At 44.2% G+C, this 110,065-nt stretch overlaps 3 protein-coding genes across 4 annotated transcripts; 1 reads left to right on the top strand and 2 right to left on the bottom strand.

The window, feature by feature from the left end:
- The first annotated feature begins 21,906 nt into the window (after window positions 1-21,906).
- On the top strand, window positions 21,907-30,194 carry GRP (gastrin releasing peptide). 2 transcript variants are annotated; one of them, XM_075932603.1, is made up of 3 exons: window positions 21,907-22,312; window positions 25,130-25,399; window positions 29,353-30,194. In XM_075932603.1, exons 1-3 carry the CDS (start codon window positions 22,141-22,143, stop codon window positions 29,439-29,441), a joined length of 531 nt encoding a protein of 176 aa, XP_075788718.1. In that variant the 5' UTR covers window positions 21,907-22,140; the 3' UTR covers window positions 29,442-30,194. The 2 variants fall into 2 exon arrangements, with proteins under 2 accessions (XP_075788718.1, XP_075788719.1); XM_075932604.1 differs by having other exon boundaries at window positions 21,913-22,312; window positions 25,130-25,380; window positions 29,353-30,091.
- A 20,714-nt stretch (window positions 30,195-50,908) lies between these two features.
- On the bottom strand, window positions 50,909-55,066 carry RAX (retina and anterior neural fold homeobox). The gene is made up of 3 exons (XM_014570204.3): window positions 54,312-55,066; window positions 53,973-54,199; window positions 50,909-52,280 (listed from the first exon to the last, which is right to left on the bottom strand). The coding sequence occupies exons 1-3, from the start codon at window positions 54,562-54,564 to the stop codon at window positions 51,825-51,827; spliced, it is 936 nt and encodes a 311-aa protein (XP_014425690.1). The 5' UTR covers window positions 54,565-55,066; the 3' UTR covers window positions 50,909-51,824.
- A 15,898-nt stretch (window positions 55,067-70,964) lies between these two features.
- On the bottom strand, window positions 70,965-108,765 carry CPLX4 (complexin 4). Its single transcript, XM_006116528.4, has 3 exons — window positions 107,746-108,765; window positions 104,478-104,565; window positions 70,965-74,763 (listed from the first exon to the last, which is right to left on the bottom strand). The coding sequence occupies exons 1-3, from the start codon at window positions 107,910-107,912 to the stop codon at window positions 74,536-74,538; spliced, it is 483 nt and encodes a 160-aa protein (XP_006116590.1). The 5' UTR covers window positions 107,913-108,765; the 3' UTR covers window positions 70,965-74,535.
- Window positions 108,766-110,065: the final 1,300 nt, after the last annotated feature.

Below are 110,065 nucleotides of genomic sequence, written 5' to 3'. Positions count from 1 at the left end.
GTGAGGATATAGGCACAAGATGGCTGCCACTGACATTTTCAAAACCATGGCTCCAGTCTTGCCTAATCGCCCTTTGAAACCTAAGTTTCCACAAGTTGGTATTTTCAAAGCAGACTGAGCACTTCAGTTACTCCATGGCCAATGCGTGGCTTGAAGCCCTAGCTCGTGCCAAACCTCCAGAGTGGAATCTGGTAACGTAGGCAAGGGAATGCTTATCTTGCCAGCAGAACCTGACCCCCAGTTGTGCTCTGAGCATGTCTAAGATTTGATATCTGTCATAGTAGGAGGACCAGGCTACTGACAGGTAGAGGAGCAGGACCGCATCTGCAAAACAACTACCAGGAGAACAGGGTAAGCACAAGAAAGGTATTAAGTGTAAGCAGGGGAGAGAGAGAAAAAGAAAGTTTCTGCTGCTAGGAAATGGGTTACCCAAGTGGCTGACCTGGCTAGTGTGCCTAATTCCAGGAGTGGATTCACAACTCTGCTCATCTCCCCACCCCTTTTTCTCAGCCCTTCACTCCTGGCTAGTGTAAGTGGCTCTCTGTTCAGCTGGCCAACCTCTGAAAATTCTGTTAGAAAGCACTTAACTATTCCCATGCACAGAGCCACCTAGCTCAGGGCTGAACATTCCAGTAGGTAGCAGGCCCACTTAGGGGTTAAACCTAAATCAATGAGATTTAGGCTCCTATGGGCAACATTTTCAAAGGTATTTAGGTGCCCAGTGGGATTTTCAATAGTACTAAACAGGTTAGGTGCCTAAATCCCACTGAAAAGTCCACTAGGCACCTATCTGCATCTTTAAGTGCTTAAATACCTTTGAAAATTGACCCTAAATGACTGAGAGTTTTGAAAATGGGACTTGGGATCCTAAGTCGCTTAGATGCTGTCAAACATTTTACCCTTAATCTGTCTGATAGCATAGTTCAGAGCAAAGGCCTTCGCCCAGTAACTTCTGCCTCAAGCCCATAACTTCTAGTTGATAGGCACCATAATTGTAATGAGAGCTACTATAAATACAAGGAACAGATGATTCTAATTTCTACCTTGTTTGTGCACTAGTTGTCTTTATTGTCACTTACCATTATTAAACTTAGTGTTGAAAAAGACTAAACCCTATGCCCACAGACTCTCCCAAAGTTTCTTTGTGTTTTTCATACTTTGTCCAAAAGAAAAGAAAAGAAAAAAGAAAATTCTAGTCACTCCTGTGATTAATTTAATATATTTGAATATATTATATTCAAATTGTGGTTAAATTTTTGGATATGTTCAAAAATATATTATACACCATTTTTATAATTTGTCTCTGTGTTGCTATCCTGTTATATTTAATACCGTTCTAACTACTATCTCTAGCTATATATATGTGGTTTTCCTGCCGGGTGACAGAATGACATCATCACACTCTCATGCTCTCTGGCCACGAAAGTGAAAGCAGCCAGAGAGAGGGGGTTTGGCGAGCATAGTGAGCCCGGGGTGCAGCCCGCTAGCATATCCATTTAAAATATTGGAATGGATCTGAAACCAAATCTCAGATTTCTTTAGGGTTGCCAGGTGTCCGGTTTTCAACCGGACAGTCCGGTCATTGCATTTTCTGTCCAGTTAAAAAAAAACAGAAAATACCAGACATGTAAAATATCCAATATTTTCTGTTTTTCTTGGACAGGCCAGTGGGGACAATCTTTTTTTTTTTTTTTGTTCAACCAATATTTTTCCCCGTCATGTTTGGGATTTTTTGTGAAAGTATCTGGCAACCCTAGACTTCTTTAAAAATGTTGGAAACAGGCTTCTAAATCTGAATTTTGCAAATGGCATAGTTGTTGCCTACGCTGTGCTGTGCCTACTTCATGGATAAATCAGGACTTCAGTTTCTGGGTCTGCGACTAAACACCTTTTCAATCACCGTAAATGTATATATTTAATCTCAAAATGGCATATCCTTTGTATCCAATATCTCTGAGAATACATCATTTGTATATATGGTACATTTTCATGGAAGAAAATATTTTTAAAATACTGAATGAGATCATGGAGCTGACAGCTGTATTTTTATACAGAGAGATAAATTATATCAAATACTTTATGAAATGGGAAATGAGAGGACCCTTTCTGTACAGCAGTGTATTGTACTCATTACCAGTGCAATTTTGATCTTACCTTTGTGTTTACCATGCCACAACAGTTATTCTTGTTATATGTGCAGGAGTGAGATCAGATTCAGAATCTACATACTTTAGTTCTGAGTTGATGGTAATGGAAGGGATTTGTGGGGAGAGGCCAGCAGAGTGATTATTAGTGTTTTTCTCCCTCAAGGTTTCCTAGAAAAGCTTTGTGAGCTGGAACAAAATGAAACTTGTAGGAAGTCACACATTCCTTTGACAGAAAATCACTCTTCTCAATGAATTGCTCTACTGATTCTTACCTAAGCAGCAATCATGCTGAATGTTTTTTGTGAACTCCTTTTGTGTTTGTCCTAGTTACCTGAGTTTGGGCCACCTGATAATTCTCCAGTTTTCCAACTTGTGTCCTTTGCTATCTCACCTGTGACTCACTCTCCTACTCTTTACTGATTAGCTATCAAAGCTAACATCACACATTCTAGACATCTATTTTCTAACACATTTGGTGTTTCTTGACTCAGCTCAGGGACTTGCTCAGGAATTTAAGTTTGACTGATTTGGAGGAGCATGTTAGGGCTGGGGCAGCAAAAAGCAGTAAGCTGCTGGGCTGAAGCAATGGCCAGGGCTGGGGCTGGATTTGGAGCAGAAATATGTATCTTTTTAGATGACTGCTGGAGATGAGAGGGGTTGTGCCCCTGTTTGGCCTCCCTACCCAGTGCACACCCTTGACTCAGCAGCAGCTTTATATGGAAGAAACCTGACATTTGGAAAATCCCAACACATGTATATGTGTTTTATCGAGACACCTATTATCAGGGTTTTAAATGAAAACTAACAAATGCCAAATGTGCTACCTATCTCAATGACCCATTAAAAATCACTGACCCTTATTTGCTACATGATGGTCCATGGCTGTTGTGTAGAAAGGCTTTGATGGTGAGGTGAAGTTTTGTATCATGTCTTGATGTTTGCCAGACTCAGTTCAAAGGGGGCAAATTCTATGTCCGTCTAAGCACTTACACTATGCTCATTGCCGTATTTTCTAAACCTCTTCTGTAGGGGAGATTCCTCAGCTGAGAACAATGTTGCCAACAAATCTAGACTGTAATGAGACATAGGAGAAAAGACAGTCATATAGCTAGGTCCGAACTCATGCTTCAAAGTTGCAGAGATTAGGTATTTGGAGGTGAAAGGGGAACCTTTTCAGTCCCAAAGCACCAGTCTTATCTGCTCAACGCAGCCTGTGCCATTGAGAATGAATATTTTGATACAGTATGCATGCATGCCATGCATATTCTAGCTCTGAGCTAGACCTAAAAATGCCTATTTTTTTCAAGGAAAGCATTTGAATATGATAAATAACCATCAAACATCTTGCCCATGAAATCTGATGATACTGTACATATTTTTGTTAGTTGCTAAGGTGCCACAGGACTACTTGTTGCACCACAGAGTAAATGCATCTGAGCTGACCTTTCAGGATGTGAGTATATACCCTACTCCTGTGAACTATGAAATATAAGAGACGCAGGAAACTAAAGGAGAGTTTGTCAAATCGATATCCTGCTAACTGCTTCTTTGAAACAATACACAGGAATATATGCAGGCAAATGTATATATTTTATGCTTGTCAAATGTTATCTAAATCACTAGCCCATAAACTACTCAGGTGAACAATGGAAAACTTTGGGCATCCTCGGAGGTGTGTTGGATTGACTCAATTGATGGCATTTACTAGCTTCTGGTAGACAGAGAACTAAATCCAGTTTCTGCCAGATCTTCTTGAACTTCTGGCAATTCTCCACCACCCTGAATGTGGGATAAAACCTAACAGGCATAATCTGGCCTTTTACTTTGTATACAGCTGGATTTTGAACTGTAAAGTTTAGATCCATTGTTATAGTGATTATAGCAATACATAGAGATGCCAGTCAAGATCAGAGCCTCATCGTATTAAATGCTGTATACAAAGGGAGAGACATTACCCGAGTTCATACGCGTTTAGAACTTTAGAACCAGACTTTGGCTAAGGGTTGCAGTATTTGGATTTGTGAGGTTGATTCAACCCATTAGGCAAGTTCAGGTCAGTTATGAAACTTGGATACAGATGGGAACTTTTTCTAAGTTTCAGGATGAGTATAGCCAGGTGTCCAATTTGAGCCAATGTCTAGCCCTGTAAGTACATAAAGCAACCCTTCAAAACCCTACCTGCTTGTACTCTCAAAGTTTTCCCACACACCTTTGCCCCATCCCTAACAAGGTCCAATCCAGTTCCCACTAACTTTTATGGTAGATCCATTGGACCAGTAACAGCTCTTCTGAACTTCAGAGTAAACACTGCTCCTATGGATTCTGCAAATAACATTTCACTTCTACAGTTTTATTAAAATTACTGAAATAAATCATCTAATTAAACAAAGGTACACACACAGGTGTCATAAGAAATCTTTTCGACAAGTCTTGACTTGAATAGATTTAGTACTTTATAAAATGCAGCACCAATCCAAACTTTAAAAATATTAACCTAGCTATTGTTAAATAAATGCTTTATTGCTGCATATTGTCCAGTGACTGCTGATTTATCTTTTTTTTTTCTCATCACTTAGAAGTACTTCTTTAGGAAGTAATTATTGCAGAGGATCATTGTAAAAAACACATAGCATGTTTCCAGATTCTGAAAATGGCACATCAAGCAATTGAGCATGTTAGATATTTACAAAGTATTCCTTCGTGATTCTGCTTCATTATTCTATTGGTGATAGGTCCAGCCATTATCAGCTCTGTACATATGTATTATAACTGCCTCTAACATTTCAGCATCTGATTGCAAACAGGTTGTGAAAGATATACAGCATTTTTAATCTTGCATGCCTGTTATTTCCATAAAACCTGCTTTAATGGAAGAACAATCATATTTGCCTGGAACGTAAAGGAAGCAAATGAAATTACAGTATAGTAATAATTTTATTGAAATTAAAAGCCATTAATGTCTTCCTGCCATAAAGCTTAATTGTGACTTATTTTGCCAGTGTGTAGACATAAGAGAAATATGAACACTGTTTTAAAATTAGGGGGATTATTTCTTGAAGTTCATATGCAAATGTTATTGGATTTCTGCTTTAGCAAAGAAAGGCTATCTCAGACGAATAAGGGTGATTCACTTAAAAATAGATTAGCTGTACTTCTTGTACCCAAAATCTTTCCTGAATTTGAGGGATTCCTGTATATTATCTAATTATTTTGTTCTGAAAAGGTTAACAGGAAAATACAAAATGCGGTCAGGAACTATGTTAACATTCTTTTCCTTAATGGCATGTTTCAAAGAAACACTAGCAATTAACAAAATTGCACAGATATGTAGAGTTGAATCCTTAGTCCTCTCTGAGATGTACTCAGTCAGGCTGAGGGATAAGGGGTCAAAAGCAAATCTAAGGGTTTGTCTCCACCATGTTAGGGATCAATGCTGCAGCAAACGAGCCACCGACCATCGATTTATCATGTTTACTCAGAAGCGATAAATCCATCCCTGAGTGCTCTCCCATTGACACTGGTATTCCACCAGAATGAGAAGAGTAGCTGGCATTGATGGGAGAGCAGCCCCCACTGATCTTACTGTACACAAGAGTCCGCGATAAGTACATCAACTTCAGCTATGTTATTTGCGTAGATAAAGTCACATAGATTAGATCAACAGCAGGGATTAGTGTAGACAAAACCCCAGTCACTTTTGTGTTCCTCCAGTCAAAAGAGCTGCTTGGTGTCAGGCATAACTTAGATTCTTGGAGCAGCCTGAGAAGGGTCAGGCTTTTGATACCTCAACGTTTGGGGAAATTTATGTGGAGAAACTGAGAAATTTCTGTGTTGTTTTTATGAAAAGGATGTGGATGTGTCTGGGTTGGTACGAATGGACTATTGAAAACTGTCCATATTTGAATGGAGCTCTCTGATGGAGACCAACCACTGGACTGTTAACTTTTAATAACTGCAGGTCAAGGGGATCTGCTGGATGTAGATCGGTAATTACCTGCCTGACCACATCCACAGGGCTTAGCTCAGTCTGGAGGGACACAGCCTCTGAAAACAGCATGATTAGAATTTGAGAGACTGATGACAGACATGTGCAATGTCCCTAAATACTGTATTCCATTTGACACGTAGGCTAAGTCTACACTGAACTTCTCTTGCACAAAAGCCTATGCAAATGAGGTGTGGATTAGCATATTTCTGTACTCATTTGCATAATTAATATGGGGCTGTTTTTACGCAAGAGGTTTTTTGCGCAAAAGCCCCCTCTTGCACAAGAGCCCTGTTTCCTTATTTTTCAGGAAGAATGGCTCTTGCGCAAGAGGGGGGTTTTGCACAAAAAGGAGCTGTCTACACACTCCTTTTTCTGAAAAAGCCTCTTGCGTAAAAACAACCCCTAATTAATTATGCAAATGAAGTGCAGTAATATGCTAATCCACGCTTCAGTTGGATAGGCTTTTGTGCAAGAAAGACGCAGTATAGATGGAGCCATTATGTCTTGTTTTGAAAAGGCTGCATGTTGTCATTGCAAATGTCTACTGATTATACCTGTTCCAACAGGGTAGGCCTTCAACAGGGATCCAAGCTCATCTGGAAATGCTGAAGGAACCACCACAAGAAAGAAAGGTGCTGAAGCCAGGGATCCAGGCTCAGAGCAGCAATGTTTGGTTCCTACCAAATTCATAGCCATGAAAAATACATTACGCATTGGAAAATCTGGTCTCCGTCTATGAAATCTGGCCTTTTGTGCTATGTTGCTTTTGCCCTATACTTAACAGCAGGGCTGTCCTTAGGACAGTGTGGGGCCCAGGACCCACACATCTGCCCCAGTCACCATCCCTACTCCATCCCTTTTCTCAAGCCTCTGCCTCCCTGCTTCCTGCCTGCTCTCCACCCCCATTCTGCTCTTCCCTCAAACCTCTGTCCCCTCTTCTCTTGAGCAATTCTGGGGCCCAGGAGCCAGCAAGACAGAAGGGAGCCACTAGCACAGCTGTCGTCCCATCCCCCCACACCCAGGCCCTATATCTCTTAAAGCAGGGGCAGGGCAGGGCATTGCTCTGCTGCTGGCCCCCACAGGACCCAGGCAACCCCCTCCCCAAAGCACAGTGCCTATAGCAACTGCTCCAAACTGTCTGATGGTGGGATGGCTCTACAGATTTCAAGGAAGAGACCAGTGTTCCTCCAATTGGGAATCCTCACCCAAAAGGGAATTGCAGGGGGTCACAAAGTTATTTTAGGGAAGTTGTGGTATGGCCACGCTACCTTCTGCACTGAGTGGCCAAGAGCTGTGGCTGTGAGTGTTGGCCAGAGGCCCACCTTGAAGGGGACACCTTACCAACAGCAGCACAGAAGGGTACAGTTTTCCATTCCATACAATCTGTACTTCTGTACTGTTGTTGGCAGCGGCTCTGTCCTCAGAGATGGGCTTCCAGCTGGAAGTCTCCACTCTCCAGCTGCCCAGCTCTGAAGGCAGCACCACCACCAGCATCAGCCTAGACGTAAGGGTAGTAGTACTATAGACACCTGCCCCACAATAACCTTGTGACACACACACACACAAACTCTTTTAAGAGTCAGGATGCCTACAATTAGAACACCATGAAATTTCAGATTTAAATAGCTGAAATAATGAAATTTACTATTTTTAAAACTACAATTGTGAAATTAACCAAAATGGACTGTGAATTTGGTAGGGCCCTCACTATGGGGCTTGACCTTGATAAAAGCAGAGGGCCTGGGCCTATCACTAAAAAAGGTGTACTCCTAGAAAGAGGATGCAGCTGCACTGCACCTTTAGCTCAAAATATGCTACACAATTTGAGCTATACAAATTGTGTAGCTTATTTTGAGTTAATTTCAAAATAGCTTATTTCATAATTTGGCACTGTCTATACAGCACCAAATTTCAAAATAAATCGCTATTCCGAAACATCCCTGAATCCTTATGGAACGAGGTTTACAGAGATGTCAGAATAGCATGCCTGTTATATTTCAAAATACAGGCTTGTTTCAAAGATGCAGAATAACTATTTCAGGATACCAGAAGTATCCTGAAATAATGCCACAGTATAAAGGTAACCACACTGTATAACGACTGGAGGCATGACAGTTTGTAACTGAAGTGATGGTGCACAAGTTCAGATTTCAGATACTCCCTAAATTTTGGGATTACTAACATCCAAGTTTCTGAATTAGGGTCCTCCCCAATTAGGAGATGAGAGAGAAAGTATCTAGAGATGTTCCACAGCTTTCAATCTAAAATAGAACAAGGTATTCAGATAAGACTTTGATGGTGATGCTAACATAAGTTATGTAGTGAGAGAGAAACAGAGAGAGAGAGAGAGAGAGAGAGAGAGAGAGAGAGAAACCAGAACAGCTATTTGGGAAATGATTATATTTCCTGTGAAAATTAAATAGGAAATATGATCAAAAACTGAAGTGCCCAAATTGTTTTTGACAACACCAAATTAATATTTTGGAGGTAAAAGGGCTTGGCTTATACTGAAAAAATAGTATTTAAAAAAAAACGGGTAATATTTTTTAAAAAACACCAAAAAATCCTCAATGAAACATTTTAAACATACTGGCTGTGTCTAGTTTTTATCAGCCGCTTTTCCAGAAAAACTTGCCAGTTGTCTACACTGGCTGCTTGAATTTCCGCAAAAGCACTGACTTCCTACTGTAAGAAATCAGTGCTTTTTGCAGAAATACTATGCTGCTCCCATTCGGGCAAAAGTCCCTTTTGCGCAAAACTTTTGCCCAAAAGGGCCAGTGTAGACAGCTGAGATTTGTTTTCCGCAAAAAAGCGTGTCTAGATTGGCCATGGACGCTTTTCTGCAAAAAGTGCTTTTGCGGAAAAGCATCCTGCCAATCTAGACGCACTTTTCCAAAAATGCTTTTAACAGAAAACTTTTCCGTTAAAAGCATTTCCGAAAAATCATGCCAGCCTAGACGTAGCCACTCTGTATACCAGTACTGTTCATTATAGTAATTTATGACCTAGAGGATGAAGTAAATATAACTTTCATTAAAATTATGAATGCCACAACAGTAATACAAAAAGCAAATGAAGACGGAATGACGTAAAATTAACATAATCTGAGACAGAATACGATGACATTTAATGTAAGGAAGTATGATTTAATATTTTAAAGGAACTAGATCATGCCAGAGGTGGGAACTGTTGTATTATTTGCATTGCATCTGTGAGGGGAAAAAAAGATTAGAGCTAATTGTTCATAATAAATGGGATATGAACCCATTGTTCTGATTGAAGTACTAAAATGATACAAAACTAGGAAATGGGCACCATCTTCCTAACTTAATTTGTACAGTTTAAAATATTGAAATTTTAGGGAGAACTTGGCCATCCCCTTTTGTCCTGCCAGTATTCCCAGCCTTCGCCTTAGTTCATTTCTCTGCTTTCTCTCATGCCACAATTTATATATGGAAGAAATGTTTGTATAGATTCTGAAACAAAAAGAGATGGGACAAAAAAATTAGAATTTCCAGAAAGGATCATTGCAGCTAAGCCTCAAGAAGACCACAGTGCAATATGGAACATGGAGACTAAACAGGGCAAAGAGCCCCCTGGGAATAATATGGGCAGGAGGGATAAAGAACTAACTACAACTCCTATGAGGCAGCATGGTGGATCAAGCAAAACCAGAGATTCTGAAATCACTCTCATGCTACTGTACCATGGTAGTTAAAGTAAAGGGAAATATTCTGAGATAAAGCAAGGAAAGTAAAAACGTCATTCTGATTGTTTCAACATTCTGGAATTGACATTTTCTGAACTTTGACCTTTTCATCCTGACTTGGGATAAAAACAAATGTTCAAATATTAAATTTCCCACAAAACAGAAATTCTGTTTTGTGATCAGCTCTAACTGTAAGCATTTTAGGGCAAGGTGGTGCCTCTTAGCACAATGGGGCACTCATCTCTGACTGGGGCCCCTAAGCTGATTATAATTTATATAATTATAATAAATTTATATATTATAATAAATATAATTTTAAACAAAAGAAAAGAATGATTCATGTTCAAAGTAAAGGAAGCCGTGTTGGACTGAAATTAATCAAGGATATAAGTTAGTTCAGACAACACATTTGTATCCAAAGATGTTTGCAAAGTGAAATACTTTCTCTTGCAATACAATTGTAGCACCCTCATGAGGAGTGTTCACCAAGCCAAGCTTAAGTACATTTTGATCAAAGTCATGTAGGATTCTTTAAAGAAATGCTCTGGCAGGGCCCTTCCAGGCAACTCTATCAGCTGGCAGCTGAGAGCCAAGTTTTTAAAATATACCTTTATAAATCTGCCCCCTAACAGATATTTGACCAATAGTATAATCACCAAACAAGCCACAATTCCACATGACTGCATTGTTGTGTTTGTTGTTTCCTGAGTACAGGCTAAATAGCACCTTATGTTCCCATACCCAGGTACCTACAGTATCTTTGACTTCAATAGGACTTCTAATGTGCTTAAAGTTACGCTTGGGCTTACGTGCTTTTCTGGATCATGACCTTTAAGGCCATCTACTAGACTCCTTAAATAACTCATCTCTCCTTCACTGCATCTTCTTGCAGTTTATTATTTCATCTACTAGAAGACTTATCCAGCATTGCCTGGAGCCAGGGCTGGCCTGGACAGGGGCTGTGCACCCCACCCTTTGACTTGTCCCTGTGGGCCTACCCTGGGTGGGGGGTATGTGTGCTCCCCACCCACCAGCTTCCCCCTGAGGGTGGCCCAGGGCAGGGGGTCCATGAACTTTGCCTGCTGGCTTCTTCCTCGGGAGGGAGGAGGGCCATGCACCCTGCCCGTTGGTTTCTCCCCTGGACTGGACTAAGCCTGGGAGGGACATGCAGTGGCCAGCAGCTGCTCACTGGGATGCTTGCTGCCCCCTGTGGTCATTCGTGAGTATAACTGTCCCTGTTCTCTCACCCTCCGTTTCCATTTGATATGAAACAATCACGTTCCACACACATCCCATTATCCTGGCACAACCAAACCCTGACTTTGCTTTAAGTTATGATAAGAGGAAGCTGCATATCAAATTTGGTGGTCCTAGCTGTTACTGTTAGAAGGAATGCTTGAACAGCTGGACTCATGGACAGACAGATGGACAGACACACATTTCTAAAATATACAGTAAGAGTAGCATATTGGCCAGCCCTAGAGGATCTTCAAGCTTTGGAGAGCTTGCAGGACCTCTGTGCCAGGTAGGAAGGAGGTTCCTTTCATTTTCTTATAATCCCTGTAATGAAGACATAGCCTACAAGCACAGAGATATGGCACCATCTATCAGGGCTGGCTCGAGCCATTCCTGCGCCCCAGGCAGCAGGTGTGCGACACGTGCGGTTCCACCCCTGGGCGCACAGCTCATGTGCGGCCCCGCCCCTCCCCCCGGCGCACCTTACAGCTGCCATCAGGTGCCCCCCATAGGTTGCCACCCCAGGCAGCTGCCCAGCTAGCCTCCCTGCCCCTTAATCCAGCCCTGCCATCTATTATAGATGCAGCCTAGAGCCACTCAAGAGGTTTTATTCCCATTGATGTAGGAACACGATGTCTCTGGGTGATGGTAGAGAGGGTATGTCTAGACTGCGAGGAACTATCAGGAAAAGATACACAAAATGCGCTCCGCATTTTGTGTAACTTTTTCCGATACTTTTGTCAGAAGATGCTTTTCCAAAATTTAGGCCATCTAGACTGGGTCAAATTTTAGGAAAAAAAATTCATTGAAGCATTTCCCATTGACCTACCTGCCTCCACACTCGAGTCAGATCAGCATAGTTACAGCACTTAGCAGTATGAATTTTTCACACCCCTGAGTGCTGTAACTATGACAACCTACATTTTAAGGGTAGACCAGGCCCTAGACTTGTGAGCCATATTATTAAATTCCAGCTATAGCAACTACATCAGAGACTAAGACATTAAAATAAAACCTTGGTCACAGGTTGTTTTCCTGAGTGATATGTGGATTTTTTGAGCTTTCTATATGACAGTGAACAGGCCAGTCAAAACTGATTTACAGGGAAAATGTTCATGCCTTTTGTGATCGTTTTTTAGTTGCATGAATTTTTGTGTTGTTCTGTCAAACTGTTTTGTATTTTGGCATTATTTTTATTGCTCCTGCAACAATTTCTGCAGTCACTTTCAAATTTCCCATACAGTAGTGAGGTTCCTTTTAAGTACTAATGGCCTTTGATGAATCCAGCCACACACACAAAAACATAAATACAGGTCACTCACAAGCTTATCTCTGTAACCACACAATCCTATGTTTCCCAATCCTCCTCCTTCTTGCTATTATTTGCAAACCCCACTTGAGTCTTGTTTGATATTTGAACTGTAAACTCTTTGGAGCACAGGGTGTCCTTTATACTATGTTTGTGCACATTGAGACCCTAATCCAGTGATCACCAACCAGTAGATCCGGATCTACCGGTAGATCTTGGTGCCTCTGAGGGTACGTCTAGACTGCAAGGAACTTTCAGGAAAAGATACACAAAATGCGCTCTGCATTATGTGTAACTTTTTCCGATACTTTTGTCAGAAGATGCTTTTCCAAAATTTTGGCCATCTAGACTGGGTCAAATTTTAGGGAAAAAAACCCTGTTTCAAAAGCCCCCTTCTTCCTCGTGGAAGCAAAAAAAAAGTAGAAGAGTGAACGTGTTTCCTGGACACTGTGAAGTATTTTCGGGACACCTCTGGTATCCTGAAAACCCCCTGCAGTCTAGCCATACCCTGACAGATGATCCTGATTGGTTTGGCTAAGAAGTTATCAAGCACTGGCACTTCAGTTGCCCCTCTGTCCACTGTCATGCTGCTCCTGCCCTCTGTCTTGGAGCTGCCCCTCCTGGGTGCCTCCTGTTTGCTGTGCAGGGTGTGGGGGAGGAAAAAAAGGGGGAGTGCTGATGTCAGGGTGCCCTTCCTCCCTCCACAGAGAGAGAAGGGGATGGAGAGAGCTTGGCAATGTAAATCTCTGTCACTCTCACACACTGTGTGTGTGTGTCTGTCATTCTCTCAAACACACAGGCTGTGTCTAGACTGGCAAGTTTTTCCGCAAAAGCAACTTTTGCGGAAAAACTTGCCAGCTGTCTACAGTGGCCGCTTGAATTTCTGCAAGAACACTGACTTCCTACTGTCTGAAATCAGTGCTTCTTGCGGAAATACTATGCTGCTCCCATTCGGGCAAAAGTCCTTTTGCACAAAGCTTTTGCCCAAAAGGGCCAGTGTAGACAGCTCAGATTTGTTTTGTGCAAAATAGCCCTGATCGCGAAAATGGTGAGCGGGGCTTTTTTGCACAAAAGCGTGTTTAGATTGGCACGGACGCTTTTCCACAAAAAGTACTTTTGCGGAAAAGCGTCCGTGCCAATCTAGACGCTCTTTTCCGCAAATGCTTTTAACGGAAAACTTTTCCGTTAAAAGCATTTGCGGACAATCACGCCAGTCTAGATGTAGCAACAGTGTCTTTCACTTTCATATCCTGACCCAACACATACATGGGGGCTGTGTCTACACTGGCACCTTTTTCCGGAAATGCTTAAAACGGAACAGTTTTCCGTTTTAAGTATTTCCAGAAAAGGAGCATCTACATTGGCCCCGGAGTTACCGTTATAACGATGCGCTTTTCCGGAAAAGCGCGTCTACATTGGCGGCGCGCTTTTCCGGAAAATCAGAAGCCCGGAGCCATTTTGAAGAGGGCAAAGGCCACCAGACCTTTCCAGGGGCGGGGCCAGAGCGCCGTTCAGACACTTGCTTAAAGGGGTCTTGCCAGACAGCTGTTGGTCTCCTGCTCCTGTGCCTTGGGACCTCTGCCAGGGACTGGCACCCTTAGCAGGTTCGGTGGTTGCCCTCTGAGTTTTGGGGACACAAACTGCTTTTCCCTGAGTTTTGTTTTTTCTGCCCTGCTCTGTCTGCTATGGAGCCGTGGGTGGCCATGTACCTGCTCGGGGCCCTGTTGCAGCTGTACAAGTGCCTGCTGCTCGTGCTGCAGGCCGGTGCCCTGCCGTTCATGTACCAGGAGGCAGAGATCGCCTTGGACTCCCTCACCAGGGAGGCCCTGGCAACCCTGTGGCATCAGCACCCCACCGTGGTGAGGCCCGTCTGGAGTTTGGAGAGCAGCACCGACTGGTGGGACCGGGTGGTCCTCGGACTATGGGACGACCAGCAATGGATCAGGAATTTCCGGATGAGAAAGCGGTCCTTCCTGCAGCTGTGCACCTGGCTCACCCCCGCGCTGCAGAGAGCCGCCACCCGGCTGCGTGCACCCATCCCCCTGAACAAGAGGGTCGCCATCACGCTCTGGAAGCTGGCCACACCGGACAGCTACCGCTCGGTGGCACAGCAGTTCGGGGTGGGAAGATCCACCGTTGGAGTGATCGTCGTGGAGGTAAATCCCAGGGGGAGTGGGATGGGGGGAGGGTGCTGCACTCCAGGCCCAAGGACAGCCAAGACTCCAGGCTGGGTCGCCCAGGGGTTTGGGCCGGCCCTCCCTTGCACAGGCCCGGTGGGCGGGGGGGGTGTGGGGAGGGGGGCCCTGGTGTGTGTGTGTGTGTGTGTGTGTGTGTGTGTGTGTGTGTGTGAGAGAGAGAGGACAGAGGGAATCAAGGGGGGGCCCAAGGGAGCACACACTCACCCCTGCCATATGTGTTGTGTTCCCTTGTGTTTCTCTGCACCCTTCTGCAGGTCGTCCACACCATCAACGATGTCCTGCTCCCGCAAATCATCCGCCTGGGCGAAGTGGATGATACCATGGCCGGCTTCGCTGCCCTCGGGTTCCCCAACTGCGGGGGAGCCCTGGACGCCACCCACATCCCCATCCAGGCCCCGGAGCATCGAGCGAGCCATTTCATGAACCGCAAGGGGTACTGCTCCATTGTTCTGCAGGCCCTCGTGGACCACCGGGGCTGCTTCCTGGACATTTACGGGGGCTGGTCCGGCCGGGCACACGACGCCCGCATCCTCCGGAACTCTGGACTCTTTCGCAGGTTGGAGGCGGGCACCTACTTCTCCCGACGGGACTTGACTGTCTGGGATGTGCTTATGCCCATCTGCGTCGTCGGGGACGCGGCCTACCCCCTGATGCCCTGGCTAATGCGGCCCTACACGGGGCAGCCGGACTGGAACCGGGCCCGGTTCAACAACCGCTTCAACCGGGCCCGAAACCCAGTGGAGCTCACCTTTGAACATTTAAAAGTCCGCTTCCGTTGTCTGCTCACCCGTCTCGAGATGGGTGAGCAGAATGCAACAGAGGTCCTGGCCGCGTGCTGCGTGCTCCACAACATTGTGGAGCGCAGTGGGGAGGCCTTCCTCCCTGCATGGATGGCAGCCGAGGCACAGACGTTGGAACAGCCCGACACAGCTGCCATCCGCCAGGTGCGCCAGGATGTGATGCGCATCAGAGAGGCCCTGGTGGACATGTTTGCCCAAGCCCCGTACTACTCCCTCCCATCCCCTACCCTTCCCCACCCCCTCCCCTTACCTCCCCCCCAATTGTAAAGCACATCGGCCGTCATCGTGACTGTTCGTCGGGTGCGTCAGGCGTAGCTAGGGTTTTTCTTTTTAGTTTAGGCTAGGGTTTAGGCCACCATCGCCTGTCCTGAAGAACAGCCAAGAGGATTCGGGGTTCGTGTGGAAGGCTCAAGTCAGTGTACCTGATTCCAGTCGTCTTCTGTCGAGGGATCTCCTGGCTGTTCCTCTCCTGAGGCCCAGAAGGACCAAAGGATTGAGGTGGCCAGCAACACTACCCAATTGTCCTCCCTGTACCTAGACTATGTTTAATAATCTGTAGTGTGCATCTTTTAACCGTTCTTGCTTGTTTTTTACCTATGTAAATATAGTTTGTGGTTTACATTTTACTGAAAAGTCTCAGTATTTCTTTATGCGCCACAAACCAATGACCACTTACAAAGGGCCCCCCCGGTGATAGAGTAAAGAATTTGTTGTCCACAGTTTGTAACCCTGTTAAATTTAAGTGGCTAATTGGCATCTCAAATCATTTCTTACAGTTACTAGAGTAACACAATAACCAACACAAGAATGAACTGAAAACTTTTTATTTACAAGGGGGGGGAGACCTTCACCTGGGACAGGGAGGGGGGGGCAGTTACTGCGACGGGCGGCCCCTGTGAGCGCTCCTCCGGGGGCGGACCTGCACACGCTGGGCAGACTGCATTGGGGCAGGCTGCATGGGGAGGTGGGCAGGAGCAGGAGCTGGGGCAGGGGCAGGGGCAGGAGCAGGAGCTGGGATAGGAGCAGGGATAGGAGGGGGCATGGGCTGTGCTACGGGAGAGATGGCGGGGGCATGGGGTCCGGCCATGCCATAGTGGATGGCGTGCACTAAATGTGCCATGAGCATGTCCATCAAGCTGCGATTCCCTCTGCACTCAGTGAGGAAGGCAGCCCAGCCCTCCTGCCGCCACTGCAGGTCCCCCTGCACCCGCTCTGCAATGGAGCCCTCGATTCCCTCCACGGCGGTCACATGGCGGCGCAGAAGCTGGTCCCTCTGACGCAGCCTGTGCCTCCGGGGTTGGCCAGCTGGGGATGCCGCTGCTGCCACAGTGGAGGGTCTGGTGCTGGGTCCCGCTGCAGGGAAGAGAAGAAAGGATGGGTCAGTCAGGCAGGCCGTCCACTGTCCCCACCTCTCATGCCCTCCTCCCCTGAGCCCAGGTGACCCCACAGTTGTGTGGCTTGGGCCCACTCGGTTCCCCTCCTGCCCCCGTGTTGTATGTTGGCAAGGAGGACCGCCCCTGGAGTAGGGTCCTCCCTCCAGTATTGTAAGCACCAGACTGTATCCTGGCCCCATGGAGGGCGGTAGGGTGCTTGTGCTGCGTTCACCTGTGGAACTCCCTGCCGGTGGAGGCTGTGAAAAGCTTTGGACTAATCACTGGTGTTTGACAGGGAGCGAGATGCATCCCCACACAGTGCCTGGGAGCACATCTGGCAGAGGCGGTCTGGGCTCTCAGATCCCCTTGCGTGGGATATCTCCTGGACGGAACCAGAAGAGTGACTGGGTGGCGGGGTGTCCCATCCTTCCAGCAAAACTCAGGGGCCCTTGTCCCTCCCACTATCCCTCCCGCAAGGCTGGTAGCCCAGGGACATGTGTGGCCACAGTGGGGACTCCCCTGAGGCTGGCCCAGAAAGGTGTTCATCCGCTCGTAGTAGGGGCAGGCGTCTGGTCCTGCCCCCCTGCCCTCGCTGGCCCAGACGTACCCCAGCCGCAGCTCCTTGACTTTCGAGCGGACCTGCTCATAATTCCGGGCGGGGTGTCCCTGCTGCGCCAGGTTGTCGGCCAGCCGCGTGTAGATATCTACGTTCCAGCGCCTGGAGTGCAGGTCATGGAGACCCTCCTCCTCCTGCCAGAGGTCCAGGATGGTCTCCAGCTCCCTGGGGGGTCCAGGATTGGGCCCGCCATTTGCGGCCCCTGGGGGGGGGCCTCCTGAGCTGGGGGTGCAGGTGGCTCACCACCCAGAGCTGCCATGCTGGGCTGCGAGGTGGCTGCTGGGCAGCACAGCGGCACGTGGTAGAGCTCAGGCAGCTGGGTCTGCGGCACGCTTCTGCCATGTGCGCCAGCAGTCTCCGAGCTCTTTAAGAGCTCGGGTTACCAGGAAGTCCAGTGCTCCTACGGGGTCTCGCGCTGTCCAAAGCGCTTTTTTCCGTTTCTTCTGCTTTTCCGGAAAAGCTGTCTACACTGGCCCTTTTCCGGAAAAGCTTTTCCGGAAAAAGGACTTTTGCCCGAGTGGGAGCACTGTAGCGTTTCCGGAAAAGCGGCTGATTTTGTACAGTAGAGCGTCGTTGCTTTTCCGGAAATTCAAGGGGCCAGCGTAGACAGCTCGCAACTTATTCCGGAAAAGCGGCTGATTTTCCGGAATAAATGGCCCAGAGTAGACACAGCCGGGAGGTTGTTGTTACTTCTTATACTATTTGCAAAGTGTGTTACTTTGGGGCTGTGTCTACACTGCACCCCTTTTCCGGAAAAGGGATGCAGATTAGACACATCGTTATTACAAATGAAGCGGGGATTTAAATATCCCCCGCTTCATTTGTATAAACATGGCTACCGCTTTTTTCCGGCTCGGGGCTTTGCCGGAAAAAAACGCCAGTTTAGACAGGAATCTTTCGGAAAATAAAGCCTTTTCTGAAAGATCCCTTATTCCTGATTTTAAGAGGAATAAGGGATCTTTCGGAAAAGGCTTTATTTTCCGAAAGATCCCCGTCTAGACTGGCGCTTTTTTCCGAGCCAGAAAAAAGCAGCAGCCATGTTTATACAAATGAAGCGGGGGATATTTAAATCCCCGCTTCATTTGTAATAACGATGTGTCTAATCTGCATCCCTTTTCCGGAAAAGGGGTGCAGTGTAGACACAGCCTGGGGGTTTGACTGGTCTGTGCATTTCATAATTTTCATTTCTTTCTTACACTTACATTTAATTCTTTGAGTAGGGAGTTCCAAAATGTCTAACCTGTCATGGCTGGAGTCATTATCCCTGTGATAATTGCTGCTCCTGGAAGAGGCTGTCATGTCCCTTCAGCCCCTGAGAAAGGCAGAGCAGGGGGTCTCCACATGCTTTGCTGTCCTTACCTGCAGACACCACTCCTGCTGCTCCCATTGATCAGTAATGGAGAACTGTGGTCAGTAGAAGCTGTGGGCTCAGTGCCTATAGATGAGAGGCAGCACATGGCACCATGGAGCCATTGCTGTACATGCCAGTTGCTTTCAGGAGTGGTGCATGGCTAGTGCAAGGGTAAGCCTGCCTTAACCCACCCAGGAGCCATCTCTGATAAGTGGTGCCCAGCCAGAGCCTGTTTCCTGAACCCCTGTCCCAGTCCTGAACCTCCTCCTGCACCCAACCTCTTGCCCCAGACGTGAGTCCCTCCTATACCCAAACTCCTTCCCAGAGCTTGCACCCTGAAACTCCTCCTGGATCCCAATCCACCATCCTGGGCTAAGCCCGGAGCCCCTCCCACACTCCAAACTCCTTGGCCCGAGACCAGAGCCTGCACCCTCAACCTCCTACCCTCGCCTGATGAAAGTGAGTGAGGATGGGGAAGAAAGGAGATGGAGTGAGCAGGGTGAGACCTCAGAGAAGGGCTGGAGCAGGGGCAGGGCCTCAAAGAAGGTGAGGGAGAAGGAAGTGGGGCCAGGGTATCCGGGTTTGAGGTAGTTTTTACATTGCACTTAAATTGAAAAAGTGATCTTGTGGTTAAAAAGGTTGGCGCCCACTGTCCTAATCCTCCTTGGGTCTTTAAGTACTATTGCAATAATAATCAGTATTTAATAAATTCATACTCCAGTTAGAAATGCACATAGGCACTTGGACATTCACATCAAATGCAGGGAAGGACACAAAACAGAGAGGTAGGTAGTAACATACAGCAGCGCTAAACTGGATTTGGGGTTCAAATAAAGTTTGCCAGTTTAGGATTTAAATAAGCACTCTGTGATTTAGAAAGAAAAAAATAAAAATTACTTCACTAACTGTATAGTTTATATTCCTTTCCTTTAGCCATTAAGGACACCCAATTCAGCCATAGTCAAACTTTCAAAAGGTGAAATTCATTCAGGAGAAAAACAGCTCTTTCAAAGTCATATTTTTTTATCCAAAATGAAATTCTGCCTCCCTTGGTCATGCAGGAGCCACAAGAAGACACACACAGATAGCCATGCACACAGCCCGCACCACACTCCAGGTCCCTCCCCCAGCAGAAGGGCCAGAGAGTGACACAAAGGGAGCTGCAGACACACCAGCAAAACATCTGGCCGGCCGCTGGCACAGACCCCGTGAAAGGGACTCGATAAGTGTAAAGTCACTCTCGTTAACAACAGGGGCCCCCGGACACAATATAGTCATGCACGTGCAGCCTGAGAGATACAGCCAGACGCCCCTGCAGCAGGGCCAGTGCGTGGGGCGGGGGAGGGGACCGCACAGAAGGAAGCGCAGCGCGTCGAACCGGATAACGCGTGCCAGTGACAAATCGGGCCAGGTGGTGGGAGCCGAAATGAGCCTGGTCGCGTGCACGAGACAATAACCCGGGGGGCCATCAATTACAGGGCGCCTGTCCCGGTGTGAACAGCCGGCGGTTATCAGCGACAGGACCTGGGTGAATAACGCCCACCCCGCCTCCTCCTAACCCCCTGCGGGGGCGCATCGCAGGGCTTATCAAGGCTCACAACCCACAGAGGAAACAAAGCTCCCCAGTTCAATGGGTGTGGGGGGAGGGGTGGCTCGCTAATGCGCTGGCTCGTGTGTGCGGGGCGGTGCCGCTTCTTACCTTGCAGCCTGGCCCCGCAGGTACTCTGGGAGCCAGGCGGGCTAGGAGAGCGCGGTGCCAGCCCCTGCTGCCCAAAAGTAGGCTCAGGAAGCGAAAGAGTTAGCGCTGAGCCTGGGGGGGGGGGGGGGGGGGAGGATTTGACACGGGGCAGCCCCAGTAACACCTGTCCCACACAGGCGGGACTATTGGGGCTGGGGTGTTGGATACAGGGGATACCAGTAGCACCCCCTGCTTCCCAGAGGCGCGGAGATGGGGGTGTTTGATGGGGCATTCCCCCCAGTAACACCGCGACACCCACAAACGCGGAGATGGGGGTGTTTGATGGGGCAGCCCCCCCAGTAACACCGCGGCTCCCCATACACGCGGATATGGGGTATTTGATGGGGGCAGCCCCCAGTAACACCGCGGCTCCCCATACACGCGGATATGGGGGCGTTTGATGGGGGCAGCCCCCAGTAACACCGCGGCTCCCCATACACGCGGATATGGGGGTATTTGATGGGGCACCCCCCCAGTAACTCCGCGGCTCCCCATAAACGCGGATATGGGGGTGTTTGATGGGGCACCCCCCCAGTAACTCCGCGGCTCCCCATAAACGCGGATATGGGGGCGTTTGATGGGGGCAGCCCCCAGTAACACCGCGGCTCCCCATACACGCGGATATGGGGGTATTTGATGGGGCACCCCCCCAGTAACTCCGCGGCTCCCCATAAACGCGGATATGGGGGTGTTTGATGGGGCACCCCCCCAGTAACTCCGCGGCTCCCCATACACGCGGATATGGGGGCGTTTGATGGGGGCAGCCCCCAGTAACACCGCGGCTCCCCATACACGCGGATATGGGGGTATTTGATGGGGCACCCCCCCAGTAACTCCGCGGCTCCCCATAAACGCGGATATGCGGGTATTTGATGGGGTACACTCCCAGTAACACCGCGGCTCCCCATACACGCGGATATGGGGGTATTTGATGGGGCACCCCCCAGTAACACCGCGGCTCCCCATAAACGCGGATATGGGGGTGTTTGATGGGGCACCCCCCCAGTAACACCGCGGCTCCCCATACACGCGGATATGGGGGTGTTTGATGGGGCACCCCCCCCCCAGTAACACCGCGGCTCTCCGTACACGCGGAGGTGGGGGGGGGGGGAAGTTTGATGGAGGTGCCCCAGTAACACAGCGACTCTCCACAGACGGGGATATAGGGATTTGAGACAGGGGCACCCCAGTAACAATGCGGCTCCCCAGGGTCGGATAAAGGGGAGCCCTGGCGCGCTGTAACACTCTCCCCACCGGCACGCAGAGGATGCGGGTCTGGGGCTTGGCCCACGTGGAAGGAGAATCCCGAGTCCCTCTCCCCCTCCCTTCCCGCCCAAGCAGGCAGGGGCCCGGGAGGGCTCTGACGGTCTTCGCCGCCCAGCCTCTCCCTCCTTCTCCCGCAGCAGGGAGCCGGGCTGGACGGGGCGGGCTGGGCGGTGGGTGGGAGGCTGGGCTGAGCGCTCCGCAGCCCCCGCGCTCCCAGAGCCACCTTGGGGGAGGCGCGAGGTGTCCTCCCGCTTCCTTATAAATCCGGGCGGGCTGTGGCTGCAGCAGCAGAGGCGGCAGCAGCGCCTGGCCCCGCAGACCCGGAGCCGCGGATTCCCTCCCTCCTGCCCGGATCCGGCGTCGCAGCGGCTGCAGCAGCAGGGACCGTCCCGCCCGGGCAGCGCGCACCATGGGGAGCTGCGAATTCCTCCTGCTCGCGAAGCCCCGCTCCCTCCTCTCGCTCGGCCTCTTCGCCCTGGTGCTGCTGGGGGCGCACGGGGGCGCCGCGGCTCCCTTGCCGTCCAGCGGCGGCGCCTCCCCGCTGGCCAAGATCTACCCCCGGGGCAGCCACTGGGCGGTGGGTAAGTGTCTGAGCCGCGCAGGGAGCTGGCGCATTGGCCGGGGGTGGGGGAGGCTTTTCTCCAGGCGCTGCCGCGCTTCGTGGTCCCGCTAGAAACTTTGGACGAGCTAGTTTCCCGTCCGCGTACAGCATCCGCCTGTCTGCCTGCCCGAGCGTCTGTCTGTCCGCCTCGCCTCCATGTGCCACTGCCCACCCGATCCCACCGCTCGCCCCGGCCCCTCTCCCGCGCTCCTGGCAGCTGCGCCCTCGGGTCCTGAGCCTCGGAAAGTCTCCGGGAGGGAGCACACGGGCTGCTCCCAGGCGGCGATGTATGGCTTGAGGTCCAAGCCTCAGTCCCCGAGCACGCCAGCCCCGGGTGTCCCGGTCTGCGGGCGTGTTAGACACGGCGGCCAGGAAGCGCCTGGCTTTGTGCGTGCGGCGGGGGAGTGAGTCTTCCCTGGCCAAAGCAGGTGGCGTGACTAGGTGCTCTCTTGGGCGACTCGGGGGTTTAAAGGGCTTTCAAGTAACCGCGCTAATGAGCCCCGAGACAGGTCCCGGGCGAGGCTGAGGAGCTCTGTCTCCGCGGCGCTGAGCGGTGTCCCCGGGGCGCAACTAGTGGTGGGTGAGAAAACACACGTTTGCGATTGGCACACGCGACAGCTGAGCTCGAAAGCAACTCGCCACAGCCAAGCGAGCCTACTACCTTTCAGCCCTTGGGCTTGCGTTAATGGCACTCGCTTCCCAGTGAAGTCCAAGGTAGCGCTCCCTCGGACCCCAAGGGGCCGCTAAGCAGGTTGTTCCCGGGATCAGGGGAGCTGGAACAATTTGTCTTGTGGGGGCGCTGGGAGCCAGTGAACCAAACTGTAAACCCTGGATATGAGGGAAACCACCTCAAGTCAGTGGGTGCAGCAGCATCCCGCCCTTGTCTCTAATTCCAGCACCTCACCTGTGATGCCCTGGAGAGCAGCTGCTCATCCCTAAAACAAGCCTGTCAAAGGACATGGCTGGATAAGGCTCAGCAGCTGCTGCTTGCCCCACAGATCTCCTCTATTCTGGCACAGCACCCAGTGCTGTAGTATTGAATACGCAAGACATTAGCCACATGTGGCTATTGGGCTGGTTGAGTGTGGCTAGTTCACTATAGCAGTAGCCACAGAACCAGCTGGACACCAGGGGCCTAGAGCCAGCAGAGACGACCTTTGTAGTCTGTGCTCCAGTCCATGAGTGGGGCTTTTGGTCACAAGGGTAATTAATAATAATCAGTCTTAAACTGGCTTTCATCAGAGCAGTTGAGGTGAGTGGAGGTAGCAAGTGAGGAGATTCCCATCCTCTCATGGGAATGTTTGTCAGGAGGTGTCTGAGATCCATCAGACCAGACCCTCTGTCGGACAGGGAGCCAGAGAAAGGTATAACTATAAAGGATTCCAATACATTAGGTTGATGGAACAGTCCTTCTTACTAGAAAGACCAGGTGGGTGAGAGAATAGTTTTTATTGGCCCAACTCCTGGTTTTGGGCTCCCCAGAGCTCTTCTGCAAGGCAAGAGGAGCTGGCTTCAGTCACTGATCACCATGGTCCTGCTCTTTTGTGTTGCTCTGGAGGGGGGTGTAGTTTAATTTGGAAGTGGGCAAATGTCCAGCTAGATACTGGGTTCCCACAAGCAACCTGCTTCTCTTAGCCCCACTAGCATGGGCATTCTGCTCCATTGTGCAGTGTTGGTTTGTAGGCCTCTCTGTGTATTTACACTGTTGGCTTTAATGGACAGAATTGTTTCCTTTCCTCTGCTTCTCCTGACCAATGGCCACAGAGCTCTACATCACATTATCAGCCATGGCAGGGGAGGACAGGGACGGGAGCAAAACACTACTCCAGCCCACAAGCAAGGGGTGTGACCACAGAGCTGCTAATGCATCTTTGCAAAGTTCAAAGGGAATCGAAAGTTTGCAGAGTGCTCAGATAAATGTATCCCTGGGTATGTCTCCATTACAGAGAAGATCAAAGCTTCCGCTGTTGATCTTCCAGGGTTCAAATTAGAGGATCTAGTGAATACACGCTAATTCGAACTGAGGGGGGCACTCCGGGAGATGCTAGTAGTCCTGCTTCCATGAGGAGTAAGGGAAGTCTAAAGGAATCAATTTCCTGCAGCGTGGACAGACACAAGTCTAGTTAAGGAACTTCGACTTCAGCTACGCAATTAATGTAGCTGAAGTTGCATGTCTTAATTCGACTTTATGCTGTAGTGTAGACGTACCCTCAGAGAGTGAGATCCAAGGGGCGATAAGCCTCAATTAATACTTACTCAAATTATTATTTCCTAAAGCAGAGTCCTGACTTCCCCTCCATTCATTTCAGAAGTCAGTGTTGTTGCCCCCAGCATTTCTCTTTTGCAGTAGAGTCTTGCCTGCAGTTTGTGGACCACAGCCAGTGTCATGGACATGAAACCTAGAAAACTGAAGTTTAGCTTTTTGCCCTAACAACTGCAGTTTAACATGGTAGGAAGAGCCATGTTCTGCTGCTGAAATGGCAGCTTGGGTGTGAGGAAAGGAATTAAAACATTAACCCTCTCCTTCAGCTCTTCAAGCCTGCTTTCAGCTGCCTCTCTTTAATTCTCCTCACCCCTCCCTGGTGCCTTATTATATTTGTGTTCTCATCAGTATGTCCCCACCCATTTCATATAATGAGCATAGGGACTTTTTGTGTGAATGTCTCAGCTGTGCCACAATGGGAGTTGGTGTGACATTTGCCCCAAAGCCTTCACTGTCCAATCAGAATGTGGCTTTGGACATTCACACTCTAATTAATGTTTGGTTAATGTCATGATATTCTGATTGTTCTTATAGGACATTTAATGGGGAAAAAGAGCACCGGAGATTTCCCCTATGTTTATGAAGAAGAAAATAAGATCCCATTTTCAGCATTACCTGAAAATGCCAAGCAGCTGGGAGATTACCTGCAATGGGAAGAAACATTGAAGAATTTGCTACGGCTGTTGGAAGGGAATGAAAACAGAAGTGCTCAGATCCTAAGGGAAGAGCTTCCATGGTATACCAAGAACACTTGGGAGACAGATGATGACAGCAGTTTGAAAGATGTAAGTTTAAAACAAGAAGGTACTGTAAATATAAATTTAAGACAAATTAGTTCCTAACTCTGGGGTTATTGGTAGAGCTGGTGGAACAATTTGTAATGACCAGCTAAGTCAGTGAATGTATCCCTTATTCCTGACCAGTATTGTCATTGAATAGATTATACCTTTTATGAATGTACTTATTAAAACAGCTCAGCAAATATTTTGTAAATTTCAGCCTATGGTTTGGATGAAAAATACTTGATGTGAATATTTTTTCTAGTACTGTGATTTATCTGTACAGGCAGTCCCCGAGTTATGTCGGATCCGCAGTTACGAACGGGGCTTTTCTCGCCCCGGAGGACGGGAGCGGCGGGACACCCACCGCCCGCGTCCTCCGGGGCGAGAAAAGCTGCTCCCCGTCTCCCTGGTCTGCTGGTCAGACCAGGGAGACGGGGAGAAAAGCCTCGGAGGACACCCGCAGCGGGACAGCCCAGGCGCGCTGCGGCTGTCCCGCTGCGGGTGTCCTCCGAGGCTTTGCTCCCCGTCTCCCTGGTCTGCTGGGGGGGGGCGGGCGCAGCTAGTGCCCCCTCCCTCCCAGCAGACCAGGCTTTTCTGCCCACGACGCCTGGGATAGAGCAGCTGGAGCACTGCTGGGTTGGTCCCGCAGTGCCGCTCCTCGGCGCTACTGGACCAACCTGGCAGCACCCCAGCTGCTCTGCTCCAGGCGTCCTGATTCAGCCGCTGCTGGTCAGTTTCAGCAGCGGCTGACTTGGGGACACCTGGGGCAGAGCAGCTGGGGTGCTGCTGGGTTGCTCCAGTAGCGCCGAGAAGCGGCGCTACTGGAGCAACCGAGCAGCACCCCAGCTGCTCTGCCCCAGGTGTCCCCAAGTCAGCCGCTGCTGAAACTGATCAGCGGCTGACTACAGGAAGCCCGAGGCAGAGTTGCTCTGCCCCCGGCTTCCTGGAATCAGCCACTGATCAGTTTCAGCAGCAGCTGACTTGGGGACGCCTGGGGTTCTTAAGTTGAATCTGTATGTAAGTCAGAACTGGCCTCCAGATTCAGCCGCTGTTGAAACTGATCAGTTTCAGCAGCGGCTGAATCTGGACGCCAGTTCCGACTTACATACAGATTCAACTTAAGAACAAACCTACAGTCCCTATCTTGTACGTAACCCCGGGGACTGCCTGTATTATACATGTGTCCCAGTCATTGCCAAATGCTATACAAACACACAACAAGATGTAGTTCCTGCACTTAAGAGTTCACAATGCACTCTGAAAACCTGTGCAAATAATTGGAGGGAACCACCAGGGAGGAAAATTAAGGATGATAACAATTGGATCACATGATGATTATATAGGGGACCTATGGTCAACCTCAGTGGTTTTGTATTTTTAAAAACACAAACTAGATATCCCTAACTATTGCCCAGTCTGCTTGTCATTAGCAAGCTGATTTAGTTAAATTGTCAGTATTCCTCTTTCATATATTTGAACTTCATGAGTGGCCATCTGTATCACTTGATATTATTTCCATCATCTAATATTATGACCTACCTGCTGCCATTCAAAACAAATTTCACTTTAGCGCAAAATGGGAATTTGGGGCTAGATTCAGAAAGGGAATGGGTAGATTGCATATGTGCTTGTGCAGATGTTAGCATCACAAAGGTCCATCCAAGTATGCATCACCATGCACTGCCACCTACTGAATATACACATAAACATGTTTTACTGGGATGGGAAGAATCTTAGGCTATGTCTAGACTGACATGATTTTCCGCAAATGCTTTTAACAGAAAAGTTTTTCTGTTAAAAGCATTTGCGGAAAAGAGCGTCTAGTTTGGCACAAACGCTTTTCCACAAAAGCACTTTTTGCGGAAATGCGTCGATGCCAATCTAGACGCGGTTTTGCCCAAGAAAGCCCCGATCGCCATTTGCGCCAGAGGGCTTTTGCCCGAACTGAAGCAGCATAGCATTTCCGCAAGAACACTGACAATCTTACATTAGATCGTCAGTGTTCTTGTGGAAATTCAAGCTGCCAGTGTAGACAGCTGGCAAGTTTTTCCGCAAAAGCACGTGCTTTTGCAGAAAAACTTGCCCGTCTAGACGCAGCCTTACTGTATGAAGTTAAAATATAGTAAGCAACACGCTTTGGATATTTTGTGCTAGGAATGGAAAACTGCACAATATAATAACAGCCAGGATGGGTAGAAATGGTGTCCCTAGCCTCTGTTTGTCAGAGGCTGCAAATGCGTGACAGGAGAGGGATCACTTGATGATTACCTGTTCTGTTCACTCCCTCTGGGGCATCTGGCATTGGCCACTGCCAGAAGACAGGGTACTGGGCTAGATGGACCTTTGGTCTGACTCAATATGGCTGTTCTTATGTTCTAAGACCATATTGCTAAATTTACTTCTGTCAGGTATGATAACACGTGGAATTTAGTTAGGCTTTTTCCCTATAAAGATGCATTATTATTTTATTGATGTCCACAATGTACGAGGCATTTTCCAAACATAAATGATACAGTCTTCTACTTGAAAAACTTACCCTCCAAAGACAGACATATGGTGGGGGAAGGAATACAACATACAAATGAGTAAAGAAGCCAAATGAACATAGGCCTTTGAATGGGTTCCAATTATTTGTAACTCAATGGCTGTCTATTGGTGATAGAGCATTTTCTAAAGAACTTCATTAGTTTCATCCCATTAAATTTTGTAAGTTTATTCCATAAGAAAGTGTGGATGGCAATCTTGAGATTACATTTTAAATTAACATGTATAGCATGAGCATAGATTTGCAGGATTATTAAAGGCAGAAAGCCATAGCGTACACATAGTAATTTCATTGTTCCCTATATATATTTAAATGTTACTTTTAATTTGGATTTTTTTAAATATATCTAGAGTTTAAAAACAAGAAGCAGAAGGTTGCTCTGGGTTCATGTCTGGCTCATATACTAGAATCAGGCCTCTGCTGCTTGATTTGTACAGTCTTGTTTTCTGTCCTTGTAGCTGAAATCTCCCATTGCTATTATTGTGTTCCAAGCACAATTATTTCTCTATTCCTATTGTTGCCTCCTTCTTCTCATATTGTGACTGTCAGGTCAGGGAATCTACTATGCATGTTCTTCATTTTTATGATCTTGAATGTCATGTCCTAACAATTCAGCCTTGTTCATCATTCCTCCAAGGGTTTGATTTTTATTTTACTGTCAAGTTTTTCTGACTTAGTTAATTTCACAACAGGCAAATCAACACCAAGCCAAAACTAATCTGTAGCAATTGCTTTGTTTGTTGTTCTAAGGCTTTGCTCTTGCAAGTTGTCGCAAGTGTAATCCAAAAGTAAATTCTAAAAATGAACTCACTTTCCAACATTAATTTGAGGTTATATAAATAGAATTATAATTCTGCATAACACTTTGTTGGACCTTGGTTATCATTTATCAAGCTAACATTGGGAGCAAGTATTAGAAATGTATTTGTTGTATGGAATAGATGCAGTGAACAATTACCTATGTCTACACTGGTGTTGTCTTGCTCAAGAACAGCTGTTCTTGCACAAAAACTACACTGCATGCGCGTTCTTGCGCAAGTAAATTTACAGTCTAGCGTCAGAAAATAGGGCTTCTTCCGGAAGAGTTATTCCTCTCCCCACAAGGAATAAGCCTCCTTGCGCAAGAGCTCTTGCACAAGAGGGCAATGTAGACCGGCAACATGAATTTCTTGCACAAGAAACCCCTATGGCTAAAATGGCCATCAGAGCTTTCTTGCGCAAAAGAGCGTCCACACTGCCATAGATGCTCTTGGGCAAAAGCACATCTCTTGCACTCTTGTGGAAGACTTTTTGCACAAGAACTCTTCCGCAAAATAGTTCTTGCACAAGAAGCTGCCAGTGTAGACGTAGCCTTATAGGTAAGGCTTATTGCGTCAGCATGTGACTTTTGAAAGTCTGTTCTGTAAGTATTATTTACTTTTCTTTATTAGATGATGGAGTATCTGCTTCAAGTTATGAATATGAAAGAAAGCACTCCAAGTTGAAGCGACAATCTTCCAACCTCGAAGAAATAGAATAGTATCCTTAAGAGACTTATGTTTCACAAACACTTAATTGTAACAGATAATCAACAAGGTTTCTTGTGTGTAAACAAGATTACTTTTGTGTAAAATACTTAAACACTTGTATTCTTGTATGTTACTGCATTGACTAAACTCTTCTCTTTTTTTCCCCTCCAAGCTGCATTTTCTCCTTTTCACTGCTTTGATGTAAATAATTGTCCAGGAAGGATCTTCCAGTTATCTGACTTCCCTCTCTAACCAGTTCATCCCTAGGTTAAAACTACATGACATTTCAACATTCACAATAAATAATAACAAAGGCCAATTTTCTGCTTTTATCTGAGTTACAGAACGCCCACTGGCTGTGCTACAGACAGTAACAAATAAGCAATGGGGAAATTCATTACTTATAAGACAAGATCCACAGCTGTATAAATTAACTGAATCCCATGGAGCTATACTGATTTATACCAGTCAGGATCTGTCCATCTGTTTCATTGACCCTAAGGCTCCGTCTACACTGTCAGGTTTTTGCGGAAGAGAAAATGCAAATGAAGTGCTCATTAGCATTTCTCGCACTCTCATTTGCATAGTCTTTTTCGATCCTTTTTGCAGAAGAGGTTTTTGCGGAAAAAAACACAGTGTAGACGGGGCCATTTTGTACAAAAAACCTCTTTTGCACAACAACCCTTATTCCTTATTTTGAGGAATAAGGTTCTTGCACAAAAGGGTATTTTGTGCAAAATGGCCCCGTCTACACTGCAGTTTTTTTCCCCACAAAAACCTCTTCTGCAAAAAGGAACGAAAGAGACTATGCAAATGAGAGTGCGAGAAATGCTAATGAGCGCTTCATTTGCATTTCCTCTTCCTCAAAAAACCTGACCGCGTAGACGGAGCCTAAGAGTGTGTTTTCAATGAACTGAGAGCCAGATAGTCTTACATAGATGTGAAAGACCCAAACATAGGTATTTCTGCCACCCAGACAGTCTAAGCACTTATCCACCCAGTCTAAGCACTTATCCACCTAGACAGTCTAAGACCCTATATTCTCCTGTGTGACAAACAAATGACATTTCCAGTGGGTCTACAGAGTGGAATGTGGAGGGGAAGCAGGGTATCACACACAAATGAGGATGGGGTAAGGTTCTCCATTCAAAGTGAAGTTCCATGTTGTTTTAATCAGGGCTGGATTAAGACATGCCGAGGCCCTAAACCAGGGGTGGGGACACTAAGCCCCAGGGGCTGGATGCGGCCCTCCAACTTGCCTGGATCTGGCCCCCCAAGGCTTGGGGCCCCACCCAAGCATTAGGGATCCTGCACTAATGCTCTAGCTCTGCCACCCACCATTCTCCTGTGGGGCTGGAACACACAAAATCATAGACATATAGGATCATAGAACACTAGAACTGGAAGAGTCTTGAAAAGATCATCAAGTCCAGCCCCCTGCCCCCATGGCAGGACCAAGCATGGTCTATATCATCCCTGACAGATGTCTGTCGAATCTGCTCTTAAATAGCTCCATAGATGGAGATTCCACAACCTCCCTAGGCAATTTATTCCAGTGTTTCACCATCCGGACAGGAAGTTTTTCCTAATGTCCAACCTAAACCTCCCTTGCTGCAATTTAAGCCCATTGCTTCTTGCCCTATCATCTGAGGCCAAGGAGAACAATTCCTCCCCTCCCCCCACCCGCCTCCCTGTGACACCCTTTTAGATACCTGAAAACTGCTATCATGTCCCCTTTCAATCTTCTTTTTTCCAAACTAAACAAGCCCAATTCTTTCAGTCTTCTTTAATAGCTCATGTTCTCTAGATCTTTAATCATTCTTGTTGCTCTTCTCTGGACCTTCTCCAATTTCTCCACATCTGTCTTGACATGTGATGTCCAGAACTGGACACAATACTCCAACTGAGGCCTAATCAGCACAGAGTAGAGCGGAAGAATGACTTCTCGTGTCTTGCTTACAACTCTCCTGTTAATGCATCCCAGAATCATGGTTTTTTTTTTTTTGCAAGAGTCACACATTGACTCATATTTAGCTTGTGGTCCACTATGACCTCTAAATCCCTTTCTGCAGTACTCCCTCCTAGACTATCACTTCCCATTCTGTATGTGTGAAACGGATTGTTCTTTCAAGTGGAGCACTTTGCATTTGTCCTTATTAAACTTCATCCTATTTACTTCAGACCATTTCTCCAATTTGTCCAGATCTTTTTGAATTATGACCCTATCCTCCAAAGCAGTTGTAACTTCTCCCAGCTTGGTATCATCTGAAAACTTAGTAAGAGTACTCTCTATGCCATCATCTAAATTGTTGATGAAGATATTGAACAGAACCAGTCCCAAAACAGACCTCTGTGGAAACTCAATTGTTATACCCTTCCAGCATGACTGTGAACTGTTAATAACTACTCTCTGAGAATGGGTATCCAGCCAGTTATGCACCCACCTTATAGTAGCCCCATCTACAAGGCGGGGCCCCCCTAGACTCTGGCGTGTGAGGGGAATGTGAGGCATCTTTTTCTTCTCAGTTGGAGAGCATGTCAGTGAGGGTTTGGGGGTTTTCTGTGGGTCAGAAGCCCCCCCGATCCAAAATATGTTCCCCGTCCCAGCCTAAACTATGTCAAGTGGTCCCATAGCATTACCAAAAATGTGTACTAATTAACAGAAAGGACAATGAAAATAGAAATAATAAAGTTTTTTATATACACTGGTACATAAGCAAGGATGCAATTAAAAACTAGTCCTTTTTAAAATTGTACTTAGAAGCCCATCATAACTGGAGGTCAGAATCTATAGCTTGCTTAATTTGTACATAAATCTGGCACAGGCCCTAATTCACCATGAACCAGAAACATAGTGGAGTAAGGCAGTGACCAGCCCCTAAAAATTCCTGAACATCTCAGCCTGAACAGTCCTTCCCTTAGCTGCACTGTCCTTCAGGTTGTATATTGGCCAAGCAAAGCAATCTGCTTAGCAGAAGGAGGCCCTTGCACTCAATTGGAGGATTGCACACAGAGTCCCACCCAACCAAAGGAAACAAGGTCCCACAGTAGGACAGCCAGACCACAAAGAGTACAAATAATTTCTCTATGCAAATGACTGAACAATGTGGGATGACCTATGAAAATGCATAATCAGGCTAGACAATATGACTCGTTACACTTTATAATTATACACTAAAATATCCAGATAACAAAAATAATTCCTAGGAGACTTTTGTTGCAAAGCAAAGCAAACCCTGATTTGAGCTCACATTACTACATTTCACATTGAACAATCCACCGTGTCTGTGGAATAATCACTTGAATGAGACAGACATGACTCCATCCAAAGAGTTAGGTACAAATGGCTTTGATCAGAAACAGAGGTGCTTTCAATAAGATTGTATGGACACTTGCGGGGGAACTGGTACTAGCACATAGAGTGCACATAGTCATGATACTAAACAAAATGAACTGGCTTGTGCTTTGGTGTTAGCTTTTAGAAGTTTTTGATTCCCCTTCCCCCCTCAAATTAGCTCCCAAATAAACACACACCCTTTGTCATCCCTGGCACCCATGAAGAGGTAGTGTCAATGAAGTGAAAACTGTCTTCTTCTGCTAATGGAATGTTGAAGTCATCATGCCTCTGTTGATAAATTGCATAGCCAATTGCTCAGTCATACTTTGGTTTATCACAAACGTGACAAAGCTCCTTTTCCATCTTGGTGGGTTCAGTGCTTCCAGGAGGCCTGCTTGCCTCAGAAGCTCACAGTGGCCCTCAATTTAGACACTTTCCCTAGAGGCACAAACTTGCCATTTATTTAGCTACCTTCATCATTGGCCAGCATGGGAAAAAGAGAGGACACCACTCTGCTGTCCCTCTGGATGAGGGACCAGTCAGACTCTTCCCCAAATTAGCCTTTCCCCTGTGGTATGACACCCTGTCCAGATCAACTCACCTATAGTGAATCGGGAGTTGGGAAATGGGGGGAACGTGGGCCTGCCTTCTACTCTGGGTTCCAACCCAGAGACCCTGTGGTAGCAGCTGTTTATAATATCCCCTGTATCAGCTACATGACAGCTACTTCCCCACAGCCTCTCCCAGCACCTTCCTTAGCACAGGCTGGTTCCTGATTGAGTTCATATCTCCACACCTTCCATAGCACTTTCTTACCCCCTCCCTCCTCAGCTCCTTATGCACAGTGAGCTAACAGAAGGGGAGTATTTTTAATCAGTACCAGCTGGTTCTTACTTGACTCCAGGTGTCCTGATCAGACGGGGGAAATTGGTTTGAGAAAGTTCCCGGTGAGCACTGGCTCCAACCTGTCCCCTCCTCTCCCCCTGCTGCTGCCTCTGCACTAGGGGAAAGGGGGACAAGCAGTTCCATGGAAGCCAGTACACACAGTGCCCCTCATGCTACTACCTCCGACACATAGGCACAGTGTGTGGGGGTGGGGTGTAACCGTGAAGTTTAACCAGTGAGCCCAGGCTCATCAGTTCACCATTTACATGTTTACACTTTCACATCCCTAGTTTTAACAGAGATGACCTTGCAGTTCTGGAAGCCCTACAGTTTTGATGGTTTGTTGCAGAGAGGCTTCTTTGTGCTGGTAGACTGGGTTATGTGTACAGGGTGGGGCCTCAATTACACCAGCTGAGGATCTGGCCCAAAGCCTGAAGAGAAATAATATAAATATCCCCTTTTATTGATACCTCCAAAAATAGAAATGCCCCTTCCCCGCAAGCTCATGAGCTGGTTTCTTTGTGGATACACGAGCAGAAAACTACCATGTCCCTGCCCTTGCTGCTCACTACTTGTGGGTATGTTATTGCCTCCTTGGATATCAATCTGCTGAAAACACCTTGTTCCTGGAAACAGGCAAAGATATTTTAAGTCTTCACTCCACTCCATCAAGATGTTTGGCGCTTTTGCATTTGCTTTTACCACCCCCTATTTGATGTGATTCCCGGCGTCCTCTTTCAAAGCAGCTTGCCTAAGTGCAGATTATTGTGCATGTGCATGCAAGCCTGCTGCCTTCTACTTCGACAGCCCTCCAACTGCTATCCCACACCACTTTGAGGGCATCCATGACTGATCTGTCCATTTACCTGCATTAGGGTCAAGTTGTCTGGATGTCTCCCTTCATGGGACCATTTGCTCCTGGATTTGAAGATAGCAACCTTGCAGCACTATTACTCCAGCGGCTTTAGCGTGTGTCTCAAGCAGCCTCTTGTCACCATGGTAAAACCCAGGGTCGCTTTGCAATCTGGAGAAGGCAACTCCTGTGACCAATCACTGCAATAATAGAAACTTTTTGTGATGATTGCAAAGCAGATGGCTGAGAAGAGTCTCAGTGAGGATGTCTAAAGATAAAACAGCTAAGAAAAACATACATAAACCCAGGGAAGACTGAAAAAGGCCTTTGGTGCACATGTAGCTTGCTAATTTTATGAGGGACTATACAGGATTTTTTGCTGGCACATCACTACAGAACCCAGGGTCTTTGTGGTACTGCTACCACTGCCACCACTCAAACTTCCTCAACAGGGGGCTGGCAGAATGTCACACAGCCTGTTGGGAGATGTCTAAACAGCATTTTGGACCTTGTGGGAGTGAGCATGCTAGCAGTCTAGACTTGGGCTAGCAGGGTTTGCATTAGGATTCAAAAAATAGCTGTGTCGACTTTTACACTTACATTGTAGCTAGGGTTGGAACTTGGTCTCTGAAGCCTAGGAAGTGTGTATGTGTGTGTGAGCAAGGGTGGGGGCTTCAAAGGCTAGGCTGTAGTGTGAGCAGTAACTTCAAAGTGCTGTCTACACTGGGCTATATTACAGGGTGAGCACAAGCTTTGCTAGCCCCTGTCTGTCAGCCCCAGTTAGGAGGCTCACTGCTGGGGGCTCTGAAAGTCATAATCCCTTTCTGAGCTGGAAAGAGACTGCCTTGTAGAGGCTAGTCAGAATCCCCACAAGTGAATAAGAGAATAAGCATCTGGAAGGGCCTGTGGAAAACCCAATGGCCAGCGTATTAACACCTAACCAAGAAGCACAGACTCTGCAAGGCAGCAGAGAAAAAAAAACTGGAACAAAGGAGAAAGGGAAGTATCCAGTGCAGATAGATAGCTCTTAAGTGGCGGGGGGATGGGGCGGAGGGGGGTGTCTCTGGGGCTGAGAGAAGAATGGGAACAAAGAGGGTGAGGATAGACTGTGGGAAGCAGGAAGAAGGCTCCTATCTTCTCAGGCTAAGCCAAAGACTTTCAGACCTTCTGTGCCAGGTAACTTACTTTGTTTTGAAAAGGCTGCCGAGTGTTATGCTGACCCTGAACATTACATTCTGAAGGGTTAGAAAGTCACCCACAGAAATCTGGCTCAGCCAGGGATTGCTGGAGTCTGAAGACCCAGCTCCAGAGTTGTGTCAGCCCCAGGACACTGCAGGACAATGTGAATCCTAGGAGTCAGCAAAGGAAATGGAGACTCACAGGACACTGATTAAAGGCTGAGGCCAGGCCCTGTCAATCTAACTGGTTGTCTAGTCAGTTTCTGTTGAAGCCAGTGCAAGCGTTGCCTTTGACGTTAGTGTGAGCTGATTTGGCCCTTTACTTGGTACATTTTCTATGCTCTATATTATCATGCTTCATGAGGACAATATTAATCCATTAATAATACACTTTAACCTCTTTAAACCAGCAACCCCAGGAAATGATTTGCTGGATTAAAGATTTTTCCAGATCAGGGTGGGCACTGTGGGGTCTGGGTATAAAGGGATGGGGCACCTACCTGCCACCCCTCTCCCAGGGGCACATGTGGCTCCACACTCCCTGCTGCTCTCAGGTACCACCTCCCACCACTGAAAAGCCTCAGAGGAAGCAACTCTGTAAGCTGCTGTTCACCCATTTGGGGTGGAGGGGGAGTGGCAGCTCACAGAGCCACTTCCTCCTCCATACCCAGGGTGTTCCCAGATTGGGGACACCCCGAGTACGGAGATTTAAGTGTATCTTATGTTGCTGTTGGTTTCTCTTGTTCTAAAGTAGCGTTTCTCAAAGTGGCTGGTCCACAGACCCACTCTGAGAAACCTGCTAACTGGCTGCAGTCACAAAGCCTCATGGCTCCCATTAGCTGCGGTTTGCCAATGAGATGGGAACCACGGGAAGTGGCATGGACTGGGTTGCTGCTTCTCGTGGTTCCCCTTGGCTGCAAACAGTGAACCAGAGCCAATGGGAGCCATGAGGCTGCGCAGCTGCAGAGCCGGTAAATAAACACATGGGAGCGGCCAGTTAGCAGGTTTCTCAGAGCGGATCTGCGGACCACTTTGAGGAACACTGTTGTAAAGCATCCCAACCTCACAAAGACTAATGGGGAGAGAGGCCTGAAGCAAGAGCTTCAGCATTAAAAGAGAATATTCAGCAGCTTGAGTAAGGACTAAATTAACTGAGGGTAGCATGAGATTCATAAATCTCTTATGTGGACAGGTTTAAAGCTGCAAATTCATTTAAGTATGGAGATTAACCGCTTGCTTGCTTTTCTGTCACTCTTTTGTTGGTCTAAGGGCTTGGCTACCCTACTGCTTAAGTCAATGCAATGTATATTACTCATGGGTGTGAAAAAGCCACACACACACACACACACACAAACACACACACACACACCCAAGCTAAGCAAGTTACATTGACCTAAGAGCTGTACAGCACTAAGTTAGTGGGAGATGTTCTCCTGTTGACATAGTTTCTGCCTCTCATTGAGGTGGAGTAATTATGCTGATGGGAGAACACTCTCCCGCCGACATAGCGTGTCTTCACCAGAGGCGCTACAGCAGTGCAGCTGTATTGGCCCTGTGCTGATGTAGTGCGACAGTGTAGACCAGCCCTTAGCATCAGCCAATGGCTGCTGAACTCTACATCTAGCTTTCTACCTATCTTCATTTTTTAAAAAGTCTCAAATGGGTAGCTGTGTTAGTCCTGTGGCACCTGGGAGACTAACAAATATATGGGCTCATGAGCTGACACAGGTAAAACCCACTTTACTAGATGAGTTGGACTGGTGAACGCTCACAACAGCTCTATATATTTGTTAATTTCTAAATCAATGGTTTTTAAACTTTATTTCTCATGATCCAGTTGAAGAAAATTGTTGATGTCTGTGACCCAACATCATTGTATCTTTTGACTGGAGAGTGGGCTGTCGGGTAGGGCTGAGAATGAGGGGCTTGAGGTGCAGGAGAGGAGACTGGGGCACCAGGTTGGCTATGGACTTACCTTAAGCAACTCACAGTGAGCAGAACAGCAAGGATTCTTAGGCTGGCTGCCTGACTATCCTGGCACCTCAGACCACGCTATGCCCGGGAAGCAGTTAGTAGCAGGTCTCAGTCCTAGGCAGAGGTGTGCAAGTGGCTCTGCATGTTGCTCTGACACACAGTTACCATCTTCCTCACTTCCCATTGGCTGGGAACCAGCTAATGGGAGCGTGGAGCAGGTGCACACGACTTAGGAGCTAGACCTGCTGTGGCCACTTCTGGGGTGCAGTGCAGTCCGTGGTACCAAGACAGGCAGGAAGCCTGCATTAGCAACCCCCGCTAGTCACCTGGTCACCCTATAGCAAAGTGACCAGTGCCTGACATTCCATGATCCAGCACTGGGTCACAACCCGTGCTTTGAAAACCACTTCTCTAAGGTGTCACAGGACTACTCATTGTTTTTTCATTTTTCAGAGAAGCCTTATAGGAAATTCCCATATGTGGCACCTCATAGCAAGATGCCAGCTGCCAGGTGGGAAGTTAAACTCAGTAGTTCAAGTTAGAAATATAGCATATTTTTGAATGGTGAGATTGAATAGTCATTGGAATAAACTACCAAGGGAAGTGTTGGATTCTACAGCTCTCCAAATCTACAAACACAGCAGACCTGTTCTCCTGCCTCTCCACTGGCTTTCCACAGAATACTGAAGAAAGTTCAAGGTCTTGGTCCATATCTTGAAGGTATTCCATAGGCTAGGTGGAGGGCACCTAAAAGTACACCTAAAGCTACAGGACGGAGACAGTGGCAGACAGCTATGCTCTGCTGGCATAATGGAACTCACTACAATAAGGACTACTCTGCGACTATGCAATGAACTCTTCTAGGAACTAAAACCCCTCAAAAACCTCACCGCCTTCTGCTCCAAGTGCAAGGGGCATATCTTCAATTTTGCTTTCACTAATATGAGCATAGAACAATGTGTATATCTGCACTTCTGTTTGGGAGAGGATGAGAGACTCAGCACGTGACAGACATTAACGCTATTTCAGGCACTATTGAAAGTCACTCAGGCACATCTACACTGCAGTAAAAGACCCAGGGCTAAAACTTGGAGTGTAGGCATTGGTGACTGAGAACCCTCCATGGGGGAGGGTCTTCAGTTTGTGCCTGAACATCTACAATGTAATTTTTAGTCTCTCAGCCTGAACCCTGTGAGCCTGAGCCAATTGACTTGGGCTCTGAGACTCACTGTATTTTTTTAATTGAAGTGTAGATGTACCCTCCGATACAACAGAGATGAGCATGTTGTAAAAACTAGAATAGAATAGAATAGAATAGAATAGAATAGAATATGCCTTTAATGAATAGATAACCCAGAGATTTGCTGAATAGATTGTAAATTCTTTGGGGGCAGGGACTACTTGTACTTTGTATAGTGAAGGTCTCTAAATACTACCATAATATAAAGGTGGGGAAAATATTGGATGGATAAACAGGGAATAGTGTATAGGCGTAGGAAGTGGTAATTATGTCTGTGTACAACATTATTGAGACTGATATCAGAATATTACATTCAATTTTGGTGTCCACATTTTAAAAAGAACATTGAAGAATTGGAAAAGGTACAGAAAACAGCCACAAAAGTAATCTGAAAACTGGAGGAAATGTTTCGCAGCGAAAGATATAAAGAGCTCTCTCTGTTTAGTTTAACAAAGTGAAGATTAAGAGGTGACTGTTTTGTCAATGAGAGGGATTAATTATTGGAACAAACCTCCAAAGGAATGAATGGGTAGGCTCTCTTGATATCCTCTTTGAAACAAATCTGGATGGTTTCTGGAAGATATGATTTAGCCACACAAAGCTATGTTTTAGTAAAGCAGAAGTTCTTGGGCTCAATTATGGAATAGCTGGGTGTAATTTAATGCCCTATGGTATTCAAAATGTCATACTAGTCCCTTTTGGCCTAAAACTCTTCAAATTTATACATTTACTTGGGCCATAAACCATAAAATATTCCTGATGAAATTCTCTTGGATTCCAGCAGGTGGCAGACTCTGCCAAAATATGGAGCTTTACTAGATGTAGATTTATTTTTTCCCTTGATCAGTTTTATAAGAAAGTGTTGATATTAGTGAAGATGAACAGAAGCCTATGGACAAAAAGAGCACTGAGTAGTTCGATCTCATGCAATTACTATGCCCTTGACTGCAACCTAGTTGGCAGGATTATAGGAGATGGGCTATGTTCTTGGAGAAGTGAAGGTCAGCATTATAAGGTACACATCAGTGAGATATCAGTTGTCTGCTTCTTCTTTTGTATTGAAATGTGAATTATTTTCATTTTCAATTAACACATTGTTATACTTCATTGATAAATATCCACAAACTCCCCTATCCTTTAAGTGCTTCCCGGGGGAGTTTTACTCAGTTCTCACCCCCTAACCTATCACTCCTCATTTGCAGACAGTGCGTGAAAGGCGATCTGATAACGAACTACAAGTCTCTTTAAGAATCTGCACTATACCTATAACTGTGCTATCTGGCTACGTCTACATTGCACTGTAGTTCAAAATAAGATATGTAATTTGAGCTACACAAAATGCGTATCTTATTTCGATCTGATTTTGAAATAACCTGCTGTCCTGAAATGTTCCTTACTCCTCGTGGAATGAGGTTTACAGGGACTTTGGAATAGCAAGCCAGTTATATTTTGAAATAATGGGTTTGCTGTCAAGCTGCAGGATAGCTATTTCAGGATACTTTGGTATCCTGAAATAGCGCTGCAGTGTAGACATAGCCCCTGTGGGAGTGGTTCTAAGAGGTTCTGGTTGCAAACAAGCCGTCGAGAACAAACATGACGTCAGTATTTTATTATAACTTCTACTGAGTCATTATTATTATTCCCTTTTATTGTAATATTGTGCTGTATATTAGCACAATGCTGCCCTATTCAATTTAAAATCTATTGCCCAAGTCCTGTTCTGTCTCCTCACACCAGCAGTCCTGTTTACCACAACGGGACAACTTATGTGAATAAGTTCAGCAAGGTTTGTCCCTAAACTTTATATTTTTCAAACCTGACTGATAGTTTTTTATCTTGCACTGTCTTTATTCCCAGGATCTGAAATAAAGAAAAACTTTACTGTTAGAATTAGAACTATCCCCAATGAGATTTTTATGACAAGATATAAGACTTGTCTGATATTAATCTTTCTTGTCAAGTAAATAGTGTATCAATCACATGCATTAGATGACAAACTATTATCCAAATTGAGATATGCCTTTGAAACGTAATGCACAGACCTTTTATCCTTACTCTACGTCAAGTTTTGACATTTTAATACAATTTTTCATTTCCTTTGTATCAGTACAATGCTGATCTATTCACAGAATGGTTTAATTAATGTCCTAATATTATGCTTATAAAGCTACATGACTACACTTATATTTGCACAGGCTGGCTCACTCCTGCAGGCCTTGCTCAGGCACAGCTCCTATTGTTGTGAATGGGAGCTGCAGAATCTGGCTATATATGGAGCAGGCCCACTGACCGGGAGAGGGGACAAAAGGGCCTGATGATTTTAAAGGGCTTGGGGCTCCCAGCTGCCACTGCTGCTATCAGAGCCTCCGGCTCTTTAAATCACTGCTGGAGCACTGAACCGCATGCTCCAAGCAGTTCTGAGGGCTGGATGGGAGGGTGGGCGCAGCATACTCTGGGCAGCTCTGAGAGCTGGGACGGGAGGTTGCATGGGATGCTATGGACAGTGCTAAGGGCTGCTTGTCCCCAGCCCTGCCCCTTCCACCTAAGGCCCCACCCCTTCCAGGACCACAGAGCCAGCTCCCCCACACACCTTGCCCGGGGACCTGGCAAGGTTGTCAGCCCCCGATATGTAGAATAAATCTAATATAATAATTATTGCTTTTACAAGCTTCATCTTCCTAAATATTATGGCCCCATTCCCATAATGGGTGTAAAACAGTCTCGCTCTATTCACCTCCCTGGAGCTATTTCAATTTATGCCAGCTGAGGAGCTGTATATTTCAACACTGGCTTTTAACACAAATCCTGCAGATCTATTTGCTCGTCTCATTTTTTGCTCTGTGTCTGGAAATTTCCTAATAGTCACAGCACCCTTCATCATGCTCAGATGACAGCATAAGGCCTTGCAGAAGGCTGGTCAGAAAAATCCCCTCTCTCATTCAGTGCTAATGCTCTCCAGCATTACTGTGGGCCTGTTGAAAGGGTCAGTGAGGCAGGACCGGTACAGACAAATCTGGGCTCCTCTCATCAAGCTATTTAATTTGTCTCTAGCTGCAGTGTTTGACCTCTTTGCTATTCATCTCAGAAAAGTTCTTTTTTGACAGCTAAAGGGAAAGGTAGGAATTTAAATACAGGCAGTCCCTGGGTTACGTACAAGATAGGGACTGTAGATTTGTTCTTAAGTTGAATTTGTATGTAAGTCGGAACTGGTACATATTGTAGGGGAAACTCTAGCCAAACATTTCTCCAGAGCTCAGTTTTATTCTCCCACACTTCACTTCTCTCAGTCCTTTATTCTCAAGCTGAGGTGTCTGCTGAGAAAAGCCGCTCCGCATCTCCCTGGTCTGCTGGGGGGGGGGGGGGGGCACTAGCTTTGCGTCTCCCTGGTCTGCTGGGGGGAAGCAGCTAGTGCGGGGCTGCCTCACCCCGTTTGTAAGTAGGGATCTGATGTAAGTCGGATCCATGTAACCCGGGGACTGCCTGTATGTGGCAAGAGGTTTCCAGTTAAACACAAGGGCGGGGTGATAGTCCCCTAACCAGCACCTGTCTGGCTCACCAACATGGCTCAAATTATTACCACTCTGGAGCTCCCTTTCACGAAGCAGCGTGTGCACTGCTGAACACAGCATAGCACTGGGCAATGCCCTGTAATCATCATCCTTTAGGGGGATACCCACATGACCCAGCAAAACGGGAATCCTCTTCAGCTGTAGGAATGGCAACACTGATGCTGAAGCTGAAAAATGTCAATAAGGTTTTAGAGGCATTTGAACAAAATAGATAAAGGGTTCTCCATAGGAAGTTGTCTGGGAACTTTGCCTTTCTGTCCAGCTGTGTCTGTGCATTTTTAATCAGCTGTCTTATGAAAACATTCAAAATAAATGAAGGAGATGGATAGGCCAGTGGTTGTGGTGCTGACTTAGGAGATGTATGTTCATTACTCAGTTCTGCCACAGACCTTCTGTGTGAGTTCACCCAAGTCACTTCTGTCTGTGCCTGAGTTTCCCATCTGCACAATAGGGGAAATAGCACTGCCAAACCTCACAGGGATGTTTTAAGGTTAAATACATTAAAGACTTGAAGTAGTTTAGATATTATTGTGGGGAGAGTACACAAGTACTTAAGATAGGTTTGGTCCCTAAATGGCTTGCGTTATCCTGCTTAACAGACCACCTCACTCCATTCTGGAACCATTGGTCCAAAATACCATTTATCGCTTGACCTTCTGGCAGGAGTGAAAGTAACTTAAAAGTCTTATTGGTATGGGACCTCACTAATTATTTACAACTTCAACAGCCAGAGCTTCCAGATTTTTGTGAATCATGCTGACTCACTCAAGTAGCCCATCACTGTCCAGATCTCTGTATGCAGAATGAGGCCAACTGAATGAAATAGTGTTATTCACTAAACGGAGAGCTTTGCAAGATGTGGCCCCATCATTTTGAAGAGAAAGAAAGGGAGAAACACGATCATCTTCAAGGAGATTTGTATCTTTTAATGTTTTTCCTTTAACAACTTTTTATAATTCTCTATAACTTGAAGTTTTGCAATGAAGATAGAAGTAAACATTCAAATTACCATGTTTCTAAAGAAGTTTAAGTAAAAAAGAAAATAGGTAATTCAGGAAAGGCCAGGCTAAGAGCCTTAGCAATGTTATAGTAAAGAAGTGGTTAAGGATCTAGATGATTTAATCCAGTTTTAAGAAAAGGTTTTACAGTGAGCAATTAGATGCTGGTTAAGGAATTAATCACTAATGGGTCATTAACTCTGACTGCTATTGTACAGTTAACAAGCTGAGGCAGGATTATTAGACTCAGTACCCAATTAAGGAGGAGAAGATATTTAAAACAAACTGAACAAGTGGGCTCTTACAACTGAACAGAACAATTTAAGAAAAACTTTATGAACACACAAAAAAAGTCTCCCCAGAGTACAAAAATGTAAAGATGTGTACATCTGCAGCATGCCTAGAAAGGTCACTTCACTTTCAAGAAGTCTGTTTCCTGAGTGAGTGTATTTTCCTGCTTATCTTCATTATTTTCAGAAATAAAGGAATATATTATTTTCTTTTAAGGACATGATTGCCCATTACTGACCTACATCCACACATCCACACACACACTTACATAGAAAATATTACAAATAATTGTAAAATGGTGTATGAAAGAGAGTGGGGTAGAGTGTGTGTGTGTGTGTGTGTGTATGTGTGAATAGATAGTGTGAAATTATGGATTGTTTAAGGGCATGATTGCACAAAGTCAAGCTGTCCTGCAGTGGCTCAGTAAGTACCAACCTCAGGGCAGATGGTTAAGAACCGGTGCAACTGGCTGTGAGATCTATACTTAGCTTTCACCAACCAACCATCAAGTGTAAACTCCTCAGGCATGCTAGCAGCTTTAGCATGGTGTCACAGATAGTCCCTTTCATCTATCTTATCATCCAGGTAACCTACTTTTGTGATAGATGATCCTTTACACCGAGGGCTCCGGCAATATTCAGGTTACTCCCAGTCCCAAAGGACCAATCGTTTACCTCGGGTCAATTTGCACTTTAGCTCTCACACCAAAGACAATGCTTCTAGCCAATCCTATAATTAACTATAAGCAGATTGATTTTATAGGAAAACAAAACAAGAGTTATTTATAAGGTTAAAGCGGGTAACCACAGAGATGCCCAAATGAGTTACAATCTTAAGTTTCAAAAAGTAATAGAACCTTCTACAATAAGCAGGTGCTATATAAGCCTTCAGCACCAACTCTGGCCAAGTTAAGACCAAGTGATGGTCTTTTGCAGATACAGTAGAATCTCAAAGTAACAACACCAGAGTTCCAAACTGACTGGTCAACCACACACCTCATTTGGAACCAGAAATATGCAATCCGGCAGCAGCAGAGACAAAAAGAAAAAGACATACAGTACAATACCACATTAAACTACTATAAAATAAAGGGTACGTTGAAAAAAAGATTTGGGAAGGTAAGGAAACTGTTTCTGTGCTTGTTTCATTGAAATTAAGATGTTAAAAGCAACATTTTGCTTCTATATAGTAAAGTTTCAAAGTTGTAATAAGTCAATGTTGATTTGTAAACTTTTGAAAGAACTTCCATAACATTTTGTTCAGAGTTACTAATAAGTTCCTTCTATTATGCCTAATCATCCTACCTCCTCCCAGAATCCAAACAACATAAAGATATTAAGATATCATTCCTCCTTGCTAGAGGTTTTTTATTCCCTTCCCCACCTTTCTTTGAGCAGCAAAATGAGCTGATAGAAGGCATTTACTTGCAAGACTCATCTTCAAGGGGGACAGGGAAACTACACAGCAAACTTTTGTCCTTTTAATGTTCCATGGGAGTATATCTGGTGACTATGGGCCTTCCTGTTAGGTAGGAAATAACACCTTGTATCGGAGATCAACATTTCACCCTATTTAATGACTCTCCCATGTTAGGTGATTTACGCACTTTGTCTATACTAGCACTTGTGGGGTGAGGGGTGCAGAAGCAGAGAAAGGAAAAAGGGAATTTGTGCACAGACATCTTCCTTATTTGTTAGCAATAAAGCAAGACTCAGGCTAACCCTGAGGCCTAACAACGCGAGAGTGAGAATTGTAAGAGACGCTTCGCTCTAAAGATAAAGATGGAATGCTGACTCCAGCATTAACCTTGAGATAAGGTCGCATCTGAAGGAAATTGTGTGGGCAGGGAGATAACTTAGTTGTTGATGTATGTAACGGGAAGGTATATATACTTGTCTTTCATTGCTTGTCCTTTTAGATCTGTCTGACTGCAGTCTTCCCTTGCAATTGCTCAAAAAATAAACTCTCTCTGACTTGTTGCTTACAAACGCAGAGTGAGGACTTGGTTTTCTTCCACAGGGGTATGAAACAACACCCAACCCTGGCACAAGTTTCACCAACAAAAGCACCAGTGTAGACAAGGCTATGTTGAGGGAGATGGTTTCCTGCTCATTGTGGGTGATTTAATTGTGCCAATGGGAGAGCTCTCTCCCAAAGGCACAGAGGGGTTACACAGAAGACTTTACAGTGGCACAGCTGCAGTACCGAAGTTGTGCCTCTTTAAGGTCCATAGTTAGACACAAGTTTAGTCACAGAGGCTTACAAAGCAAATGCTCAAATATTATGTTATAATATGTGGTACAGATACTGTAAGAGAGATTAATGCAGGCAGCAATCGACAAGCATTTCAGAAAGCAAGAGTGGTCAATAAGTGGCCTGCAGGCTGGATACAGTTTAGTTACTTGAGCATCTGCAGATATGGCCACTTGTAGCTCCCATTGGTCATGGTTTGCCATTCACAGCCAATGAGGCTCCTGCGTGTATTGTGTTAGGTGGTGTTATATAACAGCAGTCAGTCAGCACACTTTGGGTTCTAATCACAATAACAGAAAAGCAACAATAATACTGACCACAGATCAGAATTAGAACTTATTAAGGTCCTGACTCAAAGCCTATTAAAATCTTCAGCATTCTTTCCATTTATTTCAATATAGAAAGCTTTCAGATCAGGGCTTAGAGTTAGATTTTTTAAGGTATATATATATATATATATATGCTTGTCATTTATCATTGAAATTTTAGCAAGTTGCATTAGAAAGAACAGTCATAGCAATAGTCAGGTAACAATGAAATTAGGGCCTAATGCAAACAGTTACTCAGGTTTGTGTTTTCAGGAGCAGACCCTTCTTTAATTGTTGCCAGATGATTATTACCACTACAGATGGATGAAGAGATAATAGCCATTCATTAGTATTGTTTGGTCCTGTATTGTTACAGCCTAAATAATGCTGGGCACTTTGCAAACAGATTTAAAGGTCTCATTGCATTTCTAATAAACAGGATATTGCATATATACTAATATGCGCATTCATGCCAGCCAAAGGGGAAAACAGATGAGAGAAAGAAAAGAAAATCCCTGCTAATGTAAAAGTAACTGAATTTGTTGAATCAAGCTTTAAAGCACAACTGAAGCTATAAATAGCAACCTTTCCTTGTGAATCTCTAGCCAGTGTTTTATTCACATATATTTATTAGAAACTTACAAACAACTTGATAATGAAGAGCTATTGTTACTGAAGGCCAATGGGAAAGCTACACCTCTGTGAAGATAGTGTGATCCTATTAACATTCATGGAGTTACTCTAGCTTTACACTAGTGTGAATGAAAGTGGAATCAGTACATAATGGATCTGAACCGTAGCTATTTGAAGTCAATGCAGATTAGGCCCAGCATTTATAAATGTGTTGGGGGGGGGGGGGACAGAGAAAATGGATGCACGTTTTACTAAAAGGAGCAGGCCTTAAAACAGAGGTGATTTGGGGAAATGAATTCTCTTCCAATGGCCCTACTATCTCCCCGTTTGTTTTCAAGCCCCCAAAGCAGTGTGTGTCCTACTCTGAAGAAGAAAAAGAGGGAGGGAGGAGAGGAGGCTGTTTTCAAAATACAGTGATTTTCATTATTATTTTGCAAAGGAAACTCTCAAGTGTGCAAATGGGCCGCGTTGTTGGTAAGGGATGTTTAGAAATTGCTGTCTAAGGTTAAAAAGCTCCCTGAAGTGACGCTGAACAAAGCTGACATGCTTGTTTCTGACAGGACCCTTTAAGATACGCACAGATTGTGAAAATATAATTAGAGGCCCGTCTTTGTCTTGCCACAATGAGTGGGAAATGTTGAAAGAGGAGGTCTCCCAGTCTTTATTGAACCGTCCCCGGGACACAATGAGGGGGCCTGTGAGTCCTTCTCCTTCCCCTAATGAGAAACGTTAATTGCCACAATTTCCAGAGTGTGTAAAGCACCCTGTGCCCAGCCAGAAGAAGGGGTGTTTTCTTTAAAAGGTTCTCAGCCCCATTAAATGTGGTAACAGAGATAATGGAAACTAAAAACGCTGTGGTTTTAATTCCTGCAGCCCGAACAATGGCGAAGGGCTCGGTGCAGATGTGTAATTTTAATTGCCGCTGATTCCCTCCCTCCGAGCCTGCAGCAGCAGCGCTGGGAGCCGGACACATCCGGGCTGCTCCCTGCAAACTGCCAGCTCGCCCCGGCCTGCCTGCGGCTGGGGTGGGGGGAGAGTTCGGGGGAAGGAGCAGGGTAGATTCGGACTTTCCCCGCCCCCAGCTTACTCGTACCCCGCGAGGAGCAGCTAACAGGGCGCTGCGCACTGGAGCGGCATAGCGCTGCGGCTTCGCTTTGCTTTGCACCGGAGTGGCCTGGCACTTCACTTATAAGCGCTTCCCTGCCACATGCTGGGAGCAAGGCGGGGAGGGTCCCGCAGTCCCCACAAGGCGCTGCGGATGGGCGCCTGCTGACGCTAAACCCAGCGATCCAACAAACAAGGAGGAGGAGAGAGGAAAGTCACAGGAATTTGAGGCTGGTCCGCTGCCTCCTTGCTAGACCGTGGCACCGACCCTAAGCCCCCCCCCTCCCCTAGGCGGTGACGCGGGGGCGGAGGGAGGTGACCTGTGTAAAGACTGCAAAGAGGGAGCCGGGTGGACGCTGATTTTCAAGGGTCCCGTTTACACCTCTGCCCAGGATGCTCCAGTTGGCTGTGCGCGTCGCCAGCCTGTTCTCGCCCGGTGCCACCACGACATGTCGTGGCTGCTCCCCGGTGCGCTGGCACCTTGCCCACGCCCATCCCACTGCAGCCACCACTGCTGGAGGAGCGAGGAAAGCTGTGGCTCTCCCAGCGCCTGACGGGCAGGCCAGCCGCCACTGAGCTCTGCAAGGCTGCCCCGCAGATGGTAGCTCCCAAAGGAAAACCTGACATCAGTTCTTTGCTCGGTGGGTGAACCACCGCGTCCTACTTGTCACAGCTGTACATCTCCGCCATGTCATTAAGCCTCAAGCCACCCCTGGGAGCTTGGTAAACAAGTGTCAGCCCCTTTAAATGGGGGGAGCCTGGGTCCCTGAGAAGTGAATCCACTTACCTAAAGTCAGAGTGTAAGAGGCACGAGGAGGGGGGTTCCTGGCTCCCGGTCCCGTAGGCGGGCCCAGCCAGCCCGAACAGGGGATGATGACACACCCGGTGGGCAGTTCTGGTTTCTCTTACAAAGTAGAAACATCGGTGAGCCCCTTTGTACCCCCGAGTTGCAATACAGGTTGGTTGGTTTTCCAAGAGCGAATCACATGGACAGGGCCAGATCCAAAACTCCTTGAAGTCAATAGGAAACTTTCCACTGCCTTCGAGAGCTTTGGATCAGGCCCAATGAAGGAATTCCAAAACTCGAAGGAGTTTTGGGCAAAAGGGTGGGTCCTGAGGATGCCAATACTTCTCCTGTCTTCTCAAAAGGGCAACAGTCCCACACTTTCAACTTCAGACAATAACTTCCTTCCGTCACCCTGCGTGCAAAGCGAACTGGAGAAGTAAACGAGGAGGTGGATTTAACATGTAAACTAGCAATTTAAAACCGCAAGAATTTTAGCAAAATAGACCGGCAGGAGAGGACCCAGGTGTGCAGACACCTTTAATTCTCCGGATTTAAGAAGAAAAGGTTAATGCGGACTCATTGCTCAGCCGGGATTCCTTATTTCAATTCGACATTGTGCTGGTCAGCTGGGTCTATTGGGAAAATTCACACCTAACCTTCGTTTTGGAAGTACCCGCATGCCCTTGCTCCATTCGTCTGAAGACGTGGGTTGTGTCCACGAAAACTCACCATACCATCTACATATTTTTGTTAGTCTCCAAGGTACTGCAGGATGCAGGACCATTATTGTTGTTCTAAATTTTTCCAGCAGCAGGATTAACATTGGCAGTGTGACTCGCGGTCTGCAATCTTGCCGCAAAGTTTTATACACTTATCGGGAGATATTTGTTCACTCTCTCATTTTATGCAGAATCCAACTGTTAAGCAGGTCAGAAGGGTTGTTAGGGGGCTCAGAGGTTTGGGGATTTTTTTCCCCGAGTGCACGAGGAAAGAAAGGAACCTTGTGATCTTAACTCAAAACTCACTAACAACAAGGGGTCCTGTACAGACTAACACATTGATCCTATATCTATATTATCACGAGCTTTCATGGGCAAAACCAACTTCCTCGCATGATTTTTTTAATCTCTTACCCTCGTTTTTAAAGTTACAGACTAACCCGCTACCTCTCAGACGTCAAAACTCACTAGACCGCCCCCATTTAAGACCCCACATTCCCTGCCCCGGCTATAGGAAAATGAAGCCTCCGCTTCGCAGTGCCATATGGCTGCTGACTGGTCCTGAGGTGGAGCAGGAAAGGATAATTCTGGCCTGAGGCCCCTTGGTTGGAGGGGCTGAACTCGCTCAGCCTGGCGGCCTACTGGGACTGCCTGCGCTGGGGTTTTGCAGGCGTGTAGCTCCACTACTGGTACGAGTGACGTTTTGATCCAGCAGGCAGGTCTTGGAATACAGCAAGGTAGAAGCAGTTCCATTCGTGTCAATTACAAACAACCCCTCAATAAAGGCTGGAGGCAGATACGGGCAGTGTCTTCAGCACCTGAGCCAACGAAACAATCCCTGGTTTAAGCAGCAGTAACTTTGACAGCCCACGAAAGCTCATCATCTAATAAACCGTCTTGTTAGTCTTTAAAGTGCTACATTGTCCTGCATTTTGCTTTGACAGCCCTGGGCTAATCAGACACTTAACATTCAGCAGGTATTTGCCTACTGGCTGGGCTGTGACTCGCTCAGCAACTGGCAGGAGGAAGCCCTTACAGGGGTGGGAATTTTTAAATTACTTTTGATTTACCCCGCCTAGGCTCAGGACTGACAGGAAGTGTTCAGCGGAGGAAGAACGGACCACGGGAAGGGACAGCACGAATAGAATCCAGCTGGTTCTAAAAAAAAGCCCCGGTTGAGTTTTTGATCTTTGCAGTCCGGGTTTCGTAGCGCAGTGACTTTTATTCACAGTCAACAGCTGGGGAGGGATGTAGGGGAATGGCTGGACTAGGCAGCTACAGCAGATCGGAGAGGGTGGGAAAATTATATTCACAGCCTTCCACACGGGTGGGTTACAACCTACAGGCCTCCCTTACTTTTTTTTCCTTCGAGTGCACCAAATCCGTGTCATTTCGGTACAAGGCCGTAATTTTTGCAAAATGGCATTTTGCCTGAAACAGAGAAATGCTGGAGGAAGAGAAAGGCAATTAGAATTTAAACAGAGGGCCCTGGTCTGTTACTCACATCTGTTTTAACCTGGTGGGCTGGCATACACACATACTTGCAAGTTGTCTGGGTGACAGCGACATACATTGGAAAGAGATCTCCCTCCATTGGAAATGTGTCAGGAACACACCTACTGGCGTGTTACCTAGTTAAACACCGCCCTATATTTTTCTCTCTATTTGTGGAGAGCAAAAATGGTGTGATGCAGTGGTTCTCCAGGCCGGGACACACTGATCTATGCAGGTTGCCCCTTCCCAACGCACTGGTTTAAGTGAGCCCAATTAGACTGTGTACTAAAGGAAAACGCAGCAAGACGACACACTCACTACTGATCATATTTAGCAGAGATCGGTTTGGAATCAACACGTACAATGCGTGGTCTTAAAGTCGTCTTTCTTTAATGTTACAACCCCCCTAACACTACACATTTCCCGGACCCTACTGTCGTTTTTAATACAACCACGTGTCCAGCCAACAAGTGATATCAAAATTATTAGACTTTTAAACTAGAATCAAACCCTAGTCTGCATAGGGACATAAGAGGGACAAAAGTACAAACAAAGCAACTTTAGGAGCGGGAGGCTACTGGGACCTGAATAAGAAACGCATTTCTGTAGTGCTTAGCTCTGTGGCATGTGAGCAGCGTGGGCTAGGAGGATGTTCTTTCGTCTCAAGTACATGCCTGCGGCAGAGGAGAGACCTAGTATCTATTTCCTGGGGTGAGGTACCAGCCATGTTGGAAGAGTCCTCTGTTTTGGAGTGGCTGGCTGCATGTCGCCTCAGATTGTCTGCCACGGTTTCCCAATGGACTGAATATGCTCCTTGGCTTTCAGCCGTAACGCAGCTATGCTGGTGTTCCTAGGATCCACCTCTTCCAAAGGGAATTTGTCCACAAAATTGGTCCCACACTGGTAGGGGGGTGGAGGCCCCATTGTCCCCAGCGGTTGCAAGGTGTGGCCCATGGGTGGCGGCGAATTCAGGAAAGGTGGCGGGGTATAACTATTGGGGAGGCTTTGGGGGGAAGCCACGAAGCCGGGCAGAGTCTGCAGAGGGGTGCTGTTAGCCATCGGAGGGGTAAGCCAAGACTCCAGCGATAAATTGCTGCTGATTGTGCCCATGGCGGAGGGTTGGGGGGACCGGCTGAAGGAGAGAATAGGGGAGTCCTGCAGCTTCATGGAAGTGACTTCCAGTTTCTCTTGCCGTCTCCATTTGGCTCGCCTGTTCTGGAACCACACCTGAAAACACAGTTTGGGGATTAGCACCGAAAAGGGGGATTCTTATCTTCCTCCTGTCAATTCCAACGCAAAGAGCAAGGGTACGGCTACCCTGCAAGGCATTAAGACAGTCACTCCAGCTACCTCAATTACCTAGCTGAAGCGGAAATAGCTTAATTTGGCTTTAGGTGCTAGCTACTAGGCAGAAAGTCCAAGGAAGAACACTGGTCCCTCCACTTTTCTTACTCCCCATGAAATGAGGGTTACAGGAGTCGGGGGAAGAAGCCCGTTATTACAAAAACATTTTGAAATAAAGGGCTTGCAGTGTAGACGTGCATTCTGTTATTTCAAAAGAGACCAGCGTGTAGACGTCGCCCAAAATGAGTAAGTACAGGAGAACAGTCTACCTGCTGTGCTCCTTTGCTTCTGGGGTTTACCCAACTCTGTAGCTGTGACACTGGCCCACAAAAACGCTAGGGTCCTGAATTAGTTGCGGGAAGGAGGGAGGATGCGATTCCTTGGGTTGAAATAATTTCTTTTAAATCGAGGTCTTTCCAAATTACTTATGGGAAATGGGTTGGCTTGAACTTCATCCAAAGGCAAAAGAGCGAGGAGGAGTGCGGATTCCCCGGGAACCAAAGGAGGCAGAATTGCTTTTTTGCATATATATAATAATTTCTTTGGGGGAAGGGGAGAATACTTTCTGGAGCCAGAAAAATATATCTGAATTCTCCTTTAAAGAGATAGACAAGGCAGAACGCAACACGCAGAAAATAGGACATATAACACACGCGCACATCTATCATGTCTTCTCATTTTCTCTACCTGGGGTGGGGAAACTCGAACTATTTCTGGGGGTTCTCCCGGAATGACCTTCCTAGCCTTCCATGTCGCTTCGTGTGTGGGTGTGGCTTTGTTGGAATATCGTTGCTTTAGTACAGAAAATAGCAATCGGCCATAGCTTTGCTCGATGGAGTTACCCCAATAACTTCTCTAAGGCACCGCGGCACAGAAATCTGTCATTTCCAACTAAGGGAAACAGCCCCGGTTTTCAGCAACGAGTTCGAGCCGGATCCAAAGCTGCTGAAGTTAATACGAGCCTTTCCACTGACAGGAGGAAGGTGGGAGGTTAGATCACCACGGACGCTAATTATGAGCTGTACTCTGGATTTTGCAGTTACTAGTGTTAGCTAAAAGCGGGACACAGCCCAGACAGCTCCTCCGGCTCCGGCTGAAATCAAGCTTGATCTTTTCAAGTGAAAACGCTCAGAGGCAATTTTGTCTCACGCACCCAAGTCAAGTAATTCCCTTGAACCCAGAAACCCAAATCTGGTCTCATTACCACTCGTTGTGATGAAATTAACACCAATTTTCCTTCCAGGCAGCTTTAAACCCCACACAGCTTGGAACCGCTCCCAGATTTTTCACAGATGACTAGTAAATATTGAAAAGCTTTTCAACCATTTTAATGACCCGGGGATTAAAGATAATTCAGCCTTAATTAAAGCAAAACACTCTCCCAGCGCAGCACCACGCGGTGGGAATGAAGGTAAAGGTGAGGGCTCGCAGCGCGCGGGGAATGTTTCCACGTGTCCCGGCAGTGGGGAGGCGGGCGCGGGAGAAATGTTCCTCGTGGGAACACAATCAGGCCGATCGCAATGTCCGATGAATGAAATCCCTCCCCGCGGCGGAGCTCGCGCCGGGCTCGCTTACCTGCACGCGCACTTCGGGCAGGTTGACCTTGACGGCCAGCTCCTCGCGGCTGTACACGTCGGGGTAGTGCGACTTCTCGAAGGCTCGCTCCAGCTCGTGCAGCTGGTAGGTGGTGAAGGTGGTGCGGTTGCGCCGGTGCTTCTTCTTGGGCTGCTCCTCCTCCGCGAGCTTGGCGTCCGGGGCCGGCGGGCTGAGCCGCTCCTGCGGAGGCTGGGGGCAGCCGGGCTCTGGGGCGGGAGGAGGGAGAAGAGAGCGTCAGGCGGGCCCCGGAGCTCGCCGGGACGCACGTGCCCCGCTAACCGGACTCAGCGCCCCCTCCCCGCCCAGCTCCCGGCTCACCTTCGTACTCCTCGGCCCCGCTCTCCTGGCCGGCCGCCGGCTCCCCGGGCAAGCCCCGCTTGTCCGCCTCCTTCAGGGCCTGCGGGCCGGCGGCGGGCGGGAAGGAGCCCAGCAGCCCATCCTCCTTGGGGAAGCCCAGGATGGCCTCGATGCTGTGCAGCCGGGACTGGGGCCCGCCGGGGCTCCTGCCCAGCTGGGCCGAGAGAGAGAAGCTCCCGTCCGCCATACCCAGAGGGGAGCTGGGCAGGTGCATGGAGCCCCCCGCCTGGCTCCCCCGCTCCCCGCCGGGCCGGCCCGCACGGCTGAGGACTCCCAAGGCAACACTCCGCCGAGCTGGGGGGATGCGCCCGCAGGTGCCCTGATGGGGATGAGCCGCCCCCCTGCGCGCACTCTGCGCCCGTAGGCTGCGCTGGGGGTCCGAGCCCGCCTTCCTTCTAGGGGCCTGGCTCCGTGGTCAGGGGCCTCTCCGCGCCGAGTGGCTCGGGCAGGGCTCGCCGGGGAGTTTTAAAGTCCCCTCCGTGCTCGCCGCCGCTGCCGCGTTCGCATTCGCCCGCGGGCTTTGTCTGGCGGGGCTCGCTGTGCCCCTGGGCGCACGGGGCGCTCGGCTCCTCCCCGCCCTGCCAGAGCGGGGGCCGCCCTACGTTTCAGCCCCAGCCTCACAGGGCGAGCGCTTCCAAGGCGGGAGCTCGTCAGAGGCTTGAGCGAGGAGCAATTATCCCACAGTTCGGAGTGACTCTTGAAACCCTCGGCACTGCCAAGGGTTGGGCCATCAGACCCCACCGTGGGGAAGGGCCAGTCGGACAACCAGCGCGTCTTTTAGAAAGTGGATTCCATTGACCAAAGCCAATCACAAAACCCAGGTTAAAATGCAGCGCCCGCCCTAATCCGATGTAGCGAAGTACGCGGTGTTCCTCGAAATCTCATTGTTGCTATCACACAGTTTGAAACAGCTCAGCTGGTTCCCGTTTAATTGTTGGTTTGGGAAGGAATCTATTTATATGCCTTTCCTTTATTTTTAAACCGATTTAAAAATCAGGTCATCTTGCTAGATTCTGACTGATGCGTTCTGGGTTGTCTTTTTTTACCCTAAGATTTTAATTATTTTGCTCCATATTTAGATATTTCTGGTGTAATGTCCTCTGTAAAATGCATCCTTTGCTTCTAAGTATTGGCTTTCTGCTTGTTGGGAAGGAATTGTCTTTTGCTAAATTCCTTGCGCAATAAATGTGCTAATTGTTTTTCTAGTCCCCTTAAAAATCCGTTCTTGCTATTAATGCTAGTGCAGATTTCTGAATAGATTTCCAAAGGTGTGAAAAACGGAGTGAACGAAAATAAGGCGCAAACAAAATATTTGAGATGCTTTTCTCATAGTAAAACAGGGGTTGTTACTCCTGTCACGAAAAGGGGCGTTGTCCCCTGGAAACATCACAACGTCTTCAGATCCTTTCTGATCGCTTGACGCCCCCCCAGTGTGTCCCTTCCCACTGACGCTCCACTCTGATGGAAGCCCTAGGGACTAAGGAAGAAATCAAACTAGCGAGTTCTGGCTTCATGCCTTGACATGCATGCTTGGGGAAGGGGAGAGATTTCGCCGTCCCGCTCGTGGGGTGTCCTACGGATTTATTCGGTGGTGGAGAGGAGAAATTGTGGGAAGAATTCCTCCAGGGGCGTTTGGCCAGCAGCTGGAGTCAGATCAGGGGAAGAAACTCCCTCCTTCACCAGGGCTGTGTCCAGACTCCATGCCTCCGTCGACGGAGGCATGTAGATTAGCCAGCTCGGAAGAGGGAAATGAAGCCGCGATTAAAATAATCGCGGCTTCATTTAAATTTAAATGGCTGCCCCATCTGCCGATCAGCTGTTTGTCGGCAGATCGGGAGAGTCTGGACGCGATGCCCCGACAAAGAAGCCTTTCTTCATCGACACAGGTAAACCTGGTTTCACGAGGCTTACCTGAGTCGATGAAGAAAGGCTTCTTTGTCGGGGCATCGCGTCCAGACTCTCCCGATCTGCCGACAAACAGCTGATCGGCAGATCGGGGCAGCCATTTAAATTTAAATGAAGCCGCGATTATTTTAATCGCGGCTTCATTTCCCTCTTCCGAGCTGGCTAATCTACATGCCTCCGTCGACGGAGGCATGGAGTCTGGACACAGCCCAGGAGAGCTCGCCTGGACATCGGCTGCACATGCAATAGACCCACTAACTCGTTCAGCAACAGTCGGGGTGTTGTGGAGACACGCCTGAGTGTAGGCTGCCAGGCACAGCATGCAGATCACAGCGCCCTCTTTTCTATCGCTGAGAGCTCAGGGGTAGCAGGGGGAACCTTAATAAAATGCCCAAGGGGGCCGTTGAGCCTTTGAGTAGTTAGAATTCTGAAGCTCACCAGAAACCTTTAATTACGTTGACCACAACAATAAAGTAATCCATTAAAAGGCAGAGTTCTTGGTGGGAAGCTGATCTTTTCTCTGGTGATGTGTTAACGGTTGCGATCCAAATGTAGCTAATGTATTTTTTTAAAGCCTAAGTTAGTTTTCTACTAGATGCTGAAATCAAACGATGAAGGGGTTACGTGTTGGGATCACTTATCTATTTCTAAAACTTATTTCCAAATCTAAAAAACGGATCTGTGCATGATTTCTAAAACCAGTGCTAGAGGCTAAAGATGGGTTGTGAATTTCACGAGGTCGGGGAGGACTGTTTCTCTGGCTTGTTAAACTCGACTCCCGTTCGGGAGAGCTGTAGTTTTGTACTGGATGATCACTGAATGGGCCCTAAAGCTAAGAAGAGAGACGGAACAAATTGCAAAATGAACTTTCTTCAGGCCAGGGAAGCCGGTGAAACAATTCATGGTTATACTAACGGAAGGGCCAACGTGTGCCCATCACGTCGGACAGTCAGAGGCGCCTGTCTATTGAAAAGCTTCAGAGGGGTAGCCCACTTAATCTGTAGCAGGAAAAACTAAACAACAAATAGTCTACTAGCACCTTAAAGACTAACAAAACATGTAGATGGTATCATGAACTTTCTGGGCACAACCCACTTCTTCAGATGACCGGAGTGTTGGAAGTCCAGATCCAAGAATAAGTAAGGGGGGAGGGAGGGGAAAAATTGAAAGGGGACGAAGAAAAAACTTGAGTAGATAAGCTTCAGAGGGATAGCGGAGTGAGTTAGTAACAGGAAAAACTTAAAAAACCAACAGTCTAAAAGACTAAATAGTTGCAAGAGGCTGATAAGAACCATTGGTTAGCACTTGGAAAGGAAGATGACCAACACTGTTTAGTCCGAGCTGTGGTGTGTGTGTCTGTCTCTATCTATATATCTGAATGGACATAAAAATCTAAACTGAGAGAGAAAAAACATTGTCTGGTGTATCAGCCCGTGTCCCATTGGAAAATGCACATTTCGGGTTTGTTTCTCCAAGCGCGATTTCCCGCACACTGCGAGAGGGCTTATGGTTTGGTTTCCTCCAAGATAATTCCGTTTAGACCTGCCCGGCTTTCCCGAATCGCTCCAGGTGAGCTTACTCTGTGGTTACGATGTACTGAGAGAAAGCAGGAGAAACTCAGCAGCCGTTGGCAGAGAGGAAAGAGTTGGAGAAGGGACCAGAGAAGTTTAGGCTGGCTTTTGTGCGCAGTATAAAAAGCAAGTCAACACCATTGTGGGGGCATTGGAGGGTACTCAAAGCAATCAGCCGGGGGTCATTGTGATGGTTTAAGCTACATGTGTAGTTCCTAAGAACTCCATTAGAGAAGATGAATGGACTGTGCGATGTCCCTAATTTCTTCTCCTGTGGAGTTGGGTGTTTCTGGCTCAGACCCGCACAAAACGCGCCAGACCCTCCAGAAACCCGGGGCACAAGCTGAGGGATCCCTCTGCATGGTGCAGCTACAAGTACAGCAACAGGAAGCTGCAAATCGCGGGTCAGTTCCCGAGCAGCGAACAAGGGTTCAAATTAGACAAGGAAGAGGGTAGTGCATGTTCTGCAAGAACCGCAGACCGCTGTCCTGTTTTCGTGTCCAACCAGGGCTGCGTCAGTGACAAAGGCCGAGTGAAACAAGAAGATTCCCAAACTATAGTACTCCAGTGTGACCTAACACAAAGCAGGCTAATTCCCCATCCAACTTATAAGGCTCTTTCCTCATGACTAAGGAGCCCCTATTTTATTTCCCTTCGCCTTAGGGGTCCACAGTCTATTCCAAATACCGACATCATACAGTCCTAGAATAACTACCCGATATATGTTGTAAAATGTGAGGGGGAGGAGGGAGGAGTCAGCTAACAACTCCCCTCATAGAAGAGAACTAGCGGCTACTGCACAAACAGGATAAGTTTGTCTTACTTTATTCGCACACACCCCCCTTCAGGCACTTATCACTATCACAGAAGACTAAGGTATGTCTACACAGCAACACTGTTTTGAAATTACTAGGGCTTTTCGGAAATAACTTAGTCCTGGTCTACACAGCACGCAGTAATTTCAAAATGGTATCAAGCTGGAGGACTTCTTACTCCAACTCCTGTAACCCTCAGGCTGTGTCTACACTGGCACCCTTTTCCGGAAAAGGGATGCTAATGAGACACTTTGGAATTGAAAATGCCGCGGGGGATATTTAAATATCCCCCGCGCCATTTGCATGAACATGGCTGCCGCTTTTTTCCGGCTCGGGGTTTTGCCAGAGAAAAGCGCCAGTCTAGACAGGATCTTGCAGAAAATAAGCCCTTTTCTGGAAGATCCCTTATTCCTACTTTCAAGACTTGGCCTTTCAAGTAGGAATAAAGGATCTTCCGGAAAAGGGCTTATTTTCCACAAGATCCCGTCTAGACTGGCGCTTTTCTCCAGCAAAACCCCGAGCCGGAAAAAAGCGGCAGCCATGTTCATGCAAATGCCGCGGGGGATATTTAAATCCCCCACGGCATTTGCAATTCCAAAGTGTCTCATTAGCATCCCTTTTCCGGAAAAGGGTGCCAGTGTAGACACAGCCTCATTGTATGAGGAGTAAGTGAAGTTGTAGGAAGAGTGCTCTATTTTGAAATAAGTACTGGGTAGATGCTCTCTATTTTGAAATAAACTATGTAATTGACATAGCTCAAATTGTGTAGTTTATTTCAAGTTAAGCCCTGCCATGTAGATACACTTTAAGATACACAATTTGCATAGCACAAATTGTGTACCTTATTTAGAGTTTAGGGTGCTCTGTAGCTCAGTAGTGGCCCGTCAATACAGGCGAACTAGGCAGTGGTCTAGGCCCCAAGATAAACAGCCATTGAGGGCTTTGGAGGTGGGGGCGCTGATCCTGTTCTGATCGCACATTTCACCTAGGCTGTGTCTAGACTGCATCCCTTTTCCGTAAAAGGGATGCAAATTAGATACATTGCAATTGCAAATGAAGCGGGGATTTAAATCCCCCCCACTTCATTTGCATAAAAATGTCTGCCGCTTTTTTCTGGCTCGGAGCTTTGCCGGAAAAAAGTGCCAGTCTAGACGCGGATCTTTCGGAAAATAAAGCCTTTTCTGAAAGATCCCTTATTCCTCTTAAAATAAGGAATAAGGGATCTTTCAGAAAAGGCTTTATTTTCCAAAAGATCCACGTCTAGACTGGCGCTTTTTTCCTGCAAAGCTCCGAGCCGGAAAAAAGCGGCAGCCATTTTTATGCAAATGAAGTGGGGGGGATTTAAATCCCCGCTTCATTTGCAATTGCAATGTATCTAATTTGCATCCCTTTTATGGAAAAGGGATGAAGTCTAGACACAGCCCTAGGGCACAAGTTGCCAGCAGCTCATCTAGGGCTGCTCCTGGTATAGCTGTACCCTAAAACTAATATGGATGCAGGGGTACTGACAACCATTGAACCAAGCTATACAGTCTGTATACACTAGCAAAATGCAGGACAATGTAGCACTTTAAAGACTAACAAGATGGTTTATTAGATGATGAGCTTTTGTGGGCCAGACCCACTTCCTCAGATCAAATAGTGGAAGAAAATAGTCACAACCATATACAATTAAAAAAAATGAACACATATGAAAAGGACAAATCACATTTCAGAACAGGAGGCGGATGGGGGGGGGAAGGAAGGTATGTGTCTGTGAATTGATGATATGGGAGGTGAGGAGAGTGGGATGTCTGTGAGCTAATGGTATTAGAGGTGATAATTGGGGAAGCTATCTTGGTAATGGGTAAGATAGTTTGAGTGTTTGTTCATTCCTTCCCGGAGAGTGTCGAATTTTAACATGAATGACAGTTCAGAGGATTCCCTTTTAAGTGAAGATGTAAAAGGTCTAGAACCGTCTTCAAGTCAGGGGGTGCTGAAGCACTCTTCCCACTACAACGCTATTTCCAATACCCATGTATGGTCATGTCTACATTACAGGGAAGATAGAAGCTGCTGCAGTTGATGTTCTGGAGTTCAAATTAGCGGGACTGGTGATGACATGCTAATTCAAACTGAGAGGATGTTCCCTTTGATGTCCATAGTCCTGCCTCTAGAAGGAGTAAAGGAGAGTGTGCTCCCTTCAACTTCCCACAGTGTGGACAGCGCCAAAATTTGAGTTAAAATACTACATATACTACACATAGCTGAAGTTGCATAGCTTAATTTGAATTTATCTCCTAGCGTAGATAAGTTCATAGGTGTATGAAACAGAGTAGAAACACAGACTAAAAATATAGTCAGCAAGTTTAAAACAAACAAGAGGAAGTATTTCTTCACACAAACCACAATCAACATTCGTGGCGAATAGTTCAATTAGCGGGATGGGCAGGAATGGTGTCCCTAGCATCTACCAGAAGCTGGGAATTGGCAACAGGGAATATATCTCTTGGGGCTCATCTATACAGCAGAGCTAAAGCGGAAATAAGCTACACAACTTGAATGAAGTCAATTACATGGTTGAAGTGGAAATAGCTTATTTCAGCTTTTGGTGCTGTATACACAGCAGGAAGTCAAAGAAATGAAAGTCAGGGGAAGAGTGCTCTTACTCCGCCTAAAATGATGGTTACAGCAGTTGGAGCAAGAAATCCTTCAGCTTGACATTATTTTGACATGATGTTGAAATAACTACTTGTAGTGTAGATGCAGACTATGTTATTTTGGAATAATGGCAGTTATTTCAAAATAATACGGCAGCGTAGGGGTAAGTCTAAACTGCAATGTTATTGTGGGATACTTAAGTATGCCAAAATAACTAACCTGTGTCTTCACAACAAGCCTGTTATTTTGGACTTGCTATTCTGATGTTCCTGTAAACCTCATTCTACCAGGGAGGTTTTGGAACAGCACCAAATGGCTAAATAAGCAATTTTGAAACAGCATCAACATAAGATACATAATTTGATAGCACAAATTGCATATCTTAGTTCAAGTTAGGGTGCTGTGTAGACGCACATTCTACCTGCCCTTGATGATTTCCTCTTTTGTTCCTTCCCTCACAGGTACTTGGCACTGGCCACTGTGTTGGCGGACAGGCTACTGGTAGATGGATCTTTGGTCTGATCCAGGATGGCTCTTCTAATGGTGCTCTGGGTAGACAGCACTAAACTGCGAAATACACAAGCAAGCGTCAGTCTGTGTTCTAGTGGAACGTTCATATTCCGGGCCTGTTGCAGGGACTATCCACAGGAGAATCTCACTGTGTTTTTCCTGTCTCTGGCTGGTTCGTTTTATTTGCACGGTAAGTAGCTTTTTTTTTTAAAACAGCAAATTTGGAAAGTTGATCATAGTTGTAGTTCAGCTGCCAGTGTAGCTAGAACGCACGTGCATCATTGCCAGCGGCGCCGGAGAGGCTAGCTATCCCCGGAGGTAGTTTAGGACTGACATGAACTATATGCCTGTTCGGTGCTATTCAGCCCGAATCGGGTGAAGCCTCCAGGTGCTCCCCCAGTAGCAGTGTACCACGTGGGCTTCTCCCGTAGGGGAGTACGGCTGCGATCAGACAGACCCGGGCCCGTCGCTCGCAGCGACTTCTCCTGCGCAGGCGGGGCGGCGAGTTTCATGCCGCAAAGCTATATTAATGCAATCCTTCTTTACTTGTTTTTCAATTAGCCTAATTGAATTCGGATTGCTTAAAAGCGGGCCCCAGAGACGTTTATCTTGATGGGATGACGGCTCTGAGCCCCAGCGATCCTATTAGCGGTAAGAATGCAAATCCCAGGTAGCGCCCCTCCAGCAGCAGCAGCCGCCGCGCCCATGTGACAGAGCCCGACTAATCTGCCTTCTTTCCGGTGGGCCCCGCCCGCGATCCGCCCCCCCCGCTGCTGGAAATGGCCTGGGAGGGGCAGGACGCCGAGACAGGGCGGCCCTTCTAGCGCATGAGTGGTGCAGCGATCGACGCGCCGCGAATCGGGGCCAGGCTTCCATTCAGGGCTCTGCCCCAGCTGGCCGCCTTCCTGACCCAGGGCAAGGGGCCGGTGAGTCGCGGTACGGCTTGGGTGCTCCCGCGGCAGCCGCTGGGACTTGCTCCTGCTCAGGCTCCAGGGGGTCCTGCTGCCCGGCAAGTGCAGTTCACAGGCCAGGGGAGGGAGGTCGCTGCAGTGCACAGCCCGTGGGTGGCAGCCCTCAGCACCAGAGGCTGGTTAGGACCTTAACCTGCGCTCCGTTTGTCACCTTTCTCCCACGGGGAGGTCACTACCTACGCCCAGAGTGGATGAATTGCTTGCGCAGCGGGCTCGGAGCCTCTGTCCTAACACGACTGCTGTCCAGATGTTCGGATTTCTGTGGTAGTGCACGTTTGGAGGGGTTAACAAAAGAGTCAGAACCCCCTTACCCCACTCGGGAAAGACCAAGCTTTACTTGGAAACGGCCCGCCCGTGGCACACCATTCAAGGTGAGATCTAGCTAATTAAGATGACAGTTTAAGGCGACAATGCATTTCAAGTGGAACCTGCCAACTGGAAAACAAAACACATAATAGCCCACTATGGAACCAAATCAAATCCAAACCAAGTACCTTGTGATGTTTCACCCCTAATGCAAACAAACCAAACATGTCACTGCAGACTGCTAGTTCTTCGGGGTGGGGGGCAGGTTTGCTACCTAGCTGAGGCTTAGAAGTACTTCCCCACTATAAATATGAAATAGTCATCATTCTCTGAAAATGTAACGGGGGAGGGGAAGCAGAGATGAGTGGCAGGAGGATCAGCCTTAACCACGCCTCCCACAAGGCTGAGTTTTAGTGAGGAGGAATAGAGAGAGTCTCATTTGCTAAGGGCCACCTCAGCAAAGCTCAGAAACCTGCTGCTCCATGGTGAAGTGGCAGACATGGGGGTCTTAGTCTACAACACTGACCATTTTCTCCTACTTTTTCCTCTAGCACCTCTGTAGTGCCATTAATGGGGCTATTATTGCAGAGCAGCCCCCACAGCTGGGTTTTAAACACTGTCATCCATACAGGCTCAGAACAGGTCTAAGCCTGAGTGGTGGTACTGGCTGGAAATTAGCCCCCTGATTCATGTAGGTAGAAGGGTTGAGCTCTGCCTGCAAAACCAATTCTGTTCAGAGCTCTGCCATTGGACCTTGGCAAAGTCACTTCTGTGCCTCAGTTTCTTCATCTGTAAAATAGGGATATTGCTGATGCTTCTCTCCTTTGTAAGGCACTTTGCAATCCCCAGATGAAAAGCACTATTTAAGGAGATAAGTGGTATTACTGTTCAGGACTTGGTCAGTTTTTATTGGTCAGGTATCAAATTGTCTGATGGGGAGTCTACCATTGCATCTACATAACAGGGCTTAACTCGAAATAAACTATGCACATTGAGCTATGTCAATTGCATAGCTTATTTCAAAATAACTTATTTAGAAATTGGGAGTGTCTTCATAGTACTTATTTTGAAATAGAGCACTCTTCCTCTGACATCCCTTACTCCTCATACAATGTGCATTACAGGAGTCGGAGTAAGACATCCTCCAGCCTGACAGTATTTCAACATTTCGAAATAACTGTCAGTTGTGTAGACACAGACTAAGTTATTTCAAAATAACACTAGTTATTTTGAAATAATGTTGCTGTGTAGACCTACCCTAGCAGTTTAAGACATTGATTCTTAAAATATTTACATGTATATTTAACAATTTCTTGCCAGTAGCCGATGGACCTAATCTTCCTTTTCAATATTGGGGCAAATAATTTTTCAATATATGACTTGTGCATTTTAAAAAAAACCCTCAGTTCCTCAGCAGCTCCTCTACATCATATTTATTTGTCTATGCTGTTGAAGAAAATTAATTTTTGAAAAGGTGAACCCTTTATAACTAGCAGAGCATAAAGCCATCTTTTAAAGTGACAAACAATGGGTCAGATGGCAGGAAGGATTTTCTATTCAAGTCCATTGCTTTTCATTCTCTTCTGGCTGATGCTGTCAGATTTTTGCAACCCTAAACCCTAATGGGAATCTCACTGTCTTTCTCCATATCGTGCAAGGTGTTTGCATTCCGGTTTTCAATATACAGCACCAAGTCTCTTCAACAAAGTTACATCTGTTTCATATACATTTTCAAAACCAGTTTTCAATACATTTATTCCCAGAGGAACTGATCACCTACATATTCCAGTGTGTAGGCGGAATGGGGGGGGGGGAAGACTGAGGGAGAAGGGAGAAATCAAGCCACTTGCTTAGACGCCTAACCATAGATCTAGGACAGTACTGAATATTAGTCATTCAAGTTTCAAAACTTGTGTGTTTGTTTTAAGTCCAGGCTTGTCTTTAGAAATGATGCACAAAATTATCCGATCACTTTCAAAAGGCATTTTAGTTCACTCCACTCTTGTTAATATCAGCCCAGGTTTCTGACAACACTCATTTGCTTTGAAGTTGTTATATAACTGCTCCCCCCATATCTTGGCAAATATGAAGGTTGCACAGCTCAGCCATATATTATAAAAGACATTACTTTTTAGTAATGAGGGCAGAGTGCACAGTTTTTTCCATCAGTGACTTCTATAATTACACTTAAAATCTATTGGCTTCATTCAATCCTTAATTTGCATGGAATCTCATTACATTCAGCATCACCACGCAAGTGATTACTTTCTCCTTTGACCCTTTAAACGGTGAAAATGCTGATCCTGTATGTACTGGTGAATTTAATTAGCCACTTGAAACTACCAGATGCTTTCAATGAGCTTTTCAAGATGTTCCTGTCACATTTTAATTCAAAGGTCGGAAGCTTCAGATTTGTTTGCGGTGCTGTTTTTAGGTAATCTGCAATAACCAGGGCTACACATATAGTGTTCACAAGTTCATACAGAGCCGCTCCAATTGCATCACAGTGCATTAAGAAAAAAACCCAACAACACACAGAACTGGATAATGGTGAAGTTAGATCTGTAGATCCATGTAACTTTCTTATCACTAATATCTTGAGCCAATGATCACAACAAGTGGAACTTCTTTTTTATTAAGGTGATTCTGAATTAAAACTAAATGGCTTGATGCAACACTCGAGAGTATGTTGGCCAAGAGCTGTGAATACATTGTCAATGTGGCAAAGAAAATAAAAGCGAAATTGTAGGCTGCCAGGTTTTTGCAAGATAGAAAGAAAAAAAAACCTTCCTGGCCAAAAAACAGGAGTCTCAAGAAAAAAATCACTTAAGCCTTCATTCGGACCCTGATTCTGCTCACATACATGCATGTGCTCAACATTACTGCCATGAGTAGTCCATTGACTTCAGCAAGACTACTTGTAGAAGTGCAGCAAAGAACATGGTGAGAATTAGGGGACAATCAGCGTTCACACCCTTCATGTAGTCTTCCAAGCCAAATACGAATGGACTTTGCTTACTTGTAAAATCAATAGATTTTTTTTTGGGGGGGGAGGGGCGGGAGAATCAGGCTTTTAAAAAAAAAGGTACAAGTCCATTTTCCCCCACCCCTTAATATCACATAGTAAACATAAGAGATCCATATTCACATGTCTGTCAACCTAGGCATTGCAAGGGCCAAACCTAGGCATTACAGACAGAGCTAATTTGGTGGAAATAGTTTGATTTGGCACCACCTGTTGTGTATTTTTTAATCACACCCTAATAAACACCCACACACTTACGCCCCAGTGTTCAAACACCCTGCATTTCACACACAAATATTGCACAATTTTGGCATTAAATGGACTAGGCCACTTGTAAGGAATTAAAAATAATTAGATGTATAATCAACCCCCTTCAGGCACCCATCACTATCACAGAAGATTAAGTATAGTAGTGGAAGAAAAGATACAGTAAAAAGGTAGATTTACCAGTCATTAGCTTACTGTAATTTTTATAAATAGAGTAGCTTCCAATTTATGGAGAGCTCCAAACAGCATCCATCACACAGCCTAAGGACCCTGCACCCATTCCTTCACCAAGGGATTACTTACTCCTTGGTATTATTTCATCTTAGCAGTGCAAGTATAAATACTGCATGAAGTTGGTATACAGGTTCAACCTCTCTTGTCCAGGACTCACTGGTCCGACAACATTAAAGGAAGGGCAGGGGAGCGCTCCACTGCCCCCACTGGATTGGAACCCCCCTTCCCTCTGAGGCTGGGCTGGAGCATTCCCCCCCCCCCACACACACACACACAGCTACAGACTGGGCTGCTCTGGGTGCCTGGTCTGAGCAGCCCCTACCCGTGGTGTAAGAGGAGCTGCTCTAATCTCTACTAGTTAAATGGAACCAGTAAGGCTAACCAGTTAACCATTCACATCCCCAGAAGGAGCTCTGGGCTGGGACCAAGGAGTTTGGAGGGTGGGATGGAGGATTAAACCTGGGACATGGATGCAGGGAGGGGGTTGGGATGCAGGCCCTGGGCAGTGATTTCCTCCTGAAGCAGCTCCTGGAAGCAGCAGCAGGTCTCCTCTCTGCACTGTCCTATCTGCATGTATTGCCCCTGAAGCTCTGATTGGCCATGGTTCCTAGCCAATGGGAGTGGGAGGGGCAGTACACAGAGCCCTCTGGCTGCCTCTCTGTATTGGAGCTAGAGGAGAGATATGCTGATGCTTCCAGGCACTGCGTGGAGCAGAGCAAGCCCAAGACCTTGCTCACCAGTGGAAACTCAATGGCTGTCCTCAGGATCTAATTCCCCCCACCTCTTGGTACAGCATCTCCACCTTATCACTGTCCTGCTCCTGATGTCCTGCAAAGGAGGGGCCAGTGCTGTGAAAGGAGCTGACTCCATTTTTCTGTGGGAGGCCCACCTGTGAAGGGGTCCTTTCAGCAAGGAGATCTTGGCATGATGAGGCAACTCTGGGTACAGCAAATTGTTGCAAGTTCCACCAAAGATTCCCACTGGGATCACTGGGAGTTGTGCTGCACCCCATGCCCCCTATTCTGTAAAAAGAATCATGCAAATGGACCCCTTCCTTCAGTGAGCCTCACTATGGAATCAGTCTGTGTGGACTGCTGTATGGCAGGAGTCAGTCTGTGTGGTTCTCCTTCAAGGATCAGGGCTCCTGTTTGTAAGTAGGTTATGGGGTAAGATTGGTTTTAACTATTAAGTTCCAGGATTGGGTTGTATTTGACAGCTAGATAAGCCCTAAGGAAGCAGGATTTGGTCTTTAAAGAACACAGACTAGGAATGTTAAAATGGGTTTAGATAAATAAATACTGACATTTTCTTTTTTTCAGTCTCCTGGACCACTTCTCCACAGCCCCAGCTTTTACCAACACCTTACCTTTAGCTGAGGGCTTTTCTAGTAGCCGGTCAGCTCTTCCTTGCTCCCTCAGTCCCTATTAGCACTGAGCTGTCCATTATGCTAGTCTTCCCTTTGCCAGTCAGAGCCCAGTGGCACTCTTCTAGCTCCAGCAACTGCCTGTCTCTAGCTCTGAAGTGCCTTTTCATAGTGCACTCTGTGATCTGATTGGCTGTGTCTCATGAAGCCTCTCTAGATCACTTGGAGGACCACTCCACTGCTCCACATTGGAGGAATGTGGCAGGACATTAAGGCCTCCAGCAGGAGGTACATGGGCCTAGTTCACCACATTGCACATCTTCCTTTCTACATGGCTGCTAGATTTTTAACTTTCACATTGAGAGGCCCAAGTGACAGTTTAAACATGCTAAATGAAGGGTGACACAGCTAGCATGATAGCACCCCCTTCAGTAGCCACAGTGGGTATAAGCCAAAGTACTTAAATCTGCAACACTTATTCCCAACAGCTTTATTATCTGTGTAGGGTTAAACATGGTAAACTTTCTATCAGAAGGATGTATCTGTATTTTGAGAGACTTTGAACTTTCTGGGTTTAGTCTTTTCTCGTATTTCTAATGGACATCTTTTAATCTTCTCTTATGTTTCTAATACTTCACTGTATGACACCTAGAAACCTTAAAGGGTCTTTTTCTGTATTTGGAGTGGGATTGAGATACATGAAAGAACCACATCTAGACTGCTTGCTTGTTCAAAAAAACCTCTTTCAAAAAAGCAATCAGAAGAAGATATGCAAATTCCCACCAAATTTGCATATCTTCTTTCGAAAGTAAAACATAGTCTAGATGTGCCCACTCAGGGAGAGTTGGTGTAAAAGCAGTACTATAGCTGGCAGCTTGAACTACAATTACTTTAAGGGGACCGTCTGAAAGTGGGGCTATAGTTGTATACATGATGCTCACAATAATAGACTGGACATAACATTGTGAATCTCTGTCATCTCCCATAAATCCATCCCTGACATGCCAATGTTTTCTAACTACTCAGCAGCCAGGACTGATGTGTTACATACATAAGTATTGCTAGATTTTTTGCTGAAATCTCTAAATAACCTTAACTAATATATAAGCATATTTCCCAAAGCAAGTACCAAGAAATAAACAACACATTTTTAGTAAAGATTTTCCCCATTACACAGAAAAAGCTCACCAGTTTGAAATGGCAAGACATGGTTGTGGTAGGAAATAAAAGATACACAAATATATACTATTTGAATATGGTCCCCCAAATGAATACAAAAATGCCTCTTGATATTATATATAACGAACATTTAAAGCCATATAGTGCTCTCAATCCTTTTGTACAACTGGAGTTACACTGTGGATAGGGGACAGAAGTACAGTAGCCCTTGATGACATGATAAACTTGTAAAAGTTTTGGATTAACTTATCCAGTGTATTTTTTCCTATGTTGAAATTCCCATCCAGCACACACCATACGATCCATCATCTATAGCCAAGCCCTTCGATACAACCGCATCTGCTCTAATCCCACAGACAGAGACCAGAAACTTCAGGATCTCTACCAAGCATTTATAAACCTCAGCTACCCACCTGGAGAAATAAAAAAGCAAATTGAAAGAGCCAAACGAATACCTAGAAACCATCTACTACAAGACAGACCCAAGAAAACCAACAATAGAACACCACTTGTCATCACCTACAGCTCCCAACTTATACCTGTCCAACACATTATCAATAGATTACAGCCTATACTGGAACAAGACACTAAACTCCAAGAAGCTCTGGGAGACAGACCCATAGTCTCCTATAGACAACCACCTAACCTCAAGATGATTCTTACCAACAACCACAGGACATACCACACTAATACCAACCCTGGTACTTTCCCTTGCAACAAACCCCGCTGCCAGCTTTGTCCACATATTCACTCTGCTGACACCATTATTGGGCCTAACCAAGTGAGTTATAAGATCAAGAATACATATTCCTGCACCTCCAGAAATATAATCTATGCTATCATGTGCCGAAAGTGTCCGTCTGCTATGTACATTGGACAAACGTCTCAGACACTTCGCCAAAGAATCAATGCCCACAAAACAGACATTAGACAGGATCACAAAGAAAAAACAGTTGCTTGTCATTTCAACCAGAAAGGACACAGTCTCAATGACCTGCTAACCTGCATCCTACTTCAGAAGACATTCAAATCTGCACTTGAAAGGGAATCCTCTGAACTGGCATTCATGCTAAAATTCCACACTCTCCGCAGGGGAATTAACAAAGACTCCAACTATCTTACCCATTACAAAGATAGCTTCCCCAATTATCACCTCTAATACTATTAACTCACAGACATTTCCCCTTCCCCACCTCTAATATCATTAACTCACTGGCATTCACCTTCCTTCCCCCCCCCCCATCTCCCTTCTGTTCTGTAATGTGATTTGTCCTTTTCATGTGTGTTCATTTTTTTTTTAATTATATCCTTTGGTATATATGGTTGTGACTATTTTCTTCCATTATTTGATCTGAGGAAGTGGGTCTGGCCCACAAAAGCTCATCATCTAATAAACCATCTTGTTAGTCTTTAAAGTGCTACATAGTCCTGTATTTTGTTTCAGCTACACCAGACTAACACGGCTACATCTCTATCACTATTCTACCTGTCTAAGGTACTGCTTGAGCACCATATTGGAAACCTTGCAGGCTAAATGCAGGCACTGATGTAACACCTAAGTCAAAGCCTTGATGCTGCTAACAAGATGGAGGGTCGGAGTGAATGGAGAATTTATTACATTTAATCAACCCATCCGTAGGAATTGATCCTACTCCCACTTACATGAATGGAAAACTCCCATTGACCTGAATGGTGCAAGATCAACCCCATCAATGTGTTGGTTTTTCTTTCTTACATACAAGGAATAAGTAAAGTGTCAGCAACCATGCACATGAATGTTTTCTGGGTCAACAAAATGTTGTGCACTGTGTTCATAAAACTAGTGAAATACATTTTTATTACATCTATTCAAGTAGTGGGTTGGAATAAAGAGGGAATAACTTCGTATTCCAAAAGGATGGCTGCTCTCTTAAATTGAGCAAAATGTACATTTTGTGAAAGGAAAACTTTATAAAATTAATGCTTAGAATCAATATAAATGTCTCTTCAATGCTTTTAACTGCCCAAAAACCCCACCCCAACCCATTGTGTTTAAATCAAGAAAAACATTGCAATCCAGTCATTGCAGCACCAAATCCTGAAAGTGAAACTTGCTTCTTTGATATTCATTGTCCAAGCCAAGACATGCAACAGCTAAAGAGAGCATCAACAAAGAGAGGAATACTAGATTTTAAAAGCTCCTTCACATTTGGTACCCACAGTGTAATTAGTAACATAGGAAAATAAATGTGTTTACCAGACCTTAAGTCGACGGACTCCTTTTAAATGTTCGATAATAGAGAGGCAGGTGTTTCCCTTTTTCCACCACTGGACTCTGAGGCTATGTCTACACTGCAACGCTATTTTGGAATACCGGAGTATTCCAAAATAGCTATCCTGCATCTTCACAGCAAGCCCATTATTTTGAAATGTAACAGACTTGCTATTCAGATGTGCCTGTAAACCTCATTCTACGAGGAGTAAGGGACATTTCGGAGTAGTGGGTATTTCAAAATTTGGCGCTGTGTAGACAGCACCAAATTACAAAATAAGTTATTTTGAAATAAGATATGCAATTTGAGTGCAGTGTAAACGCATCTTGAGAATGCCCAGCTATTTCCACACTATACTCATCCTCTGAAGGTCCCATTTCAAAGCAATACCACTTTATTTCTGAAGAGAATCTAATAGGAATTCCTTTGCACCTTCTCAACAAAGCTCCTTCACTCTCTAATTCCACAGTGGCCAGTTTTAACTCAAAACCTCCCACCCATTAGTCCAATATTAAAGGTGGAAGATGTTGGGAAGAAGTAATTAATATGGAAGGACTGGGGGCAGGGCTGTTGAACACTTAAATGCGCGTCATATCTAAAATCCACTGTAGAGCTGTCTTTTGCCATTTCAAGGAAAATAAGTGAGATCAATCTGTGTGTTCACAATGAAAAAATGGCCATATTTTAATGCATTTGTTCATCCTAAATTAATCTTGGAGCGGGGAGGGGAGAGAGAGAGCAATTCCTCAAAGAGCATTAATCCAAGTACACACATTGTAGAATATTTGTCAATTTCACTCCTGGTCTATCTTTTCAAATGCTTACAGCCATGTTACTGCCATATTGAGTATCAAAAAGTGTACTCTTACTCTAAAGCTCCAGAAAAGTTTTATTATCCCGCTGGAGAACTCCAGCACAGAAAGAATATATGGTTTGCCTAAGGCCAGAAGTCTGTGACAGAACCAGGCCCCGAATCTGATCTCAATTTCCAGTCCATTGCCATAACCACAAGACTGTACTTTGTACTAGTTCACAACAAGAGTAATCTCAAAGTCCCTAATTCATGTCCCTTATTATAGGCTCTTTCAGAAAAAAAATGCTTTATGTCTACCAGACGCTGAGAGGGCTAACCTTGTGGTCCACAACCAGCCATTAGCAAATGATCCCAAATTATGCCTCCCTGTTACTAAGCCAGGAGGGGCTGTGCCCAGCTTGTCTCAGCCAGAAGCTGGTTGTTGCATGTGAGAGAACTTCTGAGATGAAAAAGGCTCTCTCAATCAAATTATAATGTACAATAGCCTAGTGTTCACTTGATTACAGGACAAAATCCCAAAATTCTTGTGGGAGCAAATTTACTATGGTCACTCCCATTTTATACCAGGGTATGTAAAAGGAAAATTCAGGCTCTTAGCATTTCCTCAGGCAAATCTCTGGTTGACATTGATGAAAGGTTTGCTTGATTCAAGACTAAAACCTATGGGCCCGATTCTGCTGTCACAGTAGTGTAAATAAGAAACAAGCCAATGGAATTCTTCAGAATTGACACTGGTATAGCTGATCAGAATCTTACCTTTAGTAAGGAAGTCAGGATTTAGCCCGCTTATACATATCTTTCAAACTGCAGGTCAGAAATACTCAAGTGTCATACAATTGCACTGGGGCTTCTTTCCTGGTCTCACTATTTCTTTGTTCTGAGGCTTATAAAATAGCACATTTCATGAGACATAAAATATATTCTATTGTGGCTAATAACTGTAACTCAGAGTTACAGAAAAGCATGAGAAATATATATAGAGAGAAAACAGCAGCAGAAAAAAAATAAAGCTATTATTCAAGATGTGCAATTCCCAGACTTCAATCAGCTTCATTGCTAACACATCACATATGTATACAGTATTAGATGCACAACAAAGGTGATTGCAGGAGTATATAAGGAGACAGCATGAGTTAAAAATTCTTGTGTGTCACTTCTGGAGATCCAGGATCTGATCATTAAAATACTGTATTTTGCACTGTGGTGGTATCTTTCACACAGAGAATAAGTATTAAATTAAATGAATTTGGTGGTCTCAGTTTAGTTTATGCTGGTCATTTGTCAGCATCAGAAACCCACACCATTTGGCACACATGGTAGTCCACGAGGGCTTCCATTAGTGTAATAGTGGGTTGTGGTGTTCAGGATTTAGGAACAATTTAAGTAATTTGGAGAACTTTTAATTATTTATTCTTGGCTCCACCTATATTTGACTTATCACAAAAATCACTATATTCATTCAAAACTGCGTGAGTGTGCAGCATCTCTGGCAAGTTCTAAATCTATAGAGCATTTGTCCTGAGATGTGGTGTTATAAATGTCAAGATTCTTCAATGTTTAGAGTAGATCTTGTCAAAAAAGAAAAATCTAGTTTTGCAAAATGTACCGAAGTTTCAACTAGGGATGTAAAATCTCAGTTAATCAGTTTTGTTTATAACTGGTTAATCATAATGTTTAATCGGTTAACCCAATTAAATAGGTGTGGGGAGAGAGTGGCTTCTTTGCCATAGGTGGGGACTGCTCTGGTATGCCTGGCCACGGGGGCTCCTTCAAACCATTGGTTAACCATAACCGGTAAACACCGGGTAAAGGTGATGCTTACCGGTTCACCATTCTCATCCCTAGTTTCAACATTGATTTTATTATTTTCAGGAAAAAAAAGTAAATGAAAAGTGGGTCAATTTCAAACACAAAAACAAAAATAAAGTGGTTATATAAATTCTTCATTTACCAAAGATCCAATTTCTGGTTAAACATTAACAACATTCTAATAAGCTTTTTTATGTTTACCATACATTTTTTGGGGGAAAAGGCAGCATATTTGCAAAAAATAATGTGACTTTTTTCATGAAAAATGTTATTTTTGAAACTGTTTCCCTGGAAAACGTTGCTTGAGAAATGCTGACAGGCTCTATATTAGTGCTATTTAAGCAGGTACATCACTTACACTGATTTAAATTTACAAGTCTCTCTCTCTCTCTCTCTCATATGTACATATACTGCTTTGGAACTATATGGTAGTCCATCAATTGTACTTGTACCATGTAGCAGCTCCAATGATAGAGTATTAAATTAATATGGTTCACAAAACCTCTTAAACCCTAGTTTCTCTTTTACATGACACAACATTTCTGTTCAGCTGCTTGCTTTATTTCAGTGAACGTGGCTTGAGCTTTTTCTTTAATAGTGTCTATATCCATATTTTGAATGTTCTGTAACTGTCCAAGGATTGACTCCTTGTCTTCTTCTTCTACTTGATCTTCTGCCACCATTTTCTGAAGGTCTTCTGGTAAATCCACATCATCTCCAGCCATTTGAATCTGGTTCTCATCCATTTCACTCTGTGAGGAAAAACATAGTACATTCCATTATGACAGCACACTCCCTTTGCTAATATATAATTGATCTATCAGAAATTCCATTGACTTCAGAGGGAATAGAAGCAAACCATTCAGAACTCCAATCAAGATTTTTAGACCCAAGTGAGTTTGGGTGCCCACCCTGAGAAACCATGAAATGGCCTGATTTTCAGAAAGCGATGAGCACATGTCCTCTGAAAAATCAGATCCCTTTAAAGTGTCGCAAATAGCACAATAATAAACTGAGGCACTTACTTGACACTTTCGAAAATCTTGGCCATAGCTATTAACAGTGGTAACAAGTTGCTACTCTGATTGTATATAAACGAACAACAACAGATTGCAACTCCCAGAGCTAATCTGCAATTAACTCACTTTAGGAATCTTATTCTTTCAGATGCGACTTACCGATGACATGCAGCAATATTTTCTAGGCTAAGAAGTCTATTGTGAATGTGATCCAAAAGGCACTAGGCTTTAGAGAAATTGTGCTATCAGAATATTGATTAGATCCTGAAAACAAGCCATTATGTCAGTTTGCTCAGTGCAAGTGAAAGCCAGAAATAATATATTTTAACTTGCTTGGATCATTGGAACAGGCCTCTAATTGAAGGACTGGTGGTGGTGGAGATTGTGCTGAAGGTGGGGATTGTCCTTTTAGAACTTGGCCGTTATGACATTATGCTGGGCTGCCACATCCCTACTGCCAAACTAGAAATGCCTTAAGTCACCTTTTCTGATCTGTTTCTTTCCCGCTGTATAGGATATCTGCAGTTACCATACAATCACTTCCACTAAATCAGAATATGGGGAGTGTTGCCCGGGGTTAAGAATATGGTATTGGTATGCATATGGCTCGCCTAATCTGACTAGAAGGTTCTAGGTTTGTCCTCCTACCCCAGTCACAGAGATTGAGAGCTATGAGGCTCTATTTCTGGAGGCAGATCTGGGAAGCTGCAGAAATCATGCTTATACTGAAGATAGTGCCAAAATTTAAAACAATTATTAAGATTGGTATTAAGATTGCAAACAATACAAAACACACAGCAAGGATTGCACAAATGGATTCAGCCACCCCCGGGGACAGCATAAATGAAACCTGAGTATGCAGTTGTAATTTAACTTAGTATAGTACCATACTCACAAACAACCTCCTGGAGAAGCTTGGTATGAAGGGACCAACCCCCTTCACTGATGGAATTTGGATCTTGGTGAAAGGTGATGTATGGTAGCAGGGTATAATAGCAGAGAAACTTAGAAAAGCATAAGTAAAGAGTTTGAGGAAGGCAATCCTCAAGCAGAATGTGAGGGAGAGAAATATCTTAATGAAGAAGAAGATTCCTATCTCACAACTACTACCTTAGGGAATGTCTACACTATCGGACAACGTTGAATTAAGATATGCAACTTCAGCAACATTAATTGCGTAGCTGAAGTCAAAGTAGCTTAACTTGGCTTTTAGCACTGTCTAAACAGCAGGAAGTCGAAGGAAGAACACTCGTCCTTGACTTCCCTTACTCCTCATGAAAGCAGGGCTCCTGGCATCGACTGGAGTATCTCTCTCACTTCGAATTAGCTGTCTTCACTAGGCCGCTAATTCAAACCCTGGAAGATCAACAGTGGCAGCTTTGATCTTCCTCTGTTGTGTAGATGTACTCTTGGGCTGTGTCTATACTGGCGCGATATTGCGCAAAAGCGGCCGCTCTTGCGCAAAAGCTTGCTGCCTGTCTACACTGGCCACACATTCTTGCGCAAGTAAACTGATGTTCTAATGTATGAAATCAGGGCTTCTTCCGCCAGAACTCTGATGCTCCCGCTCAGGAATAAGCCCTCTTGCGCAAGAGCTCTTCCAGAAAAGACCAGTGTAGACAGGCAACATGAATTTCTTGCGCCATGAGAGCTTTCTTGCATCTACACTGGCATGGATGCTCTTGCGCAAAAGCACATGCCAGTGCAGATGCTCTCTTCTGGAAGAGTTTTTGCAGAAGAACTCTTCCGCAAAAGAGTTTTTGCGTGAGAACACGCCGCTGTAGACGTAGCCATAGAGTTTTATAGGTCCTTTTGCATCGTCATTTGCTGACCACTTGTAGCCCCAAACAGGTTTTCACACTCTGAGATTTTTGTGGGTACACATTTGATTGGATGATTACATTGGGGCATCCTTTTGAATATGCCTGAAAATGTCACCTGATGTTCTTAAACTGAAGGCTGTGGACCCCCAAAGGTACCCCAGGGGGTCATGGGCCCCACTGATCAACTCAACTCCTCCCTCTCCCTTCTAGCGCATCCCAAACACTAAAAGTCCGGTGGCACAGCGGGGCTAAGGCTGGCTTCCTACATGCCGTGGCTCTGCACTGCTCCCAGACATGGCTGGCATGTCTCTGCAGCCCTGCGGAAAGATAAGGAGTCTCTGTGAAGTGCCCCCACTCTCTGCACTGACTCTGCAGCTCCCTTTGGTTTGGAAGTGAGGCCAATGGAAGCTGCAGGGACAGTGCCTGTGGGCAGGGGTAATCCTGCCCCACCCCTACCCTCTACCTAGAAGCTGCTGACAGAGGGATATGCCAGTTGCTTTTGGAAGCTGCCCAAGGTAAGCGCCACCTGGCCAGAGCCCATTCCCCTCTTGCACTCCAGCCCACTGTCCCAGCCCAGGGCCTACACCCCAAACAAAAACTCTCTCAGGGTATGTCTACACTGCATCCCTAGTTCGAACTAGGGATGCAAATGGAGACAATCGAAGTAGTTAATGAAGCGGGGATTTAAATATCCCGCGCTCCATTAGCATGATCTTGCCGGCACGCTAGTTCGAATCACAGCTGATTCGAACCAGGATGTGCGCGCCAGGACGCGTTAGTTCGGACTAAAGCCCTTAGTCCGAACTAATGTTACTCCTCATTTTTTGAGGAGTAACATTAGTTCGGACTAAGGGCTTTAGTCCGAACTAACGCATCCCGGCATGCACTTCCTGGTTCGAATCAGCTGTGATTCGAACTAGCGCGCCGGCGAGATCATGCTAATGGAGCGCGGGATATTTAAATCCCTGCTTCATTAACTACTTCGATTGTCTCCATTTGCATCCCTAGTTCGAACTAGGGATGCAGTGTAGACGTACCTTCAGAGTCCACAGCCTGACCCCCTCCCACATACAAACTCCCTCCCAGAGCTTGCCCCCCATGCTCCCTCCTGCACCCCAATCACCTGCCCCACCCTGGTGAAAGTAAGTAAAGGTGAACGAGCAACAGAAGGAGAAGGTGGGGCTTCTGAGAAATGGCAGGGCAGGGGCACAGCTTTGGGAAAGGGGGCAGGACAAGGACTGAGCAGGGAGACTTGGTGGTGGGGGGGGGGGGTCTCAAAAAAATCAAAAGGTGGATCCTCAGGTTGCTAATGTGTGAGAACTGCTGTCTAGGTTATTGCTATTTTTTGTGTGTTGTACTCAATTAAAACCAAAGATTTGTAGACGGAAGCATTCTTTTATGTACCATTCATTTATTAGTTGAAAGTGTTGTGTCCCACACCTGGAAAAAAGAGATAGTTACCATAATTTTGGGTTCAGATAATATTGGCTAATGATCCCTGGTTTTAATTGAACTACTTAATCGATTTTCCCTCTTTTATAATAAAGGATGTTTTGTAGGGCAAACTTTCATCCTGTATAAGTATTTTGTTCTGTTGAAATATAATAGAAGGATTAGGTCTATGGGTCTCAGGTATCAGCCTCTATCTACCCCTTAATTAGTTCTCATCAGTAATTTATTGATGCAGTCAGAAGTGTGCTAGGTACTTTACAAACATGCGAGGAGAGATCTTGTAGGATATACAATCTAAGTAGCCAACATATAAGAGAGATCTGGGAGAAAGCATAAAACGACACAAGCACAAGACTAAGGTGATGTTTGGTACATATATCTTATTAGTGCTACAAAATATTTTAACATCCCTTTTCCTCCCACATGGTTATTGACAATGGGAAGATTTGTGTTGCTTTTTAAAATATCCTGTTCACCCCAAAATAGAGTAAAGAGATTTTGCTCTTATTGTACAAAAGAACCCACCGTAAAACTAGTATACATCATTTCAGTTCAAATGGCAAAAGTTTTGGAAGGGAGAAGTATATGTAAACAGTGCAGTAGAATGGAAATTATTCTGCAACTTTAAAAAATAGGTAGTGCTATTTGGAGGCAACATTCATTATTTGATGTATAAGGGTTTAGGATTTGGTCCTTTGACATTGAGACTCCTTTATATGTCTCTAGCAACATGGGTGCAAGTGACCTTAATGCCCACTTTCAAAACCCTTCTCAACCTTACCAATATTAGTGTAAATAATCTGTAATCAGTGTTCACTTCTGAAAGGTCCCATTAACTAATTTTAAAAGGGATCTGGTGGCCAATGAGAAATTATAGGGTCATCCACATTTGGGCTATGTCTACACTGCCCCCTCTTGTGCAAAAAAATATGCAAGTGAGGCAAAGCGTGGAATATTGTTGCACCTCATTTGCTTAATTAACGAGGCTCCGTTTTTGCGCAAGAGACTAGACAGCTCCTTTTTGCGCAAAAACCCCCTCTTGCACAAGAGCTGTTCTTCCTGAAAAAAAGAGGAAGAACAGCTCTTGCGCAAGAGGGGGGTTTTGCGGAAAAAGGAGCTGTGTAGATGGCTCCTTTTTGCGCAAAAGCCTCTTGTGTAAAAAGCGGCCGCTCATTGATTATGCAAATGAGATGCGGTGATATTCCATGCTTCACCTCATTTGCATATTTCTTGTGCAAAACAGTGCAGTGTAGACATAATGGCTACGTCTACACTGGCATGATTTTCCGAAAATGCTTTTAACGGAAAAGTTTTCCGTTAAAAGCGTTTTCGGAAAAGCGCGTCTAGATTTGCAGGATGCTTTTCCACAAAAGCACTTTTTGCGGAAAAGCATCCGTGGCCAATCTAGACGCGGTTTTCCGCAAAAAAGCCCCGATCGCCATTTTCACGATCGGGGCTTTTTTGTGGAAAACACTACTGTGCTGTCTACACTGGCCCTTTTGTGCAAAAGTCTTTCAGAAAAAGACATTTGCCCAAACGGGAGCAGCATAGTATTTCCGGAAAAGCACTGATGATCTTACATGAGATCGTCAGTGCTTTTCCGGAAATTCAAGCGGCCAGTGTAGACAGCTGGCAAGTTTTTCCGCAAAAGCAGGAAAAGTGTAGAAAAGCAGGAAGTGTACCCACTTCTTCTACCAAAGGCTCCTCAAAAATGGGTCATCATGAGAAGGTGTCCACATAGTAAGTGATACTATATAGAGTAAAATAATTGGATAAATTATTCTCTATCATCCTTAAATCAAATATACAAACTAGAAACTATATGTAGGTCTCCATTCAGCTTCTGTCTATGACATGCTTAAAGTGAGGGACTCTATTGTAAATAATCAGAGCAGTGGTTGCAGTGTTATTAAGTGGGACAATGGGAGGACTTAAAGAACAAAAGAGAGGAAGAAAGTTGGGCATGAGTCTGAGAATGCAACCGAGAGACAAGGGAAGGAACTATTTAAGCAATTAAAGGGTTCAAAATGCAGCAAATACTATACCCGTTTGTTTCCTGCTTGCCTGCTGAAAACCCCCGCCAATGGGACTACGTCAAAACAATGGCTATTTTGTTCAAATTTTATGGTGAATTCCAGTGGATCTAGTGTTCATAAGAGCAGGATATTTTGACACAGTTCACACATCAAAGATAAGCATTAATGCCTCATTATATCTCCAAAATGAAGCATGACACTGACTAAGGCCCAATCTGAATAAGCAGGGAGGCTGTCAGCAGGCGGTGTTTCAGAGAGCGAGAGGGTTCCGGTATCTGAATGAATCAATGCAAGAATGAATGAAAGAATGTGCATGTGTACTGGACATGCAGTCTTGGTTTTATAGCAAGGGAGGTCAGATTGGCTTACCCAACTACTTAATCATTATTTACTGTTACAGTTTTCCATGAGAATATATATTGTTTACCTTGAATCTGTTTTTTTTTTTTTTTTTCATATGCTGTTAAAAGAGCCTGGGCAATACCAGAATTATTATGATGCAATTAACTCAACATTCCATCTCACGGCTGCTTGCAAGAAAACATCAGGAATATGATTTGCTACTGCTAAATCTGTTGAAGACAGCAACAATATTATAATAAAAATATTCTTTATGGAGTTAACAGAGTGTTAATAAGGAAACTTTGGCTACAAAGTAAGTTTCTCTTCTTGAGGGTCTTTCCAACCAATAGTATAGGTGGAGAGGTGCAACCTTTAGATAACAAAAGTTACCCTACAAATTACAGTCAGCCATAGATTTCCCAATCCTTAGAACTATAGCAATAAAGGCATTACTCAGAGGGGTAGCAGTGTAAGTCTGTATCTGCAAAAACAAGACTAACAGTTTTTTGGGGGGGGCATAAAAACCCCACTTCATCAGATGCATTGCACCTGTTTTTTGGCCCACAAAAGCTTTTGCCCAAATAAATCTGTTAGGGTACTTCTACACAGTAGCCCATACCTCAAAATAAGCTACACAATTTCAAAATAGCTTATTTCAAAATTTGGGGCTGTTTACACTGTGCTAATTTCAAAACAAATTGCAGTTCGGGTGTTTTCCTTAATCCTCATGCAATGAGGTTTACAGGAAGCCAAAATAAGAAACCTGTTATTTCAAATGTATTTTGAAATAACAGGCATGCTGTTAAGACACGCAGAAAGCTATTTCGGGATAACACGTTATCCCAAAATAGTGCTGCTGTGTAGATGTACCCTCTGTCTTTAAGGTGCTGCAAGACTCCTCATTTTTTATAAAGACAGATAATATTACATAATGAATTACTGTGTATTAAATCTGTACATACACATCAAGTATAATTCTGCTGAAGTCATGGGAAATGCAGCTGTTTACATCACATCTGCATTTGGCCCAGAGTCTGTTAATCTTGCTAAGAATTCTAGTAGAGAATAGATTACCAATGGTAAACTAAGAAGAATATAAACCTCAACCTTCCTCTTAAAGCTTCTCAAAATTCTAGTTTCAGTTTTGCTACTGAAATTTCTGTAAGCCTAACAAAAATAAGGAGGGATTTGTTTCATCAGAAAATCAGACACAGATTTTTAGGGGGAGACAGCTGGTGCCCAAAACTTTTATCTTTTAAGTGTCTATATAGAGAATTAGGTTGCCAACTTTAGCACCTGGTTTTGAATGTCCTGGCCTTAATATCAAATTCATTTCAGTGCCTACTGAAAAAAAAAAATCCTTTGTAATACACTTATTCCAAAAGCCACCAATCCCTGCTTGTGAATTATTGTTAATGATTTTACATGGAAGTTGCTCAGACACAATGAAGAGGTACCAGTATAAAATCCTATAATTGAGAGATGTAAATATTTATTTGTGGAAGAAAACACAGACAAATATTTTCACTGAAGAAATCATTACTTGAAGGCTTGTGGTCTACTGATGAATTGCACGCTACTTTCTACATGATTCTGCAAGTGCTTTTCAATACTTGCTTGAGGACATGCACTTCTGAGAGAATGGAGTATATTAGCCACCATTTTGCATTTACCTATTTCCTTGAAATCTGCATCTGCTGTGAGCTGGAGCGCTGATTATGGCCCTTATACATCAGTGCAGTTAGCAAATATCAGTCTAACCAACTCTATTTCAAATCAAAGCCAAAGGGATGAAAGATCACATACCAATGCATAAGGGAGCCAAAGGATCCCCTCAGTATCATTAAGCAACAAACTACACTTAGGTTTATCATTCTGTCATGTGATTTGCCTGTGTCTAATGCTCAGCAGTACTTGGATATAGTGAAAGATGCATATAATTAATGACAGGTTTCTTCTTTTCCTGATGCATTGTAAGAAGAGAATGTATTCCTTTTTTAATTAAAATAAAAGAGATTTAAGTGCATCTTTTTATAGTGAGCCTGATATATGGACAATGCTTAATGACATCTGGGGAACTTTTTCCTTCAACAGAGGTCAGAGCTGTTTCAGATGGCAATTCCAAATAGAGGAAAACTGTACCTACAATTAAAGTTGTATGCAAAATCTTAATTAGGGCCTTGGCTATGTGCTGGGATTGCCATGGTGCATCGGAGGGGAGCAATTCTGTACCCGTAGGTATTCTGGCACTGCTGTAGCCTCAGGATTGCAAATAGAATGTGAGCAGTGCTCTCGTACTTTTATGCAGATTAATACCTGGCAGATATATGGGTCCACTAGACCTTCACTTCACAAACTTCCTTTGCCATGGTGAAAGATCTCACCTCCCACCCCTGCCATGTCCATAGGGCACAACTGGTGTGAGCAGCTTCAATGGGAGCAGAGGGAAACCATCCCGTAGTTGGGACCCTCCTCCCAGAGGATGTTGCGGCATCCTCTCGCACTGAGGATACCTCTGAGGAGGAGGGAATGCCAGTTAGGAGGAGGCAGGTGTTAGTAGTGGGTGATTTGATCGTTAGAAACATAGATAGTTGGGTTTGTGATGACCGAGAGAACCGTATGGTCACTTGCCTGCCTGGTGCGAAGGTTACGGATCTCTCGAGGCATCTAGATAGATTTATGTGTAGTGCTGGGGAGGAGCCGATGGTCGTGGTACATGTAGGTACCAATGACATAGGGAAGGATAGGAGAGATGTCCTGGAGGCCAAATTTAGGCTGCTAGGAAAGAGACTGAAATCCAGGACCTCTATGGTGGCGTTCTCGGAAATGCTTCCAGTTCCACGCGCAGGGCCAGGTAGGCAGGCGGAGCTTCAGAGTCTCAATGCGTGGATGAGACAATGGTGTAGGGAAGAGGGGTTTAGATTTATTAGGAACTGGGGACACTTTTGGGAGAGGGGGAGCCTATACAGGAAGGATGGGCTCCACCTAAACCAGGGTGGAACCAGACTGCTAGAACTAAACATTAAAAAGGCCATAGAGCAGTTTTTAAACTAAGAGATGGGGGAAAGTCGACTGGTGCGGAGATGCACGTAAATCGGAGGGAGACTTCTCTTAGAGGAGAATCCATTGATAGAGATTCTCTAAGCTGTAGTCAGAAAGAGAAGAGGTGAGAAGGCAAACCATGGGCCAGAGCAGACAAACAACCGCATACAAGGGAATCCAATGCATCAGGGAAGGGCAGACAAATAAGCAATGGCAAATTTTTAAAGTGCTTGTACACAAATGCTAGGAGTTTGACTAATAAGATGGGTGAACTAGAGTACCTCGTATTAAATGAGGAGATTGACATAATAGGCATCACTGAAACCTGGTGGAATGAGGAAAATCTGTGGGACACAATCATACCGGGATATAAAATATATAGAAAGGATAGAGCAGGCCGGGTGGCGGAGTGGCACTGTATGTGAAAGATAATGTAGAATCAAACTAAATAAAAATATTAAGTGAATCAACATGTTCAATAGAATCGCTATGGATAGTAATTCCATGCTCCAATAATAAGAAATTAGCAGTAGGGATATATTACTGACCACCTGACCAGGACAGCAATACTGACATTGAAATGCTAAGGGAGATTAGAGAGGCTACCAAAATAAAGAACTCTATAATAATGGGGGATTTTAATTACCCCCATATTGACTGGATACATGTCACCTCAGGAAGAGAAGCGGAGATAAAATTTCTCAATGGCTTAAATGACTGCTTCTTGGAGCAGCTGGTGCAGGAACCCACAAGGGGAGAGGCAATTCTCGATTTAGTCCTGAGTGGAGTGCAGGATCAGGTCCAGGATATAACCATTACAGGACCGCTTGGGAATAGTGACCATAATATAATAACATTCAACATTCCTGTGGTGGGAAGAACACCTCAGCAGTCCAGCACCCTGGCATTTAATTTAAAAAAGGGGAATTACACAAAAATGAGGAGGTTAGTTAAACAGAAATTAAAAGGCACAGAAACTAGAGCCAAATCCCTGAAAGCTGCATGGAAACTTTTTAAAGACACCATACTAGAGGCCCAACTTAAATGTATACCCCAAATTAAAAAACATAGCAAGAGACCTAAAAAAGAGTCACCGTGGCTTAACCACCATGTAAAAGAAGCAGTGAGGGACAAAAAGGTATCTTTCAAGAAGTGGAAGTCCAATCCTAGTGAGATAAATAGAAGAGAACATAAACATGGTCAAATCAAGTGTAAAAATGTAATAAGAAAAGCGAAAAAAGATTTTGAGGAACAGCTAGCCAAAAACTCAAAAAGAAATAACAAAATGTTTTTTAAGTACATTAGAAGCAGGAAGCCTGCTAAAAAACCTGTGGGTCCCCTAGATGATCGAGCTATAAAAGGAGCAATCAAAGACGATAAAGCCATTGTGGAGAAACTAAATGATTTCTTTCCTTCAGTCTTCACGGCTGAGGACGTTGGGGAGATTCCTGAATCTGCACCGGCCTTTGTGGGTGATGAATCTGAGGAACTGTCCCAGATTGAAGTGTCATTACAGGAGGTTTTGGAACAAATAGAAAAAGTTAATGTTAACAAATCTCCGGGACCGGATGGCATTCATCCAAGGGTTCTAAAAGAACTCAAATGGGAAATTGCTGAGCTATTATCTGTGGTTTGTAACATATCCTTTAAATCGGCTTCCTTACCTAATGACTGGAAGGTAGCCAACGTGACACCAATATTTAAAAAGGACTCTAGAGGCGATCCTGGCAATTACAGACCTGTAAGTCTAACTTCAATACCGGGCAAATTAGTAGAAACAATAGTAAAGAATAAAATAGTGAAGCATGTAGAAGAACATAATTTGTTGGACAAAAGTCAACATGGCTTCTGTAAAGGGAAATCCTGTCTTACTAATCTGTTAGAGTTCTTTGAAGGGGTTAACAAACATGCGGACAAGGGGGATCCAGTAGATATAGTATACTTGGATTTTCAGAAAGCCTTTGACAAGGTCCCTCACCAAAGGCTCTTGTGTAAATTACATGGCCATGGGATAAGAGGGAAGGTCCTTTCTTGGACTGAGAACTGGTTAAAAGACAGGAAACAAAGGGTAAGAATAAATGGTAAATTTTCAGATTGGAGAGGGGTAAGTAGTGGTGTACCCCAAGGGTCAATCCTGGGACCAATCCTTTTCAACTTATTCATAAATTATCTGGAGAAAGGGGTAAGCAGTGAGGTAGTAAAGTTTGCAGATGATACAAAACTGTTTAGGATAGTCAAGACAGAAGCAGACAGTGAGGGACTCGAAGAAGATCTCACCAAACTGAGTGATTGGCCAACAAAATGGCAAATGAAATTTAATGTGGATAAATGTAAAGTAATGCACATCGGGAGAAATAACCCCAACTATACGTACAGTATGATGGGGGCTAATTTGGCTACGACAAATCAGAAAAGAGATCTTGGAGTTGTCGTGGACAGTTCTCTGAAAACTTCCACGCAGTATGCAGCGGCTGTCAAAAAGGCAAATAGGATGCTAGGAATTATTAGGAAAGGGATAGAAAATAGGACCCAGAATATCTTACTGCCCCTGTATAAAACTATGGTACGCCCACATCTTGAATACTGTGTACAGATGTGGTCTCCTCACCTCAAAAAAGATATTTTGGCCTTGGAAAGGGTTCAGAAAAGGGCAACTAAAATGATTAGGGGTTTGGAACGGGTACCATATGAGGACAGGTTAAAGAGACTGGGACTTTTCAGTTTAGAAAAGAGGAGACTGAGGGGGGATATGATAGAGGTCTATAAAATCATGAGTGGTGTGGAGAGGGCCGATAAATAGAAGTTATTTATTAGTTCCCTAAATAGAAGAACTAGAGGACACCAAATGAAATTAATGGGGAGCAGGTTTAAAACTAATAAAAGAAAGTTCTTCTTCACACAGCGTGTAGTCAGCCTGTGGAACTCCTTGCCAGAGGAGGCTGTGAAGGCTAGGACTATAATAGAGTTTAAAGAGAAGCTAGATAATTTCATGGAGGTTAGGTCCATAAAAGGCTATTAGCCAGGGGATAAAATGGTGTCCTTGGCCTCTGTCTGTCAGAGGCTGGAGAGGGATGGCAGGAGACAAATCACTTGATCATTGTCTTCGGTCCACCCTCTCTGGGGCACCTGGTGCTGGCCACTGTCGGTAGACAGGATACTGGGCTAGATGGACCTTTGGTCTGACCCAGTATGGCCATTCTTATGTTCTTATGTGTGGAGTCCACATGCAATTTCCAGATCTTACTCCTCTTTCTACAGTCGAGCTACCTCTGTTCTACCAGGACAGGCCTGCAGAGAAAGGATTTGGCCCTGTAATAGAGTCCAGTCTATGTTTCATACAAACTCTCCTCTTCCAAATTCTCTTGCTCTGGAAAGTTTCTTTTTGTGCTTTGACAATGTCTAGGAGGCAGAAAGATCATGTAGCACACGGAGTAACGTTTAACAAATCACTTACATTCAGAGTAGTGCACTTCATTAAACTGAGTCAGTGATAGTCTCACTCCAAAATGACAAAAGGTATTTAGGGATTATGAGGCTGCATATAATTAATGACAGGTTTCTTCTTTTCCTGATGCACTGTAAGAAGAGAATGTATTCCTTTTTTAATTAAAATAAAAGAGAATTTAAGTGCATCTTTTTATAGTGAGCCTGATATATGGACGATGCTTAATGACATCTGGGGAACTTTTTCCTTCAGAATGGCAGTGATTGAGACTCTTTGTACCCAGCAACTATGAATCTGCCAAAGCGGTGTAAATGGACAAGGAGCAAGGGGAGATTAGATGATACTGTAACGTTTCAGCTGCAGTCCTCCGGATGGTGTTGAGAATGATATTCTTCAAAGTCTTACATATAAGCCAGTAGGTTGGGAATTTGAGTGTCACTTCTAAAAATCTTCATGACAAAAATTAAAGAAACAGACAAAGTCCCACAATTTCCCCTCTTTTGGCCATTTCTTTCTGACATTTTGCCTAGATTCCTTATTTTTCCTACAATTTTCCCATCTGGTTCTTCACTGCCATTTCATACCTTCTCTTTCAAGAAGCTACAAGTCCTTCATGTACAGCCAGAGAGATGTCATCTTCTCCCCCCCCCCCTTTTTTTTGGTAAAGCACCAAGGGAGGCGATTTTTCTAACCACCTGCAAATGACATGGGCACAGTGAGTAGTGAGATGTACAGTTACTGATGTGAGTATAACAGGCTGGGCTTTAAATGTGCAAGAGATAAGTTAAAAAAAAATCATCGCTACATCTGAAAATTTCACTCCTTGCTCTTATTACTGGTCATTCAATAGCACAGCTGTGATGGAAGTCAAGAAGCAGCAGAATCCAAGGTGAAAATAAATCAGTTGATTTTTCCGAGGGAGATAATGCTCCCGGGGAGAGATGAAGAATAGGCACATTCTGGTTTTATTACAAAAGGGAGAGAAACTGACTGCTAAACTGATGAAGAGTTGCCCCTTTTGTATTGTGGGAGGGGGAAATTAGATATAAGGAAGTCAGGGGACAGGGGTCACTTTGTACCAATGGATAAGGGGTGTTGGTGGATGATGATGGCTCCAAACCAGATTTTGATACCAGTTACAACAGTGTAAATCCAGACTTCATGAAGCCTTTGCTTGTGGTACTGCTAGAGATGCCAGAGAATAAGGCACTGGATTGGTACTCAGGACCCTGGGCTCTAATTCCAGCTCTGCCACTGATCTTGGGCAGGTATCTCATCTCCATTATCCTTCCCACCCTGTTGCTCATCTATTGAGACTGCAAACTGCAGGGAGGAGGCAGTTTCTTACTGTATGTTTGAACGGTGCAGCTCACTGCAGAGGTCTCTCAGCCGAGTCGCTCAGCACTAATATGACAAAAAGCTAACAGTGTTAGTTTGATTTAAGACTGGTGTAAATCAGAACCTTGTTTAGGCCTATTTAAAAACAAACAAACAACCCTCCCCCCCATCTTCTACAGAAGCCCAACTATGGCTATTTCTTGATCTAGAACAGGACTCAGGAGTGCTAGATTCTATCTGCATCTGGGCCTTAATTAAACATAATAATATAATATAATCTGTCTAATTAATAGCTGTAAATCAAATACCAGAACACAATATTGAGAATTGACCTTTCGGGTGCTGCTCAGATGTCAAATCCAGAGATAGGTCACATGCAAAAATATTAAACATCTGATTTGGTATAATTTGAAACTAAAATTTCAGATTCATCAATGTTTTTTGAATTTTCAATCCATTTTCTAGAGAAAATACAGTGGGCAGCACACATCTCACAGGTGTGAAAAAGCTTTACAGTCAAGGTATTGAATCAATACTGTTATTCCACTATTACAACCAGCCTGAAGATGAAGTAAGGTGGTGATGAATCAGGTCTCCAAATGCAATATTTAAGGCAGACAGCTGTACTCTTCCCACATCTCACACACCACAGAAACAATTATCCAGGAACCTATCCCTGCAATAAACACCATTGCAACTCTGTTCACACATCTACATGAGCAACACCCATCTCAAGGCCTAACCACATAAGCCACACCATCAAGGTCTCATCCACTTGCACATCCACTAATGTGATATATGCCACAAAGTGCCAGAAATGCCCCGCTGCCATGTACAGTGGCCAAACCAGAGGGTGCGTCTAGATTGGCATGATTTTGCACAAAAGCAAGTGCTTTTGCACAAAATCTTGCCGCCTGTCTACACTAGCCATGAGTGTTTGCGCAAGAACACTGGCTTTGTAATGTACAAAATCAGTGGTTCTTGCGTAAATACTCCAATGCTTACGCATAGGGAAAAGCCCTCTTGCGCAAGTATTCTTGCGCAAGAGGGCCAGTGTAGACAGCCACTCTAATTTATTGCGCAAGAAAGCCCAATGGCTAAAATGGCCATTGGAGCTTTCTTGCACAAGAGAGCATCTACACTGGCATGGATGCTTTTGTGCAAAAGCAAATCTTTTCCTATTGTTACTGGCATTTTATGATTAGTTTTGGAATCATGTGGGCTGATAAAATATCTCAGGTTAGCTGTGTACAGGCAGTCCCCGACTTACGCGGATCCGACTTATGTCGGATCCGCACTTACGAACGGAGATTGCTACCTGCGAGCTCCGGGGCGAGAAAGCCCCGTTCGTAAGCTGTTCCGGTGCCCCTGGTCTGCTGGAGACCATCTCCAGCAGACCAGGGGCACCGGGTGGGTTCCCGTGCTTCTGAGGCTTTGCCAGAGCAAAGCCTCAGAAGCGCGGGGAACCGCCGCTGCTGCCGCTTCAGTCCCGGTGCCTGTGGTCTGCTGGGGACGGTCCCCAGCAGACCACAGGCACCCGGACTGAAGCTGCAGCCGCGGCGGGGTCCCGCGCCTCTGAGACTTTGCCAGAGCAAAGCCTCAGAGGCGCGGCACCCCGCTGCCGCTGCGGCTCTGCTCCCCGTGTCCCTGGTCTGCTGGGGGGGGGGGGAGAGCGCAGCTAGTGTGCCCCCCCCAGCAGACCAGGCTTTTGTTTTGGACCCTGGGGCAGAGCAGCTGGGGCGCTGCCGATTGGTCCTGCAGCGCCGCTTTGGGCACTACTGGACCAACCCGGCAGCACCCCAGCTGCTCTGCCCCAGGTCCTGATTCAGCCGCTGCTTGTCAGTTTCAGCAGCGGCTGAATCAGGACGCCTGGGGCAGAGCAGATGGGGTGCTGCTGGGTTGGTCCAGTAGCACCGAGGAGCGGCGCTACTGGAGCAACCCAGCAGCACCCCAGCTGCTCTGCCCCAGGCGTCCCCAAGTCAGCTTCTGCTGAAACTGACCAGCGCTGACTACAGGAAGCCCGAGGCAGAGTTGCTCTGCCCCGGGCTTCCTGGAATCAGCTGCTGATCAGTTTCAGCAGCAGCTGACTTGGGGACGCCTGGGGTTCTTAAGTTGATTCTGTATGTAAGTCAGAACTGGCAGTCAGTTTCAGCAGCCGCTGAATCTGGAGCCAGTTCCGACTTACATACAGATTCAACTTAAGAACAAACCTACAGTCCCTATCTTGTACGTAACCCGGGGACTGCCTGTATTTATGTCATCGCTCTAACTTACCTAACAGTCCCATAATGATATTTCAAATTACACACTATTTAGTACACAGTTTTGGAGGCCATAATCTTAGGTAGGATAATAGGAACTCTCCCCCAAACGATGAGCTTTTAAAATGCAGCTCATGAGGTATCTTATTTTCATCTTCTTTTTGAGGCCTCCTCCTACAAACTGGATACATCAGTGAAACCGTATGAGGGGGTAAGAAATACTCAACTGAGACCAAGCACAATGTTGTGTGAAAAAAATCAATTATTAAGATGACTGTAGTGAGTAAAGACAAAATCTTACCTTGGAAATAGGTGATATGCTGCCTACTGTGAAGAGGCAAAATTTGTCAAAAAAAAAACCATACTTCGCATGGATGAAAACATCTTTTCAACGACAAACCTAAGTTGACAATTCTGTTAATAGGATTAAAGTTAATTAAGGAACTGTTTTCTCCTATAAATTCTGGTCCATATAGCATGGATGGAGTTTTAAGTTTTGGAGTTATGTGGGAACCCTTTTTAGTCCTGACATTCATTATTTTATTTACACCTTCTGGCACTTCTTGATATCAACTTTTATGCCTTTCAGTTCAATAGCCTGTACTTAGATTCAGGCCAACATTTCCAAATGATTTTTAGGAGAGTATTATACTTGCTTCAGAAACATAACAGAATGGGTATACTTTTCATGGGGGAAGAGCATTCAAATGCTATACTTTTGTTTTGGGTTTTTTTGGTAACATATCAGTTACATATTTGGTCTCTGAGTATATCAGAGAGGGGAAAGTTGGGTTACAACCTAAAATAATAGATCATATAAATGCACAAATCCAAAATGGTAAAACTTGCAACACTTACCCAGTTAACCCTAGTTCAGAAAAGCACTTAAGCAAGTGCTTAATTATTTTGCTGACTCTGAGCTTCTGTCTTTACTTGTCCAGAGTTTCTACTCTTGTCATTGGACATTTAATCAGAGAGGACTGAATGAAAAATGAGGCCAGAATCCTACAATGAGCACTGGACAAGTTTATTGGTCTCACTGGAATTCTGAAGTGGGGTGTGTATGTTTGGGGAGGAAGAGACCACCTGTGTAGAGATTATTACAGCAAGAGGCCCTAAGTTACAGGGGAGATTTTTAACATCCCATTTGGCATCCAGCCACCATGGACTCTAGGCCCCTAACTATGCTAATACCTTAGAAAACCCCTCATTTGAGGATTTAGTCTCACAGAAGTAACAGCAGTAAAATATTTCTCCAGGAAAGGAATGTACATTAGCTGGTTGATCACACACTTCCAGAAGGCAAAACAAAGTTTCATCACATTTTTCTACTCATCTATTCATTTAAATGCTTGTTTTTACAGACCCAATCTGAACTTCTAGGTTCTATAATGACAGAATAACTTTTATGCAATTAAATTTTCCCTAACTATACTTTTAAAATAATTATTTGTTACTTACCAATGGTATATCAACAACAACTTCCGTCTAATTCCCACCCTTACTACCTACTGGCAAAAAAGTAAAAGTTTTTGGTATAAGTGCCTCATTTGGGGGCAATAAACAGTTCTCAGACAAGAGCAAGAATGTAATCAGGAAAATATGTATAATAATTAGTAAGTATTTAAGAACATTTTACTAGATGCCCCCAAAAGACACAATCTCATAATCAAGGAATAAAGCTATGAAGGTTTTAAAAAGTGACCTGGTTTAGAGGGCAAAGTGAAAACAGCTATAAAAATAATATACAAAACAACAAAAGAAAGAAAGATGAAGCTGATCATAATGAATATAAATCAGATATTAGGAACTATAGAAAATTGATAAAGGAAGTAGTGGAACACCTAGGGAAATCTCTGGTCAGCAGAACTAATGACAATAAAAAGGAGTTTTTAAAGAATACTAGGAGGTTGCACCCTCTGCTTAATGCTTCCCTAGCCTCTCTCTCTGGCCGCTTTTGCTTCATTGAGAGAGCCTGTTGATGGTGATGATGTGATGACATCATTCTGTCACCCAGCAGGAACATTCTGTCATCCAGCAGGAAAAACTTTTTTCTATATAGAGAGAGATTAGCAACAAAAAGACACCTAGCAGTGGCAGTGGCATTGGCCCATTCCTAGATGGAGATGATAGAATGATTAATAAAGCAGGAAACGCAGAAGCATTCAATAAGTATTTGTTCTGTATTTGGGGAAAAACAGATGATGCAGTCATATCATCCCAAAACTCTCTTTGCATTCCACTAGTATCTCTGGAAGATATTAAACAGCAGTTAGATGTTTTAAAATCAGATGGTCCAGATCAGGGGCAGATGATCATTTTGTGGGGGCCCCCTTTGCAACGGCGCATGTGTGGGGCTTCTTGAAGCGCGGGACCTGAGGCGGCCGCCCTGTCGACCTGCCCTATATCCGTCCCTGGTCCAGATAGCCTGCTCTTTTAAAACTCTTGGGTTCAAGTTAAGTTGCTTGACCATTAATGCTGATCTTCACTAATTCTTGGAATACTGGGAAAATTACAGGAGATTGGGAGGAGGCTAATGTTGTGTCAATATTTTTAAAATGCTAAATGGAAAAACCGAGGTAATTATGGGCCTGCCAATCTTACATTTATCCAAGGCACGATAATGGAGCAGCTGATATGGGACTCAATTAATAAAGAACTAAAGGAGAGTAATATAGTTCATGCCAATCAACATGATCTTAGGGAAAACAGAATTTCAAGCTAGCTAGGTTCCTTTATTTTAGGAGATTACAAGTTTGATAAAGATAATAGTATTGATGTAATATATTTAGTCTACTGTAAGGCATTTGATTTGATATTGCACATTTGTATTGCAAAACTAGCATGTAAAATTAACATGGCATGTATTAACTGGATTAAAAATTAGCTAACTGTCAACATCTAATACAAATGGGGAATCAGCATCAAGCAGAGTGCTTCTAGTGGGTCCCATAGGGATAAATTCTTGGTCCTACACTATTTAACATTTTTATCGCTGACCTGGAAGAAATAAAATAATCTCTGATAAAGTTTGCAGATAACAACAACAACAAAAATGGGGCAGTGGTTAATAATGAAGATGACAAGTCACTGATATAGGACAGTCTGGATAGCTTGGCATGCTGGGTTCAAGCTAACAATATGTGTTTTAAATAGGACTAACTGTGTACATCTAGGAATAAATAACATAGACCACAATTATAGGATGAGGGACTCTATCTTGAGAAACATCAACTCTGGAAAAAAAATTGTGGATAGCAGCGGGTAATCAACTGAAAATGAGCTCTGCGTGAGACGTTTTGGCCAAAAGATCTAATGATAGCCTTGGAAGCAAAAATGGGAATCTTGAGTAGCGGAGATGTTATTTTACCTTGAAATTGGCAAAGGTGCAACCACTGTTGGACTAGTATGTCTAGTTCTGGTGTCCACAATTCAAGGACACTGATAAATGGGAGCAGGATCAAAGAAGAGCCGCATAAATGATTAAAAGATTAGAAAACATGACATAGTAATAGATTCAAGGAGCTCAATCAATATAGTTTAACAGAAAGAAGTTAATGTGTGACTCGGTTACCTACTTTCATGGGGATCAAATATTTGATAACGGGCTCCTCAGTCTAGGAGGAAAAGGTATAACAATCCAATGTCTGGAAGTTGAAGGTAAATTCAGATGAGAAATGAGGCATACCTAATGGCTATGTCTCCACTGGCATGATTTTCCAGAAATGCTTTTAACGGAAAAGTTTTCCGTTAAAGGCATTTTCGGAAAAGAGCATCTAGATTGGCACGGACGCTTTTCCACAAAAGCACTTTTTGCGGAAAAGCGTCCATGGCCAATCTAGATGTGCTTTTCCGGGCTTTTTTGCGGAAAACAAATCTCTGCTGTCTACACTGGCCCTTTTGCACAAAAGTTTTTCAGAAAAAGACTTTTGCCCAAACGGGAGCAGCATAGTATTTCCGCAAAAGCACTGACAATCTTACATGAGATCATCAGTGCTTTTGCGGAAATTCAAGCGGCCAGTGTAGACAGCTGGCAAGTTTTTCTGGAAAAGCGGCTGCTTTTCTGGAAAAAGTGGCCAGTCTAGACACAGCCCACAAGTGAACATAATTAACCATTGGAAAAACGTAAGAACAATCTTGGTGGATTCTCCATTCTGGACATTTTTAAAGATTAGATGTTTTTCCAGGTGATACACTCTAGCAAGTACTTTTGGGAAATTCTACAGCCTAAGTTATGTAAGCGATCAGACTAGATGATGACAATGGTCCCTTCTGACCTTGAAAATTGAATCTAAGACTTAAGTGTTACTGCTGCTGTTCCAATGAATACATCCAATGAAAAGCCACAAGTGATATAACTTTCAATTGTAAAGAACAAATGTGACCATTCAGACTCTTTGGCTGTGATTTTAGGTTTAGGATCCTTTGATTATCCCAATCTCAGAGCTCTTATAGAATTGTTTTTAATTTCTAATAGTTCACAGATGTATTATTCAATATTGCAGAGTTGAAAGGGAGTAGGTAACTTGAACAAAGAAGGACAATTTCATTTTTACATATTGTCATTTAAAAATAATCCTACCACATTTGATAGCAGCACAGTTTTCATGGGTTTCATTGAGCTATTAAAGTCAGTCAGCAAGTTTTCAATTATGGAGAAGGGTGTATATTTTAAATGATAAAATCACTAACAATAAATGTTTTACACTTGATAATGAACAAGGTTTGCTAAGACATTTAAAGAAAGATGGCATAATTTTATGAAAATGAAAAATTGTTTTTCTTTTAAATAGGACAAGTATCTGCTTTCAAAACCAGTGAATTTGAGGTAAAAAAATGGCTATGCTTTAAAGAAAGAATGATGTAATTTTATGAAAAGGTCACCAGGGGGCCTTCAGTGCCTAAAGGTTAGTAATAGAATATCTTCTAACTATGCTGCATACAAAATGCAGATTTATACTTGCTCTTTAAATAATACATGTGTGTATTTATAAATCATTTTCTGGGACTATGTAGTTTTATTTCCTAACAGATAAATCAGTTTAATCTACTTTTTTATTAGATTCCCTGCTATCTTTTAAAAAAAATACTTTTGATGTTTTGAAAGATAATTTTTAAAATCATTGGGCAGAACTGGATATAAATACTTTAGGACTAAATTATGGTTTTTGTAGGAGGTAGATGTGTAAAATATAGTTCAGCTAAAGGTTAGGGAATGTATCTTTAAATTCTCTATTTAATCCACATACCAGCAGCTTCAGGTTTTCATGCAAAAAAACAGAAGGGTTAGTAAGTAACTTTTGAAAATACTAAATGAAGCTGGCAATGTGAAGTGTATGTAAACTTCCTTACCATCTTTGAGAGCCTTCCCACGGCAAAAATATTGTATTTCAGTAGTCAGGGTGCTGTTTCTCTGAGGCAGTATGATGGTACAGCAATAGGGTTTTATTTATTTTTCTAGAAATTAGAATTATATGAATGATGTAGGACGCCCCAAAATTCCATATGCTTCACAGACAACAGGAAAACAGTAGCTTATGCATCTGATGAAGGAAGTACCTGGTGTGCTGTACAGTTGAATGCCACTTTAGAAAAACTTACAAAGAGTTAAAATGCTTTAGAGTGTAAGTTCTTTGGCATAGGAACTGTCTTGTTTGATGCACAGCACCAAGCACAAAGATAGAGTTGTGTTGGAAATGTTTTTCCTGTCTTACACGTATTTTTAAGACTTTGAATTCTTTTTCCTGTATGAATCAGGACAAAAATGTCTAAACCTAAAAACATGTTCATGAATGAAACAAAACAAAACAAAAAACAACTATTTTTAGATTAATTTAAACATTTTGTTGCAATAATTTAGAAGTGTCTTGTTTAGATTTAGACTTTTCAAAACATTTTTCAGGCTAGCTAAAATATTGACATGAAAAGTTGTGTTAAACCAGAAAATATATTTCTTTTCAATCAAGGTAAAAAACAAAGTTTTTTTTACATTTTTTAAAATGATGCTTCAAGTTTCAATATTTGTCTCTGTTTCACAAAGTTTCAGTTTTGATGAATTGGCAGGTTTAGACGAAAAAATGATTTGTCAAAAAATTCTCAACCAGAGCCACGCAATAAGATCTTGAACAATAACTGGGTCTCCAAGGGCACATCTATACAGCTGGGCAAAAGTAGAATTAAGATATGCAAATTCAGCTACACCAATAGCTTTTGGTGCTGTCCACACAGAGGGAAGTCAAAGGAAGAACACTCTTCCATAAAATGAGAGTTACAGGAGTTGGAGTAAGAAGTCCTACATCTTGACATTATTTCAAAATAATGGCTTGCTGGGTAGACATGCATTTTGTTATTCCAAAATGCTCTGCAGGCATACCCTAAGTTACTACCACAATAGAAATAATTAATGACAACAAAAACAGTGGCAACGTTTGGCACATTAGCCACAGAACCACCAAGCAAATTTAGGAAGGGTATCAAAATTCACCTCTGCCAGAACAAGAAACTTCATATCACCCCAATATAGCAATGAGATACAACAAGAACAATATGTAAAGGCAATCATTTATACTGAACCCACTGCTACAATTCTCACAAAAAGGTAGATTTCAAACTTGATTTTAAATCAAATACATCTGGTCAGAAAAACAAATATGATAAAATAAAATCTTGTCTAATTCTTCCTGTTTGTCCCCTCTCCCCCCTCCCTCCCCCCGGTCAACCATTTTAGATCAAAGTGAAGAAGGGACAAGTAACTTTAGTATTTTTTTACAACTTTGCCCAGATTAAATCCTTTTTATTGTGCTCAAGAAAGTGAGAACATAACTCATGACAAGGTATACTTCCAGTTAGAGTGGATGGAAATATTTCCACTCAAAAAGATTTTCATGAAAAAATGTCCTTTTTAAAAAACATTTTTGGGAAAAATTGTTGACACACAATTTTCCATTTTTGGGTGCAATTTGCCATGAATAATCTATAGTCTAGATAAAGGTTATCTAAATTGTTTTTAAAGACATGATAGAAAACAGAAGCCCATTTTTTATAGTGAATACACTGTTTTTTCTTAAGACATTTTGAAAAAAGTTTGGTAAAATATTGTGAACAATTTAATAAAAACTTTAAAATGGGTCTATTTGAAATCATGCAAAGTGGAACATTTTTTTTTAAAAAGCATGACATTATTTTCTTGAGTTTTCTCACCATCTCTATTGGTATCCAAATGAAACTGAGGTATTGGAATTTATTGTGATAAATGGAAGTGTCAATAAAAGTGGGAGCTTTTCCAGGTAAGTGATATCCACAGAAGAATCATAGACTACTAGAACTGGAAAAGACCTTGAGAGATCATCAAGTCCAGTCCCCTGCATTCACAGCAGGACTAAGCGCCATCTAGATTGGGGTGGACGATAATTTTTAATGGGGATGCCAAGATTTTGGTAATTGGTCAAGGGCCACACTTCCATGGAGGGGGTGCAGAGTCTGAGACAGTGGGTGGTGTGTGAAAGGGAGCTTGGGATAGCGGATGGAGGTGCAGGAGGGGGTGTGGGGTCTGAGAGGGAGTTTGGGTGAAGGAAGGGATTATGATCTGGGGCAGGGGCTCTGGGTCCAGGAGGGTGTGTGCACGCAGAAGAGAATTCTGGCCTGGGGGAGAAGTATAGGAGGGAGTGCAGGGTCTGGGAGGGAATTGTGACCTGGAGGAGGTGAGGAGAGGGGATACAGAGGGTTTGAGAGGTGACCGGGGCAAGAGGGGATGGTGGCTTGGGGCACGAAGTTGGGGAAAGAGGAGGTGGGGTGCTAGAGGCAAGGCCGGGTTGGGAGGCACTTACCTAGGCAGTTCTTAGCCAGCAGCCCTGTAGGAAAATGAGACTGGGCTGGCTGCTCCACGTGGCTCTGCTCCAGCAAGAGGAGGGGGGAGGGAGGCAGGGAGGAGGCTTTGCTCGCTGCACTGCCTCCAGCAAATTTTTTCAACTCCTATTGGCTGGAAACTGGCCAATGGGAGCTGAGGGCTTTTGCTAAGGGATGGGGACAATGCATGGAGCCTTCCTGTCCTTCCCCAATGCCCAGAGCAATTAGCAGCCAGCTGTTTAAAGAGGTGTGAGCTGCTACATAGTAAGCATGCTGGCGAGGTGGCTGTGGGCCAGATCTGGCAGCTTTCTCTTTTAATTTAGAAAAGAGAAGACAGAGGGGATATAGCAGTTTTCAAGTATTGAAAAGGGTGTTACAAGAAGGAGGGGGAAAAAATTGGTCTCCTTGGCCTCTGATGATAGGACAAGAAGCAATGGGCTTAAACTGCAGCAAGGAAGGTTTAGGTTGGACATTAGGAAAAACTTCCTAACTCTCAGGGTGGTTAAACATTAGAATAAATTGCCTGGGGAGGTTGTGGAATCTCCATCACTGGAGATATTTAAGAGCAGGTTGGATAGACATCTATCACGGTTGATTTAGACAGTGTTTGGTCCTGCCATGAGGGCAGGGGATTGGACTTGATGACCAATGATGGATATTCCACATTCTCCCTAGGCAATTTATTCCAGTGTTTAACCATCCTGACAAGAAGTTTTTCTCCTAATGTCCAACATACACTTCCCTTGCTGCAATTTTTCTCTCTACTCCTTGTAACACCTGAAAACCGCTATCATGTTCCCTCCCAGTCTTCTCTTTTCTAAACTAAACAAACCAAATTCCTTCAATATTCTGAAAGAATGTAATCTAAATTAGGATACCAGAAGTATTTGGATGAAAGAGGCTCAACTGTGTTTAGATGAGTTGCTAGCACCCTACCCCTTCCTTACTCATTTCTGTAGTTAGCACATTCTTTTTGCATACAACAGAGATGTCATACACTTACGTTTTCCTCCCAGAAAAATCCACTCCCACATCTGTGCTTTGTTAAAGTTAAAATTACAAGAGCTGACAGCTCATGGGAAGATTTTTTCATATTTTTTCTTTAAGTTGGGATTTAATAAGGTGGTTGCCTATGGGCCAAGGTTGACTCTTTATTCCCTGCTGTTACATAACCTCTGTGATGGTAGCCCAGATCAATTATGAATGGAGGACCCTGGCAGACTAATAATTCGTTAGTTTAGGGAATTTTGAATGTGTTGAGCTCCCTGTGGATTATTAATTTCATTATTGCTACTTAATTAACGTAGAGTACAAAGTTGCACGGAGACTTCTCAACATTTAATAGGGCCACCATGCCAGATAAATGCTTCCACCCAGTAAAAGACGACAGCAAAAATGCTATGAGTTTACTGCTACAACAATTTGATGATTACATACACTGCTCTAGCTACCAGAGCTTTACTTATAAGGCCTCGACTCAGCAGTCATATGTTTGATAAAACATATCTTGAGTCAGCCCATTTGAGTCCTGGGTCAGAAGACAGAGCCTAACAAAACAAAGGCAAGTCTGCCCTCTCAGAGCTAAGAACCCAATTGATTACAAGAGACCAAGAATGAAAAACAGGAATGAAGGTGCAGATAACAGGATCAACAAGGGATCCAGAGGAGAACACCAAGACAATGCTCCCTGTTCCAAGAAGATGTCAGTCGATGCCATCCAGAGGAACTCTTGGCAAAAGAAAAAAGCAAAACAAAAGCCTAACTGATCACCACATTTGGGAACAGGAAGGAATTTTCTCCTGGGTCAGACTGGTAGTGACCCTTGGTTTTTTGCCTTCCTCTGAAGCATGAAGCACAGGAAGCTTGCAAGTTTAAACTAGTGCAGTGTTTCTCAACCTTTTTTTAAAAAAATACCCCTTTAAAAAATTATATGTATACCTAGTACCTACACTTTTCAGATACACAATTTTTTTTCTACCATTGCGACACATTTGTTTAAACAACTTAATCGTTGCCTGTCTGGGGATGAAATTTTTGGGTGTAAAAAGTACAAAAATAATAAAGCACTGTAAAACTTAAAACAAAAATTCAGTTTTTTCCCAGACTTCTCTTGAGTACCCCTAAGGGTACTCATACCACTTGTTGAAAAACACTGAACTAGTGTAAAATGGTGGATTCTCGTTAACTTGAAGGCTTTTAAACATAATTTGAGGACTGGCTGAGTTGCAGAAGAAGTTAGGATCTATTACAGGAATGGGTAGGTGAAGTTCTGTGCAACATGCAGGAGGTCAGACTAGATGAACATGATGGTCTTTTCTGGCCTTAAAATCTGAGAATATAAATCTATCAGAAAAATCTCTATAAATTGGAATACAGGCAGTCCCCGGGTTACGTACAAGATAGGGACTGTAGGTTTGTTCTTAAGTTGAATTTGTATGTAAGTCGGAACTGGTACATATTGTAGGGGAAACTCTAGCCAAACATTTCTCCAGAGCTGTTTTATTCTCCCACACCTCACTTCCCTCAGTCCTTTATTCTCAAGCTGAGTGTCTGCTGAGAAAAGCAGCTCCGCGTTTCCCTGGTCTGCTGGGGGGAGGGGCGCTAGCTTTGCATCTCCCTGGTCTACTGGGGGGAAGCAGCTAGTGCGGGGTTGCCTCACCCCGTTTGTAAGTAGGGATCCGATGTAAGTCGGATCCATGTAACCCGGGGACTGCCTGTAGTTAAGGACCAAAACTCCTTGTATGTTATATTTGTACACAGCACCTATTTAAACCAACATGCAAAGAAAATTGCTCTAGGAATCTTTAAAATGCCATGAAGTGATTCTATTGGCCTGCCTGAATTGTGAGGCTAACTATGGGAAAGTGGATGGAAGTTTATAAATTGATCCAAGTACTGTACTTCTGAATACGAGGAGAGAAAACCTGAAACTAAGTTAACACAGGGGAGGATTAAAGGGTTTAGACAAAGCTGATTTCCAGACAGCCTCCACTTTCAATAACATTTAGTTGGTTTCCCAGTACCGGCACTGCCTCTGCAACTTATAAATATGATTTGATTCCTCCCCAGCTCTAAATTTTGGCATGGCTCCCCCATGCCTTCTCTGTTATGGGCCTGATCATGCAGACTTAAATCACGCCACAGCTGCTGGATTGAGTCTTAGCTCAATTGCATTTTTGAACCAGATTCATTTTATGCTAGTCTAAATGTGCTATCTACAGAGACAAAGACACATATAACAAGGCATAATTAAAAGATCTGATTCTGCAAGGCCCTCTAGAAGGGGGAAAAAGTATAACGTGACAACAGGTGGATACAACTAACAGATATGGTCAGCACAAGGTAACAGTGACTCAGTTATGGTAAGTGTAATGAAGGTTGATATGTTCATTTCAAAGGTTGTGACATTAAAATTACAAAGGCAATTGAAATTAATATCGTTGCCATATGCTATGCCACCCACTGTATATAGAATATGCCTGAGTACCATCTACATTTTTGCACTAGGCATAGTGTAAAGATTTTCAAGGACAACCATTATGGTACTGATTAATACAGCAGATGTTTGAGTCTATGTAAGACATGTTGGTTCCTGGTCTGTAAAATTGTAGTAAGAAAAATACTTTTGTTACAAAGGCAATTGTCGAAGAGCAGATGTGTGTTATTATGTAAACTCTTTGCACAAGGAAATGAAGATACAAGACTGGCTTTTACATTTTAAGGAGTGAGTTGCTCCTACAATACACGTAAATGTCTGGTACAAAAGGGCTTAACGGGAAGAGACTAAGCATTCCTAAAAACATCTCTGCCTAGTCTAGGGTAGAAAGAGGGATGAGTAGAGAATCAAGGGCTAAAAACACATTACTGATGAGGACAAATCAGTCTAAAGTTTAAAAAAATGCTTCATTTTTTAATGCAGTTATGTAACAAAAAAATCTACATTTGTAAGCTGTAGTTTCATGATAAAGAGCTTGCACTACAATACTTGTATGAAGTGAATTAAAATATCATTTCTTGTGTATCATTTTTACAGTGGAAATATTTGTAATAAAAATATAAAAGCAAGCTCTATGCACTTGGTATTCTGTGTTGTAATTGAAATCATTTTGAAGTGGCATTCTATTGTTTAACAGTGTAATTAAATGTGTGATTAATTTTTTAGAATTAATCATGTGAGTTAACTGCAATTAATCAACAGCCCTACTTTCTACATATTCATTTGTATACCAGTCTGGAAAATACCATTTATCCTAAGGGTTAACCGTACTACCTACAATGATTCTGAAGGCATCATGGCTTGCCCAGGGTGTTAGCAACGTTCCAGATGTCTTTGACTTCATTCAGGGCTGCATTTTCATTTCTTAATATTTGATTAGGAGCATTAGAGACAGGAATGGGGGAAAGAGGGAGACAGCAGAATAAATAAAACTCATCATTCAAAAGTTTTAGAGGGTTTTGAATGTATAGCACTGAAGCAGGGAGTTTGCAATGCTATCAAAATGCCTAAAGCCCTAGTTTTCAATGTCATAGCATGTGTCTTGCTAAGTACTGGTCACCTATTTTTTATTCAGTGCAGCACAGAACAAAAATAGAAATGTGCTCATTCCCCTAGTGTAAGGAAAACTGTTAAAACCTAATCATGAAGCCTTGAACAAATTGTCATTTAACAACAGACTCTGGCACACAATTTTCTACACCTACATGCCTTTGAAAATTTTACCCTAAATATTTAATTGTGGTGACACCCAGTAACATTGCAAAAGACAGTTCATCTCCGTTACTGTAGGTGGGACAAATGGAAAAAGAAACCATAAGATTATTTTTTAAAATTGTTTCACTCTCTTTATTTTATCATTATTTCTGCACTCCTATAGTACTGTCCATGTGAAATAGCTCATTTAAATATTAATCTATGAAGCCTCACAATAATCTTGCAAAGTAAGGTGGAGAAACTGAGGCACAGAGAAGCTAAGATACTAGGACCCAAAGTAAGAGTCAAGTAGTGAAAGAGCCACAAATTACAGTGTATCAGAAAAGGTTTCCCCTCCCCCATGGATAATATTGATTTTTTTCCTTGGAAAAGCAAAAGATTTGACAAAAAAATCAACATATTCTATAGAAAGCAGACACATTTTGCCCAAGAATTCATTTGATGAAACCCCCATAAATTCCAGCCATTGCTTTCAGGAGTAAAACTAAGAAGTCTCAAATCCCAAGCCCCATGCCTAATGAGACAGAATTTTCAAGAGTGACTATTGATTTTGAGTGTCAAAATTGATGGAGATTTATCTGAGCACCCTTTAAAAGTGTCAAGTCCCTTTAAAGCATTGCAGGTTGGACACCTAAAATGGAGGCACTGAAAATCACAAGCCCTTTTTAACAACCTAAAGCCAGGCTTCCTCCATTTTTGTGTTATAGTGAAGTATATCGTAGCACAGGGATCGCTTTGGCGAATGGGCTTGGTAGTCTCAAAGTGCACATTTGTTGGAAGCTGACCAGGGCTGGCCTTACCATAGGTGAACTGAGGCAGTTGCCTCAGGTGCCAGACTGGGGGGGGGGGGGGGGGGGGCCTGCTGCTGCTGGTCTGCTCCTGGTGCATATGTATTCTCTAGATGCACAGAAATGGTGGAATGCCATGAGAGGAGTAGAACAGGAAGAAGGCAGAATTGAGACCTTTCAAAGTTTTGGCCCAAGCAAGGAGGCATGGGTGCATCATTTGAGCTCCTCGCCACAGGTGCCAAAATGTTGTGGGCCAGCCTTGAAGCTGACAGGGGTATGAAATCTCTCCAGCCAGAGAGTGATTGGATTGCAGCAGTTTTAAAATTGGCCTGGAAACTAGATTATGATTGTGACTTTGTCTTACCTTAGGAAGCCTGTACTTTTCTCTCAGGTGAACCCTCAGACAGGCTCTCTCTGCCTTTTTTTGTGTGAACGCTGCATCTCTCTCCATCCTGAAAAATCAAAATAAGAGGCTTGTAACCAGAAACCTATCACACACAACTTGTCACTGTCACAGAACTAATTACTCACCCCTAGTGAAGTATAGACTGAAGTAATTCTCATGCCATTTTATGCTTTAACATAGTATAGTCGGCCTCAGAGTAAACAAACAAAACCACACGTATGTAAAGCTTTTTACTAATCTATGTTGCAACACTTCTGGGAGGCAGATTCGTATTATGTCCATTTTACAGAGGAACTAGAGACACAAAGTTAAACCACTGGTCCAAAGCTACAAAAGGAATCCCTGCTAGAAGTGCCATTAGAAGTCAGGAATTCCTGATAACCAGATCTATAGTCAGACCAGTAGGTCATTAATCTTTGTAAGAAATTAAGGACAAGCCTAATGACATCAGCAATGTGACGGATCTCTGTCAGTTTTGTTCTCCCTGCTTGGCTGGTTCTTGCATTGATAAAAGCCATTATTACTGAGATCAATGGAGAACTTCCTACAAGAGAATCTCAAAGTTCAAATCCTCCCCTGATAATCTGAGATGAGACACTTATTCCCCATTCAGTAAAGATGTGCCTGTTGAAGGAAGGTATCTATATCAACCCAAATTTAATGGGAGAAAAAAAAGTGATCACAGGTCTGTTTACCCCTTACATGGCCATGGCAAGGGATATTTTATAGGGCAGTTACTTTTGAGTCACAAACCACAGTCTTTAATCATCACTCCAGGTTTTGATCTACAAGGGGCAAAGAGACTTTGCTCACTTCCAAATTTATGAATGCCCATTTTATTGCATCAAGGTAAAATTATTGCATGAAGGTAAAATTTGACTTCACTTGTTTTTAAAAATGTTTCCTGTGATTTTTTTGGTTAGGTGGTGTATATTGTCAGCTCTAAAGTTGATAACAATACAGGTAGTTGAGAAATATTACCCACCTATTCTTCAAAGTTCTTTATTGCCATGTGTTTTTTCCATAAAACGTTTGGTTTTTGTACAAAAGTATGTTGATAAAAACTAACCATAAGCTTTCAAAGCAACATGCATGGATTTAGCAGAGAAACTTCCTTCAAAGTGAAAAACCTTCATACATAATATGCCATTGCCTGCCATGCAATTAACGATTCCCGTCCACTAGAGGTGAACAATTTGGACTCTATTCAGTTGTGTTGTCCACCCTTTTGCCAGTGCAATACTATTTGCTGTGGAACAGACCCTTGAATTTCATGTAAACTAGTTTTACGCATCTCCTTGAAAAGCTGTTCCACAGCTAAACAGATCTCAGGACCATTTTCTGATAGTTAGTGCACATTTTCTCACCTACTGTTACCCTTATACTCCAGTTAGCCTGCCTGTGTACAATAATAAGAGATCCTCTTTCTGCGTTTTACAATCCCTCACATACTTGCGGACAGTTGTTTCACAATGATTTATTGCCATCATCAAATCTTTACAAAGAAGATGGGCCGAAGTGTAACTTCAGAGACAAAATTCTAGAAAATCAAGGCTAGAATGGATGCCCATTTATCATGAGTAGTGAAATCAACCTTCTTATGGATGCAAGCAATTGGACTATGTGACTGAGAGGACCCCTTCACTCCCAACGAGACTCTCATTTGCTCGTTCACATGCCTTCCTGACGACTGGTGATGGATGCATGCATTTTTATATTTTTAACTTAACAAGTGTTGGTTCGAGATTAAAGCAAAAATAGTGGAGACAATGAGGTCATGTCACAGTTCTAATCCAGTCTGAGCCTCTAACTCATTGCATGACCTTGGGCAAGTCTTTTAACCTTTGATCCTCAGGCTGTGGAGATGTAAAACTGAGTAAAATAAGGAGGTCACTAAAACCAGATGTTGTATCTGTGATCATGATTCCAGGATCTGACAAACAATTACTGAACCAGTGCAGCAGTGCCTAGTTTCATCATTCAGGTTTTTCTCTGCAAAAAACATGTAACCATTCTCATTACTGCTGCCCCTCTCCCCACCTGTCCTGGAAGCAATAATGGTTAGTTATTGACTTATTGCAGAGCTGCATATTTAACAAATATAGCAGACTTCAAAACATTGTCGAAAGAATATGCTCTTCTCTTTTTAAACTTTTCTCCTCGCCAGATTTCTTGCTTTGTTCATCTTGTCCAGCACTACATCGTTTTGCAGGCCGATTAAAAGAAAAAAATAATCTCCCTAATGTACCACAAAAGGTGGCAACATTTTGATTTATGTTTACAAACAGGCTACATGTACACAAGATTTTATGAGTGAAGTTGCTGCTACTAAATATAGATCTGGATATCTCTTAAATTCCATACACCATTAACCTTTCACCTATAATCATCTTACATGTAGGATTTAGCAGCCATTATGTAATTGATCATTAGTGAACTAGATGCAGTGGAGATTTAGAATTCAATTGTCTTTATCATTATGAAGGGTCTCAATTCCTACCTTGAAATCCATCATTTTACTATATGTGCATTATGTATGTAAACAATGCCTACACATTTTACTTCCAAAGAATGTAGTTACAGCTTGTGATTATCAGAAAAAATAAAATTCATGAGCTTTAAACAGAGAGCAAAACCTCTCTGCCTCATTTAATAGATTTTGGGAAATGGAAAAATCGTTTAGGACTATAGTTCTGAAATTAGTCATGTCCTTTGGATAAACATTAACAGCTTTACACACTGCATTCATACCACATCCTCAAATGTTTGCAATGATAAATGGGGCAATTAAATATTTTAAGCATATCAGATTTAGTGTTTTAAGAAGGCAGACTATATGATTTTCAGCATTAACCAGTGCATTCTCAGATTACAATCAACACTAATATCACTAAACCTATAGAAATAAACTTGAAAGCAATAATCTTGCCTGTAGCGAAGCAGAAAGCAACACCAACACAAGATGTGTATGTGAATGTGGGGGGAAAATAATGGGGGATGGAAATGAAGGTGAAGGAAGAAATCACGATACAAAACATCTTACAATTTGCAGCTAGATGAGTATTTATTTTAGAGAGGCTGTTTGACAAGGTAATGTTCCCTATGTTTAACAAAAGGAAAGTGGGGGCAGGGGAAAGATGTTCTGGGGTTTCTTGGGGTTATTCTAAGATGAGCCAAAGTAATCATGAGTAAGCCACACACTGGTAAGAAGGGAATGTGTACTCACTTCTCCTCAACAATTTGCTTTTGATATTCCTCATACTCCTCTCTAGTCATTCCCGCTGCTGCAGCTGGGTCGGAAGGACCACTTTCTTCTTTGCTTTCCTCACCTCCACCACCAAGTCCTAAATTCTTTACCTGGTTGCTCAACATGCTTTTCATTAAGAAAGCCATTTTCTTCTGAAGAAAATTTAAAAACAAAACAAAACAAAACGCTCCTGGAAGACAACAAAACGTTTGTCAGCAAGGGAATTTCTACAACAACCCCCAGCAGCTCTTCAAGGGCACAATGCTAGTGAGAAGAGGATGCCAAAAACAGTTCGTCAGCCATAATCTGGATTAAAGTGGTGAACTCCTTAGATGTAGAGGCAGATGGTTCAGATTACTTCAGAAAATCATTAGATGCAGCTACCTACTTTTAATATTAATACCTTAAGCTAATTGTAAATACAGAAAAATTCATGCAGTTCACAATTTTGGTTTCTTTATTCTGGAAACAACTACATGGAGAGCAAAGAGCCTTTATCAGAGCACACACTGTGTGAGTTCAAATAAGAGGTGGTTCATTACATGATAGCACTGGAATTATAAAATTCAGGCTACTGAGCAGCAAATCCCTTTGCATGTGCACTGTCCAATGAGAGCTGAAAACTAGGATTCTTCATTAAGCAAAAAACCCCAATCCTTTTAGCCATTAATATTTTTTATTCCATTGGACAGAAAGTATCGTTCAATGGGATTTTCTTCATCTGCTTTTTCAAGCCTTTTAAAATGGTTAGTTTCTGTGACAGATGAATGAATAGTTACTCTGATCAAAAAAAAATTTTTAAATAGAGGAAAGACTAGATCTTCATTTTTCTCAACCATTCTGATTTGTTTATGGCTCTATACTCTCTCAAACAGCACTTTGGCTGGCCTTCCATGGACTATTTAGTGCTGAAGATTGGTAACAGTAAGGTAAGAAAAGCATTTTGTGCAGCTAGATCACAGCATTGCTACCTTTTGTCTGAAAATTGTCTTCTTGGGGCTCGTTACTCATAAATGATCCAATTGACTTCAATGGAATTAGTTGTGTGAGTTGTGTGTACTCACACAAGGGTTAGTAGGAGATAGCGCTTAGATTGCAAACTCTTTCAGGAAGTGAAATTGTTTACATGTCTCAAATATCATGCACACTTTGGGGCATTTTAATAATCACACTGGGAATTACTGGGTACAGTTTAATGAAATATTTTTCAGCTCTGATTATCAAAATGGCTCTTCTAATGCAGATGGTATTTTATTGGTGATATGGGAGGAGTTCAGTTCAGTTAATGCCCTAATCTACATTAGTACCATTCTAATTAAAGCACTCCCTGCTACTGAAAAACCCCTGCAGGATTCAGTAATCCTGGATTATCTCTGGTTAATCAGAAGACTTTAACTTTCCTTTTGAAAACAGATAAATATTACTTAGGAAAATTTTAAATAATAAACCAAATACATTTGATCTAATGAAAAGTGCTACAAAACTATTGTGTTTTAGAGCCTGAAATCATTTTGTAAACATTATGCTCCCCTGAGAATTCTCTGAGAACAGGGATTGCCTCCTGCTCTGCTGATTTATTCAGAACCTAGCAAAACTGGGCCCAAAATATGTCCCAAGTTTTAGTCATCCAATCAGAGATCAAGAAATGAGAACATGTAAATTTCTTGTCCCAATCACAGTTTGATCAGACATTTTGGACCAAAAGCAGCTCATGAGTAAACCACAGCCTAAAACTGATGTACAAACTCTTTGCAAAATAATCAATAAAACGTATTATGTGGTCATACAATTTGCAAACAGAAAAAAGAAAAATAATCCTGCTCAGTTCATTGCCTAGACTATAGATACAAGCAGGACACGAAGCATCACTTTTGCTTTGACAAAAGACTATTAAGGATTTGTACAAATACAGTTGCCAATGAATTTCTATGAGCTCACACGCTGGAGTCACCTACATGGAATGGACATGAGCAACCATCTGAAGAAGAACAAACAGCTACTTACCTCTGTAACTGTTGTTCTTTGAGATGTGTTGCTCATGTCCATTCCATGTAGGTGTGTGCATGCTGTGTGCACACATCGTCAGAAGTTTTTTCCCCCTAGCAGCATCTGTTGGGCCAGCAGGGAAGCCTGCTGGAGTGGTGCCACTACACCGGCCAATATATACCCCTGCAGGCCCTCCACCCCCTTGGTTCCTTCTTACCGTAGTACTCTGAAGAAGGGGAGGCATGCGGGATTTGGAATGGACATGAGCAACACATCTCAAAGAACAAGAGTTACAGAGGTAAGTAATTGTTTT

The sequence above is a fragment of the Pelodiscus sinensis genome, chromosome 6 (genome assembly GCF_049634645.1).
Source record: "Pelodiscus sinensis isolate JC-2024 chromosome 6, ASM4963464v1, whole genome shotgun sequence".
NCBI lineage: Eukaryota > Metazoa > Chordata > Testudines > Trionychidae > Pelodiscus > Pelodiscus sinensis.
This window is presented reverse-complemented; position numbering and strand designations above follow the sequence as displayed.

Bases quoted from the DNA above. Each gene is read 5' to 3' on its own strand.
- GRP (XM_075932603.1), top strand. From the start codon at position 22,141: ATGGGGAGCTGCGAATTCCTCCTGCTCGCGAAGCCCCGCTCCCTCCTC. The intron at 22,313-25,129 runs GTAAGTGTCTGA...TTGTTCTTATAG, and splicing joins GGGCAGCCACTGGGCGGTGG to GACATTTAATGGGGAAAAAG. The intron at 25,400-29,352 runs GTACTGTAAATA...TTTCTTTATTAG, and splicing joins TGTAAGTTTAAAACAAGAAG to ATGATGGAGTATCTGCTTCA.
- RAX (XM_014570204.3), bottom strand. From the start codon at position 54,564: ATGCACCTGCCCAGCTCCCCTCTGGGTATGGCGGACGGGAGCTTCTCT. The intron at 54,200-54,311 runs GTGAGCCGGGAG...CTCCCGCCCCAG, and splicing joins CGGGGCCGAGGAGTACGAAG to AGCCCGGCTGCCCCCAGCCT. The intron at 52,281-53,972 runs GTAAGCGAGCCC...CTGTGTTTTCAG, and splicing joins TGCCCGAAGTGCGCGTGCAG to GTGTGGTTCCAGAACAGGCG.
- CPLX4 (XM_006116528.4), bottom strand. From the start codon at position 107,912: ATGGCTTTCTTAATGAAAAGCATGTTGAGCAACCAGGTAAAGAATTTA. The intron at 104,566-107,745 runs GTGAGTACACAT...TTGATTTTTCAG, and splicing joins AAGCAAATTGTTGAGGAGAA to GATGGAGAGAGATGCAGCGT. The intron at 74,764-104,477 runs GTAAGACAAAGT...TTTTCCTCACAG, and splicing joins AAAAGTACAGGCTTCCTAAG to AGTGAAATGGATGAGAACCA.